General features: G+C 36.0%; 2 protein-coding genes, 1 long non-coding RNA gene and 5 other non-coding genes across 8 annotated transcripts; 4 read left to right on the top strand and 4 right to left on the bottom strand.

The window, feature by feature from the left end:
• Positions 1-22,392: 22,392 nt before the first annotated feature.
• TRNAQ-UUG (transfer RNA glutamine (anticodon UUG)) lies at positions 22,393-22,464 on the top strand. Its single transcript has one exon. It is a non-coding gene; the product is annotated as a tRNA-Gln (tRNA).
• An 18,043-nt stretch (positions 22,465-40,507) lies between these two features.
• TRNAP-UGG (transfer RNA proline (anticodon UGG)) lies at positions 40,508-40,579 on the bottom strand. Its single transcript has one exon. It is a non-coding gene; the product is annotated as a tRNA-Pro (tRNA).
• A 6,021-nt stretch (positions 40,580-46,600) lies between these two features.
• LOC147790618 (uncharacterized) lies at positions 46,601-48,421 on the bottom strand. The gene is made up of 3 exons (XR_015422759.1): positions 48,099-48,421; positions 47,938-47,992; positions 46,601-47,354 (listed from the first exon to the last, which is right to left on the bottom strand). It is a non-coding gene; the product is annotated as an uncharacterized LOC147790618 (long non-coding RNA).
• A 12,810-nt stretch (positions 48,422-61,231) lies between these two features.
• On the top strand, positions 61,232-61,304 carry TRNAF-GAA (transfer RNA phenylalanine (anticodon GAA)). Its single transcript has one exon. It is a non-coding gene; the product is annotated as a tRNA-Phe (tRNA).
• An 8,664-nt stretch (positions 61,305-69,968) lies between these two features.
• LOC147790617 (uncharacterized) lies at positions 69,969-72,999 on the top strand. The gene is made up of 2 exons (XM_087127633.1): positions 69,969-72,242; positions 72,370-72,999. The coding sequence occupies exons 1-2, from the start codon at positions 69,969-69,971 to the stop codon at positions 72,997-72,999; spliced, it is 2,904 nt and encodes a 967-aa protein (XP_086983759.1).
• A 9,775-nt stretch (positions 73,000-82,774) lies between these two features.
• Positions 82,775-128,523, bottom strand: LOC111786809 (uncharacterized). Its single transcript, XM_087127630.1, has 3 exons — positions 127,992-128,523; positions 83,864-84,011; positions 82,775-83,036 (listed from the first exon to the last, which is right to left on the bottom strand). The coding sequence occupies exons 1-3, from the start codon at positions 128,521-128,523 to the stop codon at positions 82,775-82,777; spliced, it is 942 nt and encodes a 313-aa protein (XP_086983756.1).
• TRNAC-GCA (transfer RNA cysteine (anticodon GCA)) lies at positions 112,847-112,918 on the top strand. The gene has a single exon. It is a non-coding gene; the product is annotated as a tRNA-Cys (tRNA).
• On the bottom strand, positions 127,594-127,665 carry TRNAE-UUC (transfer RNA glutamic acid (anticodon UUC)). Its single transcript has one exon. It is a non-coding gene; the product is annotated as a tRNA-Glu (tRNA).
• Positions 128,524-144,179: the final 15,656 nt, after the last annotated feature.

Below are 144,179 nucleotides of genomic sequence, written 5' to 3'. Positions count from 1 at the left end.
TGATGACGACATGTTTAGGACTTTGTGACATAAGAATTGTGGGGATATAGCTTAGATGGTAGAGCACTCGCTTTGCATGCGAGAGGTATGGGGATTGATACCCTGCATCTCTAGATTTTCTTCATTTTCATTGTTATTGATGATGGGAATTTGAGGGTTTTATGATGCAAGAATTGTGGGGATGTAGCTTATATGGTAGAGCTCATTTAGCATGCGAGAGGTAAGGGGATATCCCCATCTCCAAAAGAAACTATTTGTTATTAATATTTTACTTCTATTCAACCTTTCCTTATTTATGACATAATTAGCCGAGATATTTTTTCATTTTCTATTACTTCTATTCAACCTTTCCTTATTTATGACATAATTAGCCGAGATATTTTTTCATTTTCACTAGAATTGATGACGGGACATTTAGGGTTTTCTGATATAAGTATTGTGGGAATGTAGCTTAGATGGTAGATTGCTTGCTTAGCATACGCGAGGTACGGGGATCGGATCGATACCCCATATCTCCAAAAGAAACTTTTCGTTATTACTATTTTATTTCTATTCAATTTTTTCTTATTTATGACATAATGAATAACGTTATTTTTTTATTTTCACTATTATTGATGACGAGATGTTTAGGATTTTGTGACGTAAGAATGTTGAGGATATAGTTTAGATGGTAGAGCGTTTGCATCAAATATGAGAAGTACTGGGATCGATACCATGCATCAACAAAGGAAACGATTACTAAATATATTAGTTCTTTTAAATTTTTCCTTATTTACGACATAATAAACGGTGATAGTTTTTCATTTTCAATATCATTGATGAATGGAAAGTTTAGAGTTTTTTGATGTAAAATCGTGGGAATGTAGTATGCGAGAGATATGGGGATCGATACCTCGCATCTCCAAAAGAAACTATTCGTTATTACTATTTTATTTCTATTCAATATTTCCTTATTTATGACATAATGAGTAGCAATATTTTTTTATTTTCACTATTATTCATGATAAGACGTTTAGGGTTTGGTGACGTAAAAATTGTGGAGATGTAGCTTAGATGGTAGAGCGCTCGCTTTGCATGCGAGTTGTACGGGGATTGATAACCCGCATCTCCAAAAGAAAGTATTTAATTTGTTATTATATTTTTTCATTTTCACAATTATCGATGCCCCGCATCACCAAACCAAACTATTTGTTATTAATATTTTGATATTTTTTATTTTCACTATTATTGATGATGGAAAATTTAGGATTTTTTGATGTAAAAATCATGGGAATGTAGCTCAGATTGTAGAGCGCTACCTTTGCATGCGAGAGGTACGGGGATTCATGACATGTTGGGTAGCAATATTTCTTCATTTTCACTATTATTGATGATGGGAAATTTAGGGTTTTGTGATGTAAAGATTGTGGGGATGTAGCTCAGATAGTAGAGTGCTTGCTTAGCATGCAAGAGGTATAGGGATCGATACCCTGCATCTCCAAAAGAGAGAAATTATTTTTTTAAGTATGAGTTAATTTGGGTACGAGAGAAAAAGAAAAGATACTTATATAATGATTATTATATCATTATGGCGACACGAGCACATATAGAGAGAGGACACTATATCATTATGGCGACACGAGCACATATAGAGAGAGTTAATTTGGGTACGAGAGAAAAAGAAAAGATACTTATATAATGATTATTATATCATTATGGCGACACGAGCACATATAGAGAGAGGACACTATATCATTATGGCGACACGAGCACATATAGAGAGAGGACACTGCTACTTATAGAGAGGGAATTTGATGAAGGACGCGCCAATGCATATGACGGAACTTCTTCACAATTAATAATATAAAATTTGAAATATTTGGGGTCAAAGCCTATATGGGAAGCCTATATGGGACTGAAAAGACCATTCACCACACACGCTGAAAAGACCATTCACCACCTCTGAAATTTTCCACGGCAAACCTTCCAATAGCTTGCACTTCTTTATTATTGACATGGTGGAATCTTAGAACAAAGTCTAATTGAGCCTACCTCTATTAGGAGATAGCTTCGAATCAAATTCTCTAGTTTGGACAATGGTTGCATTGTTTTAGTCAAACAACCAAGATTAATGTATTACCAATAGTATAAACATTTTGTACGTGTATTTTCTTACATATTAACCATTGTATACAAATAATAATTAAATTTATGAGTAGAAGTTTGGATGGAGTTTTATTAAATAGGTAATCTTAAATTATATCTAAAAATATATAAGATTTTTTTTTCTTTTTATATACATTTAGAAGAACAAAACAAAGATTCAAGAGAATGTCATTCCTGCCATGTTTTAATTTTTATTCTTTCTTATTTCTCAAAGATTAAAAAAAAAAAATTATCATCTCTCAAATATGGTTAGTTATTTGATTATTTTCTCTGGAGTGAATTTTAACTGATACACATTCTATACCCAAGTAATTGCAAGATGCAAGCTTCACACTAAGAGGAATCAAAGTCCCAAGTATCAACGTCCGTAAGTGTCAATTTTTATTCTTCATCTCAACATAAATTAAACTTATTTTCGTGAAGATATCTATTTATAAAAGCAAAATATCTCAGAGTCACAAAAATAAAAATGAGATATAGATACTAGACATAAATATGATACCAAATAGATATGGTAACATGTCATTCTTAAAAAACTAGGACACCGATATGACAATGATACATTAATTAAAAAGAATTATTTCAAAAAATTTATCAATTTTATATTAGAAATAAATTCATATAAATAAGTTTATATATTTGAATACTTAAAAAAAAACTTAATGTACGTTTCACTCTCAAAATATATTCAAAGTCAAAGTGTCTGATACGATGGATTATAAATTTGTAATGTATCCATTGTATTAACAAGTGTTCAGTACATACCCAACACGTGTCAGATTAGTGACACTAAGTTATTCTCATACTTTCTTTACACCCATTTAAAGTAGTTTGAAAACTAGCACGTCAAATATTATAATTGACTAACTACAACTTCAATTTTGTGCTTCAAGGAAGGTTTTGACCAAAGAGAAATAAAATTCTTAATTTAATACATGGCAACAAAGATGGACATGAGAATGAGTTATTCTCATATGGAAATAGATTTAACCTTAAGTTATATCTCATATACTCTTTTAACCAATTATTTAGTTTTATTTAGTACGTTTTAGAAAGATACTTCCATCAATAGCAAAAAAATAAAATAAAATAAATAGAATAGATTAAATTAGTCAAAAGTAATGACTAACATCATTAAAAAAAACATAAAGGATGAATTGATTAAATTGGCTAATTGCTAACCTAATTAAAACAAAAAAAATGTAACAAACACACCAGGTAAGATTAGGAACACAAGTTAAAAAAAAAAAAACAACTCCCATGAAATCTAACACAAGAGCATCATAAAATTTAGAAAAATGATTGAAATTGATGTCATGTTCTTAAGGATAAATTAGGGACACCAGCCTAAGCTAATCAGGTAGGTGGCCTTACAATCCGTATGGTTATATTTGATGTTGACTGTGCCCGTGGTTCTGCAAGTGTTGTATATATTGATATGTGTGAAATGTTTGTGAATCGATATGCTTATGATATGTTATAATATGTGAATTGTATGATAATACTTACGGTACCATGTGTTCAATGGTATATTTGAGATAGGATACGAGAAGGATGCACTAAATGTAATGTAACGATAGGAGTAAGACATGTTCATGAAACGTTATGGTTTGGTTACGCATTGAAGTGCTATGGGTATGACAGATTGATAAAAACGATATGGTCACGATGGATTCATAAGACAATACGATTAGGTTATGGGTAGAAAGAGATAAGATTATGATAGATTGATAGAACGATAGCGTTACGATACGTTTCTGTAACGTTATGACTAAGGTACGTTCAGGTAACGACACAACTATGATATGTCTAAGGACGTTAAGACTATGATAAATTAGGGAAGGATATAACCACGAAGTTTTTACGATATGATATGATTATGATACGACATGTGACCTTCAAATAGAAACAGGTGCGATGAACGTGGAGATCGAACACGTGACCTTCAAATCTTAAATCTAACGCTCTCCAAACTGAGCTATCCCTACTAACATTAAAAATGAAAGTTTTTAAGTAAAGGTATTTCCGCTAATTAATTGAAATTTTAGAACGAAATGATCACTAATTTTAGATTGAATAGTTAAATTGTGGAACGTGAACCATGTGTGGTGAATGTGGATCAAACACGAGACCTTCAAATCTTCAATCTAACGTTCTCTCAACTGAGCTATCCACACTAACGTTAAAAGTGAAAATTCATCAGTAAAGGTATTTTCGCTACTTCATTGAAAATTTAAATAGAAATAATCACTAATTTTTAATAAGATATTCAAGTTATCCAACTTCTATAAGGTGGGGTGAACTAGAAAACGTTAGGTATTTCCGATAATTCATTGAGATTTCATAAAGGAACAATGACTAATTTTAGATTGAATAGTCGGGTTATGCAACTAGAATCAGGTGCGGTGAACGTAGAGATCAAACACGTGACCTTCAAATCTTCAGTCTGACGCTCTCCCAACAGAGCTATCCCCGCTAATATTAAAAATAAAAATTCATAAGTAAAGGTATTTCCGCTAATTTATTATGTTTAAGAAAGAAATAATCACTAATTTTTGATTGAATAAGCAAGTTATGTTTTTAGATTGTATAGTCAGGTAATAAACTTGTATTAGGTGCGTTGAACGTGGATAAAATACGTGTGACCTTCAAATCTTCAGTCTAACAATCTCCCAACTAAGCTACTCTTGCTAACATTAAAAATGAATATTCATCAGTAAAGGTATTGGGTACACTTCTGGAAATTCAACAAAAGGCAATAGTATTAGACCGAGATGCCAGATTTAAATCTCGCTTCTGGAAAATTCAACAAAAGGCATTGGGTAAGCAGTTATAGTATGACATTCCACCCTTAAACAAATGGTCAAACAGAAATGCTCAAGCAAATATTTGAAGACATGTTGAGGGTATATGTGATAGATTTTGCAGGAAGCTGGGATAAGTACCTACCCCTTATGAAATTCGCTTATAATAATACTTTCCAAGCCACCATACACATGGCAACATACAAGGTTCTTTATGGACGAAGATTTCGATCCCCTATCTTTTTGGAAGAAGGGGGGCAAACGACAACTATTGGGCCAGAGCTGGTGCAAATTACCAACGCCGCAGTCAAGAAGATTAAAGCTAGGATACAAACCTCACAAAGCCGAGAGAAAAGCTATGCAGACCTAAGGCGCAAGGACATGGAATTGTAGGTAGGTGATCATATATTCCTAAAGATAGCACCCCATGAGAGGGGTGCTCAGGGAGGGTAAAAAGGGGAAGCTAAGCCCTAGGTTTATCCGTCCCTTTGAGATATTAGAAAGGATTGGATCTGTGGCCTATAAAATCGGGCAATGCCCAAACTTGCCTGCAGTATCTTTCATGTATCCATACTACGAAAGTATACCCTAGATCATTCACATGTACTGGCTCATGAAACTCTCTTCTTGAGAGATGACCTAACGTATAAAGAAGACCCGATTCAAATAATAGACAAGAAAGTCAAATGATTGAGAAACAAGGAAATCTCTCTCGTTAAGGTCCTATGGAAGAATCATAGAGTAGAAGAAGCCACTTGGGAAATATAAGGCAAATAAGAACCTTGTACCCTCACCTATTTTAGAATAAGCACTTTCGATGACCAAAAGTTTTCAAAGGAGAGGAGAATTTGCAACACTCAAGGTCTCGCATAAGAGACAGTGTATAATCCCTACTAGGTTGTATCTAGAAGCAAAGAACAAGTAAAATTGAAAAAACATTAAGAAAATGGTACTTTTTCTAATTATTATAAACTTCGCGAATCATTAAATTTTTTATAGAATAAGAATTACAAGGTGCTTAAAAAAGGAAGGCTTCGATCGGAGAAGACTTTTCTGGCAGAAGATTCAGAAAAATCAAGAATGAAATTATAGAAATTCTAGACGTTTCAATGGTAATGGAAAATCCATCTATAAATTATTTATTAGGGTAGACTATTAGGGAAAAAGAAGCAAGCTTAATCGAGTACCCAACCGAGAGATACAAGTTTTTTGTTTTCGGGTATCGTGTTCATGGGTTTACCTCGAATTCGAGAACTATAGTCCACTATTCGTTTCCAAACTTGTTCCTGCACCTTCTAAATAAGTTTACCCATAAGTTTGGTGAAGGAAAGAGGTCCTCAAAGTGCTAGTAGGTTTTCACATGAATTAGTCCACGTTAGGTTACCCTATAATGTTTTCCTAAGCTAAAACCTCGATTCCTAAAGCCTAACCCATGACATTATGTATAAACCTAGGTTCATCAATAATCCATGTACCAAGTACCTAGAACTATGTGAATAACATGCTAAATAAGTTGCTAGGATCCATACCCAGAAGTAACCATTATCTGCATTACGATGTGTACTAAAAGGCCCCTATTCCTCTTTAGGTAGGATGTCCTGCAATATTTATCATCAGCTGGATGTTATGATAGGCCTACCTTTCTCATCAACTAAGCGAGATGTCCTGCACAACGATTTACCAGTAGGATTACATGATTATGACGACACCACTCATGTGTTCATGGGGAGAAAATTGAAGGTTATCTTAGGGGAAGGTTTCAGGATCAATATATGATACATGAAACGATGACCTCTAAGTTCTAAGATCCTGAAAACATAACAAGAAGTAATATCCTAGCTTAAGGTCCCGATTAAGAACCTACTAGTAGGCTACTTACTAAGTGTTACTCACTCCATGTTTATCATTTTTTTTTCAAGTAACTAAGAGTTGGTCGTGGATGAGTGGACTTTAGAGTGTGGGCCATGGACTAACTTCTATTTTTAATCTAGTATTTTTTGTTCTTCTTTTGAGTCTACTTCTTATTTTGTGTTTGTAACGAATATGTATATGTAACACCCAAAAAATGAAGAAAATTAGATCCCATAAAAATAAGCCACTCATGAAAGACCCAAACCATAGAAAGGAAAAAAAAAATAAAAGATTAAGCAAGAACAAAGAACTTAGTCAAGTCACTCGTGTACCGTAACAAGTGATTTCAAGGAGTTAAAAGGCCTTTTGAAAAGGATTGGAAAGGAAAAAGTAAATGAAAAGGGCAAAAAAGTCATTTTATCAATTATCAAGAATCTTTCCGGATTTGTAATTCCTTATCTAGAAGGAATCTCAAGATTCAAAATAAGCCAAAAATGATCAAAAAGCGATGAGGAATTTGTAGAAAAATAATAATAAAATATTCGGAAAGTGGCAAATTACCAAAATACCCCTATAAGAATGGATAATTACAGAAATGCCACTATAATTAGAATCAGAGCATCTACCGTGAACATCCGAGCAAAATCCGTCGAACTCAAATTTCAACCGTCGGATCTCCTCCAAACTTTGATATGATCTAGAACGAACACGCACAGATCATCACATCCAACGACTAGTATTCAAAGCCAAGGTCGGTAAGGATATGATCGGAGTTGATATCTCCGTAAAATTATCCAGAAAGTTCAATCTCTAAATAATGAAGATTCTGGAGTACTCAATGTCGGTTTAAGCTCCTCCTATAAAGTCTTAAGTAGGAGCAACAATACGGAATAAGAATCGAGAAAGGTCGATCCCCCAATCAAAGACAATAAACGTTTAGATTATGGGTCTCCTACTCTCAGATTTCTTCCAAATTCGAGAGCAATCCTCCACCATTACTCTTCAAACTTATTCCTACCCACAAGTTCTATGAAGGAATAGAGTGCTGAAAGTGCCTAAAAACCATTCCCCCAGTTCAATCAGCCATTGAAGAACTTCAAGAAAAACTTGAAAATCCAATCCGATGATACATGATGATTCGTCGAGCAAGAATGATTCCAATCAGTCTCTGCACCTCCAAGGAATGCTTCCATAGAAGACCACGAAGAAAAATAACCTCAAGAGCGTGTCGAATTGAAGGAAATAGGTTTCGAAATTAAATTGGGGATAAGAGTCAAATTCCTATCTATGATCTCTTTTCCTTCAAATTAAGGATTCCTCTAGCTTCAGAGGAAGAAATTGAGTAAACTTGATGAAGGAATCGAGAGATGAAACATCGTAGAACAAGCTACCCAAGAGATCGAAAATCTGGCATTTCGAGTGAGTTGCATACCGAGAACGATTTTCGGAAATTAAGGTCTTACACTCAAAGACATTCCTCCAAACCAATTCCTTTAGCCCGAAGAAAGGATATGGAAGAGGTTCAATGAAGAAATAGGGCCTTGAAACCCCTAGAATCGGCTACCCAATAAGAAATCCTTTGTTTTATCTCCAGCGATAAATCAGATTTTGGATGAACTTTGGAAGCGAATATCTTAGGCTACGATCCACGAGAAGGTATCAAATCAAATCCCTATCCCTTCCTTGTAATACCCATCTTTAAGTTTCACGAAGAAATCAAGGAGAGAAACGCTGTAAATGTGGCTGTACAGGCCGAGTTTTAGATGGCGGCGACGCGAAAATGCTAATCTTCTTCCTGTTCAGAGGAAGAAAACGATGATATGGCCAGTTCAACTGAACTGTCCAAGTCAACTCAAAATTTGACATTTTCTCGGGTTTTCTCAATTTTAACCCTATTCCAGACCGATTCTCATAGAAAATCTTATGGTTTCAGAAACTAGACACAATAAGGAGTACGTGGAAGGAAATTTGAAGTAATTCAGATACTGTAAGCTCAAGAATGGACGTCCCAAACGTCGACGACTAGACAAGTAGCCACCTTGGACTTTTTGTTAAGAAATACTTGTAGAAATTGCTTGGATTTTCATATGAACCCTAAACCAAGTATGGATTAAGGATATATGAAAGAAAAACCCAAAGAACCGTGAGTTAAGACCCTGAACCGATCAAATAGCTCGAGATTTAAGTAACGTTAAAATAACTCACTATATGTGATCCGCTGCATATCAAATTTTAATACTGAGAATATTATATTATGTTGAGGTTAGATATGAAATTTGGTGGTCATTGGATAAGAATAAGTAGGTAAACCAAGAAACGGTGTAAACTGACCATAATGCTCCTAAGGTAATTTACCCTCGGTTCATGACCTAGATGACCTTCAGACTCATGAGCAAACTCAGGTAGTTAATAAAATATCAGCAGCATTACTTAGGGCTATTATTTATAAGAATATTAAGTCATAAATTGGGTAACAAATTATTGTTTTCAACTACATGTCATCTTCAGATTAATGAGCAAACTGAGGTGGTTAATAGAACATTAGGAGCGTTGCTTAGGGCTATTATTTGTAAGAATATTAAGTCTTGGGACAAATGTTTGCCACTCATTGTTCTCTTTTTGAAGTTGCTTACGGATTTAATCCACTTATGCGTCTTGATTTGCTTTCTATTGATTCTAATATTTTTGTGAGTAAAGTGTTGAAATATCATCACCCCAATTATTGTATAAGCCCAATTATTGTATAAGCCCAGTATATTTATTTTAGTAGAGATTTTAGGAGAAAGAGATCTAGATATGAAACATTGAAATTGGTTAGGTCTAGATTTAGATTGGTTAAATATAGATTGTTTACTCTTAGTATAAATACCTCTCCACCCTACCTAGGTTATTCATCGAAGAAATCCAAAAACAATAAAAAGCAGAAGTATTCTACAGAGTGTCCTGTATTCTCTTCTCGATCGGTGTTAATAAAGAGTACGAGTGTTTCCCACAGTGAGTTGTGTTCAACATAAAGCAGCCACAAGTAAGGCAAATGGGATCAAAACATTGCATAAAGAGGGGAAGGAGACAATTGAGAAACAAAACTTCAATGTTGCTTCAAGAATTAACAAATGATGGAATGAAATCATTTTTCAAACCAGTAACTGGGTTTGGATACATTTTCGCAAGGAGTGATTCCCATCTCAAAGGAAGACAAAGTTACATCCAAGAGGGGATGACCCTTATCAAGTCCTTGAAATAATTAATAACAATGCATATAAAATGATCTTCCAGGAGAATTTTCAGCACATTCTACTTTCAATGTTGCTGACTTGAGTCCTTTTGATGTAGGTGATGATTTTCTGATTCGAGGACGAATCCTTTTGAAGAGGGGGAAGATGATAAGGATCACGGTGTTCCAAATGTTCCAACTGGACCTATTACACGATCCAAGGCCAAGAAGATTCAACAAGCATTCATTCTTCATCTACAAAATTGGATAGGCTCGATTCAACTATTATTTCATGTGTTACAAGCTTATTAGATTGAGAAAGGATCATTTGGAACTTCAGAAGTGAATATTTACACATCGAAGGAGCAAATGAAGTTGCAAGCATCATTACATGAGTTGGTAGAAAACTTTATTTATTTTTAATTTCATAAAGTTTGTAATGGTAGAATTGTCAAATTGACTTCGTTTTTTTTTTTTTTTGGAGATTTAAGAGGATCGAGATTAAATCCCGGCCACTAACTTCTTTTGTGGGAGACTATAAATACACACAAATTATTATGTAAAAATGAGATTTTTGATGAATGAAATTGATCTCTCAAGTTGAGAAGTTCCCCTTCGAAATCCAAGCATGCGTTTGAGCCATGCAGTCACGCATTGACATTGTGTGCTTGAGTGAAATTCTCAACCTTCTACTTATTTTTGGGATTTCTTTTCTCCGTATTCATTGTAATTTATCCTGATACAAACAAGTTTATTCTTGTAAGGAATGTATTAAGCACATGGATTTATTAATTATCGTGAACTTTTGTATAAAACGAAGTAAATACAAATGGAGTAACATGAGATAGAAGTAAACATAGTAATAAAAAAAAATTACATAAACTTAAAGGAAGTTAATCCCATTTTACAATATAAATATTGTTCAATTGTAGCAAAGAAGTAGTTTTGAAAACTAGCCACTCCATATCAATCTATGTTTGGAAAACTAAAATAAAGAATAAATAAATAAATAAAAATATTTTTCAAAAATTTAGTTGGGTGTGAAATTTTGCTTAAAATTCAAATGTTTTTTTTTAGGATAAAACACATAATTTTGAAATATATATATAAAAAAAACAAAATAGTTATCAAATGGGCCTAATTTTTAACATATCTATCCCAAAGGAATGCATGGGCTCTAGTGGCAATGCTGCTTCAACTGTGTGATAGACCATGTTAAGTTAACATGGCAATAATAGTAGGTTCTAAACCACAAAAATATGTGGATAAATTTCATATATTGAGGTTGGATAAATTTCATATATTGAGGTGCGGAAAACATATACACACGGACAACTAAAAATGATAGATCCACTATAAGGGCATTTGGTCTAGTGGTATGATTTATTTTTTTACAAATTAGGTGGAATGAACAAACAAAAATAATGAGTTTAAAATTTCCAAACAAAATATCAATTTTCAAATGGAATGGAGACATAAGACCAGAGAAAAAACTTGAATTTATTTTTATATCTACCAACATGTTTGCTACTTTTATCTAAAACTTGATCACCAATCTTTTCTTATTTGCATTGTAAAATTATGTATTTCTATGGATATCATTTCTATTTCTAGAATTGAAACAAAAACATGTGGATAAATTTCGAATATTGAGGCACATAAAAGATATGGACCAACAACTAACAATGATAGATCCACTACAAGGCATTTGGTTTAGTGGTATGATTCTCGCTTCGAGTGCGAGAGGTCTCGAGTTTGATTCTCAAAATGCCCCCAACAATTATATCAAATTGAAGCATGCAATATAATAAGATTTGAAATAGGTTTTTTAAACCTTCAACCAAGAAGTAATTCAGATGGATATTTGGAAAGAAAAAAAAAAAAAGAAGCTATATTTAATTATAATTTACAAGTGTCTTTATAACATGTAAATTGAAGAGAGCAAACAACAAGAATAAACACACAATGAAAATTTGTGTATGTATGATTCTCTTCAAATCTTTGAAACTACGAGGATTCCTCTCCTTTCTTGACATAAAGACTTACTTTTTCGGGACTTGGACCATAAACAGTCATCTACTCTTACTCCTACTCCCTTCTCTAAGAATCAACATAGCATAATCATTCCATGAAGGCCGGGGTAGTCTTATAAAAGAAGATGAGGGTGCCACTTTCAAATCATTCCATGAAGGCCGAGGTATTCTTATAAAAGAAGATGAGGGTGCCACTTTCAAATCATTCCATGAGGACTTGAGAAAGTTTTGTAAAAGAAGATGAGGGTACCACTTTCTATTGCAGAATTTCTATGTGAATAGAGAATGAAGCATATTCTTGGGAGATAAGATAGAGTCTCGAGCCTAACTTCAAAGGCATTACACAAATTGTTCTTTGATATTTTTTCTGGAACTCTTTGTTATGTTGTCCGCTTAAGGGTTCAGGAAAGGGACACAGATTCTCTATTGCACTTATCTCCCAATAGAAGTTTTACCTAGGCCATCTATCGTCACAACTCTTTTAAGGAAGATGCGCCCAAATAACCGTTGAATAATAACATTTAAAGAAGTTTGAGAGAGAGAGAAGAGGATTGTGATAGAAGTTGCCGTAGGTAAAACTTCTTTAAATGTCTTAGCCAATCATGACCTCATAATGAGGAGTCTCTTGGACAACAATAACATATGGACAAAAAATGTCTTAGCCAATTGTGACGGTCATGATTGCTCAAGGCGTGTCGCCCAAATAATCGGTAAACAATAACATTGCTCAAATAACCGCTTTGGACAACAAATCGTTTACAAGAATGACTGAGACATGTAACATGCAACCACAGGCAACACGCCTTGGGCAATCATGACTGTGACATCTGCCCCCACACAATTTATTGGATGAGGCTGACTCTAGGTCTCTCGATGCGCTTCCAGCTGATCTCATAATGAGGAGTCTCTTCCAACCTACTAGGTGCTGTTGAAAATCACTTCTCAGTTTGTTGAGTCTTCATGTCTTCTCTGTTCGTGTCTTTCCTACTTTCTTATGGATAACTTTAACTAGTCCATAGTATTTTCACACCAGTTTTTTGTTCTTGTTGCTTTGAACTTGAAGTTTATCTGAACTTAACTTATATGAACTCTTTATTTTTCTTGAAATTATTGTGGTTGACGCTTTCGACTGACCCTTCTCTTCATCCGTCTAGATGATATTTCTGTGTGAACATGTGTTGCTTCAGTGGTTTGTTTCTGTCTCCCTTCTTCAGTATCTGACCTTGTTTTTGTCTCTTCTGGTGGGGATAAATCCATTATCTGACATTGTTTTGCGTCGTGGTGTTCATGTAGTGGCAACAAGGTTTCTATTGAGGTTGGCTCACTCGAGCTCCCCTTTCCAATTACAACAGTAGCAGCAAGCGTAGATTCATCATGGCTATGATTCTTTTTCAACTGTAGTATCGACATCATTTTCAACCCTCTTGGTTGATGGGATGTTTTTCTGAATGATCATCGGGTTAGACTCCATTACTACTAGACATTTTGCTAGGGGCATGTAAATGACTTTGTGTTTCAGCAGGACGTTCAATCCTGACACAACGTTGAAGTCATCTTTTTGGTAATTTGCCACTTTCCGAATATTTTATTATTATTTTTCTCGAAAAATCCATAATTTTTCTACAAATTCCTCATAGCTTTTTGATCATTTTTTGCTTATTTTGAATCTTGAGATTCCTTCTAGATAAGAAATTACAAATCGGGAAAGATTCTTGATAATTGATAAAATGACTTTTTTGCCCTTTTCATTTACTTTTTCCTTTCCAATCCTTTTCAAAAGGCCTTTCACTCCTTCAAATCACTTGTTAGGGGGTACACGAGTGACTTGACTAAGTCCTTTGTTCTTGCTTAATCTTTTAATTTTTTTTCCTTTCTTTCGTTTGGGTCTTTCATGAGTGGCTTATTCTTATGGGATCTAATTTTCTTCATTTTTTGGGTGTTACATATACATATTCGTTACAAACACAAAATAAGAAGTAGACTCAAAAGAAGAACAAAAAATACTAGATTAAAAATAGAAGTTAGTCCATGGCCCACACTCCAAAGTCCACACATCCACGACCAACTCTTAGTTACTTGAAAAAAAAAATGATAAACATGGAGTGAGTAACACTTAGTAAGTAGCCTACTAGTAGGTTCTTAATCGCGACCTTAAGCTAGGATATTGCTTCTTGTTATGTTTTCAGGATCTTAGAACTTAGAGGTCATCGTGTCATGTATCATATATTGATCCTAAAACCTTCCCCTAAAATAACCTTCAATTTTCTCCCCATGAACACATGAGTGGTGTTGTCATAATCATGTAATCCTACTGGTAAATCGTTCTGCAGGACATCTCTCTTAGCTGATGAGAAAGGTAGGCCTATCATAACATCCAGCTCATGATAAATATTGTAGGACATCCTACCTAAAGAGGAATAGGGGCCTTTTAGTACAAATCGTAATGCAGATAATGGTTACTTCTGGATATGGATCATAGCAACTTATTTAGCATGTTATTCACATAATTCTAGGTACTTGGTACATGGATTATTGATGAACCTAGGTTTATACATAATGTCATGGGTTAGGCTTTAGGAGTCGAGGTTTTAGCTTAGGAAAACATTATAGGGTAACCTAACGTGGACTAATTCGTGTGAAAACCTACTAGCACTTTGAGGACCTCTTTCCTTCACCAAACTTATGGGTAAACTTATTTAGAAGGTGCAGGAACAAGTTTGGAAACGAATAGTGGACTATAGTTCTCGAATTCGAGGTAAACCCATGAACACGATACCCCAAAACAAAAAACTTGTATCTCTCGATTGGGTACTCCATTAAGCTTTCTTCTTGCCCCTAATAGCCTACCCTAATAAATAATTTATAGACGGATTTTTCATTACCATTGAAACGTCTAGAATTTCTATAATTTCATTCTTGATTTTTTTGAATCTTCTGCTAGAAAAGTCTTCTCCGATCGGAGCCTTCCTTTTTTAAGCACCTTGTAATTCTTATTCTATAAAAAATTTAATGATTCGCGAAGTTTATAATAATTAAAAAAAGTACCATTTTCTTAATGTTTTTTCAATTTTACTTGTTCTTTGCTTCTAGATACAACCTAGTAGGGATTATACACTGTCTCTTATTGGAGACCTTGAGTGTTGCAAATTCCCCTCTCCTTTGAAAACTTTTGATCATCGAAAGTGCTTATTCTAAAATAGGTCAGGGTACAAGGTTCTTATTTGTCTTCTGTTTCCCAAGTGGCTTCTTCTACTCTATGAATCTTCCATAGGACCTTAACGAGAGAGATTTCCTTGTTTCTCAATCATTTGACTTTCTTGTCTATTATTTGAATCGGGTCTTCTTTATACGTTAGGTCATCTCTCAAGAAGAGAGTTTCATGAGCCAGTACATGTGAATGATCTAGGGTATACTTCCGTAGTATGGATACATGAAAGATATTATGTACTGCAGACATGTTTGGGCATTGCCCGATTCTATAGGCCACAGATCCAATCCTTTCTAATATCTCAAAGGGACGGATAAACCTAGGGCTTAGCTTCCCCTTTTTACCCTACCTGAGCACCCCTCTCATGGGGTGCTACCTTTAGGAATATATGATCCCCTACCTACAATTCTATGTCATTGCGCCTTAGGCCTGCATAGCTTTTCCCTTGGCTTTGTGCGGTTTGTATCCTAGCTTTAATCTTTTGGACTGCGGCGTTGGTACTGTTGGATCGGTATGGCAATCCTAGAGGGGGGGTGAATAGGGTTTTAACGATAAAAGTGTTTAAGTGTGATTAATTTTTCTAATGATGAAACTTTTTACAAATAAGTAGAAGATGATAATTACTATAACAAAGTAATTCAAGTCAAAACAATAATCAAGTAGAACATGAAATAAATCACAATAATAATTTTGAAATTAAATAGGAAAGAGTTAGAGAAAATGACACCGTAGTTTTATAGTGGTTCGGTCAAACTCGACCTACTCCACTCCCCAAGCGCCTCTTGGGAATTTGAATAAAGAACTTTCTCGACTCTTTCCACGAATCTGAGCCAAACCGCTACACCGCTCTTTTTATGAGTTCAAGAGCAAACTCAATCCTTTTCACAGCGCAGGATCAAACCGATACAAGTATTTGAGTTTGATAATAACACACCACAACTCTCTCAAAGAGTAGATTTACAATTTGGGATACTCACAACTATTTCCTCACAATACAATAATAATCCCTCTCAAGAATAAAATGAAAAGAAATAAACTTGTAAGCTTGGAGAGAGCAACAAACAATGGAGACTTTGAACAAATGAGGATTAGAGAATGTATGTAGGTTGTGTATTTTAAAATGTGGGGAAGATGAGTTTATATAGAGGAGAAAAGTGGCAAAATGTAGGATTGAATATTGACCATTGGATTGTGTTAGGAATAATGAAAGTGGAAAATTTTCTTATTACCTGACTATACAATCTAAAAACATAACTTGCTTATTCAATCTAAAATTAGTGATTATTGCTTTGTTAAACATAATGAATTAGCAGAAATACCTTTAATTATGAATTTTCATTTTTAATATTAGCGGGGATAGCTCTGTTGGGAGAGCGTCAGACTGAAGATTTGAAGGTCACGTGTTTGATCTCCACGTTCACCGCACCTGATTCTAGTTACATAACCCGACTATTCAATCTAAAATTAGTCATTGTTCCTTTCTGAAATCTCAATGAATTATCGGAAATACCTAACGTTTTCTAGTTCACCCCACCTTATACAAGTTGGATAACTTGAATATCTTATTAAAAATTAGTGATTATTTCTATTTAAATTTACAATGAAGTAGCGAAAATACCTTTAATGATGAATTTTCATTTTTAACGTTAGTGTGGATAGCTCAGTTGAGAGAGTGTTAGATTGAAGATTTGAAGGTCTCGTGTTCGATCCACGTTCACCACACATGGTTCACGTTGCACAATTTAACTATTCAATAAAAAATTAGTGATCATTTCTTTCTAAAATTTCAATTAATTAGCGGAAATACATTTACTTAAAAACTTTCATTTTTAATGTTAGCGGGGATAGCTTAGTTTGGAGAGCTTCAGATTTAAGATTTGAAGGTCACGTGTTCGAGACTATTCAATAAAAAAATTAGTTATTATTTCTTTTTAAAATCTCAATGAATCAGTGAAAATATCTTTACTGATGAATTTTCATTTCTAATGATTGCGGGGATAGCTCAGTTGGGAGAGTGTCAAATTGAAGATCTAAAAGTCACGTGTTCGATCCACGTTCCGAAACTTGTGATTATTAATTTTGTGTGTTCGATCTGCATTCATTGCACCTTATAGTTTAGTTGATTATTAGTTCTTTTTAAAATATAATGAATTAGTAGACATAGCTTTACTTATGAATTTTTATTTTTAATGTTAGCAGGGATAGCTCAGTTGGGAGAGTGTCAAACTAAAGATTTGAAGGTCACGTGTTTAATCTCCACGTTCACCGCACTCAACGATCTTCCTATGAGTTTATGGTGCATGACCCATTTTTTATACCATTCACCTTCGAGCACTACCATAGTTTTGCATCGTCCATGAGATGCATTGCGGCTAACGTAACTCTCAGGTCGTATGAGAAAGTTCCTGTAGCCCTCAACTCTCAGGTCGTATGATAGAGTTCTTAGAGCTACCACGACATTTCGAGGTGTTCGATCGTGTGGCTTTTTCTTCAAAAGAGTCAACATCAAACGTCAGGTCTTTTATTGGCAACCCATCAAGGGGAGAGTTGATTGCATCGATTCCATCAACGGTCTTCCCATGAGTTTATGGTGCATGACCCATTTTTTATATCATCCACCTTCGAGCGCCACCATCCATGAGATGCATTGTGGCCAACGTAACCTATGAGCAAGTTCCTATAACCCTCAAGTATTGTTCTACGTCAAAAATAAAGTTTTTTTAATTCCTTACATCCTGGTGGCCATTTAAGGGTTTGTGTTTTTGGATCTTCAGTTTGTTAAGCCCAACATGAGCTTGGCTTGGGGTGTGGTTCTCTATGACCCTCCTTGTCAAACTCACTTTGGTGCTCATCTCAGTCATCTCAGCCATGATGGCGTTCAACAAAAGAGACCTTGAAAATGACCGAATTATCACATTAACCATTTGAATAACCTCAACCTCACTTGTTGAAATTGAACCAAATATCTATGACAAAACACTATTAAAGGTTCAAAGTTCATAAAAGTCTTTTTAATCTAAGATACTATTGAACTTGACCAGTATAGTGCCTCTCAAACCAAGTTCATAAAAGTCTTTTGAATTTAAGATACTATTGAACTCATCCATTATAGTGCTTCTCAAACCTAGGCAAAGTTTAAATATAATTGGTGACAAAAGATGAAACTATAAATAAAAGAAATAAGAAAATAAAATTTCATTGTCGAGAATCAAACTCGGGTCTCCTCGATGAAAGCCAGATCTTCTGTGTAATGTCTAACTCTTCGACACGTTTTTCTATGTGTGTGATAGAGTTCTCAGAGTTACCGCAACGTTTCAAGCTGTTCGATCATATGGCTCTTTCTTCAAAAGGGTCAACATTAAACGTTAGGTCTTTGATTGGCAACCCATCATGAGGAGCGTCAATTGCATCGATTCCATCAACAGTCTTCCCATGAGTTTATGGTGAATGACTAGTTTTTTATACAATTCACCTTCAAGCGCCACATAGTTTTGCATCGTTCATGAGATGCATTGTGGGCCAACGTAACTCTCAGGTCCTCTGAACAAGTTCCTATAGTCTTGAAGTATAATATCAAAACATATTAAGGTATTTGATATGTTAAATATTAAAATAATTGATGTGTATCATAAACATTAAATAAAAATATATATTTGAAATTTGAATGAGATTCATATTAATTAAACATATATTATGATATTCTACCACATTTTAATATTATTTAAATAAGATATTATATCTTAATGTATTAGGTATTCAAATATATAATTTGACAAAAATTATCACAAGTTCATCGTAAATAGAACTCTAGGGTTAAGTCAAAAAGCATCAAACATTAAATACTGTGACATTTTAGGTGATATTTTGCAGAGGAAGCTGATAAGGTCTTCAAAGAGCATGTGGTCATGTCTGATATTTTAGGTTAACAACATGGTGAAAAGAAACTAGAAATTCTGATACTCATAATTAACTACAAACCTTTGAATAAGGTTTTAGAATAAATAAGATATCCAATCCAAAACAAAAATGATTTGATAAAAAGAATTTAGAGTCAAATGTTTTTATAAAATTCGACATGAAATTGGGATTTCAGAAAATTCTAATTTCTTAAAAGGACAAATATAAAATAGCATTTAATGTCCAATTTAGAAAATATGAGAGGAACGTCATGCCATTTAGGCTAAAAAATGCTCCATCCGAATTTCAGAAGATTATGAATGATAATTTCAATCCTTTCAAAAAAAATCGATAGTTTATATTGATGATGTGTTGATATTTTCTAAAACCATAAAGGTCAACACTTTAAACATCTACATACATTCAGTAATGTAATCAAAAGAAATCAGCTAGTTGTGTCCATACCCAAAATCAAATAATATCAAACTCAGATCCGTTTTCTTGGATTTTAAATTTATTCGAGCCTTATTAAAACCCATCCAATGGTCTTTGTCTCAAACTTTGGTGATGACGTATCCTAGAAAAGCCAACTTCAAAAAAAAATTATGTTCTCTCAATTACGTGTCTTATATCCTTCAAGATATCACGCACATTTACAAATGTCTTGATGAGTGTCTTCAAAATAATACTTGATTTGTAAGGGATATCTCTACAACCCAAAAAAATCAAATCATTAGTCAAATAAACTCTTTGCTTAAGTCTTATTGACCCAAGGGCAGATCTCATAATGAAACGCGCATCAAATATCGGATATGGAGGTATCTAAAATTGTCAAAGAGGACAGAGAATCAATTATCATATTTGATTCAAAAGCCTCCAATAATACCATACAAATTACAAAATAGTAAATAAAATAATAAAAAAAAAAAGTATTATTTCCATTGTACTCCGTGTATAAAATTTTTAAAGAAAATTTAATTAACAAAACTATTAAAATCTATTGGAGAGTCAAATTTAGTTTTAGAAAAAGAAGGGAATAATCCAACAAAGTCTCTCTTGGATTTTGTTGTGGTTTGATTTTAAAATTCTACCGATAAAAGAAGTTGAAAACACCTTTGGAGATTACCTATGGGAGAGTTTCTAACAAAGTCTCTCCTCTCTCCTCTGACTTCTCAAACTGATACTAATCCAACCAATCATTTGCATGGACTCAAAAGTTCAATTACCTAAAAGAAGTTGAAAACACCTTGTGAAAGTCTGTAAGGATACGACGACCTCTAGCTTTGTAAAATCCAGCGTTGTTGGCGCTTATCAAAATCGCTCCCAAAATAAAGTTTAACTAGTGGTTCTATGGTGTAGTGGTTAGCACTCTCGACTTTGGATCTAACGACCTGTGTTTAATTCTGATAGGTAATCCACCAATTTATACAAAATTGCTCCATAGCCGATTTGATAGGGTCACTTTTGGACCGATAATCTGTAGAAGGGGTCACTAAGGTTGAGATCATACAAAATGGGACCATAGTTCAATGTTAGAGCATTTGATTGCAGATCAAGAGGTCACCAATTCGAACCTAGTTGGGCCCTTCTATATTGGATAGAAATTTGTTACACTTTTTGGACCGACACTATGTCTAAGGGGTCACTAGGTTTAAAATCCTACAAAATGGATCCATGACTCAGTGGTAGAGAATTTGACCGATCACCCGTTTGAACTTGGTTGGGCCCTTTTATTTTGGACAGACACTTTTCATGCAAAATAGATCCATAGCTCAGTGGATTTTAGCTGCTTTGATCGGCGCAATTGCCGTGGCTCGCCAGTAATAAATCTTTAGTTAGAAATAGCATAAATTAAACTTTGTTCTATGTTATCGCACACATTCCCCTCGTCCTCCCCTTCGCCGAAGTCTAAGTAAAGAGACCGAAGGAAAGTAAGGTTTTGATCCGGAAATTTTTCTATCATTCATGTATCATTGATCGGTAGGGGGATTTTTATCTCTTGTCCATTCTTTCCAGTCTTTTCGTTTCCGTACCATAAAAATTCGAGTCTAAATTCATCTAGTAGAAGCAAAAGATGGACAGACACTTTTTTCCATTTACTCCCCGACCATGGATTGTCTAAAGAAAAAGAAATAAGAATAATTCCTACTTTTTTATTTTTTTATTTCAAACATAGAAAACTTCAAAGGGCCTAATAGAAAACTTCAATGGATGTTGACATTGACCAATTCCTACTATTTTTAACAAATTCCTACTATTTTTTTTTCTATATTTTGAAACTATTGTAAGCACTTTTCTCTTGTACTCCTTATAATTTTTTTTTTGTAAATATCTGTGCACGGGTGACTATTATGATTATTAGTCAACTGAGCCAAGTGTAAATAAATTTTGAAGATGAAATTAAAGTATTAATTTTGATGTCATATTTACTGAGTTATGGGATATTGTTATTAATGAGATTCAATCTAATGCCATTAGTAATTCACAATAATAATATTCAAAATACTTGACAAAAAAGAATGGTCAACATAAGATATTTGAAACAAATAATATTTTTGTCCTCTATGATATATCAAATCACTCATTTGAAATTCCTTAATAATAAGCCTGAAGTCTTACATCTTTTATAGAGAAAAGTTCCTTAAATAGAAGTTTTATTAGATACTTCTAAGCATTTAGAGATCAACTAGACACAAAGCTAAACATTCTAAAAAAAATTAGGGGTTAAACTTTTAAGTTAACGTAATTTAAGAAACTTATGATTTTTATATTATCAAGAGTTTAATTGAGCTAGGTCGATTCAATCTAGTGAACCCAAGAATTGAACCGAACCAAACAACCTAGTTAGTAACATGATTTAGTGGAAGCATTTTCATGCAAAGTAGAAGCAATAATGGAGGGTTTGGAATAATATAGTTTTCACACCTTGTTTCTCGAGTGAATATTGAAATAATATAGTTTTCATGTTAAGTTTTGCACGGAAGAAAGAAAGACTGGGATGTAAAGTATTATTTCAATTTGTTTGTAATATATAACAATATATAAAATTACATGTTCAGCAAGAGCTTCAATCAACACTGGAGGGTTACTTCTGCAACCACTCTAAAGGTGCTCAAGATCACAACGAGTTAGATAAAACAGCTCTAGAACTTTGAATCCAATAACTTGAGTTTGACGATCTCTCTTCTTGTGGAATCTGCATAAAATAGGAAAACCATTCCAAAACAAATTTTTATAAGGGGTTCTATGGTGTAGTGGTTAGCACTTTGGACTTTGAATCCAACGACCTGGGTTCAACTCCCAGTAGGACCTTTATGAAATGACCTTGATGCAAAAACACAAAATAAGGAATGACAACACAATACATTTTAAAACAAAAAGGTGTTACCTAGCATTCGATGTGAAGACACAAATTTTCTTGAGGCATAAGGTGTAACATTCTTGAGTTATTCCAAACTTACTTGCTCCGCTTCATGAACATGACCTCTCCTTGAGGTATTGTTGTTGGTTCTCAATCTTGTATGTTTCTAATGTAATCATTTAAACCCATAATAACTAGCATGAGTTTTAGGTTCCGAACTTGCTCCAACCAACCTCTCCTTGAGGTATTGTTGTTGGTTCTCAATCTTGTATGTTTCTAATGTAATCATTTAAACCGATAATAACTAGCATGAGTTTTAGGTTCCGAACTTGCTCCAACCAACTTGAAATCTTGAATTTATTCTCATGTCATATAAAATAGACCTCACAGAAAATAGTTAGTAATTTGGAGCATGTCTAAACCTTGAGCTAGGAGATGACTTCTTGTTTAGTTTGGAGCATGTCTAAACCTTGAGCTAGGATTTGACTTCTTGTTTCGTTTTCAGGAACTAAACCTTAGAGGTTGTCATGTCATGCATCGTATTTTAACCATGAAAACTCTTCCGAAGTAACTCTTAGTTTTCTCCCCATGAGTGCATAGGTGGCGTTGTCATAATCGTGGCATCCTGCTAGCAAATCGTGGTGCAGGGCATCTCATTTAGGTGAGGGAGATAATAAGTTCATCATGGAATCATGCTCATGGTACATATACCATAGCATCCCACCTAAAGAGAAATAGGGGCCTCGCGGTACACTTCGTGAAGTGAGATAATGGTTACTTCAGGCATGGATCCTAGCAACTTGTTAAGCATGATGTTTGCATTAACCTAGGTGTTTTCTTGGATTCTTGGTGATCCTAGGTTTATGCATAATGTCTTGGGTCTAGCTTGGAACTTATGAGTTCTTAGGAATAGCCCAGCATGATATTGTGCACGTAGTATCTATTAGAGACCAAGGGTACATCTGGGGAATCTATTATTTCAGGGATACCACTTTAGTTATATGGATCGCGATGAGCATTTTCTCCCATATCTTGGTTTCGCTAACTAAAGTTTTCCAATAACTCCCAAACTTCATTACCTTATATAACCTTCCGGGATAAGGATTCATACAACATTTCATAAAATAAGATCTATTGAGAAAACCCGAGAAAATGTCAAATTTTGAGTTGACTTGGACAGTTTAGTTGAACTGGCTGTATCATCGTTTTCTTCCTCTGAACAGGAAGAAGATGCGCATTTTTCGCGTCGCTGCCATTTGAAACTCGGCCTGTACAGCCACATTTACAGCGTTTCTCTCCTCGATTTCTTCGTAAAACTTAAAAATGGATTTATTTGATAACTTCTCGTGGATCGTAGCCTAAGATATTCGCTACCAAAGTTCATCCAAAATCTGATTTATCGCTGGAGATAAAACAAAGGATTTCTTATTGGGTAGCCGATTCTAGGGGTTTCAAGGCCCTATTTCTTCATTGAACCTCTTCCATATCCTATCTTCATGCTAAAGGAATTGGTTTGGAGGAACGTCTTTGAGTGTAGGACCTTAATTTCCAGAAATCGTTCTCGGTATGCAACTCACTCGAAACGCCAGATTTTCTATCTCGTGGGTAGCTTATTCTACGACGTTTCAGCTCTCGATTCCTTCATCAAGTTTACTCAACTTCTTCCTCTGAAGCTAGAGGAATCCTTAATTGAAGGAAAAGAGATTGTAGATAGGAATTTTGACTCTTATCCCCAATTTAATTTCGAAACCTATTTCCTTCAATTTGGCACGCTCTCGAGGTTATTTTTCTTCGTGGTCTTCTATGGAAGCATTCCTTGGAGGTGCAGAAACTGATTGGAATCATTCTTGCTCGACGAGTCATCATATATCCTCATATTGGATTTTAAAGTTTTTCTTGAAGTTCTTCAATGGTGGATTGAATTGGGGGAATGATTTTTTTTAGCACTTTTAGCCCTCTATTCCTTCATAAGTTTTGAAGCTTTTATTTATTTTATTTTTTTTAATTCAATAGTATTTTTTTAAAAAAAAATTATGAGTATTTTTTTTAGATAAAGTGCAAAGTTCAATGTTATTTTCATTAATTTAGATTATAATTTAAAAAAAATATAAATTTTTGTTGATTAAGTTAATATTAATTTTATTAAAATACATAACACCACATCAAAATTAATTTATTCGGACTAAAATTAAAACTAAAAAATCAATTTATTTTAAACTAAAAAATTAATTTATTTTAAAACTAAAAAGTATACTCGTTTGACTAAAACATCCCTTATCCCAACTATAAAGAATTTAATTCCAAACTCTCTTCTAATAGACAAACTATTTATTAAGCTCTATTGTAAGATTTCACTTTATCACTTTAAGTAGCGTTCAACTATAAATATCGAATTTTAAAGTATTTCTCGGCAAAGTAAATCTGTTGAAACTATCTATCAAAGGTGTTCCATAACGAGTTGTGGAGAAGTGTTTCCTTCAATTCTAATTTTAATTAAGGATGTCAATGACAAAAAAGTGCAAGAGGCTAGAAGGTTTGTAGTGGAAGAAAATAACAAGAGTCATGGACATCGTTTCGTTTACCAACTGTATCATGTGTCTTATTCATGGTTACTTAAATCTCGTTGAATTGGTGCGCCTTTCACATCAGAGACATTTTTGCCTTAAGCCGAGCTCTTTGCAATAGCGAACTTATTAGAAACTCTTTGCTTGCTGCAAGATTTGCTTGACATAATTGGACCAAAGGACGGTATGGACGACCATAGCTCACTGTATTAGTCTCCAATCATGAAGTGTGACGTCGGATCTTTGTGCATACCATATTCATTAACTATAACATGGCAAGAAATTTTTTATGTTTTGACTGGGCATGCCATATTCTGTTGTTCTTATATATCTTTAGTTACCTGTGATTAAAGAAAAGAAGTATAGACATGGTTTCCAACTAACCCTTCGTTTATAGTTAGTTCGACGAATGGGTTTTTGTTATCATTTTATCGTTAACCCTTCCGCTCGATTTTGTGTTATGATATCATATAGGAAATGAGAAGCGACCTTACTTGGACAAAATTATATACCGTTTGATAATTATTGTTGATAACAAAGATAAATTGAATTATAAGCATTTTAAGTTCAAAAGTAACAAATTACTTGTACACTTTTACTTATAATCTTCATATTCTTTATATAGTGATAAGGAAGGGAGGGATAGAAAAGATACTCATGATATCATTATGACTATGCCATATTTCATTAATAAAAGAGAGTAATACATCCACAAAGACACACATATTTTTCGAGAGAGAGAGGGCTTATTATAAGTAGAGATAGCATTCTAGTAGTTGTATTGCTACTTGTGGACAAGGAACTTAGAACTTCTTTAAAAGATGAGAGCTTATGAGTAGGTGGCGATGGATATATCACATGCACAAAAAGAAAGTTATGCACCTTTGTAATAAAAGACCAAGGAATATCATCGTTATTTATAACTTCTATCACAATAATATAAATTCTACAAGGACGACGTTCTCTAGTCATATCAACCAGACCGTTCACCACACGCTTGTAGATGAAACAATGTCCACTATTCTCATTATTCTTTTCAACTACGAACCTTCCTGCATTCTGCACTACTAGGATATTGACATCCTTAATTGGTACTAAAGCATCTAAAGACAACCCTTTCACACGGCTCATTCCAACACCTTTGGTAAATAGTTCCAAGAGACATTGTCAGGCGATTTTGTTCATGAATACTTAAGAATTTGATATTTATAGTTGTAGTTGAACGCTACTTAAATTGATGAAGTGAAATCTTACAATAGATTCTAATAAAGCGTTTGTCCATTAGAATAGGTTGGAATTAAATTGTTTATAGTTCGAGATAATAGTTGTATTCTTTAAGTCATTGAGACTAGTGTTACTAGTACTTGTTAGTATATTTGAGTATAAATATTAAAATGATTAGTTATTAAATATTGTCAAGGAGGACAAAGAATAAATTATCATATTTCATTCAAAAGCCTCCAATAATACCATACAAATTACAAAATTGTAAAAAAAAATATATATATATATATATATTATTTCCATTGTACTCAGTGTACATAAATTTTAAAGAAAATTTAATTAACAAAACTATTAAAATCTATTGGAGAGTCAAATTTAGTTTGAGAAAAAGAAGGGAATAATCTTGTTTCAAACAAAAAAAATAATTTTGCTAGATAGAAGTAAATTTTGCTGTGGTTTGATTTTAAAATTCTAGCTATAAAAGAAGTTGAAAACACCTTTGGAGATTACCTATGGGAGAGTTTCTAACCAAGTCTCTCTTCTCTCCTCTGTCTTCTCAAACTGATACTAATCCAACCAATCATTTGCATGGACTCAAAATTCAATTACTTATAAAAGAAGTTGAAAACACCTTGTGAAAGTCGGTAAGCAAACTACGATCTCTAGCTTTGCAAAATCCAGCGTTGTTGGCGCTTATCAAAATCGCTGCGAAAATAAAGTTTAACAAGTGGTTCTATGGTGTAGTGGTTAGCACTTTCGACTTTGAATCTAACGACCTGTGTTTAATTCCCGATAGGTAATCCACCAATTTATACAAAATTGGTCCATAGCCGATTCGATAGGGTCACTTTTGGACCGATAATCTGTAGAAGGGGTCACTAAGGTTGAGATCATACAAAATGAGACCATAGCTCAATGTTAAAGCATTTAATTGCAGATCAAGAGGTCACCAATTCGAACCTAGTTGGGCCCTTCTATCTAGGATAGAAATTTGTTACACTTTTTGGACTGACACTATTTCTAAGGGATCACTAAGGTGAAAATCCTACAAAATGGATCCATGGCTTAGTGGTAGAGAATTTGACCGGTCACTGTTTGAACTTGGATAGTTTCTCTTCAAGATTGGTGGTCTCTTATTCCTCGCCTTATTCGAGCTAGGAGAGCTTGCTTCAGCCAAAGAGCCAGATGAAATATTTTGCTCTGCAGTATTTTCATCTACCGCTTCTATATCATTATTTTCATCTGCCGCTTCTATATCGTAGAGTCTGTAAGCTTTTGACTTTTCACTAACTCCCAGCAAAACATAACTCAAACTCTTATCATCTAGCTTAGTTCTCTAAGCTGCCTCCTCTTTTTGTCTCTCAATCAACTCGAGCTCACAATATTGTTCTTCTTCCTTCCACTGCAGCTCCAGAACTAATCGTCGCTGTGCTTTTTCTACCCTTCTTCTATTCTCTTCCAGCATTTTATCTAGCTCTTCTCTCTCTTTTCGTGCTTGTTCTTCTTTTTGTTTTGTAGCAGTAAGAGCGCCTTCTTTCTCTTTCTCAAGCTGCACATCAACATCATCAAACAACTTCGTGCGACCTTCCTCTATTCGCCTCTGTATTTCTAATTTAGTCTCTTCAGAGTTTAGCCTTTCTTCAACATTCTTCTGAATTAATTCTTACATCCTCCTAACAGCATCTTCTTCTAACTTCTTCAACTCTGCTTCACACGTTTTCTTCTCTTCTTACTCTTTCTTAAACTTCTCTATGGAATGATTCCAATCAGTGGATGCACGACTAGGACTGGAACTGGACGATTTGGGGAAAGGAGATAACGAGGAAGACCTACTTCTGCGTTGGCAGCTGAGGGAACTTGAACGGCTGCTTCTCTTGGAATAGGTAGTGGAATCATAGGGGGAAGGACTTGGGTCCCTCTTGCTTCTCTGACTATGGCGATAGGAATTGGAGTGGTGAGTGTACGACAGAGACCTTGAACAACTTCTCCCCATAAGTTTCAATTGAGTTTGAACGGCTGCTACAGGTTGAGATATAGCATGCAATACGAACATTCGATTCAAAGACATCTCTGTCTCCATGATTAAGCCTCTCTCAAGATGAAACACCTTGCATGTTTCATTTTGAAACAAAAAGGTAACCCCTTTGCTTGCAATTTACCAATACTCAACAAATTGTTCCTCAGGTCTGGCACATAGAACACTCCTGTGATTATCATTATGATTCCATTCACTTCCAGCCGTACATTACCCTTTCCGGTTACAACCATGCTTGAGTTGTTGCCCAGCTTCACTGAATCTCTGAAACTTCCATCAAAATCTGAAAAAATATTCCTTCTTCTCACACATATGATTGCTACATCCCGAGTCAAGGAACCACATATCTTCTATAATTGCCTTATTCATATTCACGTAAGCCATCTGCGACATCTCTTCTTGACTCTCTGCATAGTTTGTCTCCTTCTCCTTGCTTTGACATTCACATTGAAAATGTCCTAGCTTGTGACAGTTATAGCACTCCACTGTGGCCTTGTTGAAGGTTTGTCTACCTCATCTCGTATTGCTTTGACATTCCCATTGAAAATGTCCTAGCTTGTGACAGTTATAGCACTCCACTATGGCTTTGTTGAAGGTTTGTCTGCCTCGTCCCCTTCCTCTGGCTCTAAAGCTTCCACGACCTTGACTTCTTCCTCTAGCAGACTGCACAAGTGGACTCTCCATCGACATACTTTTATTATGACACACGTAGAAGACTGCTGCTTCTAGTTTTAACTAGTTTAGGGCATGGCTCTGATACGAAAATGTTAGGAACAGAAAAAGAAAACTAGAAAGAGCATGGCTCTGATACCAAAATGTTACCAAAATGTTAGTAACAGACAAAGAAAACTGGAAAGATCAGAAGAATTGGGAGAAATCTCTCATCCAATTGAAGAATGACTAAATCAAATCTAATTCATATAACTAGATCAAATCTAATCCAAATAACTCAATCAAATCTAATCCTAATAGTTACCATATCTATTTAGTATCATATTTATGTCTCGTATCTATATCTCATTTTTATTTTTGTGACTATGAGATATTTTGCTTGTATACATAGATATCTTCACGAAAATAAGTTCAATTTATGTTGAGATGGAGAATAAAAATTGACACTTAAGGACGTTGATACTTGGAACTTTGATTCCTCTTAGTGTGAAGCTTGCATCTTGCAATTACTTGGGTATAAGATGTGTTTCACTTAAAATTCACTCAAGAGAAAATAATCAAATAACGAACCATATTTGAGAGAGGATAATTTTTTTTTTTTTTTTTTAATGTTCGAGAAATAAGAAAGAATACAAATTAAAACATGGCAGGAATGACATCTTCTTGAATCTTTGTTTTGTTCTCCTAAATGTATATAAAAAGAAAGAAAAAAAATCTTATATATTTTTAGATATAATTTAAGATTACCTATTTAATAAAACTCTATCCAAACTTCTACTCATAAATTTAATTATTATTTGTATACAATTGTTAATATGTAAGAAAATACACGTACAAAATGTTTATACTATTGGTAATACATTAATCTTGGTTGTTTGACTAAAACAATGCAACCATTGTCCAAACTAAAGAATTTGATTCGAAGCTATCTCCTAATAGAGGGAGCCTCAATTAGACTTTGTTTTAAGATTCGACCATGTCAATGATGAAGAAGTGCAAGTTATTGGAAGGTTTGCTGTGGAATGGAAAATTTCAGAGGTGGTAGATATAATTTTCAGTCCGATATAGGCTTTGACCCCAAATTTTATATTATTGTGATAGAAGCTATAAATGACAATAATATTTATTGGTCAGATATTGCAATTGTGAAGAAGTTCCGTCATATGCATTACGGCCCTCCTATAAGCTCTTATCTTTTAAGGAATTCATCAACCTCTCTATATGTGCTTGTGGGACATTACTCTCTTTTATCTATAAAAATGGCATAGCCATAATGATATAATAATCCTTATATATTATCTTTTTCTCTCGTACCCACCTTATACATAACATATTAAATTAACTCATACTTAAAAAAATAATTTTTCTATTTTGGAGATGCGGGGTATCAATCCCCATCCTTCTCGCATGCTAAGCGAGCGCTCTACCATCTAAGCTACATCCCCACAATTTTTGAATCACAAAACCCTAAATTTCCCATCATCAATAATAGTTAAAATGAAGAAATATTGCTACCCAACGTGTCATGAATAAGGAAAAATTGAAAAGAAATAATATATTTAATAATAGATAGTCTTATTTTTGGAGATCAGGGTATCAATCCCCGTACCTCTCGCATGCAAAGCGAGCGCTCTACCATCTGAGCTACATCCCCATGAATTTTTACATCATAAACCCTAAATGTCCCATCATATATAATAGTGAAAATAAAAAATAACAAAATATTAATAACAAATAGTTTGGTTTGGTGATGCGGGACATCGATAATTGTGAAATGAAAAAATATAATAACAAATTAAATACTTTCTTTTGGAGATGGGGTTTATCAATTCCCGTACAACTCGCATGAAAAGCGAGCGCTCTACCATCTAAGCTACATCTCCACAATTTTTACGTCACAGAACCCTAAATGTCTCATCATGAATAATAGTGAAAATGAAAAATATATCGCTACTCATTATGTCATAAATAAGAAAATATTGAATAGAAATAAAATAGTAATAACGAATAGTTTCTTTTGGAGATGCGAGGTATCGATTCCCGTATTTCTCGCATGCTACATTCCCACGATTTTACATCAAAAAACTCTAAACTTCCCGTCATCAATGATATTGAAAATGAAAAACTATCCCCGCTCATTATGTCGTAAATAAGGAAAAATTTAAAAGAATTAATATATTTAGTAATCGTTTCCTTTGTTGATGCATGGTATCGATCCCAATAATTCTCACATTTGATGCAAACGCTCTACCATCTAAGCTATATCCTCAAGATTCTTATGTTACAAAATCCTAAACATCTCGTCATCAATAATAGTGAAAATAAAAAAATAATGCTATTCATTATGTCATAAATAAGGAAAAATTGAATAGAAATAAAATAGTAATAACGAATAGTTTCTTTTGGAGATATGGGGTATCGATCGGATCCCCGTACCTCTCGCATGCTAAGCAAGCAATCTACCATCTAAACTACATCCCCACAATACTTATATCTGAAAACCCTAAATGTCCCGTCATCAATTCTAGTGAAAATGAAAAAATATCTCCGCTAATTATGTCATAAATAAGGAAAGATTGAATAGAAGTAAAATATTAATAACAAATAGTATCTTTTGGAGATGGGGATATTCCTTTGCCTCTCACATGCAAATGAGCTCTACCATCTAACTACATCCTCACAATTCTTGCATCATAAAACCCAAATTTCCCATCATAAGCTACATCCCCACAATTGTTGCATCATAAAACCCTCAAATTCCCATCATCAATAATAGTGAAAATGTCATAAAACCCTCAAATTCCCATCATCAATAATAGTGAAAATGTCATAAAACCCTCAAATTCCCATCATCAATAATAGTGAAAATGAAGAAAATCTAGAGATGCAGGGTATTGATCCCCATACCTCTTGCATGAAAAGCGAGTGCTCTACCATCTAAGCTATATCCCCACAATTCTTATGTCACAAAGTCCTAAACATCTCATCATCAGTAATAGTGAAAATGAAAGACTATCCCGCCTCATTATGTCTTAAATAAGAAAAAATTGAAAATAAATAATCTATTTAGTAATCGATTCAATTGGAGATGTAAGGTATTGATCCCCATACTTTCCACATGGAAAATGAACGCTCTACCATTTGAACTACATCCCTACGATTCTTACACCAGAAAACCCTAAACGTCCCTTTATCAATAATTGTGAAAATAAAAAAGTATCTCTGCATATTATGTCATAAATAAGGAAATATTGAATAGAAATAAAATATTAATAATAAATAGTTTCTTTTGGATATGTGAGGTATCGATCCTCGTACCTCTTGTATGCTAAGCCGTACCTCTCGCATGCTAAGCGAAGCTACATCCCCACAATTCTTGCATCACAAAACCCTAAATTTTCCATCATCAATAATAGTGAAAATGAAGAAATATCGCTACTCAACCTGTCATGAATAAGTAAAAATTGAAAAGCAATAATTTTCAATAATATATTTAATAATAGATAGTTTTATTTTGGAGATGTGTGGTATCTATCCCCGTAACTCTTACATGCAAAGCAAGCGGTCTACCATTTGAGCTACATCCCCACGATTCTTATGTCACAAAATCCAAAATGTCTCGTCATCAATAATAGTGACATGAAAAACTATCCATGCTCATTACGTCGTAAATAAGAAAAATTGAAAAGAAATAATATATTTAGTGATCGATTTATTTGGAGATGCAAGGTATTAACCCCGTACTTTCCACATCAGAAGTGAGCGCTCTACTATCTGAACTACATCCCCACGACTATATCAGAAAACTCTAAACCTCCCGTCATCAATAATTGTAAAAATGAAAAATATCTACGCTCATTATTTCATAAATAAGGAAAGATGGAATAATATATTTAGTGATAATGAAAAAATATCTCCGCTCATTATTTCATAACTTTAGTGATCGATTCATTTGGAGATGTAAGGTATCGATCTCCGTACTTTCCACATCGGAAGCGAGCGCTCTACCATCTGAGCTACATCCCCACGATTCTTACATTAAAAAATCCTAAACCTCCCGTCATCAGTAATTGTGAAAATGAAAAATATCTCCGCTCGTCATTTCATAAATAAGGAAAGATGTAATAGAAATAAAATATTAATAACACAGTTTACATATGTGTCACTTGTGTTATTTTAATGTATTTATGTACTTGGTAAATGTCTTTCATACTACAATCTCTTGAAGGCGCATTTTGAGAATCGAACATTCATACCACTAGACCAAAGTATGTATGAAGCCTTGGGCCTAGGTATCAAGAAAGACTATGAGTATTAAGAGCATGATGGTAAGTATAAAATGTATGAAGTAAGGTTGATTTCAAATATGAAGTCCTTAGATAAGAAAGGACTTAGACATAGGGGCTAGACCAAAGTATGTATGAAGCCTTGGGCCTAGGTATCAAGAAAGACTATGAGTATTAAGAGCATGATGGTAAGTATAAAATGTATGAAGTAAGGTTGATTTCAAATATGAAGTCCTTAGACATAGGGGCTAGACCAAAGTATGTATGAAGCCTTGGTCCTAGGTATCAAGAAAGACTATGAGGATTAAGTCCTTAGATAAGAAAGGACTTAGACATAGAGGCATTTCAAGAATTGAACTCAAAACCTCTTGCACCCCAAATGAGAATTATACCACTAAAACAAATGCCTTTTCTTCAACACCCAAAGTTGAATTGTGATAATATACAAGGGTTATCAAATAAACCAACAACCCAACAAAAGAAACAAACTAATCAATTTTGGTTGGATTGATTCGGTTCAGTTCATCAGTTTGTTTGATTTAATTTTTCTATTTTGCCTCGTATGACAAGAAAATAAAGTTGTATTGAATGCACCTTAGTTTCATTTATGACAAACTCATATGAAACATAATTGCATTAATAGTACTCAGAGTTGGAGTCTATAAGCATTTCATGAACTTCATTGCAATTCATGCTTCATTAAAGATGAGATAAACTTTAGTTAGGTAAGGGGAACTTTAAATTACTTGATGTGGAGCTTCAATTACTATATGCTAGTTACAATCTTTAGGATTGACTAATTGGACATGAATTCATGGATTCAGGGAAATTTTTGTGTAATTATCAACTACAACTTATGTTTTCAAATTTTTAGGACATAATTTAGGTAGTTGTTTTTATGAGTCGTAAACTTGTTTCTTTGCATAATATGGATTTAGTTAAACTATTATTATCGATAAGATGGAGAAAGAAATTGTCTTTGAATTGACTAATAGACCTAGGTTCATCGTTGTTGTCTTTTAACTTGTGATTTTGCAAAAAAACTTAACTAATATGAACTGTCATGTCACAAGAACTTTAAGGTAAATCAAGAATATACCCTACACATCATTCAAGATGGCAATAAAATGGAGTTAAATTGAAAGCACTTTAGTTTCATGTTTGGCGTGTTCAAGATAAAGCATAATTGTATTAATGATATTGAGCTTGGAGTCTATAAGAATTTAATGATCTTAAGAGAAATTCGTGTTTTATTAGAGGAGACCAACTTTATTTAAGGTACTAGGAGTTCAAGAATCTGGATTTGAATCTCGTTAAGGAATAGTAAGATTTGAAAGTTTTGAATTCTAGACCAAATTTGTACCTAATTATTTCTTTTTATGACTAATTATAAATTAAGAGAAAAATATTTTTGTAAAGATAGATTTATCTCTAAAGCTTTCGTGAAGAAACCATGTTTAGACTAGCAGTTTAAAGTCAGGAGATGCGGTCACAAGTGTGATTATTTTGGATGGGTTCGTAATAGAACTGATGAGGGAGCCTTCAAAGGTTGTGCACCCACAAATGGGGTTGTTATGTAGCGTTAGGTTGTCTTTGTCTTTGAGTTTTTTTGTACTTTTTATTTTTCTAATTGTATCCCAAACTTTTTTTTTCTTTTCTGTTTGGATAAATTTTAACAACACCGTCTTATAATTTAATTTAATTTTATATTTAATGTTGTGTTGTTTTCTCAATCTCATTTTAATTTTACAACATTTTCTTATTTTATATTAATTTACTTTTATTTTTATTTGTTTTCACTCTGAATTTTAGTTTCTATTTGAGTTTTGAACCCTTAACATTTGGGTTTTGACAGATTGGTATCAGAGCAGCTAGATTTAAAATTATATAGATTTTTTCTTAGGATAAAGAGTCGTATATCTCTACGACTCAGCTCGAGGACACGTCTCTCCGCGACCAAGTAAGCAGTCTAACCCTATTTTGTAGTATATGATATGTTGTAAAACTTGTATGAATTTATTGTATGTTTTGATTTTCGTGGTAGTTATAAAATGTCCTTGGACGTTAAAGAGTGAACGTTAACTATATAAGACAATATTGGATCAACGTTATAGTGTCTAGATATGGTGAGGAGGAAAAGAGTGGTCATGAGATATCTGACTAGCCTTAGGAAAACAGAGAGTTGTCGTTGCACAGTGCGAGACCTCTAATCCATGCAATTTTGGTACTAGAAATGAAGAAACTTGAGATGGTCCCTAAACGTCTGTATTACCCTTTCCAATCGCACTTTCTTTGGTTCCCTGGCAGCGTCAACCAGATTAACCCTACGGCGTGACAATCCTTGAGCTTCCACTCCTCCGTGGTCATGGTATCCAGCTTCACCCCCAAAATGGTTCCTGAATATCTTTCTTGTATAGATAATCTTCAATCTACATCTTCTAGAAACTGATATCGAATTCATCAAACTTTTCAATTCCAGTCTTTGAACTTTCCATCTTCACAGTTCGTGGTGAATCTCTCCTCGCTCTAATACCAGTTATTAGAATCACAAAACAACGCACATACTTGATCTAAATGAACACAAAGAACATGATAGAGAAAATGTAAGAAGAAATATTGACTAATGGTTTTGTATTAATGACTTCAGGTATGCAAAGAGAGGATATGGAGAATGAGAAATGTACATTTAGGAAGCACTTATTAATGAGTATACATATGATTTCAGTTTATTATATATAGCTTCACTATATGTAACCGCCTACTATATATAAATATTTAGTATATATATCTCTATCAGATTTTTACTATAAATAGTCAGCCTTCATATCCAACATTCTAGAGCCCAAATAATCAGGGATTCACATCCTCCTAGAACACAAACTCATTTACATGCCCCTAGCAAAATGCCTAGTAGTAATGGAATCTAACCCAAGGATCATTCAGACAAACATCCATCAACCAAGAGGGGTGAAAATGATGACGATAGTACAGTTGAGAAAGAATCTTAGCCATGATGAATCTACACTTGCTGCCATTGTTGTATTTGAAAAGGGGGAGCTCAAGTGTGCCAACCTCAACAAAAACTTTATTGCCACTACATGAACACCACGACCCAAAACAAGAAAGTCAGATATTGGGTTTTAACCCCACCAAGAGAGATAAATCACAAGATTAGTTTTATGTCGCCTACCACAAATAGATGTCATGCGGCTGAGCCTGAGCTAGTTGAATTCTATAAATAGCAAAATGGCATGTTCACAGTCGGGTTTATTTGATCTCTAAAAGCTCTTGTCACTAATCACTCAAATGCTTGGCAAAGACACCAAGTTAACACCACTACTGAAGAAGGGAGAAACTAAACCACTAAAGCAACACATGTTCACCCAATAGACCATCCAGACGGATGAAGAGAAGGGTCGACCACGATAATTTCAAAGGAAATAGAGAGTTATGATAAGTTAAGGTCAGATCAACTTTGAGTTCAAAGCAACAAGAACCAAAGACTGGTGCGAAAATTCTATGGACTAGTCGAAGTTATCCACAAGATTAGAAAGACATCATATAGGATCCAATTGCTCCTATGGATACAGACTAACTCTGTTGTCCACGTCAGTGACTTGAAACGTTATTATTCCGACCAAGAAAACATTAAGTAACAGCAGGTGGTATGACGTCATGCAAAGAAAAAATTGTTTCAAGCGACCAGTTGTTGTTTCTTCACTTTTAGCTTATAACATTGCTTTATTTGAAATTGTTTTTAACGTATTTCCTCGCTCACGTTTTCTAAAATATTTCTTCTAAACGTGATTCGAGCATACACTACTATTGTTCGTTTAGTCTAAAATTTGCATGGTTGACTTGTTCATTGGATTAGAACAAATGTCACATAATCATTGTCTCACTACTGCAAGAGTGCGATTGTGACACTTGTCTTCCGTTTAGTTGTGGGGCGCATCTTCTGACTAGTTACGTGAGTTTGGCCTGGAGCATACGTGTAGGTTGAAAAGGAAATGGTTGGATGCGGCCTGCAAATAAGGGTTGAGCCACAGAAGATTTTTTTTTTTTTTAACCACATATGGACTTTGGGCTAATGAGTTTTAAATTTGGGTTCGTTTGAAAATTTTTTGTTCGTTTTTTAGTTCAAACGAACCCAAATTAAACCTACTAGTTCCTTCTTCCTTGCACGACTCACTCCTATTCTCTATTCTGCCTCTTTTTGCTCTCTGAAACTTCTATAAAGGCTATTGTTCACCGATTATTTGGGAGCATGTTCCTTAAAAGGATTGTGACCACAGATGACCTATGTAGAAAATTTGTACCCCATTTTCTAAAACCTTTAGCGGACAACATACCCAAAACAGATGCGCTGACTAGACTGCGCTACACCTCGTCTCAACCCCCCCCCCCCCCCCGAAGCATATGGATCCACCCAATCGATGAACACTTAAACCAAACTCGCCCATCCTTTTTGGCACAGGGACTCGAGAACCAATCCGAGTAATCTACAGTGGGGAGACCCCTTAAAGAAACAAACGAGAATGGCTAGGTTGATAGCAGGGTTAAATAAAAGGCAAGTATGAAAAGACATATCGCATAACCATCCCTGTAAGCAGCTTCATTCTTTCTTGATCTATGAACCGACTTTATGAAAAAAAATCAGTCTTTCGGCTGAAAGTGTGACTGTTGAGTATGGATAAGTAGGACCTCTTGGTTCAGGGAGAAACCAAAGATGTTGGGTAAGAAAGCTAAGCAGGCAAGTACAGGACGGACAAAATGCACATACAAATTGATTGACATGATCCCTCTCCCTCTCTCTTTGGCTAGTTGGCTAGTTGCACGATAAGCGGGAAAGCATACCAGGTAGGGAAAGAAAGGCTGCTCGATCTCCTGTAAGGCCAACCCTCAACGGCGAGCTCACCAGGTAATGTTTTAAGTCCGATAGAAGTCCAAGGTTTCGTCTACTATAGACCGTGAAGCTCTTGGAGGAGCTAACATGAAATGAGAAATACATTCGATTATGGCAACTAATAGATAGCGAACTTTTTGGTAGAAACTGAATGATCCCTTGGCTCGGGCAAGGAAAAGGTAGTCGTACTCCTACCTTTTCCGTCGGATGATAAGAAAGTTTGAGCTGAAAGATTGAATCACACCTGATAAGAAAGGCGGGCTTAACAGGTTTCTCCAAACGTATAAACAAAAAGAGGAAGCAACCGGTCCTAAAGAGGATACCGATACGCATACATTCTCGCATGGAATAACCTAGCTGAACCAGATAAGGGTCCTAACCTAGTTCGACTGACCTTCTTTGGCTGGCCCCCGCCCCTTGCAACAAGGTCAACGCGTATGTGCTTTTTCCTTTCGTTTAGAGAGATAGCTTACCAGCTCTTTCGGCTCATAGCAGCAGTATGAAAAGCGGAATCCTCATCTTGAGTCGAGTCCACATTGCCATACGAATCGACATCGGCCAAACCAAGAGCTCCTATTTTTTCTTTAACGAAAGCGGATCTAACAGTTTCGATAAAACCAACATCTTTTAAAGAAGGAGTCGCTCTGCCTTGATCACCGTGGACATATGCAGCTCCCGCTTTGCCTTTGCCTACCGTGAGAAGGAAAGTTCCCTCACGATAGGCCCTCCCAGCTCCCGAACGTCTTTCTATCAATCGAGAGAGGTATAGAATAGTACAACAAACCAACAAGACAAGAATTATCTCATAAGATGGGAGGTCAGGGAAGCGATTTCATTTGTGTTATCTGCCAAGGAAATGATCAAGGAATTCTCTATACACGGCTGAGAGATGACCGTATTTTTGCACATCCTGAATAAAGTATCGTAGGCAAGCGAAGCTTTTGAAAATGAAAGCGTGTAGAACACAGATCCACTTTCTCTTCGATTCGTAAACTTCGGATATGATCTTCCTTTCGTCTCTGGGTGACTGAGAGAGAATTTAGGCCTGGCGTGCATCCGATTCGGTCAACAATAAGATAGAAAGCGGATTGATTAAATGGGCTTGAAGTTCCATTATCGTTAGGTCACAGATCTCTACTAGGTTTAGTGCACTTTGGTAGTTGCAAATGTTGCCGTAATCGAATGTCTTTCTCATTCGACATTCTCTCTTACCAAACACTCATACTTGCCAGGGTTGAGGAGAGAGTCCCTGAGCTAATTGGGTTTCGAGATTGCGTATACGCAAAAAGAGCTCGCTTTCGACTTTCTCCTCGGCGTTTTGTGCCCAGTTCTAGTTTAGGAAAGGGTCTGATCTCTTTCATTGGAGCACATTGATGCCGAAGGAGTCTTCGAAATCGGTGGAGAGGCTATGATGACTTCAGGCTATTCAAATAGTATGACCGATAAAGTCACACTAGTGGAATAGCTTTTTCATAATAATTATCTCGATATATGATACCAAAAATATGCCTGATGACTGATAAGGTAAGGGGTTTCAAAAGACAAAAGAATGACAATTCTACGTGTGATAGAAAAAGGAGATCTTCTTTTTTTTTTCTTTGAGTGTGCGCGGTTCGCCTGCCTTCCTGACCATGGAGAGGCTATGGGGCTTTGCACTTCGGCCCCTGAGAATAGACTACGGGGCTTTGCACTTCGGCCCCTGAGAATACCACATCAAGGTGACATAATGACTTAGAATACAACATCAAGGTGACATAATGAATTTATTTCGGCCCATCTTCCTTAAAAAGATTGTGACAACAGACCTATTTGAAGAATATATGTTTCATTCTCTATTCTCATCTTCTTGGTTCAATGTTTAAAAATCACATTTTAAATCATATTATCTTGCATAATTCATTTTGAGATAATATTGTTGGGGGCATTTTGAGAATCGAACTTGAGACCTCTCACACCTAAAATGATAATCATATACCACTTCGACCAAATGCCTTTATAGTAGATCTATAATTCTTTGTTGCTAATCTATATATTTTCCGTGCCTCTATATATGAAATTTATATAAAAGTTGAAGTTGTGCATTGCCACACATTCCTTTGGGTTAGGATCCATTGATAACTAAAACTATTTTAGTTTCTTTTGTTTTTTTTTTCTTTCTTTTCCGTGCCTCTATATATGAAATTTATATAAAAGTTGAAGTTGTGCATTGCCACACATTCCTTTGGGTTAGGATCCATTGATAACTAAAACTATTTTAGTTTCTTTTGTTTTTTTTTTTCTTTCAAAATTGTCCTTTTTTTCTTTTGCAGGGCATTCCGAGAATTGAACTCAAGACCTCTTGCACCCAAAGCAAAAATCATACCACTAGACCAAATGCCCTTATTATGGACTATATATTAAGTTGTTTATGGAATGTATCATCATTATTTCATTTATTTTCTTTGTTAATTAAATCCATGAGCAATTATTATTATATCTTTTAGATCTAGACCGCTGTTAAATTATTTACATAGGGTTTGCAATAATTACTATAGAGAGAAGAAAAAAGAATAGAAGTTATTTTCTAGTGTAAGTTTTAGTTTGATAGTTCCATTTGAGACATATATTATAATTACTGTAGAGAGAAGAAAAAAGAATAGAAGTTATTTTCTAGAGTAAGTTTTAGTATTGAACTTAAATTATTTACATAGGGTTTGCGATAATTACTATAGAGAGAAGAAAAAAGAATAGAAGTTATTTTCTAGTGTAAGTTTTAGTTTGATAGTTCAATTTGAGACATATATCATAATTACTATAGAGAGAAGAAAAAAGAATAAAAGTTATTTTCTAGTGTAAGTTTTAGTTTGATAGTTCAATTTGAGACATATATCGTAGTGTACACAAGTAAATAATATTAAAAAAGCATTATCAATTTGAGACATATATCGTGGAGTACACAAGTAAATAATATTAAAAGAGCATTATCATTAAATGATAATACACTAGCTTGCTGTTGAATTGCTTTCTCTAAGGCTTATCTTTTGAGAAAAGAACATAGCACAGCATTCCGAGAATTGAACTCGAGACCTCTCGCACCCTAAGCAAGAATCATACCACTAGACGGTCTCGCACCCTAAGCAAGAATCATACCACTAGACCAAATGCCCTTTCTAAAAATAATTCAACATTTTTAACTACTACTCAATATATTTTTTTCTCTCAAGTTTGAAATCTATTTTCTTGAGCGGTTGTTGGACTATAAAACAAAAAGTTGATGGCCTAGTATTTTACTTGTAAGTAAGGCATGTAATGTTGAATTGTTCTAATATGCAAGTGTTATGGAATAAACTACAACCCAACAAATGAATCAAACCAATCAGTTTGGGTTGGGTTGGATTTATTCGGCTCAGTTCATCAGTTTGTTTGATTTAATTCTTCTATTCTGCTTCGTATGACAAGAAAATGAAGTTGTATTGAATGTACCATAGTTTGATTTATGACAAACTCATATGAAATATAATTGCATTAATAGTACTAAGAGATGGAGTCTATAAACATTTCATGAACTTAAGTGCAACTCATGCTTCATTAAAGACGAGATAAACTTTAGTTAAGTAACTGAAACTTTAAATTACTTCATGTGGAGCTTCAATTACTCTATGTTAGCTACTATCTTTAGGATTTACTAATTGGACACGAGTTCTTGGATTTAGGGGATTGTTTTAGGTAATTTTCAACTACAACTTATATTTTCAAATTTGTAGTTCATAATTTAGGGAGTGGTTGTATATTATGGATGAACACTAGAGTTTCTATCTCGTTCACCACAACTACTCTAGTTTTTGTTTGAAGGCTATAATTGTCATTTATGTTGTATGACAATAAAATTTGTTTAGATGAAATTTTAGTTAAAGTTGCATATTTTACTTCTTGCGAGTAAAAAATTTGTTTCTTAGCATAATATGAATTTAGTTGCAGAGTTATTAGGAATAAGATAGAGAAAGAAATTTTCTTTAAAATAATAAACAGACCCAAGTTCATCTTTGTTGTTGTCTAATTGTGATTTTGCAAAAACCTTAACTAATATGAAATATCAAGGTAAATCAAGAATATATCATACACGTCATTCAAGATGACAATAAAATGGAATTAAATTGAACGCAGTTTTAGTATTAATGATATTAAAGAGAACTTCGTGTTTTATTAGAAGAGACCAACTTCCTTTTAAGGTACTAGGAGTTTAAACTACTTCCATTGTAATTTCAATCACTCCACAATGTTTACAAATTTAGGATTGGCTAATTGGACATCAATTATCAACTTTAGGTTATAATTTATGTAGTAGCCATTATAATATTAATGAGCATAAGATTTACAATTCTATCATGGACCATATGTGTTATAGTTAAATGAATATATATATATTATGTATGTGAGGTTTGGGTAAAGCACAAAGTAGTAAGGAACACCATTGTCAACTCTAGAGCCACCCACAACTCATGATGGAGACCGATGCAAAATATTTTAACATCCTTTGGGATCAAGATACAGGAAAGATGAACGCCGTCAAATTGGAAGCTTTACCTGTCTTAAGAGTCACAATGAGAACTCTAATCAAGCTAGAGCCTTGGACTAGGCAAATTGTTTAGTGATAGTTGAAATGGATGACTTCGACGTCGTGTCAGGAATGAACGTCCTGCTGAAACACGAAGTCATTTACATGCCCCTAGCAAAATGTCTAGTAGTAATGGAGTCTAACCTGATGATCATTCAGAAAAACATCCATCAACCAAGAGGGTTGAAAATGATGTTGATACTACAGTTGAGAAAGAATCATAGCCATGATGAATCTACGCTTGCTACTACTGTTGTAATTGAAAAGGGGAGCTCGAGTAAGCTAACCTCAATAGAAACCTTGTTGACACTACATGAACACCACGACGCAAAACAAGGTCAGATAATGAATTTATCCCCACCAGAAGTGACAAAAACAAGGTAAGATACTGAAGAAGGGAGACAGAAACAAACCACTGAAGCTACACATTTTCACGCAGAAATATCATCTAGACAGATGAAGAGAAGGGTTAGTCGGAAGCGTCAACCACAATAATTTCAAGAAAAATAAAGAGTTTATATAAGTTAAGTTCAGATAAACTTCGAGTTCAAAGCAACAAGAACAAAAAACTGGTGTGAAAAATACTATGGACTAGTTAAAGTTATCCATAAGATTATGAAGACATCATATAGAATCCAATTGCTCTTATGGATGCGGACTAACCTTGTTGTCCACGTTAGTAACTTGAAACGTTATTATTTTGACCAAGAAGACATCAAGTAGAAGCAGGTGGTATGACGTCGTACAAATAAGAAAAATTTCAAGCGAAGAAAGTAGGAAAGACACGAACAGAGAAGACATGAAGACTCAACAAACCGAGAAGTGATTTTCAACAGCACCTAGTAGGTTGGAAGAGACTCCTCATTATGAGATCAGCTGGAAGCGCATCGAGAGACCTAAAGTCAGCCTCATCCAATAAATTGTGTGGGGGTAGATGTCACAGTCATGATTGCCCAAGGCGTGTTGCATGTGGTTGCATGTTGCATGTCTCAGTCATACTTGTAAACGATTTGTTGTCCTAGAAGGTTATTGGGGCAATGTTATTGTTTACCGATTATTTGGGCGACACGCCTTGAGCAATCATGACCGTCACAATTGGCTAAGACATTTGTTGTCCATATGTTATGGTTGTCGAAGAGACTCCTCATTAAGAGGTCATGATTGGCTAAGACATTTAAAGAAGTTTTACCTAGGGCAACTTCTATCACAATCCTCTTCTCGCTCTCTGAAACTTCTTTAAATGCATTTTTCATGTCACATGTGTCGAGATACTTCCTTGTTATGATTAGTAGACATGTGTACACTTTCTTATTATGTACACGATGATATTATGCATGCTCATTTCCCTTTGTGGCTTCCGACAATGTGGGTGTACACTAACCTACAGTCAGACCTAGGGGGTATGTGTATGAGCTCACTTAGTGGGTCCATGTATGTATGTGTGGTTGTGTATAGAGAAGTACTATACATCAAACTTTACTCGAACTTGAAGTAGAGAATAAGGTCATGATGTCTTAAGAAAAGATAGATCCCACCATGATTGTATGTGATTGCATTTTTTAACCTGAATAGTGGGGTTACTTACTAATTATTTTTAAATACTCAAGTCACGTGCGACTTATTTTTTTAGGTAAAGGTAAGCCAACAATGTATGAATGACGGTGTCACTGTGGAGACCATGGAAGTGAAGTCAAGGTAGTTGCATTTGCATTTGATGTAGTAGCCCTTAGATTTGATAAATGTGTTGCATTATTTTAAATTATTGTATTTTGATTTCGAAATTTGTTGGTTTAAATGGTTTTTTATGAATCTTTGAGTCCATAGCATTGTTTCAGTAAATTATTTTAAAGGATTTCTGCACTTGGTAGTCATGACATGCATGTCGTAGGGATCTTATTTTTTAATGGAAAATTAGAGTCGTTAGACAATAAGTAATCGATTGTACTCGATATATAATCTTTTTTTTTTTAATTTTCGTACTCATTTAAAATGCATTTTAAGTACATCAATTGATAAACTTTAATGATATAATAAATTAGATATATTTTATGGTGTATCAAATTGTTTATACAATAGTTAAAAATAAAAATAAAAGTCCCAGTGGAAGGAATGAAAATCACGACGAATTGTGAGAATTCTCGTGAATCCAATTGTCCATGCCAAATTGAAGAAAAATACTTCACTCATTTAATTTGCCTTGTAGTGGATCTATCATTTTTAGTTGCTGGTCCATATCTTTTATGCGCCTCAATATTTGAAATTTATCCACATGTTTTTGTTTCAATTCTAGAAATAAAAATGATATCCATAGAAATACATAATTTTACAATGCAAATAAGAAAAACTCGTGATCAAGTTTTAGATAAAAGTAGCAAACATGTTGATAGATATAAAAATAAATTCAAGTTCTTTCTCTGGCCTAATTATCAATTGGAAGATTTAGCTAATATGAATTGTTATAGGTTTGATACCAATAATAAAAGTCATTTTAGTATGCTCAGGATCCATATCTGTCCATGAAAATTAGTTAATGCTATATTTTTCTTATATTGGCCATAATATCTCTCAACCAAATGCATTAGTTGAAAATGTATTTAATATTTTTCTTTTGTCCTTTTCTTTTTTCCAATGGTCTTATGTTTCCATTCAATTTGAAAATTGATATTTTGTTTGGTAATTTTAAATTCATTATTTTTGTTTGTTCATTCCACCTCATTTGTAAAAAAAATAAAAAATCATACCACTAGACCAAATGCCCTTATAGTGGATCTATCATTTTTAGTTGCCCGTGTGTATATGTTTTCCGCACCTCAATATATGAAATTTATCCACATCTTTTTGTGCTTTAGAACCTACTATTATTGTCATGTTAACTTTACATGGTCTATCACACAGTTGAAGCAGCATTGCCACTAGAGCCCATGCATTCCTTTGGGATAGATATGTTAAAAATTAGGCCCATTTGATAACTATTTTGTTTTGTTTTTGTTTTTTTATTTATTTCAAAATTATGTGTTTTATCCTTTTATAAATTTAAAAAAAATAAATAAATAAAAATATTTGAATTTTAAGCAAAATTTCACCCCAACTAAGTTTTTGAAAAATATTTTTATTTATTTATTTTTTCTTTATTTTAGTTTTCCAAACATAGATTCATATGGAGTGGCTAGTTTTCAAAACTACTTATGTCACGACCCGATTTTCGAGGCTTCGAAAAATTGAATCGTGACCAAAAAGACGAAATCGAAAACAAACAAAAGGAAAATAAAAGAAAAGAAAACCAAAGTAAAAAGATAAAAAAAAAATACTTTGAATTAAAACAAAAGAGAGAAATTTTGTTTGTTAATTATTACAAAAGAAATTGCAAATATAAAATGAAATACAAAAGACTCTAAAAGACCGAAAAGGGACTGACGCTCCGGAACGACCCCCTCTGTGACTGTACAGCTCTCAAACGTTCCTCTACCTCGACCAGCAGCCAGTGAACACCTGAGAAAAATGAAGGAGAACGGGATGAGTATAAAAATTATACTCAGTAAGCCACCTACTTGTAGGCTCTCTTCGCATCTTAATTTAACAGAACTCCCGTGGTTTCCTAATTTGGTTCTAGAACATCAGGTTCTAACCTTAGTCTCTTGGGGCTTGCCCCTTGGGTTTCACCGGTTCATCGTCCTTTCATTAGTCACCTAGAGGTTCCTTATGCCAAGCTGATATGGTCGGTATTCTCTATGAGGCGCTACCTTTACATGGCTATCTAGGACTACATGGTATCTAGCCTAGGGGTGTATTGAATACCCCTACACCCATATAGTCCTCCTATGGGGGGCGCGACCCAACCCGTTCCCATGCAGCTAATGGGCTGTACGACGTGGGGACACATTTCCCATGCGAAATGGCTAAGAGCAGTAAGGACTGATCAGGGACCCTTGGTCCTCCCACAAAGCTATAGATACCGTTCTCACGCTAGCAATCTATGAACCCTCCTAGGTACTTTCTTGCCGTGGTAAACCGCTAAGTTTCTAGGGGAAAATTAAGTCTGTCTAGAGCGGCATATCGCTCCTAACAGAAATTCCCTAATCCTATCATAGAAATGGGCCCTAGCAATTAACAGAGGGTGCATGCAATCTTCTTCTAACATCATAGTATGTAATTCATGCAAACTAGGCATACCGGCTCAATGGGGCGATGACCTCCATCAAGCACCCAGAGAATGAAGTTCGCGCTCAATGGGGCGAATTCGTCCATCAAGCACCCGAAACCCAGCATACACAATTCTAACATAAATTAAACTCATGTATACGTACAACGGAAGCTTAAGGCATACAAGCAACACTCAGATAATTCACCCAACACATCATAACAATCCATCTAATTAATCTCATTCATGGAGAGCTAATTTAAGGCAAAATTACTAACATGCATACATACAATCCAAGCGAACCCTACAAGTATTTCTTCCTAAATACCGGGTGGTGACTTACCTGGTTGACGCGTGCCCTTTCGCTAGCGTTTCTTTGCCCGTGAGGTGTCCAAAAATACTGATTTCTCTAAATTAAGTCCCTATTCACGTAAAAACAGTATTAGAACTGGAACCGGAACAAAAATCGGGAAAACAGAAAACAACCGGGCCAAATTGGCCGTTCCACGCGCGCTCACGTGCCAGCAGCACGCTGGGAGTGCGTGGCCACGCTTGCAGGGAGGCGCCAGTCGCAGGCTGCACGCGCGCTTGCCATGCACGCCCGCCTCCGCGTAGTCGCGGGTCGGCCGGTCCAGTCGGCTCGCGTCGCGGTTTGGCCAGGCTTGCAGGCAACACGTGTCGACGCCTCACTGGAGCTGCGTTGCTCCAGCTGATGGTCGACGCGTGTCCGGCACCTGTCGCAGCCGTTTGGCGCCTGTCACCACCGTCCGCCGCTCGCCGGCCGACTCCCTTCTTTTTTTTTTCTTTTTTTTCTTCTTTCTTCTCTCCCCTCTGAAAACCGAAACACAACCTTCTTTTCCGATTTTCATATCTTTCGATCTATAGATCGGATCGACATGATTCTTTCAACAAAGTTTTAGATCGTGTTACTGGCTACGTCCTCGTATTTTTTCGTAATTTTTGATTAACTACTGGACGAGTTAAGAAGGTCGGAATTTCGCTCACCGTTCTCAGACGACTCTCGGATCTCCGCCTTCGGGTTGAGGTCTCGGCCAAACTTCTTCACAAATCATGCGTAGAGTTGTTTCTAGATGAATATATCAAGATTTCAGATCTTGATTCACAAAGGAAAACCGTAGATCTTAGAAAACGTTCAAGATCCTTACCTTGCGGGTTTTCCGACTTCTTGATGAAAAATGGGACTCCGGCCACCCACATTCTCTTTTCCCTTCCAAGAAAGTCTCTTTGCATGATCTTCACCGGAATAGACTCCGACGGTAGTTTTCGGTGAGTCTTCCGGCGGTTCATCCTTTCTCCTCTCTCTCAAGGTTCTCTCTACCCCTTTCTCTCACTATCTCTCTTTTGCAGGATTATGGATGGGGTTTCGTTTGGACCCCTTAGGTGGTTGGAGGGGCAAATTTACCTATTTGCCCCTCTCAACTTTTCCTATATTTTTTTTTTTCTTTTTCTTCTTTCTTCGGGTATTACAACTTCTTTGCTACAATTGAAAAATATTGTAAAATGGGATTAACTTCCTTGAAGTTTATGTAGTTTCTTTTTATTACTATGTTTACTTCTATCTCATGTTACTCCATTTGTATTTACTTCGTTTTATACAAAAGTTCACTGTAATTAATAAATCCATGTGCTTAATACATTCCCTACAAGAATAAACTTGTTTGTATCAAGATAAATTACAATGAATACGGAGAAAAGAAATCCCAAAAATAAGTAGAAGGTTGAGAATTTCACTCAACCACACAATGTCAAAGCGTGACTGCATGGTGACACAATCGCGCTTTCGAAGGCAGCGGACTAGCGATTGTGCGGCACTCACTTTCCAGCGACAAGTGAGCTTAAGCCAATTTGTTCTCGCGTCGCCTACGGCCAAGCGACGTATGATCGAGCCTCTAGCTTCGATTTTAAAAGAAGGTTTTAGAAAACGAGAAGAGAGAGAGATTTTAGAAAGAGAGATTTTGGAAAGAGACATTATATAAGCAAACAAAAGAAAGATAACAACGGCTTAGCATATATAACCTTGGGTAGGGAGAAGTTGACAACTAGTCATATCCCCCTATAGTACATTCTGAGCCATTTTAAGTCTGGCAGACCTAGACATGATATTTTTGAGGCGTCATACGCCCTAGAATTACAAAAGAAAAAACACTAGAATGAAAAGACATGACAAGGGTTGGCTTGTCATGGGCATGCGGCCATGGGCAACATGCCCTGGACGAGCATGACCGTGACATCCTCCCCATCCTAATTGGTTGACGACCCCGTCAACCGACTACTTTCAAACCTTGCGATGTGGGTGGCGGCGGAGTTCAGATCTTCGGCGCGTTCCCAGCTTGTTTCCTCTGTAGGGAGATTCTTCCATTTGACAAGGAATTCACGAATCGTCCGTACAGGTCTTCCTATCTTCCTAACCCTATCGGCTAGGATCTCTTCTACTTCTTTTGTTTCTTTCTGCTTCATATCGATGCTCGGTCTTGTGGTTGCATTCCGTTGGTGGTCGTCTGGGTCAGGGTGATAGGGCTTCAAGTTTCTCACATGAATTACTGGGTGGATTTTCATCCATGCGGGTAGTGCAACTCGGTAGGAGGTAGCCCCGATCTTTTTAAGGACTTCAACCGGGCCTTCATATTTTCAAACTAGTCTCTGGTCCTTTCGGCTGCGAAATCTGATCTGTTTTGGTCTCAGCTTGATAAGAACTTGATCTCCTGCTCGGAATTGAAGGGGGCGACGCTTCTTGTCCGCCCATTTTTTCATATGCTTGGAAGCCTTCTCTAAATATGTCTGGGCTATATCTGTCGTCTGCTTCCATTCTCTTGTAAAGTTGTGAGCTTGAGGATTTTTCCCTGCATAAGAATGATCAATAATATGGGGTAAGGCTGGTTGTCGTCCACTTACAATTTCGAAGGGACTCTTCCCTGTAGACGAGCTTGTTTGGCAATTGAAGCAAAATTGGGAGACATCTAACAGTTGTATCCAGTTCTTCTGGCGAGCGTCGACGAAGTGACGTAAGTATTCTTCGAGCAAGCAATTGAATCGTTCTGTCTGTCCATCGATTTGAGGGTGATAACTCGAGGAGATGTTTAAGGTTGTTCCCAAGAAGGCGAATAACTCAATCCAGAATGTCCCAATGAATCTGCCATTTCTATCACTGATGATGCTTGACGGAATGCCCCATAGCTTTACAACGTGTTTGAAAAATAGTTGGGCTGTGAGCTCTGCCGAGCATAATTTTGGAGTGGGGATGAATGTCGCATATTTTGAGAATCGGTCTACAATAACCAAGATGGCGTCATATTCCCCGACTTTTGGGAGGTGTGTTATGAAGTCCAGAGATACACTTTCCCAAGGTCTTGTTGGCACAGGTAGAGGTTCCAAGAGTCTAGAGACTTTGGCTTTCTCGACTTTGTCTTGTTGACAGATAAGACACGTCTTGGTGTATTGCATGATGTCGTCTCGCATGTTTGGCCAGAAGTACCCCTTCTTTATTAGGGCGTACGTTCTTTGCCACCAAGGGTGTCCGGCCCATAAGGTATCGTGACATTCCTGAATGAGCTTCTTCCTCAGTTCCCCCGTTCTTGGGACATACAATCTGTTTCCTTTGGTCAATAGGAGGTCTCCCTCAACCCAAAACTGTCGTGTTTTTCTAGCTTTAGCTAGTACGACGACGGCTTTGGCCGATGGGTCTTTGTGTAAATGTTCCTTGATGATGTTGCGCATCGATCCATCGATCTTACTTGAATGAATATGGGCTAACATGCACAGGGTCGCATGTTCGCCCATCCGACTCAGCACGTCGGTTGCTTGATTACTCTTTCCTGCTTTGTGTTTGAACTTGAAGTCGAATTCGGCCAACGACTCCTGCCACCGGGCTTGTTTCGCTGTTAATTTTGGTTGATCAAAAAAGTGGCAAGTGGCGCTGTTATCCGTCTTCACTACGAACTGTGATCCCAAGTGATACTGTCTTCAGACTCGAAGGAAATGGACTACAGCCAGCATTTCTTTCTCGGAGACAGTGTATCTTCGTTCGGCATCGTTGAGCTTTCGACTTTCGTAAGCGATGGGGTTGCCTTCTTGAATAAGGACCCCACCTAGAGCAAAGTCAGAAGCATCGGTTTCTATTTCAAATGGCTTTGTGACATCTACCAACCCGAGGACAGGACCCCTCGTTATGGTTGATTTTAGATTTTCAAAGGCCATTTGACAATCATTCGACCACGACTAAGGGTGGTCTTTCTTCAACAGCTCTGTCAATGGGGTGGCTCGTCGTGAAAACCCTTCGACGAACCGCCTATAGTAGTTGGCTAATCCTAAGAAGGACCACAACTCAGATACGGAAGTAGGAACTTTCCATTCTTGGATAGCTTTTATCTTGTCGCTATCCATACTAATTTGTCCACATCTGTCGACATGTCCAAGGAAGTTGATGCATGTTTGTGCGAATGCGCATTTCTCTTTCTTCACGTATAGTTGGTTCTGCCGTAGCTTGTCAAACACTAGCTTCAAGTGCACTTTGTGTTCCTCGAGGGTCGTGCTGTAAACAACGATGTCGTCGAGGTATACTATGACGAACTGATCCAGGTATTCGTAGAAGACCTGGTTCATCAACGTGCAGAAAGTAGCTGGGGCGTTCGTCAAGCCAAAGGGCATTACCAGGAATTCAAAGGCCCCATATCTTGTTACGCACGTCGTCTTGGGTTCGTCCCCTTCGGCAATACGTACTTGATAATACCCTGATCGTAAATCCAACTTCGTGAAGTACTTGGCCCCGTGAAGTTGGTCGAACAAGTCAGATATTATCAGCAGAGGATATTTGTTGCGTACCGTCACCTTGTTTAAGGCTCTATAGTCTATGCACAAACGCAACGTCCCATCCTTCTTCTTCTGGAACAGTACGGGGGCTCCATAAGGTGCCTTTACCGGGCGAATGAATCCCGCCTTCAGCAACTCATCCAGTTGTTTCTTCAATTCGGCTAGCTTGGGCGGAGCCATCCGGTATGCGTTCTTTGCTGGCGGTTAACCTCGGGGAGAAGTTCGATTTCATGGTCAATGCCTCGACGAGGTGGTAGTGTTTGGGGTAGACTCTCTGGCATTATGTCGGTATAGCTGTTTAGTACTTCCTTGATTTCCTCTAGGACAGTCTCTTCGGTGGTTGCTTCTTCCATCAGTGGTATGGCCATGAATGTAGGTTCCTCTCGTGCGAGTCCCCTTTTCAGCTGTATGGCCGAGATCATTCGAAGATTACCTGATTGCTTGATGCTTGCAGGTATTACTGTGGGGTTGCGGTCGGTGATCACCAAGCATTTTGCCGATGGCATTGGGATGACCTTGTGTTCTAGGAGGAACTCCATCCCAAGTACCACGTCAAAGTCGTCCATGCGAACCACGACAAGGTCTAGCTCTCCAGTCCAATCCCCTATTTTGAAGGGGAACCCTTTGGAAACTCCCACAATAGGCAAGGCCTCGGAGTTGACAGCTTTCATCTTCCCTGGGTCCTTTCCTATGGTGAGTCCCAATCTTCAGGCTTCTTGATCAGCAATGAAGTTGTGGGTTGCTCCAGAGTCTATCAGAGTGCTCTTGCTCGGTCGAGAATTTATTGTTGCATCTATGAACATGAGCCCTTTCTCTATTATCTCCTTCGGTTCGACTTTCCGTTGGAGGGCTGACAAGAATTTGAGTGCGCCCATTCGGGGGTTGTCGTGATCTTCCTTCTTGTCTAGCATAGTCTCGACCCTTGCCTCATTGCTCTCTTGAATGGACACTTGGAGTGCAGTGAGGGAGGCCCGATGAGGACAGTAGGATAACTTGTGGGGGCGTTTACACAACATGCATTGCAAAGGCATCGTCGGGTGGTTCTTTTGATGGTAAGGCCCTCGAGATGTCCCCGCTTGATTGTTCTAAGGAGGTCTATCCGTCCATCCACTCGGTCTATTGGGGCTTCCATTTCGATGACCTGGTGGCCTGTATGTTTTGCCCCCAGTGTTTGGGGCCGGTGTCGTTCTTCTTTGGGATCCTGCTTCGTTCCCACAGTCTAGGAGTCTCTCGGCGTAGGCCATTGCGACAGCTAGGGTTTGGACCCTGTTCTCATGTATCTTTGTTTTGGCCCATGGCTGTAGCCCATTTATAAAGAAGAACACCTTGTCCTTCTCTGTTGTGCCCCTGATATCTAGCTTCAGGGTTGAGAACTGTCTGACAAAGTTCCGTATGTTTCCAGTGTGTTTCAGGGCTACTATTTTCTCCATTGTTATATGTCCTGCGTTTTTGGGGAGGAATTGTTCCCTCAGCTCTCTCTTGAGGTCCTCCCATGAGTCGATGGTGCACAATTCATCCTTGATGTCTTGCACCTTCGTACGCCACCACAGTTTGGCGTTGTCTATGAGATACATCGTGGCTACAGTCACCTTCTTGTCGTCGGTACAAGCGGTCGTGGCTTTGAAGTACTGTTCGACATCAAAGATGAAGTTTTCCAACTCTTTGGTGACCTGATTCCCTTTGAAGGCTCTAGGGTCTGGGAATCTTAGTTTGTTGGATCCTGTATTAGTTTGCCCAGCCGTGACACCCTCCACGGCTTTCATGGTCACTTCAATTCGAGTGCTCATGGCGACCATCCTTTCTTGGAGGTCGTCGATTGTTGTTCTGAATTCATCAGCTAATCCATTGAACAAACTCGTCATTATATTTTGTAGAACGTCGAACTCTTCGCCACGTCCCTCTTTATGTGCGACAGAGCTATCCGGACTACCAGACGGTTTTGGGCTGCTCGTAGGAGCAACTCTTTCTTCGAGCGAAGTCACTCGAAACATCAGTTCTGCGATTGGCAACCCATCCAGGCGGTTGCCCATTGCGTCAACTTCTACGACTTTCTCACTCAGTTCGGTCACCCGCTTTTCTAGGAACCGAAGAGTGTCAGGGACTTCTTTGAGGAACAACATTTCCTCCTCTATTAGCGAAAGCCGGTCGGCTTGTGCTTTCGGTGTCGACTTTGTCGTCGACATGATCTCGGTCTTTTTGATGTTACGGAGCTAACAAAGCTCTGATACCACTTGACACAATCGCGCTTTCGAAGGCAGCGGACTAGCGATTGTGCGGCACTCACTTTCCAGCGACAAGTGAGCTTAAGCCAATTTGTTCTCGCGTCGCCTACGGCCAAGCGACGTATGATCGAGCCTCTAGCCTCGGTTTTAAAAGAAGGTTTTAGAAAACGAGGAGAGAGAGAGATTTTAGAAAGAGAGATTTTGGAAAGAGACGTTATATAAGCAAGCAAAAGAAAGATAACAACGGCTTAGCATATATAACCTTGGGTAGGGAGAAGTTGACAACTAGTCATATCCCCTTATAGTACATTCTGAGCCATTTTAAGTCTGGCAGGCCTAGACATGATATTTTTGAGGCGTCATACGCCCTAGAATTACAAAAGGAAAAACACTAGAATGAAAAGACATGACAAGGGTTGGCTTGTCATGGGCATGCAGCCATGGGCAACATGCGCTGGACGAGCATGACCATGACACATGGCTCACACGCAATTTTACCACAAGACTGGCATGAAATTTGCATAGATGATGCTCGAATTTCGAAGGGGAACTTCTCAACTTGAGAGATCAATTTCATTCATCACAAATCTAATTTTTACCTAATAATTTGTGGGTATTTATAGTCTCCCACAAAAGAAGTTAGTGGCTGGGATTTAATCTCGATCCCATTAAATCTAAAAAAAAAAAATAAAAAATAATAAAATAATAAAAAAAATTAAAAAAAAAAACTGAAGTCAATTTGACAATTCTACCATTACAAACTTTATGAAATTAAAAATAAATAAATTTTTATAACAACTCATGTAATGATGCTTGCAACTTCATTTGCTCCTTCAACTGTGTAAATATTCACTTCTAAAGCTCCAAATGGTTCTTCCTTAATCTAATAAGCTTGTAACACATGAAATAATAGTTGAACGGAGCCTATCCAATTTTGTAGATGAAGAATGAATGCTTGTTGAATATTCTTGGCCTTGGATCGTGTAATAGGTCCAGTTGGAACATTTGGAACACCGTGATCCTTATCATCTTCCCCCTCTTCAAAAGGATTCGTCCTCGAATCAGAAAATCATTACCTACATCAAAAGGATTCAAGTCAGCAACATTGAAAGTAGAATGTGCTTAAAATTCTCCTGGAAGATCATTTTATATGCATTGTTATTAATTCTTTGAAGGACTTGATAAGGGTCATCCCCTCTTGAATGTAACTTTTTCTTCCTTTGAGATGAGAATCACTCCTTGCGAAAATGTATCCAAACCTAGTTACTGGTTTGAAAAATGATTTCATTCCATCATTTGTTAATTCTTGAAGCAACATTGAAATTTTGTTTCTCAATTGTCTCCTTCCCCTCTTTATGCAATGTTTTGATCCCATTTGCTTTACTTGGGGCTGCTTTACTCACAAAAATATTAGAATGAATAGAAAGCAAATCAAGACACGTAAGTGGATTAAATCCGTAAGCAACTTCAAAAAGAGAACAATGAGTGGCAAACATTCGTCCCAGGACTTAATATTCTTACAAATAATAGCCTTAAGCAATGCTCCTAATGTTCTATTACACCTCAGTTTGCTCATTAATATGAAGATGACATGTAGTTGAAAACAATAATTTGTTACCCAATTTATGACTTAATATTCTTATAAATAATAGCCCTAAGCAATGCTGCTGATATTTTATTAACTACCTCAGTTTGCTCATAAGTCTGAGGATGACATGTAGTTGAAAACAATAATTTGGTACCCAATTTATCCACCATACTTTCCAAAAGTGACTTAAAAATTTAACATCCCTATCATTTTTTGTGTGCAGCAAACATTGGCAACATTGACTACAAAACTTATAAACATCGTGCTTCATGGCAAAGGTCATATGGATCGTGATGAGCATTTTCTCCCATATCTTGGTTTCGCTAACTAAAGTTTTCCAATAACTCTCAACCTTCATTACCTTATATAACCTCTTGGGATAAGGATTCATATAACATTTAATAAAATAAGATTTACTTATGAATTTCATAGCATTTGAAGGTCATCTAGGTCATGAACCGAAGGTAAATTACCTTAGAGGCATTATGGTCATTTTACATTGTTTCTTGGTTTACCTACTTATCGTTATCCAATGACCACCAAATTTCATATCTAACCTCAACATAATATAATATGCAGTATTAAAATTTGATATGCAGCGAGCTCATATAGTGGGTTATTTTAACGGTATTTAAATCTCGAGCTATTTGATCGGTTCAAGGTCTTAACTCACGGTTCTTTGGATTTTTCTTTCATATATCCTTAATTCATACTTGGTTTAGGGTTCATATGAAAATCCAAGCAATTTCTACAAGTATTTCTTAACAAAAAGTTCAAGGTTGCTACTTGCCTCGTCATCGACGTTTGGGACGTCCATTCTTGAGCTTCCAGTATCTGAATTACTTCAAATTTCCTTCCACGTACTCCTTATTGTGTCTAGTTTCAGAAACCATAAGATTTTCTATGAGAATCGGTCTAGAATGGGGTTAAAATTGAGAAAACCCGAGAAAAGGTCAAATTTTTAGTTGACTTGGACGGTTCAGTTGAACTGGCCATATCATCGTTTTCTTCCTCTGAACAGGAAGAAGATGTGCATTTTTCGCATTGCCGCCATCTGAAACTCGGCCTGTACAGCCACATTTACGGCGTTTCTCTCCTCGATTTCTTCGTGAAACTTAAAGATGGGCATTACAAGGAAGGGCTAGGGATTTGATTTGATACCTTCTCGTGGATCGTAGCCTAAGATATTCACTTCCAAAGTTCATCAAAAATCTGATTTGTCGCTGGAGATAAAACAAAGGATTTCTTATTGGGTAGCCGATTATAAGGGGTTTGAAGGCCCTATTTCTTCATTGAACCTCTTCCATATCCTTTCTTCATGCTAAAGGAATTTGTTTTGAGGAACGTCTTTGAGTGTAAGACCTTAATTTCCAATAATCGTTCTCGGTATGCAACTCACTCGAAACGCTAGATTTTCGATCTCTTAGGTAGCTTGTCCTACGATGTTTCATCTCTCGATTCCTTCATCAAGTTTACTCAACTTCTTCCTCTGAAGCTAGCGGAATCCTTAATTTGAAGGAAAAGAGATCGTAGATAGGAATTCGACTCTTATCCCCAATTTAATTTCGAAACCTATTTCCTTCAATTCGACACGCTCTCGAGGTTATTTTTCTTCGTGGTCTTCTATGGAAGCATTCCTTGGAGGTGCAGAAACTGATTGGAATCATTCTTGCTCGACGAATCATCATGTATCCTCGGATTGGATTTTCAAGTTTTTCTTGAAGTTCTTCAATGGCTGATTGAATTGGGGGAATGGTTTGTAGGCACTTTTAGCACTCTATTCCTTCATAGAACTTGTGAGTAATCTTGTTGAGAAACGGTAGGAATAAGTTTGAAGAGAATTGGTGGAGGATTGCTCTCGAATTAGGAAGATTTTTAGAGTAGGAGAACCATAATCTAAACGTTTATTGTCTTCGATTGGGGGATCGACCTTTCTCGATTCTTATTCTGTATTGTTGCTCCTACTTCAGACTTTATAGGAGGAGCTTAAACCGACATTGAGAGCTCCAAAATCTTCGTTATTTAAAGATCGAACTTTCTGGATAATTTTTCAGAGATATCAACTCCGATCATATCCTTACCAACCTTGGCTTTGAATACTAGTCGTTGGATGTGATGATCCGTGTGTGTTCGTTCTAAATCATATCAAATTTTGGAGGATATCCGACGGTTGAAATTTGAGTTCAAAGAATTTTGCTCGGATGGTCACGGTAGAAGCTCTGATTCTAATTAGAGTGGCATTTCTGTAATTATCCATTCTTCTAGGGGTATTTTGGTAATTTGCCACTTTCCGAATATTTTATTATTATTTTTCTGGAAAAATCCATAATATTTCTACAATTTCCTCATCGCTTTTTGATCATTTTTCGCTTATTTTGAATCTTGAGATTCCTTCTAGATAAGGAATTACAAATTTGGAAAGATTCTTGATAAATGATAAAATGACTTTTTTGCCCTTTTCATTTACTTTTTCCTTTCCAATCCTTTTCAAAAGGCCTTTAACTCCTTGAAATCACTTGTTAGGGTACACGAGTGACTTGACTAAGTCCTTTGTTCTTGCTTAATCCTTTAATTTTTTTCCTTTCTATCATTTGGGTCTTTCATGAGTGGCTTATTCTTATGAGAGCTAATTTCCTTCCTTTTTTGGGTGTTACATATACATATTCGTTACAAACACAAAATAAGAAGCAGACTCAAAAGAAGAACAAAAAATACTAGATTAAAAATAGAAGTTAGTCCATGGCCCACACTCCAAAGTCCACTCTCATCCACGACCAACTCTTAGTTACTTGAAAAAAAATGATAAACATGGAGTGAGTAAAACTTAGTAAGTAGCCTACTAGTAGGTTCTTAATCGCGACCTTAAGCTAGGATATTACTTCTTGTTATGTTTTCAGAATCTTAGAACTTAGAGGTCATCGTGTCATGTATCATTTACTGATCGTGAAAACCTTCCCCTAAAATAACCTTCGATTTTCTCCCCATGAACACATGAGTGGTGTCGTCATAATCATGTAATCCTACTGGTAAATCGTTGTGCAGGACATCTCGTTTAGCTGATGGGAAAGGTAGGCCTATCATAACATCCAGCTCATGATACATATTGCAGGACATCCTACCTAAAGAGGAATATGGGCCTTTTAGTACACATCGTAATGCAGATAATGGTTACTTATGGGTATGGATCCTAGCAACTTATTTAGCATGTTATTCACATAGTTATAGGTACTTGGTACATGGATTATTGATGAACCTAGGTTTCTACATAATGTCATGGGTTAGGCTTTAGGAGTTGAGGTTTTAGCTTAGGAAAACATTAGAGGGTAACCTAACGTGGACTAATTCGTGTAAAAACCTACTAGCACTTTGAGGACCTCTTTCCTTCACCAAACTTATGGGTAAACTTATTTAGAAGGTGCAGGAATAAGTTTGGAAATGAACAGTGGACTATAGTTCTCGAATTCGAGGTAAACCCATGAACACGATTACCCCAAAACAAAAAACTTGTATCTCTCGATTGGGTACTCGATTAAGCTTGCTTCTTGCCCCTAATAGTCTACCCTAATTCATAATTTATAGACGGATTTTCCACTACCATTGAAACGTCTAGAATTTCTATAATTTCATTCTTGATTTTTCTGAATCTTTTGCCAGAAATGTCTTCTCCGATCGGAGCCTTCCTTTTTTAAGCACCTTTTAATTCTTATTCTATAAAAAATTTAATGATTCGGAAGTTTTTAAAAATTAGAAAAAGTACCATTTTCTTAATGTTTTTTCAATTTTACTTGTTCTTTGCTTCTAGATACAACCTAGTAGGGATTATACACTGTCTCTTATTGGAGACCTTGAGTGTTGCAAATTTTCCTCTCCTTTGAAAACTTTCGGTCATCGAAAGTGCTTATTCTAAAATAAGTCAGTGTACAAGGTTCTTATTTGCCTTTTGTTTCCCAAGTGACTTCTTCTACTCTATGATTCTTCCATAGGACCTTAACAAGAAAGATTTCCTTGCTTCTTAGTTATTTGACTTTCTTGTCTATTATTTGAATTGGGTTTTCTTTATACGTTAGGTCATCTCTCAAGAAGAGAGTTTCATGAGCCAATACGTGCGAACGATCTAGGATATACTTCCGTAGTATGGATACAAGAAAGATATTATGTACTGCAGACAAGTTTGGGCATTGCCCGATTCTATAGGCCACAGATCCAATCCTTTCTAATATCTCAAAGGGACGGATAAACCTAGGGCTTAGCTTCCCCTTTTTACCCTACCTGAGCACCCCTCTCATGGGGTGCTACCATTAGGAATATATGATCCCCTACCTACAATTCCATGTCCTTGCGCCTTAGGTCTGCATAGCTTTTCTCTCGACTTTGTGCGGTTTGTATCCTAGCTTTGATCTTCTGGACTGCGGCGTTGGTAATTTGCACCAGCCCTGGCCCAATAGTTGTCGTTTGCCCCCTTCTACCGAAAAGATAGGGGATTGAAATCTTCGTCCATAAAGCACCTCGTATGTGGCCATTTGTATGGTGGCTTGGCAAGTATTATTATAAGCTAATTTCATAAGGTGTAGGTACTTATCCCAGCTTCCTGCAAAATCCATCACATATACCCTCACCATGTCTTCCAATATTTGCTTGAGCATTTCTGTTTGACCATCTGTTTATGGGTGGAATGTAATAGTATAACAGCGTACCCAATGCCTTTTGTTGAATTTTCCAGAAGCGAGATTTAAATCTGACATCTCGGTCTAATACTATTGCCTTTTGTTGAATTTTCAGAAGTGTACCCAATACCTTTACTAATGAAGATTCATTTTTAATGTTAGCAAGAGTAGCTCAGTTGGGAGATTGTTAGACTGAAAATTTGAATGTCACACGTGTTTTATCCACGTTCAACGCACCTAATACATGTTTATTACCTGACTATACAATCTAAAAACATAACTTGCTTATTCAATCTAAAATTAGTGATTATTTCTTTCTTAAACATAATGAATTAGCGAAAATATCTTTACTTATGAATTTTCATTTTTAATATTAGCGGGGATAGCTCTGTTGAGAGAGCGTCAAACTGAAGATTTGAAGGTCACGTGTTTGATCTCCACGTTTACCGCACCTGATTCCAGTTGCATAACCCGACTACTCAATCTAAAATTAGTCATTGTTCCTTTATGAAATCTCAATGAATTATCGGAAATACCTAACGTGTTCTAGTTCACCGCACCTTATACAAGTTGGATAACTTGAATATCTTATTAAAAATTAATGATTATTTCTATTTAAAATTTCAATGAAGTAGCACAAATACCTTTATTGATGAATTTTCATTTTTAACGTTAGTGTGGATAGTTCAGTTGAGAGAGAATTAAATTGAAGATTTGAAGGTCTTGTGTTCAACCCACGTTCACCACACATAGTTCAATTAATTATCGGAAATACCTTTACTTAAAAACTTTCATTTTTAATGTTAGCGGGGATAGCTCAGTTTGGAGAGCGTTAGATTTAAGATTTGAAGGTCTCTTGTTCGATCTCCACGTTCACCGCACTTGTTTCTATTTGCATAACCTGACTATTCAATAAAAAAATTAGTCATTATTTCTTTTTAAAATCTCAATGAATCAGCGAAAATATCTTTACTTATAAATTTTCATTTCTAATGATTGTGGTGATAGCTCAGTTGGGAGAGCGTCAGACTGAAGATTTGAAGGTCACGTGTTCAATCCATGTTCACCGCACTTATTTCACGTTGCATAATATGACTATTCTTTCCAAAATAATCATAAGCATCGGTTGACTAAGTTGCATAACTTGACTCTTCAATCTAAAACTTGTGTTTATTCATTTTTTATGTTATCTGGGATAATCTAAAACTAGTGATTATTCATTGTTTCTGTTATTTGGGATGGCTTAGTTGGGAGAGCATTAGATTGAATATTGGAAGGTCTTGTGTTCGATTTACATTCATTGCACCTTATAGTTTAGTTTATTATTATTTCTTTTTAAAATATAATGAATTAGTGGAAATAGCTTTACTTATGAATTTTTACTTTTAATGTTAGCGGATAGCTCAGTTGGGATAGTGTCAAACTAAAGATTTGAAGGAAGGTCACCTCTTCCCATGAGTTTATGGTGCATGACCCATTTTTTATACCATTCACTTTGGAGCGCCACCATAGTTTTGCATCGTCCATGAGATGCATTGCGACCAACGTAACTCTTAGGTCCTAATGAGCAAGTTCCAGTAACCTTCAAGTATTGTTCTACGTTGTCAAACTCCATGAGTTTATGGTGCATGACCCATTTTTTATACCATTCACTTTGGAGCGCCACCATAGTTTTGCATCGTCCATGAGATGCACCATGAGTTTATGGTGCATGACCCATTTTTTATACCATTCACTTTGGAGCGCCACCATAGTTTTGCATCGTCCATGAGATGCACCATGAGTTTATGGTGCATGACCCATTTTTTATACCATTCACTTTGGAGCGCCACCATAGTTTTGCATCGTCCATGAGATGCATTGCGACCAACGTAACTCTTAGGTCCTAATGAGCAAGTTTCAATAACCTTCAAGTATTGTTCTACGTTGTCAAACTCACTCGAGTGCTCATCTCAACCATGACGTCGTTCAACAAGAGAGACCTCGAAAACGACTGGTTTATAGCAAATAATATTCCATTGTTGGGAATCGAACTCGAGTTTCCTGGGTGAAAGCCAGATATCCTAACCACTGGACAACAATGGATTTTTGGTGTAGATGTCCTGAAGTCTTTTGTCAGATCGCTGAAGAGTTTTAGCATGATCTTTTGCTTAATGTCTAACTCTTCGACACGTCCTTCCCTGTGTGTGTTAGAGTTCTCAGGGCTACCGCGACGTTTCGAGCTGTTTGATTGTCTGGCTCTTTCTTCAAAAGAGTCAATATCAAATGTTAGGTCTTTGATTGGCAACCCATCCAGGGGAGCATTGATTGCATCGATTCCATCAACGATCTTCCCATGAGTTTATGGTGCATGACCCATTTTTTATATCATTCACCTTCAAGCACTACCATAGTTTTTCATCGTCCATGAGATGCATTGCGGCTAACGTAACTCTCAGGTCGTATGAGAAAGTTCCTGTAGCCCTCAACTCTCAGGTCGTATGATAGAGTTCTTAGAGCTACCGTGACATTTCGAGGTGTTCGATCGTGTGGCTTTTTCTTCAAAAGAGTCAACATCAAACGTCATGTCTTTAATTGGCAACCCATCAAGTGGAGCGTCAATTACATCGATTCTATCAACGGTCTTCCCATGAGTTTATGGTGCATGGCCCATTTTTTATATCATCCACCTTCGAGCGTCACCGTCCATGAGATGCATTGTGACCAACGTAACTCTTAGGTCCTATGAGCAAGTTCCTGTAACCTTCAAGTATTGTTCTACGTCAAAAATAAAGTTTTTTTTTCATTAGCATCCTGGTTCCCATTTAAGGGTTTGTGTTTTTGGATTTTCAGTTTGTTAAGCCCAACGTGAGCTTGGCTTGGGGTGTGGTTCTCTACGACCCTCCTTGTCAAACTCACTTTGGTGCTCATCTCAGTCATCTCAGCCATGATGGCGTTCAACAAAAGAGACCTTGAAAATGACCGAATTATCACATTAACCATTTGAATAACCTCAACCTCACTTGTTGAAATTGAACCAAATATCTATGATAAAACACTATTAAAGGTTCAAAGTTCATAAAAGTCTTTTTAATCTAAAATACTATTGAACTTGACCATTATAGTGCCTCTCAAACCAAGTTCATAAAAGTCTTTTGAATTTAAGATACTATTGAACTCATACATTATAGTGCTTCTCAAACCTAGGTAAAGTTTAAATATAATTGGTTACAAAAGATGAAACTATAAAATAAAAGAAATAAGAAAATAAAATTTTATTGTCGAGAATCAAACTCGGGTCTCCTCGTTGAAAGCCAGATCTTCTGTGAATGTCTAACTCTTCGACACGTTTTTTTTATGTGTGTGATATAGTTCTCAGAGATACTGCCACGTTTCTTGTTGTTCGATAATATGACTCTTTCTTCAAAAGAGTCAACATCAAACATTAGGTCTTTGATTGGAAACCCATACAGGGGAGCGTCGAGTGCTTCAATTCCATCAATGGTCTTCCCATAATTTTTGTTGTGCATGACCAGTTTTTTATACAATTCACCTTCAAGCGCCACGATAGTTTTGCATTGTCCATGAGATGCATTGTGGGCCAATGTAACTCTCAGGTCCTCTGAGCAAGTTCCTATAGTCTTGAAGTATAATATCAAAATATATTAACGTATTTGATATGTTAAATATTAAAATAATTGATGTGTATCATAAACATTAAATAAAAATATATATTTGAAATTTGAATGAGATTAATATTAATTAAACATATATTATTATATTCTATGATATTTTAATATTATTTAAATAAGATATTATATCTTAATGTATTAGGTATTCAAATATATAATTTGACAAAAATTATCACAAGTTCGCTGTAAATATAACCCTAGGGTTAAGTCAAAAAGCATCAAACACTAAATACTGTGACATTTTAGGTGATATTTTGCAGAGGAAGCTGATAAGGTCTTCAAAGAGCAGGTGGTCATGTCTGATATTTTAGGTTAACAACATGGTGAAAAGAAACCAGAAATTTGGATACCGGTAATTAATTACAAACCTTTGAATAAGGTTTTAGAATAAATAAGATATCCAATCCAAAACAAAAATGATTTGATAGAAAGAATTTAGAGTCAAATTTTTTATAAAATTCGACATGAAATTGGGATTTCGAAAAATTCTAATTTCTTAAAAGGACAAATATAAAATAGCATTTAATGTCCAATTTAGAAAATATGAGAGTAAGGTCATGCCATTTAGGCTAAAAAACGCTCCATCCTAATTTTAGAAGATTATGAATGATATTTTCAATCCTTTCAAAAAAATTCGATAGTTTATATTGATGATGTGTTGATATTTTCTAAAACCATTAAGATCAACACTTTAAACATCTACATACATTCATTAATGTAATCAAAAGAAATCAGCTACTTGTGTCCATACCCAAAATCAAATAATATCAAACTCAGATCCGTTTTCTTGGATTTTAAATTTATTTGAGCCTTATTAAAACCCATCCAATGGTCTTTGTCTCAAACTTTGTGATGACGTATCCTAGAAAAGCCATCTTCAAAAAAATTTTTGGTTCTCTCAATTACGTGTCTTATATCCTTCAAGATATCAGGCACATTTACAAATGTCTTGATGAGTGTCTTCAAAATAATACAAAGTCTTGATTTGTAGGATATCTCTACAACCCAAAAAAATCAATTCATTAGTCAAATAAACTCTCTTCTTTAAGTCTTATTGACTCAAGGGCAGATCTGATAATGAAACGTGACCCATCAAATATCGGATATGGAGGTATCTAAAATTGTCAAAGAGGACAGAGAATCAATTATCCTATTTCATTCAAAAGCCTCCAATAATACCATACAAATTACAAAATTGTAAAAAAAAAAAAAAAAATATATATATATATATATATATATATATATATATATATATATATATATATTATTTCCATTGAAATCTATGTACAAAAATTTTAAAGAAATTTTAATTAACAAAACTATTAAAATCTATTCGAAAGTCAAATTCAGTTTTAGAAAAAGAAGGGAATAATCTTCTTTCAAACAAAAAAATAATTTTGCTAGATAGAAGTAAATTTTGTTGTGGTTTGATTTTAAAATTCTACCTATAAAAGAAGTTGAAAACACCTTTGTAGATTACCTAGTGGAGAGTTTCTAACAAAGTCTCTCTTCTCTCCTGTCTTCTCAAATTGATACTAATCCAACCAATCATTTGCATGGACTCAAAATTCAATTACCTATAAAAGAAGTCGAAAACACCTTGTGAAAGTCTGTAAGCAAACTACGACCTCTAGCTTTGCAAAATCCAGCGTTGTTGGCGCTTATCAAAATCGCTGCCAAAATAAAGTTTAACAAGTGGTTCTATGGTGTAGTGGTTAGCACTCTCGACTTTGAATCTAACGACCTGTGTTTAATTCCAGATAGGTAATCCACCAATTTATACAAAATTGGTCCATAGCCGATTCGGTAGGGTCACTTTTGGACCGATAATTTATAGAAGGGGTCACTAAGATTGAGATCATACAAAATGGGACCATAGCTCAATGTTAAAGTATTTGATTGCAGATCAAGAGGTCACAAATTCGAACCTAGTTGGGCTCTTGTATCTAGGATAGAATTTTGTTACACTTTTTTGACCTGACACTATGTCTAAGGGGTCACTAAGGTTAAAATCCTACCAAATGGATCCATGGCTCAGTGGTTGAGAATTTGACCAGTCACCGTTTGAACTTGGTTGGGCTCTGCTCTTTTATTTTGGACAGACACTTTTTACACTTTTGAACTGACACTCTGTAGGAAGGGTCACTAAAGTTGAAATCATGTAAAATGGTAGAGCATTTGATTGCAGATCAAGAGGTCACCAATTTGAATTTGGTATCCAAGCGCCCACTATGAACATGGTTAAAAACTTGCAATTAGTCAACTTACACTCACTCCATGTTTTCCATATCTTTCGTGTAACTAAGAGTAGTTGCCCTAGACACCAAGCACCCACTATGAACATGGTCAACTTACCTCACTCCATGTTTTCCATATCTTTCATGTAACTAAGAGTAGTTGCCCTAGACACCAAGCACCCACTATGAACATGGTTAAAAACTTACAATTAGTCAACTTACGCTAGTCTTGTACTCACTCCATGTTTTCCATATCTTTCATGTAACTAAGAGTAGTTGCCTAAACAAACAACACCAACTATTTTTTATGTTTTAAAATGATTTTTTTCAACATTTCCCTTGAACCTATAAACTCTATTTTAAATATAATGTAAATATATATGTTCATTATATTTTAATTCTTTTTTTATTTTGAGAAATTTTTTTACTTTATTTTCAACCTCTTTTAACTTGCAATCGGTGCTGCTTCGAGAACCCACCGAAAATGGGTCATGACTCCCTTTTTGTTTTCACTTACTCCTCCTAAATCTATAAAATGTCTCCTATTTTTATTCATTTTCTCCTTTTTTAAATATCAAAATCTTAAAGAAAAAGGAAGAGCTCTCTAAAATATTCTTCTTTGCCACTAATTTCACATAATTTAACATTTTAAAAATAGGTAAATTAAAAAATCCTATATATATTTGTAATTTCATGTAGTCTTCCTAAGTTTGCCGGCGACATTGTTTGTTGTCGAGCTTGATAATGTGAGTTTGTAACCCATCCGTTAGGGTTCTTGGAATGATTCTCTAGATTATCCCTTCCATGTTGGGAGTTGGGCCATGGGTCTTGGGTGAAGGAACCGTTGGTTTACCGCCCCTAAGAGTTAAGGAAGCATCTTGAGGCTAGTTTCACATAGTATCGTTGTCTTTCAGATAACAATTCTTTTCTATTTTATCTAATTTTTTTAAATATAGGTTCATTTCCAAATGCATGCTAACACCCTTATGGTTGAATAAATGACATGAAACTAGTTTTACATAGTAACGTTGCTTTAAGCTCCTATTGGTGGAAGGATAATACATCGATTATACCTATAGGGTTGTTGCTTTAAGCGTGACAACGAGACTATTTTTTTTTTTTAGTTAAAAATTAGAATTATAACAATCTGCCTAAAACCCTCAGACTAATTTTGCTTCATTTCTAAATGCACGTGAACAAAGTAGAAAAATGAAAACATATAAATTTTAAACTCAAACATTTCAAAGAAATAAATAAGTTTGGATGGTACCAATGCTAACCAAAAAACAATCAACCAAATTTATTTCAAACATAGAAAACTTCATGTCTCCTTCTTGTAAAGCCAATAAACTAGAGAAATAAAAAAAATGTTACCTTCATTGTGTTGTGCTGGGCCATAAATAAGTATAAATTTTGATGTCATCTTTACATCTTTTATAGAGAAAAGTTCCTTAAATAGGAGTCTTATTAGATACTTCTAAGCATTTAGAGATCAACGGACACAAAGCTAAACATTCTAAAAAAAATTAGGGGTTAAACTTTTAAGTTAACGTAATTTAAGAAACTTATGATTTTTATATTATCAAGAGTTTAGCTAGGTCGATTCAATCTAGTGGACCCAAGAATTGAACCGAACCAAACAACCTAGTTAGTAACATGATTTAGTGGAAGCATTTTCACACAAAGTAGAAGCAATAATGGAGGGTTTGAAATAATATAGTTTTCACCCCTTGTTTCTCGAGTGAATATTGAAATAATATAGGTTTCATGTTAAGTTTTGCACGGAAGAAAGAAAGACTGGGATGTAAAGTATTATTTCAATTTGTTTTTAATATACAACAATATATAAATTAACTATAAAAAATATATAAAATTACATGTTCTCCAAGAGCTTCAATCAACACTGGAGGGTTATTTCTGCAACCACTCTAAAGGTGCTCAAGATCACAACGAGTTAGATAAAACAACTCTAGAACTTTGAATCCAATAACTTGAGTTTGCCTCGTGATAGGATCTCTCTTCTTGTGGAATCTGCTTAAAATAGGAAACCATTCCAAAATAAAATTTTGCAAGTGGTTCAATGATGTAGTGGTTAGCATTTTGGACTTTGAATCCAACGACCTGGGTTCAACTCCTGGTAGGACCTTTATGAAATGACCTTGATGCGAAAACACAGAATAAGGAACGACAACACAAGATGGGACGACACAAGACGGGTGTTACCTAGCACAGAATAAGGAACGACAACACAAGATGGGACGACACAAGACGGGTGTTACCTAGCACAGAATAAGGAACGACAACACAAGATGGGACGACACAAGACGGGTGTTACCTAGCACAGAATAAGGAACGACAACACAAGATGGGACGACACAAGACGGGTGTTACCTAGCACAGAATAAGGAACGACAACACAAGATGGGACGACACAAGACGAGTGTTACCTAGCACAGAATAAGGAACGACAACACAAGACGGGTGTTACCTAGCCATTCGATGCGAAAACACAAATTGTCTAAACCTTGAGCTAGGATATGACTTCTTGTTTCGTTTTAGGATATGACTTCTTGTTTCGTTTTCAGGAACTAAACCTTAGAGGTTGTCATGTCATACATCGTATTTTAACCATGAAAACTCTTCAGAAGTAACTCTTAATTTTCTCTCAATGAGTGCATAGGTGGCATTGTCATAATCATGGCATCCTGCTAGCAAATCGTGGTGCAGGGCATCTCATTTAGTTGAGGGAGATAATAAGTTCATCATGGAATCCTGCTCATGGTACATATACCATGGCATCCCACCTAAAGAGACACAAATTTTCTTGAGACATAAGGTGTAACATTCTTGAGTTATTTCGAACTTGCTCCGCTTCATGCCATCCAAGGCTTCATGAACATGACCTCTACTTGAGGTATTGTTGTTGGTTCTCGATCTTGTTTGTTTCTAACGTAATCATTTAAACCCATAATAACTAGCATGAGTTTTAGGTTCCGAACTTGCTCCAACCAACTTGAAATCTTGAATTTATTCTCATGTCATATAAATAGACCTTATAGAAAATAGTTGGTAATTTGGAGCATGTCTAAACCTTGGGCTAGGATATAACTTCTTGTTTCGTTTGGAGCATGTCTAAACCTTGAGCTAGGATATGACTTCTTGTTTCGTTTTTAGGAACTAAACCTTAGAGGTTGTCATGTCATGCATCGTATTTTAACAATAAAAACTCTTCCGAAGTAACTCTTAATTTTTTTCACATGAGTGCATAGGTGGCGTTGTCATAATCGTTGCATCCTGCTAGCAAATCGTGGTGCAGGGTGTCACGGTCATGCTTGTCCAGGGCATGTTGCCCATGGCCGCATGCCCATGACAAGCCAAACCCTTGTCATGTCTTTTCATTCTAGTGTTTTTCCTTTTGTAATTCTAGAGCGTATGACACCTCAAGAAAATCATGTCTAGGCCTGCCAGAACTAAAATGGCCCAGAATGTACTATAGGGGGATATGACTAGTTGTCAACTTCTCCCTACCCAAGGTTATATATGCTAAGCCGTTGTTATCTTTCTCTTGCTTGCTTATATAACGTCTCTTTCTAAAATCTCTCTTTAAAAAATCTCTCTCTCTCCTCGTTTTCTAAAACCTTCTTTTAAAACCGAGGCTAGAGGCTCAACCGTACGTCGCTTGGTCGTAGGCGACGCAAGAACAAATTGGCTTAACTCACTTGTCGCTGGAAAGTGAGTGCCGCACAATCGCTAGTCCGCTGCCTTCGAAAGTGCGATTGTGTCAAGTGGTATCATGTTAGCTCCGTAACGTCATACAGACCGAGATCATGTCGACGACAAAGTCGACACCCAAAGCACAAGCCGACCGGCTTACGCTAATAGAGGAGGAAATGCTATTCCTCAAAGAAGTCCCTGACACCCTCCGTTTCCTGGAAACACGGGTGACCGAACTGAGTGAGAAAGTCGTCCAAGTCGACGCAATGGGCAACCGCCTAGACGGGTTGCCAATCGCAGAACTGTTGTTTCGAGTGACCTCGCTCGAAGAAAGAGTTGCTCCTACGAGCAGCCCAAAACCGTCTGATAGTCTGGATAGCTCTGTCGCACACAAAGAGGGACGTGGCGAAGAGTTCGACGTACTACAAAACACAATGATGAGTTTGTTCAATGGATTGGCTGATGAATTTAGATCAACAGTCGACGACCTCCAAGAAAGGATGGCCGCCATGAGCACTCGAATTGAAGTTACCATGAAAGCCGTGGAAGGTGTCACGGCTGGACAAACTAATGCAGGATCCAACAAAGTAAGGTTCCCAGACCCTAGAGCCTTCAAAGGGAATCGGGACGCCAAAGAGTTGGAGAACTTCATCTTTGACGTCGAACAGTACTTCAAAGCCACAACGGCTTGTACCGACGACAAGAAGGTGACTGTAGCTGCGATGTATCTCGTAGACGACGCCAAACTGTGGTGGCGTACGAAGGTGCAAGACATCGAGGATGGATTGTGCACCATCGACTCATGGGTGGACCTCAAGAGAGAGTTGAGGGAACAATTCCTCCCCGAAAACGCAGGACACATAGCCATGGAGAAAATAGTAGCCCTGAAACACACTGGAAACATACGGGACTACGTCAGACAGTTCTCAACCCTGATGCTGGATATCAGGGGCACAGCAGAGAAGGACAAGGTGTTCTTCTTTATAAATGGTCTACAGCCGTGGGCCAAAACAAAGATACATGAGAACAGGATCCAAACCCTAGCTGCCGCAATGGCCTGCGCCGAGAGACTCGTGGACTGTGAGAACGAAGCAGGATCCCAAAGAAGAGCGACACCAGCCCCAAACAATGGGGGCAAACCATACAGACCACCAGGCCATCGAAATGGAAGCCCCAACAGATCGAATGGATGGACGGATAGACCTCCTCAGAACAATCAAGCGGGGACATCTCGAGGGCCTTACCACCAAAAGAACCACCAGACGACGCCTTTGCAATGCATACTATGTAAAGGCCCCCACAAGGTATCCTACTGTCCTCATCGGGCCTCTCTCACCGCACTCCAAGTGTCCATTCAAGAGAGCAATGAGGCAAGGGTCGAGACTTTGCTAGACAAGAAGGAAGATCACGACAACCCCCGAATGGGCGCACTCAAATTCTTGTCAGCCCTCCAACAGAAAGTCGAACCGAAGGAGATAATAGAGAAAGGGCTTATGTTCGTAGATGCCACAATAAACTCTCGACTGAGCAAGAGCACTCTGATAGACTCTGGAGCAACCCACAACTTCATTGCTGATCAAGAAGCCAGAAGATTGGGACTCACCATAGGAAAAGACCCGGGGAAAATGAAAGCTGTCAACTCCGAGGCCTTGCCTATTGTGGGAGTTTCCAAAGGAGTCCCCTTCAAAATAGGGGATTGGACTGGAGAGCTAGACCTTGTCGTGGTTCGCATGGACGACTTCGATGTGGTACTTGGGATGGAGTTCCTCCTAGAACACGAGGTCATCCCAATGCCATTGGCAAAATGCTTGGTGATCACCGACCGTAACCCCACAGTAATACCTGCAAGCATCAAGCAACCAGGTAATCTTCGGATGATCTCGGCCATACAGCTGAAAAGGGGACTCGCACGAGAGAAACCTACATTCATGGCCATACCACTGATAGAAGAGGCAACCACCGAAGAGACTGTCCCAGAGGAAATCAAGGAAGTATTAGACAGCTATACCGACATAATGCCAGAGAGTCTACCACAAACACTACCACCTCGTCGAGGCATTGACCACGAAATCGAACTCCTCCCCGGGGTTAAGCCGCCTGCGAAGAATGCATACCGGATGGCTCCACCCGAGCTAGCCGAATTGAGGAAACAACTAGACGAGTTGCTGAAGGCGGGATTCATTCGCCCGACAAAGGCCCCTTATGGAGCCCCCGTACTATTCCAGAAGAAGAAGGATGGGACGTTGCGTCTGTGCATAGACTATAGAGCCTTAAAAAAGGTGACAGTACGCAACAAATATCCTCTGCCGATAATATCCGACTTGTTCGACCAACTTCACGGGGCCAAGTACTTCACGAAGTTGGACTTACGATCAGGATATTATCAAGTAAGTATTGCCGAAGGGGACGAACCCAAGACGACGTGCGTAACAAGATATGGGGCCTTCAAATTCATTAGTAATGCCCTTTGGCTTGACAAACGCCCCAGCTACGTTCTGCACGTTGATGAACCAGGTTTTCTACGAATACCTGGATCAGTTCGTCATAGTATACCTCGACGACATTGTTGTTTACAGCACAACCCTCAAGGAACACAAAGTGCACTTGAAGTTAGTGTTTGACAAGCTCCGGCAGAACCAGCTGTATGTGAAGAAGGAGAAATGTGCATTCGCACAAACATGCATCAACTTCCTTGGACATGTCGTCAGATGTGGACAAATCAGTATGGATAGCGACAAGATAAAAGCTATCAAAGAATGGAAGGTTCCTACTTCCGTATCTGAGTTGAGGTCCTTCTTAGGACTAGCCAACTACTATAGGCGGTTCGTCGAAGGGTTTTCACGACGAGCCGCCCCATTGATAGAGCTGTTGAAGAAAGACCACCCTTGGTCGTGGTCGAATGATTGTCAAATGGCCTTTGAAAATCTGAAAACAACCATGACGAGGGGTCCTGTCCTCGGGTTGGTTGACGTCACAAAGCCATTTGAAGTAGAAACCGATGCTTCCGACTTTGCTCTCGGTGGGGTCCTTATTCAAGAAGGCCACCCCATCGCTTACGAAAGTCGAAAGCTCAACGATGCCGAACGAAGATACACTGTCTCCGAGAAAGAAATGCTGGCTGTAGTCCATTGCCTTCGAGTCTAGAGACAGTATCTCTTAGGATCGCAGTTCGTAGTGAAGACGGATAACAGCGCCACTTGCCACTTCTTTGATCAACCAAAATTAACAGCAAAACAAGCCCGGTGGCAGGAGTCGTTGGCTGAATTCGACTTCAAGTTCGAACACAAAGCGGGAAAGAGTAATCAAGCAGCCGACGCGCTGAGTCGGAAGGGCGAACATGCGACCCTGTGTATGTTAGCCCATATTCATTCAAGTAAGATCGACGGATCGATGCGCGACATCATCAAGGAACATTTACACAAAGACCCTTCGGCCAAAGCAGTTGTCGAACTAGCTAAGGCTGGGAAGACACGGCAGTTTTGGGTTGAGGGGGACCTCCTGATAACCAAAGGAAACAGATTGTACGTCCCAAGAACGGGGGAACTGAGGAAGAAGCTCATTCAAGAATGTCATGATACCTTATGGGCCGGACACCCGAGGTGGCAAAGAACATACGCCCTAATAAAGAAGGGGTACTTCTGGCCAAACATGCGAGACGACATCATGCAATACACCAAGACGTGCCTCATCTGCCAACAGGATAAGGTCGAGAAAGCCAAAGTCTCAGGACTCTTGGAACCTCTACCTGTGCCAACAAGACCCTGGGAAAGTGTATCTCTAGACTTCATAACACACCTCCCAAAAGTCGGGGAATATGACGCCATCTTGGTTATTGTGGACCGGTTCTCAAAATATGCGACGTTCATCCCCACTCCCAAATTATGCTCGGCGGAACTCACAGCCCAACTATTTTTCAAACACGTTGTAAAGTTATGGGGCATTCCGTTGAGCATCATCAGTGATAGGGATGGCAGATTCATTGGGACATTCTGGACTGAGTTATTCGCTTTCTTGGGAACAACCTTGAACATCTTCTCGAGTTATCACCCTCAAACCGATGGACAGACAGAACGGTTCAACTGCTTGCTCGAAGAATACTTACGTCACTTCGTCGACGCTCGCCAAAAGAACTGGATACAATTGTTAGATGTCGCCCAATTTTGCTTCAATTGTCAAACAAGCTCGTCTACAGGGAAGAGTCCCTTCGAAATTGTAAGTGGACGACAACCGGCCTTACCCCACATTATTGATCATTCTTATGCAGGAAAAAACCCTCAAGCTCACAACTTTACAAGAGAATGGAAGCAGACGACAGATATAGCCCGGGCATATTTAGAGAAGGCTTCCAAGCATATGAAGAAATGGGCGGACAAGAAGCGTCGCCCCCTTCATTTCCGTGCAGGAGATCAAGTCCTTATCAAGCTGAGACCAGAACAGATCCGATTTCGTAGCCGGAAGGACCAGAGACTAGTTCGTAAATAGGAAGGCCCGGTTGAAGTCCTTAAAAAGATTGGGGCTACCTCCTACCGAGTTGCACTACCCGCATGGATGAAAATCCACCCCGTCATTCATGTGAGCAACTTGAAGCCCTATCACCCTGATCCAGACGACGACCATCGAAATGCAACCACAAGACCGAGCATCGATCTGAAAAAAAAAGAAACAAAGGAAGTGGAAGAGATCCTAGCCGACAGGGTTAGGAAGATAGGAAGACCTGTACGGACGATTCGTGAATTCCTTGTCAAATGGAAGAATCTCCCTACAGAGGAAACAAGCTGGGAACGCACCGAAGATCTGAACTCCGCCGCCACCCACATCGCAAGGTATGAAAGTAGTCGGTTGACAGGGACGTCAACCAATTAGGTGGGGGAGGATGTCACGGTCATGCATGTCCAGGGCATGTTGCCCATGGCCGCATGCCCATGACAAGCTAAACCCTTGTCATGTCTTTTCATTCTAGTGTTTTTCCTTTTGTAATTCTAGAGCGTATGACACCTCAAGAAAATCATGTCTAGGCCTGCCAGAACTAAAATGGCCCAGAATGTACTATAGGGGGATATGACTAGTTGTCAACTTCTCCCTACCCAAGGTTATATATGCTAAGCAGTTGTTATCTTTCTCTTGCTTGCTTATATAACGTCTCTTTCTAAAATCTCTCTTTCAAAAATCTCTCTCTCGCCTCGTTTTCTAAAACCTTCTTTTAAAACCAAGGCTAGAGGCTCAACCGTACGTCGCTTGGCCGTAGGCGACGCAAGAACAAATTGGCTTAACTCACTTGTCGCTGGAAAGTGAGTGCCGCACAATCGCTAGTCCGCTGCCTTCGAAAGTGCGATTGTGTCACAGAGCATCTCATTTAGGTGAGGGAGATAATAAGTTCATCATGGAATCCTACTCATGGTACATATACCATAGCATCCCACCTAAAGAGAAATAGGGGACTCGTGGTACACTTCGTGAAGTGAGATAATGGTTACTTCAGGCATGGATCCTAGCAACTTGTTAAGCATGATGTTTGCATTAACCTAGGTGTTTTCTTGGATTCTTGGTGATCCTAGGTTTATGCATAACGTCTTGGGTCAAGCTTGGAACTTATAAGTTCTTAGGAATAGCCTAGCATGATATTGTGCACGTAGTATCTATTAGAGACCAAGGGTACATCTGGGGAATCTATTATTTCAGGGATACCGCTTTAGTTATCCTAGGAGGTAAAGTCATATGGATCGTGATGAGCATTTTCTCCCATATCTTGGTTTCTCTAATTAAAGTTTTCCAATAACTCCCAAACTTCATTACCTTATATAACCTCTCGGGATAAGGATTCATACAACATTTCATAAAATAAGATCTACTGAGAAAACTCGAGAAAAGGTCAAATTTTGAGTTGACTTGGACAGTTCAGTTGAACTGGCCGTATCATCGTTTTCTTCCTCTGAACAGGAAGAAGATGCGCATTTTTTGCATTGCCGCCATCTGAAACTCGGCCTGTACAGCCACATTACAGTGTTTCTCTCCTCGATTTCTTCGTGAAACTTAAAGATGGATGTTACAAGAAAGGGCTAGGGATTTATTTGATAACTTCTCGTGGATCGTAGCCTAAGATATTCGCTACCATAGTTCATCCAAAATCTGATTTATCGCTGGAGATAAAACAAAGGATTTCTTATTGGGTAGCCGATTCTAGGGGGTTTCAAGGCCCTATTTCTTCATTAAACCTCTTCCATGTCCTATCTTCAGACTAAAGGAATTGGTTTGGAGGAATGTCTTTGAGTGTATGACCTTAATTTCTAGAAATCGTTCTTGGTATGCAACTCACTCAAAACGCCAGATTTTCGATCTCGTGGGTAGCTTATTATACAATGTTTCAGCTCTCGATTCCTTCATCAAGTTTACTCAACTTCTTCCTTTGAAGCTAGAGGAATCCTTAATTTGAAGGAAAAGAGATCGTAGATAAGAATTTTGACTCTTATCCCCAATTTAATTTCTAAACCTATTTCCTTCAATTTGGCACTCTCTTGAGGTTATTTTTCTTCGTGGTCTTCTATGGAAGCATTCCTTGGAGGTGTAGAAACTGATTGGAATCATTCTTGCTCGACGAGTCATCATGTATTCTCGAATTGGATTTTCAAGTTTTTCTTGAAGTTCTTCAATGGCGGATTGAATTGGGGGAATGGTTTATGTGCACTTTCAGCACTCTATTCCTTCATAGAACTTGTGGGTAATCTTGTTGAGAAACTGTAGGAATAAGTTTGAAGAGAAATGGTGGAGGATTGCTCTCGAATTTGGAAGAAATCTGAGAGTAGGAGACCCACAATCTAAACGCTTATTGCCTTCAATTGCAGGATCGACCTTTCTCGATTCTTATTCCGTATTGTTGCTCCTACTTCCGACTTTGTAGGAGGATCTTAAACCGACATTGAGAGCTCCAGAATCTTCGTTATTTAGAGATCAAACTTTCTCGATAATTTTTTGGAGATATCAACTCCTATCATAGCCTTACCGACCTTGGCTTTGAGTACTAGTCGTTGGATGAATGATCCGTGCGTGTTCGTTCTAGATTATATCAAATTTTGGAGGAAATTTGAGTTCGAAAGATTTTGCTCGGATGGTCACGGTAGATGCTCTGATTCTAATTAGAGTGGCATTTCTGTAATTATCCCTTCTTCCAGGAGTATTTGTGTAATTTGCCACTTTGCGAATATTTTATTATTATTTTTCTCGAAAAATCCATAATTTTTCTACAAATTTCTCATCTCTTTTTTATCATTTTTCCCTTTTTTTGAATATTGAGATTCCTTCTAAGGAATTACAAATCTCGAAAGATTCTTGATAATTGATAAAAATGACTTTTTTGCCCTTTCGATTTACTTTTTCCTTTCCAATCCTTTTCAAAAGGCCTTTTAACTCCTTGAAATCACTTGTTAAGGTAGACGGGTGACTTGACTAAGTTCTTTGATCTTGGTTAATCCTTTAATTTTTTTTCTTTCTATCCTTTGTGTCTTTCATGATTGGCTTTCTCTTATGGGAGATAATTTCCTTCATTTTTGGGGTGTTACATATACATACCCGTTACAAACACAAAAGAAGAAGCAGACTCAAAAGAAGAACAAAAAATACTAGATTAAAAACAGAGCTTAGTCCATGGCCCACACTCCAAAGTCCGCTCTCATTCACGACCAACTCTTAGTTACTTGAAAAAAAAATGATAAACATGGAGCGAGTAAAACTTAGTAAGTAGCCTACTAGTAGGTTCTTAATCGCGACCTTAAGCTAGAATATTACTTCTTGTTATGTTTTCAGGATCTTATACTGATCTTGAAAACCTTCCCCTAAAATAACCTTGAATTTTCTCTCCATCTATGTTTTTTTAAACATTTTGAAAGGTAAAAGAATAGTTTTGAATTTTTTTTTTAAATTCAACCGTATTTAAAAAAAAAAGAAAAAGATTATGAGTAATTATAGATAAAGTGCAAAGTTCAATGATATTTTTATTAATTTAGATTATAATTTAAAAAAATACAAATTTTTGTTGATTAAGTTAATATTAATTTTATTAAAATACATAACACCGCATCAAAATTAATTTATTCACACTAAAATTAAAACTAAAAAATCAATTTATTTTAAACTAAAAAATTAATTTATTTTAAAACTAAAAAGTATACTTCCTTTGACTAAAACATCCCTTATCCCAACTATAAAGAATTTAATTCCAAGCTCTCTTCTAATACACAAACAATTTATTAACCTCTCTTGTCAGATTTCACTTCATCAATTTAAGTAGCGTTCAACTATAAATATCGAATTTTGAAGTATTCCTCGACAAAGTAAATCTGTTGAAACTATCTATCAAAGGTGTTCCATAATGAGTTGTGGAGAATTGTTTCCTTCAATTCTAATTTCAATTAAGGATGTCAATGACAAAAAAGGGCAAGAGGCTAGAAGGTTTGTAGTGGAAGAAAATAACAAGAGTCATGGACATCGTTTCGTTTACAAGTTGTATCATGTGTCTTATTCATGGTTACTTAAATCTCGTTGAATTGGTGCGCCTTTCACATCAGAGACATTTGTGCCTTAAACCAAGCTCTTTGCAATAGCGAACTTATTAAAAACTCTTTGCTTGCTGCAACATTTGCTTGACAGAATTGAACCAAAGGACGGTATGGACGACGGATCATGAAGTGTGACGTCGGATCTTTGTGCATACCATATTCATTAACTATAACATGGCAAGAAATTTTTTATGTTTTGACTGGGCTTGCCATATTCTGTTGTTCTTATATATCTTTAGTTACCTGTGATTAAAGCAAAGAAGTATAGACATGGTTTCCAACCAACCCTTCCTTTATAGTTAGTTCAACGAATGGATTTTTGTTATCATTTTATCGTTAACCCTTCCGCTCGATTTTGTGTTATGATATCATACAGGGAATGAGAAGCGACCTTACTTGGACAAAATTATATACCGTTTGATAATTATTGTTGATAACAAAGATAAATTGAATTATAAACATTTTAAGTTCAAAAGTAACAAATTACTTGTACACTTTTACTTATAATCTTCATATTCTTTATATAGCGATAAGGAAGGGAGGGATAGAAAAGATACTCATAATATCATTATGACTATGCCATATTTCATTAATAAAAGAGAGTAATACATCCACAAACACACACTCATATATTTCGAGAGAGAGAGGGCTTATTATAAGTAGAGATAGCATTCTAGTAGTTGTATGGCTACTTGTGGACAAGGAACTCGAGAACTTCTTTAAAAGATGAGAGCTTATGAGTAGGTGGCGATGGATATATCACATGCACAAAAAGAAAGTTCTGCACCTTTGTAATAAAAGACCAAGGAATAGCATCGTTATTTAGAACTTCTATCACAATAATATAAATTCTGCGAGGACGACGTTCTCTAGTCATACCAACCAGACCGTTCACCACACGCTTGTAGATGAAACGATGTCCACTATTCTCGTTATTCTTTCCAACTACGAACCTTCCTGCATTCTGCATTACTAGGATATTGACATCCTTAATTTGTACTAAAGCATCTAAAGGCAACCCTTCCACACGGCTCATTCCAACACCTTTGGTAAATAGTTCCAAGAGACATTGTTAGGCCGATTTTGTTCATGAATACTTAAGAATTTGATATTTGTAGTTGTAGTTGAACGCTACTTAAATTGATGAAGTAAAATCTTACATTAGAGTCTAATAAAGCGTTTGTCCATTAGAATAGGTTGGAATTAAATTCTTTATAGTTAAATTCTTTATAGTTCGAGATAATAGTTGTATTCTTTAAGTCTTTGAGACTAGTGTTACTAGTACTTGTTAGTATATTTGAGTATAAATATTAAAATGATTAGTCATTAAATATTGTTTGAATTAAAGCGTTTATAATTCAAATGATCTTCATAACCTAATTCATAAAAAAATAAAGAAAATAATTAGGTAGCATTTATGTGCTAGATCAAAATAAGATGCATAAAAAGAACTTGTCGTAATTACTTTATTCATAGACCTTTAATCTTAAAATTAACTTAAAATATTGCAATATTGTGATTCAATCGCCTATTATGAAATTAGGCCCGAACTAAAAAAATAATATTTTTAAAGGATGGAAAAATTCATAAGCCAACCAAAATATGTATTCAAAGATGAAGAATTCACAACAACAATCACAAACAATATTAATTAGCATCTTGTCTTTTGGTTTGTCACATTTTCAAACATGAACAAACCTCAATTTCGAGTCGGTGAGTATTATGGATCATAATCGACAGTACTTTGCACGTAGCTTTGAGCATTCACAAAAGGTCGAAAGTTGAATTTCTTTAGAATGGTAACCAAATAACCGATGATTATTGTTGAATTTCCAAAAAATACACCACAAATTTCATTTATAGATATAAATGGAACCATTGATATAAAACCCTGATTATATAATTGCATCTTCACTAACAAACCCACCTCGGAGTGATCATCTTCACCAAAGGCTGCAAATTAAGAATCCTTCCACGATTACTCAAAAGTGAACTTTTAAGACAAATGAAGCTATATTTGAGCAAGAAAAATCACGTTACATGTGTCTGGGATACCAAGGAGACACCAATGCAGGCAATCGCTACCACCCGAAGTTTCTTTGATATTGTAGTTGGATCTTTGAGACTCATCCCTCAGATGTGAAAGAGTAATTATATCCAACATTCTTAATTGTGTGCCTCTTACAGCACTCTCAACAAATGGATCGCTTGATCTATTCTACTCTACTTTACTTCCTCTTGATAACGGTGTGGTATTGACATAACACATATTGCTGATAATCATCACTTACATCCAAAACAAGAGTATAGCGGTCGACTATCGTCAAGGACTCATTCACCATTTTCATTCCTACGGACGAAAAAGTTTTATTACATTCATTTCTTTCTCCTTTCTAACTTCTTCATTCTCACATTAAACTCTTTTTTTATTTAAAAAAAAAAATTAAACGTGAAAAGAGAGAAAGAAGAAGAAGAACAAAGAAAACCCATAATTTTGAAAGCTTATCAAATACTCTTTGACCGATGTAAAGAAAGCTTGAGAATAATTTATTCTCACGTCCCTCTTTGACACTTGTTGGATATATATCCGTCCTTCACATGTCGTATCATAATCAAATCATATCGTAAAAACGTCGTGGTTATATCCTTCCCTAATTTATCATAGCCTTAACGTCCTTAGACATATCATAGTTGTGTCGTTACCTGAACGTACCTTAGTCATAACTTTACAGGAACGTATCGTAACGCTATCGTTCTATCAATCTATCATAATTCTATCCCTTTCTACCCATAAACTAATCGTATTGTTTTATGAATCCATCGTGACCATATCGTTTTTATCAATCTGTCATACCCATAGCACTTCGATACGTAACCAAACCATAACGTTACATTACGTTTAGTGCATCCTTCCCGTATTCTATCTCAAATATACCATTGAACACATGGTACCGTAAGTATTATCATACAATTCACATATTATAACATATCATAAGCATATCGATTCACAAATATTTCACACATATCAATATATATGACACTTGTAGAACCACGGGCACAGTCAAAATCAAATATAACCATACGGATCGTAAAGCCACCTACCTGATTAGCTTAGGCTAGTGTCCCCAATTTATCCTTAAGAAAGTTCGATTTGTCCTTTGTATTAAAGTCAACCTATATGAACATGACATCAATTTCAATCATTTCTCTAAATTTTATGATGCTCTAGTGTTAGATTTCATGGGAATATTGCATGAGTAAAGTCTTGAAATGTCTATATATCAAAACTGTTTAATACTTTCCGAATCTTGATTTTTGGCCGTTTGTGTTTTTTTTTTTTACTTGTGTTCCTGATCTTACTTCGGTATGTTTGTTACATTTTTTTTTAATTATGTTAGCAATTAGCCAATTTAATCAATTCATCCTTTTATGTTTTTTTTTTTTTAAAAATTATGTTAGTCATTAATTTTTGGCTAATTTAATCTATTCTATTTATTTTATTTTATTTTATTTTTCTTTTGCTATTGATGGACGTATCTTTCTAAAACATACTAAATAATTGGTTAAAAGAGGATATGAGATTTAACTTAAGGTTAAATCTCTTTCCATATGAGAATAACTCATTCTCATGTCCATCTTTAGTGACATGTACTAAATTAAGGATTTTATTTCTCTTTGACGTGCTAGTTTTCAAACTACTTTAAATGGGTGTAAAGAAAGCATGAGAATAACTTAGTGTCACTAATCTGACACGTGTTGGACATGTACTAAACACTTGTTAATACAATGGATACATTACAAATTTATAATCTATCCTATCAGACACTTGACTTTGAATATATTTTGAGAGTGAAACGTACATTAACCTTTTTTTTAAGTATACAAATATATAAACTTATTTATATGAATTTATTTCTAATATAAATTTGATAAATTTTTTGAAATAATTCTTTTTAATTAATGTATCATTGTCACATCGGTGTCCTAGTTTTTTAAGAATGACATGTTACTGTTAGGAACTGAAAAAGAAAACTGGAAAGATAAAAAGAATTGGAGAAATCTCTCATCCTATTGAAGTATGACTAAATCAAATCCAATTCAAATAACTAGATCAAATCTAATCCAAATAACTCAATCAAATCTAATCCTAACAATCCCTCCCTTAGACTGAACACGAATAGTAATCAGTTTATATCTACGACCTCATACCAAACTTCCACCAGGTAACTTCATCAATTCTCATGTGCCATTTCTGTTTATTGCTCCAGATCCATGACTTGCCTTCATTTCTCACTCTTCAATACTTCTTTAAAGTTTACAAAGTTTGCAGGTTCAGTAGGGGTAAACATGGCTAAGCTTCATCATCTTCTTTATAGAAAAACTTCTTCTATTTCATAGTCTCTCATCCAGACTGCTTCATCAACATCTTCACAAAAATCTTCTCCTATTGCATAGTCTCTCATCAAGACTGGTGGTCTCTTATTCCTCGCATTATTCGAGCTAGAAGAGCTTGCTTCAGCCAAAGAACCAGATGAAATATTTTCCTCTGTAGTATTTTCATATGTCGCTTCTATATCATTATTTTCATATGCCGCTTCTATATCATAGAGTCTGTAAGCTTTTGACTCTTCACTACTCCCAGCAAAACATAACTCAAACTCTAATCATCTAGCTTAGTTCTCTGAGCTGCTTCCTCTTTTTGTCTCTGAATCAACTCGAGCTCACAAAATTTTCCTTCTTCCTTCCGCTACAGCTCCAGAACTAATCGTCGCTGTGCTTTTTCTACCATTCTTCTATTCTCTTCCAGCATTTTATCTTGCTCTTCTCTCTCTTTTCGTGCTTGTTCTTCTTTTTGTCTTGTAGCAGTAAGAGCGGCTTATTTCTCTTTCTCAAGCTGCACATCAACATCATCAAACAACTTCGTGCAACCTTTCTCTATTCGCCTCTGTATTTCTAATTTAGTCTCTTAAGAGTTCAGTCTTTCTTCAACATTCTTCTGAATTAATTCTTCCATTCTCCTAGCTGCATCTTCTTCTAACTTCTTCAACTCTGCTTCATGCCTTTTCTTCTCTTCTTCCTCTTTCTTAAGCTTCTCTATGGAATGATTTCGATCAGTGGATGCACGACTAGGACTGAAACTAGACGATTTGGGGAAAGAAGATAACGAGGAAGACCTACTTCTGCGTTGGCGGCTGAGAGAACTTGAACGACTGCTTCTTCTGGAATGGGTAGTGGAATCATAGGGGGAAGAACTTGGGTCCCTTCTGCTTCTCTGACTATGGCGATAGGAATTGGAGTTTGAACGACTGCTACAAGCTGAGATATAGCATGCAATACGAACATTTGATTCAAAGACATCTTTGTCTCCATGATTAAGCCTCTCTGAGATGAAACATCTTGCATGTTTCATTTTGAAACAAAAAGGTAATCCCTTTGCTCGCAATTTACTAATACTCAACAAATTGTTCCTCAGGTCTGGCACATAGAACACTCCTATGATTATCATTATGATTTCATTCACTTCCAGCCGTACATTACCCTTTCCGGTTACAACCATGCTTGAGTTGTTGCCCAGCTTCACTGAATCTCTGAAACTTCCATCAAAATCTGAAAAATATTCCTTATTCACACACATATGATTGCTACATCCCGAGTTAAGGAACCACATATCTTCTATATTGGCCTTATTCATATTCACGTAAGCCATCAGTGACATCTCTTCTTGACTCTTTGCATAGCTTGTCTCCTTCTCCTTGCTTTGACATTCCCATTGAAAATGTCCTAGCTTGTGACAGTTATAGCACTCCATTGTGGCCTTGTTGAAGGTTTGTCTGCCTCGTCTGGTATTGCTTTGACATTCTCATTGAAATTGTCCTAGCTTGTGACAGTTATAACACTCCACTATGGCCTTCTTGAAGGTTTGTCTACCTCGTCCCCTTCCTCTAAAGCTTCCACGACCTTGACTTCTTCCTCTAGCAGACTGCACAAGTGGACTCTCCATCGACATACTTTTATTATGACACACGTAGAAGACTGCTGCTTCTAGTTTTAACTAGTTTAGGGCATGACTCTGATACTAAAATGTTAGGAACAGAAAAAGAAAACTGTTAAGAGCATGACTCTAATACCAAAATGTTAGTAACAGAAAAAGAAAACTGGAAAGATCAGAAGAATTGGGAGAAATCTCTCATCCAATTGAAGAAGAACTAAATCAAATCTAATTCAAATAACTAGATCAAATCTAATCCAAATAACTCAATCAAATCTAATCCTAACAGTTACCATATCTATTTAGTATCATATTTATGTCTCGTATCTATATCTCATTTTTATTTTTGTGACTATGAGATATTTTGCTTTTAGAAATAGATATCTTCACGAAAATCAGTTTAATTTATGTTGAGATGGAGAATAAAAATTGACACTTAAGGACGTTGATACTTGGGACTTTGATTCCTCTTAGTGTGAAGCTTGCATCTTGCAATTACTTGGGTAGAGGATGTGTTTCACTTAAAATTCACTAAAGAGAAAATAATCAAATACTTGGGTAGAGATGTGTTTCACTTAAAATACTTGGGTAGACGATGTGTTTCACTTAAAATTCACTCAAGAGAAAATAATCAAATAACGAACCATATTTGAGAGAGGATAACTTTCAAAAATAATGATTTTTACATGCAAAGTAAACCATAAAATAATAACGAACCATAAAATAATCAAAAATAATTTCTCTTTTGGAGATGCGGGGTATCGATCCCCATACCTCTCGCATGCAAAACGAGCACTCTACCATTTGAGCTACATCCCAATGATTTTTACATCATAAACCCTAAATATCTCATCATCAATAATAGTGAAAATAAAAAAATATCAAAATATTAATAACAAATAGTTTGGTTTGGTGATGCGGGGCATCGATAATTGTGAAAATGAAAAAATATAATAACAAATTAAATACTTTCTTTTGGAGATGGGGTTATCAATCCATGTACAACTCGCATGCAAAGCGAGCGCTCTACCATCTAAGCTACATCTCCACAATTTTTACGTCACAAAACCCTAAACGTCTCATCATGAATAATAGTGAAAATGAAAAAATATCGCTACTCATTATGTCATAAATAAGGAAATATTGAATAGAAATAAAATAGTAATAACGAATAGTTTCTTTTGGAGATGCGAGGTATCGATTCCCGTATTTCTCGAATGCTACATTCCAACGATTTTACATCAAAAAACTCTAAACTTCCCGTCATCAATGATATTGAAAATGAAAAACTATCCCCGCTCATTATGTCGTAAATAAGGAAAAATTTAAAAGAACTAATATATTTAGTAATCGTTTCCTTTGTTGATGCATGGTATCGATCCCAATACTTCTCACATTTGATGCAAACGCTCTACCATCTAAGCTAGATCCTTGAGATTCTTATGTCACAAAATCCTAAACATCTCGTCATCAATAATAGTGAAAATAAAAAAATAACGCTATTCATTATGTCATAAATATGAAAAAATTGAATAGAAATAAAATAGTAATAACGATTCTTTTGGAGATATGGGGTATCGATCCGATCCCGGTACCTCTCGCATGCTAAGCAAGCAATCTACCATCTAAACTACATTCCCACAATACTTATATCATAAAACCCTAAATGTCAGGTCATCAATTCTAGTGAAAATGAAAAAATATCTCCGCTAATTAATAACAAATAGTTTCTTTTGGAGATGGGGATATCCCTTTGCCTCTTGCATGCTAAATGAGCTCTACCATCTAAGGTACATCCCACAATTCTTGCATCATAAAACCCTAAATTTTCCATCATCAATAATAGTGAAAAAGAAAGAGTGAAAATGAAGAAATATCACTACTCAACCTATCATGAATAAGGAAAAATTGAAAAGAAATAATTTTCAATAATATATTTAATAATAGATAGTTTTATTTTTGAGATGCGTGGTATCTATCCCCGTAACTCTCGCATGCAAAGCAAGCGGTCTACCATTTGAGCTACATCCCCACGATTCTTATGTCACAAAATCCTAAATGTCTCGTCATCAATAATAGTGACATGAAAAACTATCCATGCTCATTATGTCGTAAATAAGAAAAAATTGAAAAGAAATATTATATTTAGTGATCGATTCATTTGAAGATGCAAGGTATCAACCCCGTACTTTCCATATCAGAAGTGAGCGCTCTACTATCTGAACAACATCCCCACGACTATATTAGAAAATCCTAAACCTCCCATCATCAATAATTGTAAAAATGAAAAAGATCTACGCTCATTATTTCATAAATAAGGAAAGATGGAATAATATATTTAGTGATAATGAAAAAATATCTCTGCTCATTATTTCATAACTTTAGTGATCGATTAATTTGGAGATGCAAAGTATCGATCTCCGTACTTTCCACATCGGAAGCGAGCGCTCTACCATCTGAGCTACATCCCCACGATTCTTACATTAAAAAATCCTAAACCTCCCGTCATCAGTAATTGTGAAAATAAAAAATATCTCCGCTCGTTCTAACATAGTTTACATATGTGTCACTTGTGTTATTTTAATGTATTTATGTACTTGGTAAATGTCTTTCATACTACAATCTCTTGAAGGGGCATTTTGAGAATCGAACTTTCATACCACTAGACCAAAGTATGTATGAAGCCTTAGGCCTAGGTATTCATACCACTAGACTAAAGTATGTATGAAGCCTTAGGCCAAGGTATTAAGAAAGACTATGAGTATTAAGAGCGTGATGGTAAGTATAAAATGTCGAATATGAAGTTAGGCTGATTTTAAATATGAAGTCCTTAGATAAGAAAAGACTTAGACATAGGGGTATTTCAAGAATTGAACTTAAAAACCTCTTACACCCCAAGTGAGAATCATACCACTAAGCCAAATGCCTTTTCTTATACACCCAATATTTTTAGCTTCTAGTCAAATATATTTTTCTCTTAGTAGTTGGAGGGCTATAAAACAAAAAGTTGAATTGTTATAATATACAAGGGTTATCAAATAAACCAACAACCCAACAAAAGAAACAAACTAATCAATTTTGGTTGGATTGATTCGGTTCAGTTCATCAGTTTGTTTGATTTAATTTTTCTATTTTGTCTCGTATGACAAGAAAATAAAGTTGTATTGAATGCACCTTAGTTTCATTTATGACAAACTCATATGAAACATAATTGCATTAATAGTACTCAGAGTTGGAGTCTATAAGCATTTCATGAACTTCAGTGCAATTCATGCTTCATTAAAGAGGAGATAAACTTTAGTTAGGTAAGGGGAACTTTAAATTACTTCATGTGGAGCTTCAATTACTATATGCTAGTTACAAGCTTTAGGATTGACTAATTTGACACGAATTCATGGATTTAGGGAAATTTTTGTGTAATTAACAACTACAACTTATGTTTTCAAATTTCTAGGACATAATTTAGGTAGTTGTTTTTATGAGTCGTAAACTTGTTTCTTTGCATAATATGGATTTAGTTGAACTATTATTATCGATAAGATGGAGAAAGAAATTGTCTTTGAATTGCCTAATAAACCTAGGTTCATCGTTCTTGTCTTTTAACTTGTGATTTTGCAAAAACTCTACTAATATGAACGGATGTCACAAGAACTAAGGTAAATCAAGAATATACCCTACACATCATTCAAGATGGCAATAAAATGGAGTTAAATTAAACGCACTTTAGTTTCATGTCTGGCGTGTTCAAGATAAAACATAATTGTATTAATGATATTGAGCCGGGAGTCTATAAGAATTTAATGATCTTAAGAGAAATTCCTGTTTTATTAGAGGATACCAACTTTATTTATGGTACCAGTAGTTCAAGAATCTAGATTTGAATCGGGTTAAGGAACAGTAAGATTTGAAAGTTTTGAATTCTAGACCAAATTTGTACCTAATTATTTCTTTTTATGACTAATTATAAATTAAGAGAAAAATATTTTTGTAAGGATAGATTTATCTCTAAAGCTTTCTTGACGAAACCATGTTCAGACTAGCAATTTAAAGGCAGGAGATGCGGTCATAGGTGTGATTATTTTGGATGGGTTCGTAATAGAACTTACCGTTGAGATGAGGGAGCCTTCAAAGGTTGTGCACTCACAGATGGGGTTGTTATGTAGGGTTAGTCTGTCTTTGTGTTTTTTGTTTTTTTGTTTTTTGTTTTTTGTATTTTTTTTTTTTGTATTTTTTTTTTTGTATTTTTTTTTTTTTTTTTTTTTTGTAATTGTATCCCAAACACTTTTTTTTTTTGTTTGGATAAATTTGATCAACACTGTCTTATAATTTAATTTAATTTTATATTTAATGTTGTGTTGTTTTCTCAATCTCATTTTAATTTTACAACATTTTCTTATTTTATATTAATTTACTTTCACTCTCAATTTTAGTTTCTATTTGAGTTTTGAACCCTTAAAAGTTGGGTTGTGACAGATTGGTATCAGATCAGCCAGATTTTAAATTATATAGATTTTTTCTTAGGATAAAGAGTCGTATATCTCTATGACTCAGCTCGATGACATGTCTCTCCGCGACCAAGTAAGCAGTATATGATATGTTGTAAAACTTGTATGAATTTATTGTATGTTTTGATTTTCGTGGTAGTTATAAAATGTCCTTGGACGTTAAAGAGTGAACGTTAACTATATAAGACAATACTGGATCAACATTATAGTGTCTAGATATGATGAGGAGGAAAAGAGTGGTCATGAGATATCTGACTAGCCTTGAAAACAGAGAGTTGTCGTTGCACAGTGCGAGACCTCTAATCCATGAAATTTTTGTACTAGAAATGAAGAAACTGGAGATGGTCCCCAAACGTCTATATGGACTGTTTCCAATCACACTTTCTTTGGTTCCCTGGCAGAGTCAACCAGATTAACCCTACGGCGTGACAATCCTTGAGCTTCCACTCCTCCGTGGTCATGGTATCCAGCTTCACCCCCAAAATGGGTTCCTGAATATCTTTCTCGTACAGATAATCTTCAATCTGCATCTTCTAGAAACTGATATCGAATCCATCAAACTTTTCAATTCCAGTCTTTGAACTTTCCATCTTCACAGATCGTGGTGAATCTCTCATCGCTCTGATACCAGTTATTAGAATCACACAACAACGCACACACTTGATCTAAATGAACACAAAGAACATGATAGAGAAAATGTAAGAAGAAATATTGACTAATAGTTTTGTATTAATGACTTCTGGTATGCAAAGAGAGGATATGGAGAATGAGAAATGTACATTTAGGAAGCACTAACTAATGTAACAGCCTATGATTTCAGTTTATTATATATAGCTTCACTATATGTAACTGCCTACTATATATAATTATTTAGTATATATATCTCTATCATATTTTTATTATAAATAGTTAGCCTTCATATCCAACCTTCTAAAGCCCAAATATTCAGGGATTGACATGCCCCTAGAAAAATGCCTAATAGTAACGGAGTCTAACCCAATGATCATTCAGACAAACATCCATCAACTAAGAGGGGTGAAAATGATGACGATAGTACAGTTGAGAAAGAATCTTAGCCATGATGAATCTACACTTGCTGCCATTGTTGTATTTGAAAAGGGGGAGCTCAAGTGTTTCAACCTCAACAAAAACTTTATTGCCACTACATGAACACCACGACCCAAAACAAGAAGGTCAGATATTGGGTTTAACCCCACGAAGAGAGATAAATCACAAGATTAGTTTTATGTCGCCTACCAGAAATAGATGTCATGCGGCTCAGACTGAGCTAGTTGAATTCTACAAATAGCAAAATGGCATGTTCACAGTTGGGTTTATTTGACCTGCAAAGGCTCTTGTCAGTGATCACTCAAATGCTTGGCAAAGCCACCAAGCCAACCCCTCTACTGAAGAAGGGAGACAAAAACAAACCACTAAAGCAACACATGTTCACGCAAAAATACCATCCAGACGGATGTAGAGAAGGGTCTACAACGATAATTTCAAAGCAAATAGAGAGTTATGATAAGTTAAGGTCAGATCAACTTTGAGTTCAAAGCAACAAGAACCAAAGACTGGTGCGAAAATTCTATGTACTAGTCGAAGTTATCCACAAGATTAGGAAGACATCATATAGGATCCAATTGCTCTTATAGATACAGACTAACCTTGTTGTCCACGTCAGTAACTTGAAACGTTATTATTCCAACCAAGAAAACATCAAGTAAACACAGGTAGTATGACGTCATGCAAAGAAGAAATTGTTTCAAGCGAAGAAAGTAGGATAAACACCAACAGAGAAGACTTGAAGAGTTAACAAACCGAGAAGTGATTTTCAATAGCTCCTAGTAGGTTGGAAAAGACTCCTCAATACTGAGATCAGCTAGAGTGCGTCACGAGACCTAAAGTCAGCCTCATCCTACAACGTTGAGTTTATGAAGAGCCGGTTGATAGAGATATTGACAAATTGTGTAAGGGTAGATGTCGCGGTCATGATTGGCCGAGGCATGTTGCCTGTGGTTGCATGTTAGATGTCTCAGCTATTCTTGTAAACGATTTGTGGTTCATGGTGGCATGCTCATTCCAAACACCTTTTACTTGCTTTCATCTTAGAAAGGCTTTTACTATTATTGTTGTGCCAATACGGGGTGTATGATTAGTCCTTGAAATCATATCTACACCCATCAGGACTAAAATGTCCCAAAATGTACTATAGGAGAACGTGACCAGTTGTTGTTTCTTCACTTTTAGCTTATAACATTGCTTTATTTGAAAAAAAATTTAACGTATTTCCTCGCTCACGTTTTCTAAAATATTTCTTCTAAATGTGATTCGAGCATACACTGCTATTGTTCGTTCAGTCTAAATTTTGCATGGTTAACTTGTTCATTGGATTAAAACAAATGTCACATAATCATTGTCTCACTACTGCAAGAGTGCGATTGTGACACTTGTCTTCCGTTCAGTTGTGGGCCGCATCTTCTGACTAGTTACGTGAGTTTGGCCTGGAGCATAGGTGGTGGTTGAAAAAGAAATGGTTGGATGCGGATTGCGAATAAGGGTTGGGCCACGGAAGAGTTTTTTTTTTTTTACCACATATGGACTTTGGGCTAGTGAGTCTTAAATTTGGGTTCGTTTGAAAAATTTTGGTTCGTTTTTTAGTTCAAACGAACACAAATTAAACCTACTAGTTCCTTCTTCCTTGCACGACTCACTCCTATTCTCTGTTCTGCCTCTTCTTGCTCTCTGAAACTTCTTTAAAGGCTATTGTTCACCGATTATTTGTGAGCATCTTCCTTAAAAGGATTGTGACCACAGATGATCTATGTAGAAAATTTGTACCCCCTTTCTTAAAACCTTTAGCGGACAACAGACCCAAAACAGATGCGCTGACCAGACTGCGCTACACCTCGTCTCACCCCCCCGGAGCAAATGGATCCACCCAATCGATGAACACTCAAACCAAACTCGCCCATCCTTTTTGGCACAGTGACGCGAGAACCAATCCGAGTAATCTACCGTGGGGAGACCCCTTAAAGCAACAAGCGAGAATGGCTAGGTTGATAGAAGGGTTAAAGAAAAGGCGAGTATGAAAAGAAGTATCGCATAACCGTCCCTGTAAGCAGCTTCATTCTTTCTTGATCTATGAACCGACTTTATGAAAAAAATCAGTCTTTCGGCTGAAAGTGTGTCTGTTGGGTATAGATAAGCAGGACCTCTTGGTTCGAGAGAAACCGGAGATGTTGGTTAAGAAAGCTGAGCAAGCAAGTACAGGACGGACAAAATGCACATACAAATTGATTGACATGATCCCATACCAGGTAGGAAAAGAAAGGCTGCTCGATCTCCTGTAAGGCACACCCTCAACGGCGAGCTCACCAGGCAATGCTATAAGTCTGATAAAAGTCCAAGATTTCGTCTACTACAGACCAGGAAGCTCTTGGAGGAGCTAACATGAAATGAGAAATACATTCGATTACGGCAACTAATAGATAGCGAACTTTTTGGTAGAAACTGAATGATCCCTTGGCTCGGGCAAGAAAAGGAAAAGGTAGTCGTACTCCTACCTTTTCCGTCGGACGATAGGAAAGTTTGAGTTGAAAGATTGAATCACACCTGGTAAGAAAGGCGGGCTTAGCAGGTTTCTCCAAACGTAAAAACAAAAAGAGGAAGCAACCAGTCCTAAAGAGGTCAACACATACGTGCTTTTTCCTTTCGTTTAGCGAGATAGCTTACCAGCTCTTTCGGCTCATAGCAGCAGTATGAAAAGCGAAATCCTCATCCTGAGTCAAGTTCGCATTGCCATACGAATCAACATCGGCCAAACCAAGAGCTACTATATTTTCTTTAACGAAAGCGGATCTAACAGTTTCGATAAAGCCAACCTCTTTTAAAGAAGGAGTCGCTCTGCCTTGATCACCGTGGATATATGCAGCTCCCGCTTTACTTTTGCCTACCGTGAAAAGGAAAGTTCCATCACGATAGGCCCTCCCAGCTCCCAAACGTCTTTCTATCAATCGAGAGAGGTATAGAATAGTACAACAAACCAACAAGACAAGAATGGACTCATAAGATGGGCGGTCAGGGAAACGATTTCATTTGTGTTATCCGCCAAGGAAATGATCAAGGAATTCCCTATACACGACTGAGAGATGACCGTATTGTTGCACATTTTTTATAAAGTACCGTAGGCACGCGAAGCTTTTGAAAATGAAAGCGCATAGAACTTAGATCCACTTTCTCTTCGATTCGTAAACTTCGGATCTGATCATCCTTTCGTCTCCAGGTGACTGAGAGAGAATTTAGGCCTGGCGTGCATCCGATTCGGTCAACAATAAGGTACAAAGCGGATTGATTAAATGGGCTTGAAGTTCCATTGTCATTAGGTCGAAGATCTCTACTAGGTTTAGTGCACTTTGGTTGTTGCGAATGTTGCCGTAATCGAATGTCTTTCTCATTCGACATTCTCTCTTACCAAGCACTCATACTAGCCAGGGTTGAGGAGACAGTCCGTGAGCAAATTGGGTTTCGATATTGCGTATACGCGAAAAAAGCTCGCTTTCGACTTTCTTCTCGGCGTTTTATGCCCGGTTCTGGTTCAGGAAAGGGTCTCATCTCTTTCATTGGAGCACATTGATGCCGAAGGAGTCTTCGAAATCGGTGGAGAGGCTATGATAACTTCAGGCTATTCAAAAAGCATGGCTGATACCACAAAGAAAGGGTATCTAAGTCACACTAGTGGAATAGATTTTTCATAATAATTATCTCGATATATGATACCAAAAACCTGCCTGATGACTGATAAGGTAAGGGGTTTCAAAAGACAAAAGAATGAAAATTCTACGTGTGATAGAAAAGGAGATTTTTTTTTTCGGTGTGCGTGGTTCGCCTGCCTTCCTGACCACGGATAGGCTTTGGGGATTTGCACTTCGGCCCCTTAGAATACCACATCAAGGTGACAGGATTCGAACCTATGGCTCTCTGAAACTTCTTCATTGGTTATTTGGGCGCATCTTTCTTAAATAGATTGTGACGACAGATGACCTATGTGACAACAGCGGACAACATGCCTGCTTTCCTGACCATGGATAGACTACGGGGATTTGCACTTCGGCCCCTGAGAATACCACATCAAGGTGACAGGATTCGAACCTATGGCTCTCTGAAACTTCTTCATCTCGAACCTATGGCTCTCTGAAACTTCTTCATCGGTTATTTGGGCGCATCTTTCTTAAAAGGATTGTGACGACAGATGACCTATGTGACGACAGCGGACAACATGCCTGCCTTCCTGGCCACGAATAGACTACGGGGTTTGCACTTTGGCCCCCGAGAATACAACATCAAGGTGATAGGATTCGAACCTATGGCTCTCTGAAACTTCTTTATCGGTTATTTGGGCGCATCTTCCTTAAAAGAATTGTGACAACAGATGATCTATTTGACGATAGCAGACAACATAATGAAAAGTTTCTAGAACTTTTTGAAGATTCTGTATTCTCATCTTCTTGTTCAATGTTTAAAAACCACATTTTAAATCATAGTATCTTGCATAATTCATTTGGATATAATATTGTTGGGGGCATTTTGAGAATCGAACTTGAGACCTCTCACACCCAAAACGATAATCATACCACTTAGACCAAATGCCTTTGTAGTAGAGTTATAATTCTTAGTTGCTAGTCTATATATTTTCCGTGCCTCAATATATGAAAAATTTATAGAAGTTGAAGGTGCATTGCACCACATTCCTTTGGGGGGTTAGGCCCAATTGATAACTATTTTATTTTTTTAGTTTTTTTTTCTCTTGGAGGGGCATTTTGAGAATCAAACTAGAGACCTCTTGCACCCCAAGCAAGAATCAAACCACTAGACCAAATGCCATTATTAATTATTATATATTAAGTTTTTTATGGAATGTATCATCATTATTTCATTTATTTTCTTTGTTAACGAAATCTATGAGCAATTATTATTATATCTTTTAAATCTTTTAGATCTAGACCGCTGTTAAATTATTTACATAGGGTTTGCGATAATTACTGTAGAGAGAAGAAAAGAGAATAGAAGTTATTTAAAGAATAAAAGTTAACTAAAGAATAGAAGTTAATTACTGTACAGAGAAGAAAAAATAATAGAATTACTATAGAGACAAGAAAAAAGAATAAAAGTTACTTTTATTTTCTAGAAGTTAATTACAAGAAAAAAGAATAGAATTACTGTGTAGAGAGAAGAAACAAGAATAGAAATTATTTTGGAGTTTTTATTTTTTATTTTCTAGTGTAAGTTTTAGTTTGATAGTTAAGAAACAAGAATAGAATTACTGTAGAGAGAAAAACAAGAATAGAAGTTATTTTGGAGTTTTTATTTTTTATTTTCTAGTGTAAGTTTTAGTTTGATAGTTACATTTGAGAGAAACAAGAATAGAATTACTGTAGAGAGAAAAACAAGAATAGAAGTTATTTTGGAGTTTTTATTTTTTATTTTCTAGGGTAAGTTTTAGTTTGATAGTTACATTTGAGAGAAACAAGAATAGAAGTTATTTTGGAGTTTTTATTTTTTCTTTTCTAGGGTAAGTTTTAGTTTGGAGTTTTTATTTTTTATTTTCTAGTGTAAGTTTTAGTTTGATAGTTACATTTGAGAGAAACAAGAATAGAATTACTGTAGAGAGAAGAAACAAGAATAGAAGTTATTTTGGAGTTTTTATTTTTTATTTTCTAGTGTAAGTTTTAGTTTGATAGTTACATTTGAGAGAAACAAGAATAGAAGTTATTTTGGAGTTTTTATTTTTTCTTTTCTAGGGTAAGTTTTAGTTTGATAGTTCCATTTGAGACATATATTACACAAGTAAATGATACTGTAGAGAGAAGAAACAAGAATAGAAGTTATTTTGGAGTTTTTATTTTTTATTTTCTAGTGTAAGTTTTAGTTTGATAGTTACATTTGAGAGAAACAAGAATAGAAGTTATTTTGGAGTTTTTATTTTTTCTTTTCTAGGGTAAGTTTTAGTTTGATAGTTCCATTTGAGACATATATTACACAAGTAAATGATACTGTAGAGAGAAGAAACAAGAATAGAAGTTATTTTGGAGTTTTTATTTTTTATTTTCTAGTGTAAGTTTTAGTTTGATAGTTCCATTTGAGACATATATTACAACAAGAATAGAAGTTATTTTGGAGTTTTTATTTTTTATTTTCTAGGGTAAGTTTTAGTTTGATAGTTCCATTTGAGACATATATTACACAAGTAAATTATTTTTTATTTTCTAGGGTAAGTTTTAGTTTGATAGTTCCATTTGAGACATATATTACACAAGTAAATGATACTGTAGAGAGAAGAAACAAGAATAGAAGTTATTTTGGAGTTTTTATTTTTTATTTTCTAGTAAGTTTTAGTTTGATAGTTCCATTTGAGACATATATTACACAAGTAAATGATATTAAAAAAGAGAATTATCATTAAATGATAATACACTAGGTTTGCTCATCTTTTGATGACATGAACATAGAGGCATTCCGAGAATTGAACTCGAGACCTCTCGCACCCTAAGCGAGAATCATACCACTAGACCAAATGTCCTTTCTAAAAAAAGTGCAACATTTTTAACTCCTACTCAATATATTTTTTTCTCTCAAGTTTGAAATCTATTTTCTTGAGCGGTTGTTGGACTATAAAACAAAAAGTTGATGGTCTAGTATTTTACTTGTAAGTAAGGCTTGTAATATTGAATTGTTCTAATATGCAAGTGTTATCAAATAAACTACAACCCAACAAATGAATCAAACTAATCACTTTGGGTTGGGTTGGATTTATTCGGCTCAGTTCATAAGTTTTTTTGATTTAATTCTTCTATTTTGCTTCGTTTGACAAGAAAATGAAGTTGTATTGAATGTACCTTAGTTTGATTTATGACAAACTCATATGAAATATAATTGCATTAATAGTACTAAGAGTTGGAGTCTATAAACATTTCATGAACTTAAGTGCAACTCATGCTTCATTAAAGACGAGATAAACTTTAGTTAAGTAACTGGAACTTTAAATTAATTCATGTGGAGTTTCAATTACTCTATGTTAGCTAATATCTTTAGGATTTACTAATTGGACAGAGTTCTTGGATTTAGGGGATTGTTTTATGTAATTTTCAACTACAACTTATGTTTTCAAATTTTTAGGTCATAATTTAGGTAGTGGTTGTATATTATGGATGAACACTAGAGTTTCTATCCCGTTCACCACAACTATTCTAGTTTTTGTTTGAAGGCTATAATTCTCATCTATGTTGTATGGCAATAAAATTTGTTTAGATGAAATTTTAGTTAAAGTTGCATATTTTACTTCTTGCGAGTAAAAAATTTGTTTCTTTGCATAATATGAATTTAATTGCAAAGTTTTTAGGAATAAGATGGAGAAAGAAATTTTCTTTGAAATAATAAATAGACCCAAGTTCATCTTTGTTGTTGTCTAATTGTGATTTTGCAAAAAGCTTAACTAATATGAAATATCGAGGTAAATCAAGAATATATCCTACACGTCATTCAAGATGACAATAAAATTGAGTTAAATTGAACCCAGTTTTAGTTTCATGTTTAGTAGGTTCAAGATGAAGCATAATTGTATTAATGATATTAAAGAGAAATTCGTGTTTTATTAGAAAGGACCAACTTCATTTAAGGTACTAGGAGTTTAAACTACTTCCATTGTAATTCCAATCACTCCACAATGATTACAAATTTAGGGTTGGCTAATTGGACATCAATTATCAACTTTAGGTTATAATTTAGGTAGTAGCCATTATAATATTGATAACTCTCTAAAGGTAGAGTTATATCAAGTCTTTTTATAGTTAATATTGCACCCTTATTCACAATTTTCTCATTTATTACCCATTTATTCTACTTAGTGAGCATGAAATCGTTTATTGCGGTCTAACATACAAAAAAAAAATGATTTGGCATAAATCGATCTTAATTGTATATTTAGTTGAGTTATATGGTAAAATTTCAGACATTTATGCTAAACCATGTGGGAGTAACAAATTTGGAAACAAATGGGGGATGACATGGAAATTTTAAATTCATATCATCAGTCCAAGTGGGTCATTGACTACCCGATGAGAAACATCCTATGTGGACTACTTATTCCTTTTCAGCCCTAAACGGGAACCCATGCTCAATATAAAAGGAAAAGGAAGACCAAGAGGAGAGAAGCCACATTTTGGGGAGAAAATCGAATTACACAGCAGCAGCCTCTGCTGTGAAACCAGAGAAGAAGAAGAAAACACTAATCCAGCAGCTGTTGACAGCAGAAAGAAAAGAAGACCAACAAGGATTGATTAGGGCAAAGAGGTGGACGTGAGAGCTCAAGAGAAGGGAACTTCCATTGATGAACGACAACAAACCGGGATAACTCTCTATTTCCTTATTCTCTTTCCTTATTCCATCAATTTTACATGATGAAGATGCGGATTCCTCTGTTTAATTAAGTTTGTATGGAGAGCTAAACTTTATATAGTTTAAGTATGCTGACGGTATGATTTTAGTTTATTAAAGAGTTGTTGTTAATAGCCCTAAGAAATGCTCCCAACGTTCTATTAACCACCTTAGTTTGCTCGTTAATCTGAAGATGACATGTAGTTGAAAACAATAATTTGTTACCCAATTTATGACATAATATTCTTATAAATAATAGCCCTAAGCAATGCTCCTAATATTTTGTTACCGAATTTATGACTTAATATTCCAAAAGTGACTTAAAAATTTAACATCCCTATCTTTTTTTTGTGTGCAACAAACATTGGCAACATTGACTACAAAACTTATAAACATCGTGCTTCATGGCAAAGGTCATATGGATCGTGATGAGCATTTTCTCCCATATCTTGGTTTCGCTAACTAAAGTTTTCCAATAACTCCCAAACTTCATTACCTTATATAACCTCTTGGGATAAGTATTCATATAACATTTCATAAAATAAGATCTACCGATGAATTTCATAGCATTTGAAGGTCATCTAGGTCATGAACCGAAGGTAAATTACCTTAGGGGCACTATGATCATTTTACACTGTTTCTAGGTTTACCTACTTATCCTTATCCAATGACCACCAAATTTCATATCTGACCTCATTATACTATAATATGCTCAGTATTAAAATTTGATAGGCAGTGGAGCTCATATAGTTGTTTATTTTAACGTTACTTAAATCTCAAGCTATTTGATTGGTTCAGGGTCTTAACTCACGGTTCTTTGGGTTTTTTCTTTCATATATCCTTAATTCATACTTGGTTTAGGGTTCATATGAAAATCCAAGCGATTTCTACAAATATTTCTTAACAAAAAATCTAAGGTGGCTACTTGCCTCGTCGTCGATGTTTGGGACGTCCATTCTTGAGCTTCCAGTATCTAAATTACTTCAAAATTTCCTTCCACGTACTCCTTATTGTATCTAGTTTCTGAAACCATAAGATTTTCTATGAGAATCGGTCTGGAATGGGGTTAAAATTGAGAAAACCAGAGAAAAGATCAAATTTTGAGTTGACTTAGACAGTTCAGTTGAACTGGCCATATCATTGTTTTCTTCCTCTTAACAGGAAGAAGATGCGCATTTTTCGCGTCGCCACCATCTGAGACTCGGCCTGTACAGCCACATTTACAGCGTTTCTCTCCTCGATTTCTTCGTGAAACTTAAAGATGGGTATTACAAGGAAGGGTTAGTGATTGATTTAATACCTTCTCGTGGATCGTAGCCTAAGATATTCGTTTCCAAAGTTCATCCAAAATCTGATTTATCGCTGGAGATAAAACAAAGGATTTCTTATTGGGTAGCCGATTCTTGGAGTTTCAAGGCCCTATTTCTTCATCGAACCTCTTCCATATCTTTTCTTCAGGCTAAGAATTGGTTTGGAGGAACGTCTTTGAATGTATGACGTTAATTTCCAAAAATCGTTCTCGGTATGCAACTCACTCGAAACGCCAGATTTTTCGATCTCTTGGGTAGCTTGTTTTATGATGTTTCCTCTCTCGATTCCTTCATCAAGTTTACTCAACTTCTTCCTCTGAAGCTGGAGGATCCTTAATTTGAAGGAAAAGAGATCGTAGATAGGAATTCGACTCTTATCCCAATTTAATTTCGAAACCTATTTCCTTCAATTCGACACGCTCTCGAGGTTACTTTTCTTTGTGGTCTTCTATGGAAGCATTCCTTGGAGGTGTAGAAACTGATTGGAATCATTCTTTCTCGACGAATCATCATGTATCCTCGGATTGGATTTTCAAGTTTTTCTTGAAGTTCTTCAATGGTTGATTGAATTGGGGGAATGGTTTCTAGGCTCTTTCAGCACTATATTTCTTCATAGAACTTGTGGGTAATCTTGTTGAGAAAAGGTAGGAATAAGTTTGAAGAGAAATGGTGGAGGATTGCTCTCAAAATTGGAAGAAATCTGAGAGTAGGACCCATAATCTAAACGCTTATTGCCCTCGATTGGGGGATCGACCTTTCTCGATTCTTATTCCGTATTGTTGCTCCTACTTCAGACTTTATAGGAGGAGCTTAAAACGACATTGAGAGCTCCAGATTCTTCATTATTTAGAAGTTTGAAGAGAAATGGTGGAGGATTGCTCTCGAATTTGGAAGAAATCTGAGAGTAGGAGACCCACAATCTAAACGCTTATTGCTTCGATTGGGGGATCGACCTTTCTCGATTCTTATTCCGTATTGTTGCTCCTACTTCAGACTTTATAGGAGGAGCTTAAACCGACATTGAGAGCTCTAGAATCTTCGTTATTTAGAGATCAAACTTTCTGGATAATTTTTCGGAGATATCAACTCCGATCATAGCCTTACCGACCTTGGCTTTGAATACTAGTCGTTGGATGTGATGATCCGTAAGTGTTCGTTCTAGATCATATCAAATTTTGGGGGAGATCCGATGGATGAAATTTGTGTTCGAAGGATTTTGCTCGGATGGTCACGGTAGATGCTCTGATTCTAATTAGAGTGGCATTTCTTTAATTATCCATTCTTCTAGGGGTATTTTGGTAATTTTCCACTTTCCAAATATTTTATTATTATTTTTCTCGAAAAATCCATAATTTTTCTACAAATTTCTCATCTTTTTTTTTTTTTATCATTTTTCGCTTATTTTGAATCTAGAGATTTCTTTTAGATAAGGAATTACAAATCTAGAAAGATTCCTGATAATTGATAAAATGACTTTTTTGCCCTTTTCATTTACTTTTTCCTTTCCAATCCTTTTCAAAAGAACTTTTAACTCCTTCAAATCACTTGTTAGGGTACACAAGTGACTTGACTAAGTCCTTTGTTCTTGCTTAATCCTTTATTTTTTTTTTCCTTTCTATCCTTTGGGTCTTTCATGAGTGGCTTATTCTTATGAGAGCTAATTTCCTTCATTTGTTGGGGTGTTACATATACATACTCGTTACAAAAAATACTAGATTAAAAATAGAGGTTAGTCCATGGCCCACACTCCAAAGTCCACTCTCATCCACGACCAACTCTTAGTTACTTGAAAAAAAAAATGATAAACATGGAGTGAGTAAAACTTAGTAAGTAGTCTACTCGTAGGTTCTTAATCGCGACATTAAGCTAGGATATTACTTCTTGTTATGTTTTCAGGATCTTAGAACTTAGAGGTCATCATGTCATGTATCATATACTGATCCTGAAAACCTTCCGCTAAAATAACCTTCAATTTTATCCCCAAGAACACATGAGTGGCGTCGTCATAATCATGTAATCCTACTGGTAAATCATGGTGCAGGACATCTCGTTTAGCTGATGGGAAAGGTAGGCCTATCATAACATCCAACTCATGATACATATTGCAGGACATCCTACCTAAAGAGGAATAGGGGCCTTTTAGTACACATCGTAATGCAGATAATGGTTACTTATGGGTATGGATCCTAGCAACTTATTTAGCATGTTATTCACATTGTTCTAGGTACTTGGTACATGGATTATTGATGAACCTAGGTTTATACATAATGTCATGGGTTAGGCTTTAGGAGTTGAGGTTTTAGCTTAGGAAAACATTAGAGGGTAACCTAACGTGAACTAATTCGTGTGAAAACCTACTAGCACTTTGAGGATCTCTTTCCTTCACCAAACTTATGGGTAAACTTATTTAGAAGGTGCAGGAACAAGTTTGGAAATGAATAGTGGACTATAGTTCTGGAATTCTAGGTAAACCCATGAACACGATACCCCAAAACAAAAAACTTGAATCTCTCGATTGGGTACTCGATTAAGCTTGCTTCTTGCCCCTAATAGTCTACCCTTATTCATAATTTATAGACGGATTTTCCACTACCATTGAAACGTCTAGAATTTCTATAATTTCATTCTTGAATTTTCTAAATCTTCTGCCAGAAAAGTCTTCTCCGATGGAGCCTTCCTTTTTTAAGCAACTTGTAATTCTTATTCTATAAAAAATTTAATGATTCGGGAAGTTTATACAAATTAGAAAAAGTACCATTTTCTCAATGTTTTTTCAATTTTACTTGTTCTTTACTTCTAGATACAACCTAGTAGGGATTATACACTGTCTCTTATTGGAGACCTTGAGTGTTGCAAATTCTCCTCTCCTTTGAAAACTTTCAGTGATCGAAAGTGCTTATTCTAAAATAGGTCAAGGTACAAGGTTCTTATTTGCCTCTTGTTTCCCAAGTGGTTTCTTTTACTCTATGATTCTTCCATAGGACCTTAACAAGAGAGATTTCCTTGTTTGTCAATCATTTGACTTTCTTGTCTATTCTTTGAATCGGGTCTTCTTTATACGTTAGGTCATCTCTCAAGAAGAGAGTTTCATGAGCCAGTACGTGCGAACGATCTAGGGTATACTTCCGTAGTATGGATACATGAAAGATATTATGTACTGCAGACAAGTTTGGGCATTGCCCGATTCTATAGGCCACAGATCCAATCCTTTCTAATATCTCAAAGGGACGGATAAACCTAGGGCTTAGCTTCCCCTTTTCACCCTACCTGAGCACCCCTCTCATGGGGTGCTACCTTTAGTAATATATGATCCCCTCCCTACAATTCCATGTACTTGCGCCTTAGGTCTGCATAGCTTTTCTCTCGGCTTTGTGCGGTTTGTATCCTAGCTTTAATCTTCTGGACTGCGGCGTTGGTACTTTGCACCAACTCTAGCCCAATAGTTGTCGTTTGCTCCCCTTTTTCCACGTTCACTGCATTAGCGATTATTTCTTTTTGAATTTTTAATTTTAATATTAGCGTGGATAGCTCAAGGAGAGCGTCATATTGAAGATTTAAAGGTAACGTTTGATCCACGTTCACTGCATTAGCAATTATTTCTTTTTAAAATCTCAATCTCAATGAATTAGTAGAAGGAAGATTTAAAGGTAACGTTTGATCCAGGTTCACTACATTATCAATTATTTCTTTTTAAAATCTCAATCTCAATGAATTAGCGGAAGATCGATTATTTCTTTTTAAAATCTCAATGAATTAGCAGAAGATCTGTCACGTTTTTTTATCCAACTGGCATAAGTTGACTAAGTTGCATAACTTTACTATTCAATCTAAAACATGTGATTATTTATTTTTTATGTTATCTAGGATGGCTTAGTTGGGAGAGCATCAGATTGAATATTGGAAGGTCGCATGTTTAATCTCCACGTTCACCGCACCTGTTTCCATTTGCATAAGTTGACTATTCAATAAAAAATAAACTAGTTATTATTTATTTTTAAAATTTCAACGAATAATGAATTAGCAGAAATACCTTTACACATGAATTTTGATTTTTAGTGTTAGCGGGGATGGCTTAGTTCGGACTGAATATCTGAAGGTTACATGTTTAATCCACGTTCACCGCACTTGGTTTACGTTACATAAGTTCATTAAGTTGCATAACTTTATTCAATCTAAAATTAGTGATGGTTTCTTTTTAAAATATAATGAATTAGCGGAAATACCTTTACTTATGATTTTTTTTTTAAATATTAGCGAAGATAACTTAGTTTTGAGAGCGTCAGACTGAAAATGTGAAGGTCACGTGTTCGATCATCGTTCACCGCACCTGATTCAAGTCACATAACTTCACTCGTGACTATTCAATTTAAAATTAGTGATTATTTCCTTTTAAAATATCAATGAATTAGCTAAATACTTTACTAATGAGTTTTCATTTTTAATGTTAGCCGGGGTAGCTTCGTTGGGAGAGCGTCACTAAAGATCTCAAGGTCACGTGTTAGATACACGATCACCTGATTCAAGTAATATAACTTACTATCTTATCTAAATTTAGAGATGATTTCTTTTTAAAATTTAAATGAGTTAGCATAAATAACTTTACTGATGAATTTTCATTTTAATGTTAGTGTGGATAGCTCAATTGGGAGTGCGTTTGTGGATAGCGTGGATTCCTAATTTTTTATTTGACTATAAATGCTCTATAAGACATTGAGTAAAATGACTCATTTTATTGCATGGAACAATAAAATTGATCTTCCCTTAGAATTGTCAATACATTCTACTTTCAATGTTGCTAAGTTGAGTCCTTCTGATGTAGGTGATGATTTTTCTTATTCGAGGACGAATCCTAAAGAGGGGGATGATGATAAGAATCACAGTGTACATTCTACTTTCAATGTTGCTGAGTTGAGTCCTTTTGATGTAGGTGATGATTTTTCTGATTCGAGGACAAATCCTTTTGAAGAGGGGGATGATGATAAGAATCACGGTGTTCCAACTGGACCTATTACACAACCCAAGGCCAAGAAGATTCAACAAGCATTCATACTTCATCTACAAAATTGGATAGGCTAGGTTCAACCATCATTTCATGTGTGACAAGCTGATTCGTTTGAGTCAAGACCATTTGGAGATTCAAAAGTAAATATTTGCATGGTTGAAGTAGCGGATGAAGTTGCAAGCATCATTTCATGAGTGGTTAGAAAACTTTATTTCTTATTTTAATTTCATAAAGTTTGTAATGCTCAAATTGGTCTTCTGTGGAGATCTAAAGGGATCGAGATTAAATCACGGTCACTAACTTCTTTTGTGGGGAGACTATAAATACCCACACATTATTATGTAAAAGAATATTTGTGATCAATGAAATTGATCTCTCAAGTTGAGATGATCCCCCGTGTAGAAATTCAAGCATATCTTTGTCATTTCTAAGTTTTATGCAATTCTTGTGGTAGATTGCATCTGAGTCATCCAATCAAGCCTTGACGAAGTTGGATTGTGGAGTGACTCAATTTAGAAAAAGGTTCCATAATCTAATTCTAGCTTTATCTCTTGGTTGATCCAAATTTTGTATAAGAAGGAGCGTCGATTGCATCGATTCCATCAACAGTCTTTCCATGAGTTTATGGTGCATGACCCATTTTTTATACCGTTCACCTTCGAGAACTACCATAGTTTTGCATCGTCCATGAGATGCATTGCGACCAACGTAACTCTTAGGTCCTATGAGCAAGTTCAAGTAACCTTCAAGTATTGTTCTACGTGAAAAATAAAGCTTTTTAATTCCTTAGCATCCTGGTTTCCATTTAAGGGGTTGTGTTCTTGGATTTTAAGTTTGTTAAGCCCACATGAACTTGACTTGAGGTGTGGTTCTCTACAGCCCAACTTGTCAAACTCACTCGGGTGCTCATCTCAACCATGATATCGTTCAACAAGAGAGACCTCGAAAACGACTGGATTATCGCATCAACCATTTGAATCACCTGCTCATCTCTACCATGACGTCGTTCAACAAGAGAGACCTCGAAAACGACTGGATTATCGCATTAACCATTTGAATTACCTGCTCATCTCAACCATGATGTCGTTCAACAAGAGAGACCTCGAAAACAACTGGATTATCGCATTAACCATTTGAAATTGAACGAAATATCTATAACATAACTCTAACAAAGGTACGAAGTTCATAAAAGTCTTTTTAGTCTAAGATAGAAACTGTAAAATAAAATGAAATAAGAAAATAATATACCATTACAAGGAATCGAACTCGAATCTCCTGGGTGGAAGCCAAATATCCTTACCGCTGGACGACAATGGATTTTTGGTGTAGGTGTCCTAAAGTCTTTTGTCAGATCGCTGAAGAGTTTTAGCATGATCTTTTGCTTAATGTCTAACTCTTCGACACGTCCTTTTCTGTGTGTGTTAGAGTTCTCAGGGCTACCGCGACGTTTTAAGCTGTTCGATTGTGTGGCTCTTTCTTCAAAAGAGTCAATATAAAATGTTAGGTCTTTGATTGGCAACCTATCTAGGGGAGTGTCGATTGCATCGATTCCATCAACGATCTTCCCATGAGTTTATGGTTCATGACCCATTTTTTATACCATTCACCTTCGAGAACTACCATAGTTTTGCATTGTCCATGAGATGCATTGCGGCTAACGTAACTATCAGGTCGTATGAGAAAGTTCATGTAGCCCTCAACTCTCAGGTCGTATGATAGAGTTCTTAGAGCTACCGCGACATTTCGAGGTGTTCGATCATGTGGCTTTTTCTTCAAAAGAGTCAACATCAAACGTCAGGTCTTTAATTGGCAACCCATCAATGGGAGCGTCGATTGCATCGATTCCATCAACGGTCTTCCCATGAGTTTATGGTGCATGACCCATTTTTTATATCATCCACCTGCGAGCGCCACCATCCATGAGATGCATTGTGGCCAACGTAACTCTTAGGTTCTATGAGCAAGTTCCTGTAACCTTCAAGTATTGTTCTACGTCAAAAATAAAGCTTTTTAATTCCTTAGCATCCTGGTTCCCATTTAAGGGTTTGTGTTTTTGGATTTTCAGTTTGTTAAGCCCAACATGAGCTTGGCTTGGGGTGTGGTTCTCTACGACCCTCCTTGTCAAACTCACTCTGGTGCTCATCTTAGTCATCTCAGCCATGATGGCGTTCAACAAAAGAGACCTTGAAAATGACCGGATTATCATATTAACCATTTGAATGACCTCAACCTCACTTGTTGAAATTGAACCAAATATCTATGACATAACACTATTAAAGGTTCAAAGTTCATAAAAGTCCTTTTGATGTAAGATGCTATTGAACTTGACCATTATAGTGCCTCTCAAACCAAGTTCATAAAAGTCTTTTGAATTTAAGATACTATTGAACTCATCCATTATAGTGCTTCTCAAACCTAGGTAAAGTTTAAATATAATTGGTGACAAAAGATGAAACTATAAAATAAACGAAATAAGAAAATAAAGTTTCATTTTCGAGAATCAAACTCGGGTCTCCTCGATGAAAGCTAGACCTTCTGTGTAATGTCTAACTCTGCGACACGTTTTTTTTTATGTGTGCGATAGAGTTCTCAGAGATACCGCCACGTTTTTTGTTGTTTGATCATGTGGCTCTTTCTTCAAAAGAGTCAACATCAAACATTAGGTCTTTGATTGGACCCATACAGGGGAGCGTCGATTGCTTCAATTCCATCAATGGTCTTCCCATGATTTTTTGTGCATGACCAGTTTTTTATACAATTCACCTTCAAGCGCCACCATAGTTTTGCATCGTCCATGAGATGCATTGTAGGCCAATGTAACTTTCAAGTCCTCTGAGCAAGTGCCTATAGTCTTGAAGTATAATATCAAAACATATTAACGTATTTGATATGTTAAATATTAAAATAATTGATGTGTATCATAAACATTAAATAAAAATATATATTTGAAATTTGAATGCGATTCATATTAATTAAACATATATTATGATATTCTACCACATTTTAATATTATTTAAATAAGATATTATATCTTAATGTATTAGGTATTAAAATATATAATTTGACAAAAATTATCACAAGTTCACTTTAAATAGAACCATAGGGTTAAGTCAAAAAGAATCTAACACTAAATACTGTGACATTTTAGGTGATATTTTGCAGAGGAAGCTGATAAGGTCTTCAAAGAGCATGTGGTCATGTCTGGCATTTTAGGTTAACAACATGGTGAAAAGAAACCAGAAATTCTGATAACTACAAACATTTGAATAAGGTTTTAGAATAAATAAGATATCCAATCCAAAACAAAAATGATTTGATAGAAAGAATTTAGAGTCAAATGTTTTTATAAAATTCGACATGAAATTGGGATTTCGGAAAATTCTAGTTTCGTGAAAGGACAAATATAAAATAGCATTTAATGTCCAATTTAGAAAATATGAGAGGAACGTCATGCCATTTAGGCTAAATAATGCTCCATCTGAATTTCAAAAGATTATGAATGATATTTTCAATCCTTTCAAAAAAATTCGATAGTTTATATCGATGATGTGTTGATATTTTCTAAAACCATTAAGATCAACACTTTAAACATCTACATACATTCATTAATGTAATCAAAAGAAATCAGCTAGTTGTGTCCATACCCAAAATCAAATAATATCAAACTCAGATACGTTTTCTTGGATTTTAAATTTATTTGAGCCTTATTAAAACCCATCCAATGGTCTTTGTCTCAAACTTTGGTGATGACGTATCCTAGAAAAACAAACTTCAAAAAAAAATTTAGGTTCTCTCAATTACATGTCTTATATCCTCCAAGATATCAGGCACATTTACAAATGTCTTGATGAGTGTCTTCAAAATAATACAAAGTCTTGATTTGTAAGGGATATCTCTACAACCCAAAAAAAATCAATTCATTAGTCAAATAAACTCTCTGCTTAAGTCTTATTGACCCAAGGGCTGATCTCATAATGAAACTTAACCCATCAAATATAGGATATGGAGGTATCTAAAATTGTCAAAGAGGACAGAGAATCAATTATCATATTTCATTCAAAAGCCTCCAATAATACCATACAAATTACAAAATAGTAAAAAAAAAAAAAAAAAAAAATATTATTTCCATTGTACTCTGTGTACAAAAATTTTAAAGAAAATTTAATTAACAAAACTATTAAAATCTATTCTAGAGTCAAATTTAATTTTAGAAAAAGGTGGGAATAATCTTGTTTCAAACAAAAAATAATAATTTTGCTAGATAGAAGTAAATTTTGTTGTGGTTTGATTTTAAAATTCGACCTATAAAACAAGTTGAAAACACATTGGGGGATTACCTATGGGAGAATTTCTAACAAAGTCTCTCTTCTCTCCTCTATCTTCTTAAACTGATACTAAAACAACCAATTGCATGGACTCGAAAGTTCAATTACCTAAAAGAAGTTGAAAACACCTTGTGAAAGTCTGTAAGGATACTACGACCACTAGCTTTGCAAAATCCAGCGTTGTTGGCGCTTATCAAAATCGCTGCCAAAATAAAGTTTAACAAGTGGTTCTATGGTGTAGTGGTTAGCACTTTCGACTTTGAATCTAACGACCTGTGTTTAATTCCTGATAGGTAATCCACCAATTTATACAAAATTGGTCCATAGTCGATTCGGTAGGGTCACTTTTGGACCGATAATCTGTAGAAGGGGTCACTAAGGTTGAGATCATACAAAATGGGACCATAGCTCAATGTTAGAGCATTTGATTGCAGATCAAGAGGTCACCAATTCGAACCTAGTTGGGCCCTGTTAGGTTATGGAGCCTGCTTCTTATTTATAGCTTGGTCAACGGTTATATCCGGTAAGCTATATTTGGTAAAGCTATATCCGGTAAAGCTATATTTTGTAAAGCTATATCTTGTAAAGCTATATATATATATATAGATATATATATATATATATATATATATATATATATATATATGATAAATAGCTATATATAGTAAATGGTTAAATCGGGTAAAGCTATATATAGTAAATGGCTATACATAGTAGATGGTTAAATTTGGTAAACCTATATATAGTAAACTGAACTATATATATATACCATCCACTAAAGCTTTGAAAAGTACTTTATATTCTCTATAATTCTCTCTTACTGTACATACGTGAAGACATCAATAGAAAAATCCTTTTAGCCAGAGTTTTCCTTGCACTTTTCTCTATCCTGTTCTTTGTGTTCATCTAGATCGAGCGTGTGCGTTGTTGTGCGATCCCAACAACTGGTATCAGAGCTAGGCAAAATTCACCACGATCTATGAAGATGGAAAGTTCAAAGATTTGAATTGAGAAGTTCGATGGATCTGATTTCGGTTTCTGGATGATGCAGATTGAAGATGATCTGTACCAGAAAGATCTTCACGAAGCTCTGTTGGGAGTGAAGTCAGAATCCATGACCATGGAACAGTGGAAGCTCAAGGATCGACAAGCCTTGGGCTGATTCGGTTGACGCGATCAAGAAACGTGGCATTCAACATTATCAAGTAGAAGACAACGTCAGATCTATTGAAGGCGCTGTCAAATATGTATGAAAAACCATCGGCTATGAACAAGGTGTATTTGATGTGGAGATTGTTCAATCTACAGATGTCTGAAAGTGGACCTGTTGCTGATCATATAAATGAATTCAATATGATCATAAGTCAACTGAGTTCGGTGGAAATTAATTTCGAAGATGAAATTAAAGCGTTGATTTTGATGTCATCCTTACCCGAGTCATGGGATACTGTTGTTGCCGCAATCAGCAGCTCCCGAGGATCTGATAAACTGAAGTTTTGTGAAATTTGAGATGTAGTTCTCAGCGAAAGTATTCGCAAACGAGAAACTGGAGATTCATCAGGCAATGCTCTCAGTGTTGATCGAAGGGGAAGAAGTAAACCGAAGGGCCCAAACAAAGAGCGATCAAAATCTCCAAATAGACCAAACGTAACGTGTTGGAATTGTGGAGAAAAATGTCACTTTCGGACAGGTTGTACGAGACCAAAGAGAAAACAGAATCACAAATCTGAAGATGTGATGATTCTATAAATTCAGCAGAAAACATTGGGGTTGCTCTAATCCTCAGCATGGACAGTTCGATTGAATCCTGAATTTTGGATTCAGGTGCATCTTTTCATTCGTCTCCAAATAAAGAGTTGTTCTGGAATTTCAAGTCTGGAAATTTCGAGAAGGTGTATCTTGCCGACAACAAAGATTTGGAGATTAAAGAAAAAAGAGATGTCTGCATAAAAACTCCGGCAGGAAATGAGTGGACATTAAAGAATGTCAGATATATTCCTGGTCTCTGAAGGAACCTGATCTCTATTGGTCAGTTGGATAGCACAGGTTATGCAACAAAGTTAGGGAAGAGTTCGTGGAAGATTATGAAGGGTGCTATGGTGGTAGCACGTGGCTAAAAATCTGGAACCTTATACACCACTGCAGGGTGTATGAACATAGCTGTTGTTGCTGAGAGTGCTTCAAATTCAAGTCTACAGCACAATAGACTTGAACCTATGAGCACGAAAGGAATGAAGAGGCTGGCTGCGAAAGAAGTTTTAGAAGGTCTGAAATTTGTTGATGTGGGTCGTTGTGAGAACTACGTTATGAGCAAGCAGAAACGAGTTAGCTTCACAAGAACCACTAGAGAATTGAAGAAAGTGCGATTGGAAATGGAACCAGATGTGGAGCAAGGTTCCAAGACCACGAAGCAAGTGGGAGTTGAGCTTGAGTTACAGGGAAACTCACCTAGTGATGCTGTAACAGATACTCAAGAAACTCCTGAGACTACTGGTGAGGAACCAGATGTGGAGCAAGGTTCCAAGACAACAAAGCAAGTGGGAGTTGAGGTTGAGTTGCGGAGAAAATCACCAAGTGATCTTGTAGCAGATACTCAACAAACTCCTGAGGTTGTTGTGGAGGAATCAGTAGTGGAGCAACTGACACCTGAACTGGTGTTGAGAAGATCATCCTGTACTATCAGAGAACCAGATATGTATGTACCTTCATTACACTATCTATTACTGATGAAAGGGAACCACAACCCTTCGATGAGACCCTACAGTTGGAGGATACAACCAAGTAGGAGCAAGCCATGGATGATGGGACGTCTAGGCTTAAAAAATGCTTTGTACTGAGATTGAGTACGTGGCAATAGTTGAAGCTTGAAAGAAGACGATATGGATGATTGACTATTTGGAAGAATGGGCAAGAAGCAACACGAAGATTCTTAACAGAAATAGTCAGAGTGTCATACAGTTGGCGAAGAAACCCGGTCTATCATTTAAAGAGAAAATACATAAGACGATACCATTTCACTTGCAGGTTAGTGAAAGATGGTGATGTGTTTGGAGAAGATAGGGGGTGCAAAGAATCAAGCAAACATGTTGACAAAATGTGTTGATGTTGGAATATTGAGGTTGTGCAAAGTCTCAATTGATATGGTGCCATGAAGACCATGAAGATGCTCATGGTCGTTTGAGAATGAAATTCTTGGTTGACTAGATCAGTCTCCAAGTGAGAGAATTGTTAGGTTATGGAGCCTGCGGCTTATTTATAGCTTGGTCAACGGTTATATCCGGTAAAGCTATATTTGGTAAAGCTATATCCGGTACAGCTATATTTGGTAAAACTATATCCGGTAAACCTATATATGGTAAATAACTATATATAGTAGATGGTTAAATCGGGTAAAGCTATATATAGTAAATGGCTATATATAGTAGATGGTTAAATCTGGTAAACCTATATATAGTAAACTGAACTATATATATATCCCGTCCGCTAGAGCTTTATAAAGTACTTTCTATTCTCTGTAATTCTCTCTTACTGTACATACGTGAAGTCATCAATAGAAAAATCCTTTTAGCCAGAGTTTTCCTTGCACTTTTCTCTATCCTGTTCTTTGTGTTCATCTAGATCGAGCGTGTGCGTTGTTGTGCGATCCTAACAGGCCCTTCTACCTTGGATAGAAATTTGTTACACTTTTTGGACCGACACTATGTCTAAGGGGTCACTAAGGTTAAAATCCTACAAAATGGATCCATGGCTCAGTGGTAGAAAATTTGACCGGTCACCCGTTTGAACTTGGTTGGGCTCTTTTATTTTGGAGAGACACTTTTTACACTTTTAGACTGACACTCTGTAGAAGGGGTCACTAAGGTTGAAATCATGCAAAATGGGTCTATAGCTTAGTGGTAAAGCATTTGACTGCAGATCAAGAGGTCACCTGTTCGAATTTGGTTGGGCCCTTTTATCATTTTACTTTGTTTTCAACCTCTTTTAACTTGCAATCCGTGCTTGGAGAACCCACCGAAATGTGAGTTTATAACCCATCCATTAGGGTTCTTGGAATGATTCTCTAGATTATCCCTTCCATGTTGGGAGTCGGGCCATAGGTCTTGGGTGAAGGAACCGTTGGTTTTCTCATTGTCTTTGATATAACAATTCTTTTCTATTTTATATAAATTTTTTAAATATGGGTTCATTTACAAATGCATGCTAACACCCTTATTGTTGAATAAATGACATGAAACTAGTTTCACATAGTAACGTTGCCTTTTGCTCCTATTGGTGGAAGGATAATAGGTCGATTATACCTATAGGGTAGTTTTAAGCGTGACAACGAGACTAATTTTTTTTTTTTAGTTAAAAATTAGAATTATAACAATCTGCCTAAAACCCTCAGACTAATCTTGCTTCATTTCTAAATGTAAGCAGACAAAGTAGAAAAATGAAAACATGTAAATTGTAAACTCAAACATTTCAAAGAAATAAATAAGTTTTGATGGTACCCCAATGCTAACCAGAAAACAATCAACCAAATTTATTTCGAACATAGAAAACTTCATGTCTCCATCTTGTAAAGCCAATAAACCAAAGGGCCTAATATAGTAGAGAAATAAAAAAAATGTTACCCTCATGTGTGTTGTGTTGTTTCATAAGTCATCAATGGACGTTGACTTTGACCAATTCCTACTATTTTTTTTTTCTATATTTTAAAACTATTTTAAACACTTTTTTCTTGTACTCCTTATAATTTTACCTTTTCAGGTTGTAAATATTTGTGCACCCGTGACTATTATGATTATTAGTCAACTAAGTTAAGTGGAAATAAATTTTGAAGATGAAATTAAAGTATTAATTTTGATGTCATCTTTACCTGAGTTTTGAGATATTGTTATTAATGAGATTCAATCTAATGCCATTAGTAATTCACAATGATAATATTCAAAATACTTGACAAAAAAGAATGGTCAACGTAAGATATTTGAAACAAATAAATATTTTGTCCTCTATGATATATCAAATCACTCATTTGAAATTCCTTAATAATAAACCTGAAGTTTTACATCTTTTATAGTGAAAAGTTCCTTAAATAGAAGTCTTATTAGATACTTCTAAGCATTTAGAGATCACGACACAAAGCTAAACATTCTAAAAAAGATTAGGGGTTAAACTTTTAAGTTAACTTAATTTAAGAAACTTATGATTTTTATATTATCAAGAGTTTAATTGAGCTACGTCAATTCAATCTAGTGGACCCAAGAATTAAACCAAACCAAACCAACTAGTTAGTACCATGATTTAGTGGAAGCATTTTCACGCAAAGTAGAAGCAATAATGGAGGGTTTGAAATAATATAGTTTCCACCCTTGTTTCTCGAGTGAATATTGAAATAATATAGTTTTCATGTTAAGTTTTGCACGGAAGAAAGAAAGACAGGGATGTAAAGTATTATTTCAATTTGTTTGTAATATACACCAATATATAAATTAACTATAAGAAATATATAAAATTACATGTTCTCCAAGAGCTTCAATCAACACCGGAGGGTTACTTCTGCAACCACTCTAAAGGTGCTCAAGATCACAATGAGTTAGATAAAACAGCTCTAGAACTTTGAATCCAATAACTTGAGTTTGACTCATGATAGGATCTCCCTTCTTGTGGAATCGGCATAAAATAGGAAAACCATTCCAAATTAAATGTTTACAAGGGGTTCTACGGTGTAGTGGTTAGCACTTTGGACTTTGAATCCAACGACTTGGGTTCAACTCCCTGTAGGACCTTTATGAAATGACCTTGATGTGAAAACACAGAATTAAGGAACGACAACACAAGACATTTTAAAACAAAACGGTGTTACCACTTTCCATGAGTGCATAGGTGGTGTTGTCATAATCGTGGCATCCTGCTAGCAAATCATGGTGCAGGCTGCTCATGGTACATATACCATAGCATCCCACCTAAAGAGAAATAGGGGCCTCTATGCATAACGTCTTGGGTCAAGCTTGGAAGGAATAGCCCAACATGATATTGTGCAAATCATGGTGCAGGCTGCTCATGGTACATATACCATAGCATCCCACCTAAAGAGAAATAGGGGCCTCTATGCATAACGTCTTGGGTCAAGCTTGGAAGGAATAGCCCAACATGATATTGTGCACGTAGTATCTATTAGAGACCAAGGGTACATCTACGGAGGATACCACTTTAGTTATCCTGGGAGGTAAAGTCATATGGATCGTGATGAGCATTTTCTCCCATATCTTGGTTTCGCTAACTAAAGTTTTCCAATAACTCCCAAACTTCATATTCTTTATAATCTTCATATTCTCCGGATCGCTAACTAAAGTTTTCCAATAACTCCCAAACTGGAGGATACCACTTTAGTTATCCTGGGAGGTAAAGTCATATGGATCGTGATGAGCATTTTCTTCCATATCTTGGTTTCGCTAACTAAAGTTTTCCAATAACTCCCAAACTTCATATTCTTTATAATCTTCATATTCTTTATATAGCGATAAGGAAGAAGGAAGGGAGGGATAGAAAAGATACTCATAATATCATTATGACTATGCCATATTTCATTAATAAAAGAGAGTAATACATCCACAAACACACACATATATATTTCGAGAGAGAGAGGGCTTTATTATAAGTAGAGATAGCATTCTAGTAGTTGTATTTCTACTTGGGGACAAGGAACTCGAGAACTTCTTTAAAAGTTCTGCACCTTTGTAATAAAAGACAAAGGAATATCATCGTTATTTATAACTTCTATCACAATAATATAAATTCTGCGAGGACGACGTTCTCTAGTCATACAAACCAGACCGTTCACCACACGCTTGTAGATGAAACGATGTCCACTATTCTCGTTATTCTTTTCAACTACGAACCTTCCTGCATTCTGCACTACTAGGATATTGACATCCTTAATTGGTACTAAAGCATCTAAAGGCAACCCTTCCACACGACTCATTCTAACACCTTTGGTAAATAGTTCCAAGAGACATTGTTAGGCCGATTTTATTCATGAATACTTAAGAATTTGATATTTATAGTTGTAGTTGAACGCTACTTAAATTGATGAAGTGAAATCTTACAATAGAGTCTAATAAAGCGTTTGTCCATTAGAATAGGTTGAAATTAAATTCTTTATAGTTCGAGATAATAGTTGTATTCTTTAAGTCATTGAGACTAGTATTACAAGTACTTGTTAGTATATTTGAGTATAAATATTAAAATGATTAGTTATTAAAATATTGCTTGAATTAAAGCGTTTATAATTCAAATGATCTTCATAACCTAATTCATAAATAAATAAATAAAATAATTAGGAAGCATTTATGTGCTAGATTAAAATAAGATGCATAAAAAGAACTTGCAGTAATTACTTTATTCATGGACCTTTAATCTTAAAAGTAACTTAAAATATTGCAATATTGTGATTCAATAGCCTATTATGAAATTAGGCCCCAACTAAAAAATAATATTTTTAAAAGATGGAAAAATTCATAAGCCAACCAAAATATGTATTCAAAGATGAAGAATTCACAACAAAAATCACATACAATATTAATTAGCATCTTGTCTTTTGGTTTGTCACATTTTCAAACATGAACAAACCTCAATTTCGAGTCGGTGAGTATTATGGATCATAATCAACAGTACTTTGCAAGTAGCTTTGAGCATTCACAAAAGGTCGAATGTTGAATTTCTTTAGGATGGTAACCAAATAACCAATGATTATTGTTGAATTTCCAAAAAATAAACCACAAATTTCATTTATAGATATAAATGGAACCATTGATATAAAACCCTGATTATATAATTGCATCATCACTAACAAACCCACCTCGGAGTGATCATCTTCACCAGAGGTTGCAAATTAAGAAGCCTTCCAGGATTACTCAAAACTGAACTTTTAAGACAAATGAAGCTATATTTGAGCAAGAAAAATCATGTTACATGTGTCTGGGATACCACGGAGACACCAATGCAAGCAATCACTACCACCCGAAGTTTCTTTGATATTGTAGTTGGATCTTTGAGACTCATCCCTCAGATGTGAAAGAGTAGTTATATCCAACATTCTTAATTGTGTGCCTCTTACAGTACTCTCAACAAATGGATCACTTGATCTATTCTACTCTACTTTACTTCCTCTTGATAACGGTGTGGTATTGACACAACTCATATTGCTGATAATCATCACTTACATCCAAAACAAGAGTATAGCGGTCGACTATCGTCAAGGACCCATTCACCATTTCCATTCCTATCGACGGAAAAGTTTGCTTTATCGCAAACAAAAGTTTGCTGATAATCATCACTTCTTATCTTTTGAGGAATTCATCAAATTCCCTCTTCACAAGTAGTAGTATAACTACTAGATTGCCTTCTTTACTTACAATAAGTCCTCTCTCTATATGTGCTTGTGGGACATTACTCTCTTTTATCTATAAAAATGGCATAGCCATAATGATATAATAATCCTTACATAAGTATCTTTCCTTTTATACAAGTATCTTTCTTTTCTCTATATGTGCTCGTGGGACATTACTCTCTTTTATCTATAAAAATGGCATAGCCATAATGATATAACAATCCTTATATAAACATTTTTTTTTCTTTTTCTCTCGTACCCACCTTATACATAACATGTTAAATTAACTCATACTTAAAAAAATAATTTCTCTCTTTTGGAGATGCGGGGTATCGATTTCCCGTACCTCTCACATGCAAAGCGAGCGCTCTGCCATCTGAGCTACATACCCATGATTTGTACATCATAAACACTAAATGTTCCATCATCAATAATAGTGAAAATAAAAAAATATCAAATAATAACAAATAGTTTGGTTTGGTGATGCAGGGCATCGATAATTGTGAAAATGAAAAAATATAATAACAAATTAAATACATTCTTTTGGAGATGCGGGTTATCAATCCCCGTACAACTCGCATGCAAAGCGAGCGCTCTACCATCTAAGCTACATCTCCACAATTTTTACGTCACAAAACCCTAAACGTCTTGTCATGAATAATAGTGAAAATAAAAAATATCGCTACTCATTATGTCATAAATAAGGAAATATTGAATAGAAATAAAATAGTAATAACGAATAGTTTCTTTTGGAGATGCGAGGTATCGATCCCCGTATCTCTCGCATGCTACAATCCCACGATTTTTACATCAAAAAACTCTAAACTTCCCGTCATCAATGATATTGAAATGAAAAACTATCCCCGCTCATTATGTCATTAATAAAGAAAAATTTAAAAGAACTAATATATTTAGTAATTGTTTCCTTTGTTGATGCATGGTATCAATCCCGGTACTTCTCACATGGGATGCAAACGCTCTACCATCTAAGCTATATCCTCAAGATTCTTACGTCACAAAATCTTAAACATCTCGTCATCAATAATAGTGAAAATAAAAAAATAACGCTATTCATTATGTCATAAATAAGGAAAAATTGAATAGAAATAAAATAGTAATAACGAATAGTTTCTTTTGGAGGTATGGGGTATCGATCCGATCCCCGTACCTCTTGCATGCTAAGCAAGTAATCTACCATCTAAGCTACATTCCCACAATACTTATATCAAAAAATCCTAAATGTCCCGTCATCAATTCTAGTGAAAATGAAAAAATATTTCCGCTAATTATGTCATAAATAAGGAAAGGTTGAATAGAAGTAAAATATTAATAATTATTTCCCATCATGAATAGTTTCTTTTGGAGGTATGGGGTATCGATCCGATCCCCGTACCTCTTGCATGCTAAGCAAGTAATCTACCATCTAAGCTACATTCCCACAATACTTATATCAAAAAATCCTAAATGTCCCGTCATCAATTCTAGTGAAAATGAAAAAATATTTCCGCTAATTATGTCATAAATAAGGAAAGGTTGAATAGAAGTAAAATATTAATAATTATTTCCCATCATAAGCTATACATCCCCACAATTGTTGCATCATAAAACCCTCAAATTCCCATCATCAATAATAGTGAAAGTGAAGAAAATCTAGAGATGCAGGGTATTGATCCCCATACCTCTTGCATGCAAAGCGAGTGCTCTACCATCTAAGCTATATCCCCACAATTCTTATGTCACAAAGTCCTAAACATCTCGTCATCAGTAATAGTGAATGAAAAACTATCCCAGCTCATTATGTCCTAAATAAGAAAAAATTGAAAAGAAATAATATATTTAGTAATCGATACAACTGGAGATGCAAGGTATTGATCCTCGTACTTTTCACATGGGAAATGAACGCTCTACCATTTGAACTACATCCCTACGATTCTTACATCAGAAAACCCTAAACGTCCCTTCATCAATAATTGTGAAAATGAAAAAGTATCTCTGCATATTATGTCATAAATAAGGAAATATTGAATAGAAATAAAATATTAATAATAAATAGTTTCTTTTGGAGATGCGAGGTATCGATCCTCGTACCTCTCGTATGCTAAGTCGTACCTCTCTTATGCTAAGCGAAGCTACATCCCCACAATTCTTGCATCACAAAACCCTAAATTTTTCATCATCAATAATAGTGAAAATGAAAAAATATCGCTACTCACCCTGTCATGAATAAGGAAAAATTGAAAAGAAATAATTTTCAATAATATATTTAATAATAGATAGTTTTATTTTGGAGATGCGTGGTATCCATCCCCGTACCTCTCGCATGCAAAGCAAGCGGTCTACCATTTGAGCTACATCCCCACGATTCTCACGTCACAAAATCCTAAACGTCTCGTCATCAATAATAGTGACATGAAAAACTATCCCTGCTCATTATGTCGTAAATAAGAAAAAATTGAAAAGAAATAATATATTTAGGGTTTAGGGTTTAGGGTTTAAGGTATCGATCTCCGTACTTTCCATATCGGAAGCGAGCGCTCTACCATCTGAGCTACATCCCCACGATTCTTACATTAAAAGATCCTAAACCTCCCGTCATCAGTAATTGTGAAAATGAAAAATATCTCCGCTCATTATTTCATAAATAAGGAAAGATGTGCGAGCGCTCTACCATCTGAGCTACATCCCCACGATTCTTACATTAAAAGATCCTAAACCTCCCGTCATCAGTAATTGTGAAAATGAAAAATATCTCCGCTCATTATTTCATAAATAAGGAAAGATGTAATAGAAATAAAATATTAATAACATAGTATACATATGTGTCACTTGTGTTATTTTAATGTATTTATTTACTTGGTAAATGTCTTTCATACTACAATCTCTTGAAGGGGCATTTTTAGAATCGAACTTTCATAGCACTAACTAAATGCCCTTGTTCTACCACTTGAAACGTATGTATGAAGAAGCCTAATGCGCTTGTTCTACCACTTGAAACGTATGTATGAAGAAGCCTAATGCGCTTGTTCTACCACTTGAAACGTATGTATGAAGAAGCCTGAAGAAGCCTAATGCGCTTGTTCTACCACTTGAAACGTATGTATGAAGAAGCCTGAAGAAGCCTAATGCGCTTGTTCTACCACTTGAAACGTATGTATGAAGCCTTAGGCCTAGGTATTAAGGTCTGTATGAAGCCTTAGGCCTAGGTATTAAGGTCGTATTGCAGGAAACACGTGAAGTCCTCGGATGTAGAATTTGTCTTGGAGAATATAGCCTTGGGATGAGATGTTAAGAAATGGGATGAGATGTTAAGAAAGACTATGAGTATTAAGTGTAAAATGTCGAATATGAAATTAGGTTGATTTCGAATATGAAGTCCTTAGATAAGAAAAGATTTAGACATATGGGCATTTCAAGAATTGAACTCAAAACCTCTTGCACCCCAAGTGAGAATCATACCACTAAACCAAATGCCTTTTCTTGAACACCCAATATTTTTAGCTTCTACTCAAATATATTTTTCTCTTAATAGTTGGAGGGCTATAAAAGGAAAAGTTGAATCGTTATAATATACAAGGGTTATCAAATAAACCAACAACCCAACAAAAGAAACAAACTAATCAATTTTGGTTGGATTGATTCGGTTCAGTTCATTAGTTTGTTTGATTTAATTTTTCTATTTTGCCTCGTATGACAAGAAAATAAAGTTGTATTGAATGCACCTTAGTTTCATTTATGACAAACTCATATGAAACATAATTGCATTAATAGTACTCACAGTTGGAGTCTATAAGCATTTCATGAACTTCAGTGCAATTCATGCTTCATTAAAGAGGAGATAAACTTTAGTTAGGTAAAGGGAACTTTAAATTACTTCATGTAGAGCTTCAATTACTATATGCTAGTTACAATCTTTAGGATTGACTAATTGGACACGAATTCATGGATTTAAGGAAATTTTTGTGTAATTATCAACTACAACTTATGTTTTTCAAATTTTTAGGACATAATTTAGGTAGTTGTTTTTATGAGTCGTAAACTTGTTTCTTTGTATAAAATGGATTTAGTTGAACTATTATTATCGATAAGATGGAGAAAGAAATTGTCTTTGAATTGACTAATAGACCTAGGTTCATCGTTGTTGTCTTTTAACTTGTGATTTTGCAAAAAACTTAACTAATATGAACTGTCATGTCACAAGAACTTTAAGGTAAATCAAGAATATACCCTACATATCATTCAAGATGGCAATAAAATGGAGTTAAATTGAACGCACTTTAGTTTCATGTCTGGTGTGTTCAAGATAAAACATAATTGTATTAATGATATTGAGCCTGGAGTCTATAAGAATTTAATGATCTTAAGAGAAATTCATGTTTTATTAGAGGATAACAACTTTATTTATGGTACTAGGAGTTCAAGAATCTAGATTTGAATCTCGTTAAGGAACAGTAAGATTTGAAAGTTTTGAATTCTAGACCAAATTTGTACCTAATTATTTCTTTTGATGACTAATTATAAATTAAGAGAAAAATATTTTTGTAAAGATAGATTTATCTCTAAAGCTTTCGTCACGAAACCATGTTTAGACTAGCAGTTTAAAGTCAGGAGATGCGGTCACAGGTGTGATTATTTTTGATGGGTTCGTAATAGAACTTACCGTGAGATGAGGGAGCCTTCAAAGGTTGTGCACTCACAGATGGGGTTGTTATGTAGCGTTAGTCTGTCTTTGTGTTTAGTTTTTTTTGTACTTTTTTATTTTATTTTTTGTAATTGTATCCCAAACACTTTTTTTTTTGTTGGGATAAATTTGAACAACACCATCTTATAATTTAATTTAATTTTATATTTAATGTTGTGTTGTTTTTTCAATCTCATTTTAATTTTACAACATTTTCTTATTTTATATTAATTTACTTTTATTTTTATTTGTTTTCCCTCTCAATTTTAGTTTCTATTTGAGTTTTGAACCCTTAAAATTTGGGTTGTGACAGATTGGTATCAGAGCAGCCAGATTTTAAATTATATAGATTTTTTCTTAGGATAAAGAGTCGTATATCTCTATGACTCAGCTCGATGACACGTCTCTCCGCGACCAAGTAAGCAGTATATGATATGTTGTAAAACTTGTATGAATTTATTGTATGTTTTGATTTTTGTGGTAGTTATAAAATGTCCTTGGACGTTAAAGAGTGAACGTTAACTATATAAGACAATACTGGATCAACGTTATAGTGTCTAGATATGGTGAGGAGGAAAAGAGTGGTCATGAGATATCTGACTAGCCTTAGGAAAATAGAGAGTTGTCGTTGCACAGGGCTAGACCTCTAATCCATGAAATTTTGGTACTAGAAATGAAGAAACTGGAGATGGTTCCCAAACGTCTGTATGGACCATTTCCAATCGCACTTTCTTTGGTTCCCTGGCAGCGTCAACCAGATTAACCCTACGACGTGACAATCCTTGAGCTTCCACTCCTCCGTTGTCATGGTATCTAGCTTCACCCCCAAAATGGGTTCCTGAATATCTTTCTCGTACAGATAATCTTCAATCTGCATCTTCTAGAAACTGATATCGAATCCATCAAACTTTTCAATTCCAGTCTTTGAACTTTCCATCTTTACAGATCGTGGTGAATCTCTTCTCGCTCTGATACCAGTTATTAGAATCACACAACAATGCACACACTTGATCTAAATGAACACAAAGAACATGATAGAGAAAATGTTGACTAATGGTTTTGTATTAATGACTTCTGGTATGCAAAGAGAGGATATAGAGAATGAGAAATGTACATTTAGTAAGCACTGACTAATGGGTATACATATGATTTCAGTTTATTATATATAGCTTCACTATATGTAACCGCCTACTATATATAATTATTTAGTATATATATCTCTATGAGATTTTTACTATAAATAGTCAGCCTTCATATCCAACCTTCTAGGGCCCAAATAGTCACGGATTGACATCCTGCTAGAACACAAAGTCAAGTACATGTCCCTAGAAAAATGCCTAGTAGTAACGAAGTCTAACCAAACGATAGTACAGTTGAGAAAGAATCTTAGCCATGATGAATCTACACTTGCTGCCATTGTTGTATTTGAAAGGGGGGAGCTCAAGTGTGCCAACCTCAACAAAAACTTTATTGCCACTACATGAACACCACGACCCAAAACAAGAAGGTCAGATATTGGGTTTAACCCCACCAAGAGAGATAAATCACAAGATTAGTTTTATGTCGCCTACCACAAATAGATGTCATGCGGCTCAGCCTGAGCTAGCTGAATTCTACAAATAGCAAAATGACATGTTCACAGTCGAGTTTATTTGACCTGCAAAGGCTCTTGTCAGTGATCACTCAAATGCTTGGCAAAGCCACCAAGCCAACACCTCTACTGAAGAAGGGAGACAAAAAAAACCACTAAAGCAACACATGTTCACGCAAAAATACCATCCAGGCGGATGTAGAGAAGGGTCGACCACGATAATTTCAAAGCAAATAGAGAGTTATGATAAGTTAAGGTCAGATCAATTTTGAGTTCAAAGCAACAAGAACCAAAGACTGGTGCAAAAATTCTATGGACTAGTCGAAGTTATCCACAAGATTAGGAAGACATTATATAGGATCCAATTGCTCCTATCGATATAAACTAGCCCTGTTGTCCACGTCAGTAACTTGAAACGTTATTATTCCGACCAAGAAAACATCAAGTAAAAGCAGGTGGTATGACATCATGCAAAGAAGAAATTGTTTCAAGCGAAGAAAGTAGGATAAACACCAACAGAGAAGACTTGATGAGTTAACAAACCGAGAAGTGATTTTCAATAGCTCCTAGTAGGTTGGAAAAGACTCCTCAATACTGAGATCAGCTAGAAGTGCGTCGGGAGACCTAAAGTCAGCCTCATCCTACAACGTTGAGTTTATGAAGAGCCGGTTGATAGAGATATTGACAAATTGTGTAAGGGCAGATGTCGCGGTCATGATTGGCCGAGGCATGTTGCCTGTGGCTGCATGTTAGATGTCTCAGCTATTCTTGTAAACGATTTGTGGTTCATGGTGGCATGCTCATTCCAAACACCTTTTACTTGCTTTCATCTTAGATAGGCTTTTACTATTATTGTTGTGCCAATACGGGGTGTATGATTAGTCCTCGAAATCATATCTACACCCATCAGGACTAAAATGTCCCAAAATGTACTATAGAAGAACGTGACCAGTTGTTGTTTCTTCACTTTTAGCTTATAACATTGCTTTATTTGAAATTGTTTTTAACGTGTTTCCTCGCTCACGTTTTCTAAAATATTTCTTCTAAATGTGATTCGAGCAGACACTGCTATTGTTCGTTCAGTCTAAATTTTGCATGGTTGACTTGTTCATTGGATTAGAACAAATGTCACATAATCATTGTCTCACTACTGCAAGAGTGCGATTGTGACACTTGTCTTCCGTTTAGTTGTGGGCGGCATCTTCTGACTAGTTACGTGAGTTTGGCCTGGAGCATACGTGTAGGTTGAAAAAGAAATGGTTGGATGCTGATTGCAAATAAGGGTTGGGCCACGGAAGGTTTTTTTTTTACCACATATGGACTATGGGCTAGTGAGTCTTGAATTTGGGTTCGTTTGAAAAAATTTGGTTCGTTTTTTAGTTAAAATGAACCCAAATTAAACCTACTAGTTCCTTCTTCCTTGCACGACTCACTCCTATTCTCTGTTCTGCCTCTTCTTGGTCTCCGAAATTTCTTTAAAGGCTACTGTTCACTGATTATTTGGGAGCATCTTCCTTAAAAGAATTGTGACCACAGATGACCTATGTAGAAAATTTTTACCCCATTTTCTAAAATCTTTTGCGGATAACATACCCAAAAAAGATGCGCTGACCAGACTGCGCTACACCTCATCTCACCCCCTCCCCCCCCCCCCCCCCCGCGGAGCAAATGGATCCACCCAATCGATGAACACTCAAACCAAACTCGCCCATCCTTTTTGGCACAGGGACGCGAGAACCAATCCGAGTAATCTATAGTGGGGAGACCCCTTAAAGCAACAAGCGAGAATGGCTAGGTTGATAGCAGGGTTAAAGAAAAGGCGAGTATGAAAAGACGTATCGCATAACCATCCCTGTAAGCAGCTTCATTCTTTCTTGATCTATGAACCGACTTTATGAAAAAAATCAGTCTCTCGGCTAAAAGTGTGACTGTTGGGAATAGATAAGCAGGACCTCTTGGTTCAAGGGAAACCGGAGATGTTGGTTAAGAAAGCTAAGCAAGCAAGTACAGGACGGACAAAATGCACATACAAATTGATTGACATGATCCCTCTCCCTGTCTCTTTGGCTAGTTGGCTAGTTTTACGATAAGCGGAAAAGAATACCAGGTAGGGAAAGAAAGGCTGCTCGATCTCCTGTAAGGCACACCCTCAACGGCGAGCTCACCAGGCAATGCTATAAGTCCGATAAAAGTCCAAGATTTCGTTTATTACGGACCAGGAAGCTCTTGGAAAAGCTAACATGAAATGAGAAATACATTCGATTACGACAACTAATAGATAGCGAACTTTTTGGTAGAAAATGAATGATCCCTTGGCTCTGGCAAGAAAAGGAAAAGCTTAATATTGAAGATTTGAAGGTCACTGGTTGTTCGACCTTCACCACACCTGATTCAAGTAATATAACTTACTATCTTATCTAAATTTAGAGATGATTTCTTTTTAAAATGAATTTTTATTTTAATGTTAGCGTGGATAGCTCAATTGGGAATGCGTTTGTAGATAGCGTGGATTCCTAATTCTTTATTTGACTATAAATGCTCTATAAGACATTTAGTAAAATGACTCATTTTATTGCATGGAACAATAAAATTGATCTTCCCTTAGAATTGTCAATACATTCTACTTTCAATGTTGCTAAGTTGAGTCCTTCTAATGTAGGTGATGATTTTTCTTATTCGAGGACGAATCCTAAAGAGGGGGATGATGATAAGAATCACAGTGTACATTCTACTTTCAATGTTGCTGAGTTGAGTCCTTTTGATGTAGGTGATGATTTTTCTGATTCGAGGAAAAATCCTTTTGAATAGGGGGATGATGATAAGAATCACGGTGTTCCAACTAGACCTATTACACAACCCAAGGCCAAGAAGATTCAACAAGCATTCATACTTCATCTACAAAATTGGATAGGCTAGGTTCAACCATCATTTCATGTGTGACAAGTTGAGTCGTTTGAGTCAAGACCATTTGGAGATTCAAAAGTAAATATTTGCATGGTTGAAGTAGCGGATGAAGTTGCAAGCATCATTTCATGAGTGGTTAGAAAACTTTATTTCTTATTTTAATTTCATAAAGTTTGTAATGCTCAAATTGGTCTTCTGTGGAGATCTAAAGGGATCGAGATTAAATCACGGTCACTAACTTCTTTTGTGGGGAGACTATAAATACCCACACATTATTATGTAAAAGAATATTTGTGATCAATGAAATTGATCTCTCAAGTTGAGATGATCCCCCGTGTAGAAATTCGAGCATATCTTTGTCATTTCTAAGTTTTATGCAATTCTTGTGGTAGATTGCATCTGAGTCATCCAATCAAGCCTTGACGAAGTTGGATTGTGGAGTGACTCAATTTAGAAAAAGGTTCCATAATCTAATTCTAGTTTTATCTCTTGGTTGATCCAAATTTTGTATAAGAAGGAGCGTCGATTGCATCGATTCCATCAACAGGCTTCCCATGAGTTTATGGTGCATGACCCATTTTTTATACCATTCACCTTCGAGAACTACCATAGTTTTGCATCGTCCATGAGATGCATTGCGACCAACGTAACTCTTAGGTCCTATGAGCAAGTTCAAGTAACCTTCAAGTATTGTTCTACGTGAAAAATAAAGCTTTTTAATTCCTTAGCATCCCGGTTTTCATTTAAGGGGTTGTGTTCTTGGATTTTAAGTTTGTTAAGCCCACATGAACTTGGCTTGAGGTGTGGTTCTCTACAGCCCAACTTGTCAAACTCACTCGGGTGCTCATCAACCATGATGTCGTTCAACAAGGGAGACCTCGAAAACGACTGGATTATCGCATTAACCATTTGAATCACCTGCTCATCTCAACCATGACATCCTTCAACAAGAGAGACCTCGAAAATGACTGGATTATCGCATTAACCATTTGAAATTGAACAAAATATCTATAACATATCTCTAACAAGGGTACGAAGTTCATAAAAGTCTTGCCGGGATACGAAATAAGAAAAAAATATTCCATTGCCGGGAATCGAACCCGGGTCTCCTGGGTGAAAGCCAGATATCCTTACCGCTGGACGACAATGGATTTTTTGTGTAGATGTCCTGAAGTCTTTTAGCATGATCTTTTGCTTAATGTCTAACTCTTCGACATGTCCTTCCCTGTGTGTGTTAGAGTTCTCAGGGCTACCGCGACGTTTCAAGCTGTTCGATTGTGTGGCTCTTTCTTCAAAAGAGTCAATATAAAATGTTAGGTCTTTGATTGGCAACCCATCCAGGGGAGTGTCAATTGCATCGATTCCATCAACGATCTTCCCATGAGTTTATGGTTCATGACCCATTTTTTATACCATTCACCTTCGAGAACTACCATAGTTTTGCATTGTCCATGAGATGCATTGCGGCTAATGTAACTCTCAGGTCGTATGAGAAAGTTTCTGTTTCGTGCTTGTTTTTCTTTTTGTCTTGTAACAGTAAGAGCGGCTTCTTTCTCTTTCTCAAGCCACACATCAACATCATTAAACAACTTCGTGCGACCTTCCTCTATTCGTCTCTGTATTTCTAATTTAGTCTCTTCAGAGTTTAGCCTTTCTTCAACATTCTTCTGAATTAGTTCTTCCATCCTCCTAGTTGCATCTTCTTCTAACTTCTTCAACTCTATTTTACGCCTTTTCTTCTCTTCTTCCTCTTTCTTAAGCATCTCTATGGAATGATTCCGATCAGTGGATGCACGACTAGGGCTGGAACTGGACGATTTGGGGAAAGGAGATAACGAGGAAGACCTACTTCTGCGTTGGCGGCTGAGGGAACTTGAACGGCTGCTTCTCCTGGAATTGGTAGTGGAATGATAGGGGGAAGAACTTGGGTCCCTTATGCTTCTCTGACTATGGCGATAGGAATTGGAGCGGTGAGTGTATGACAGAGACCTTGAACCACTTCTCCCCATAAGTTTCAATTGAGTTTGAACGGCTGCTACAGGCTGAGATATAGCATGCAATACGAACATTCGATTCAAAGACATCTTTGTCTCCATGATTAAGCCTCTTTCAGGATGAAACACCTTGCATGTTTCATTTTAAAACAAAAAGATAACCCCTTTGCTTGCAATTTACCAATACTCAACAAATTGTTCCTCAGGTCTCTCACATAGAACACTCTTGTGATTATCATTATGATTTCATTCACTTCCAGCAGTACATTACCCTTTCCGGTTACAACCATGCTTGAGTTGTTGCCCAGCTTCACTGAATCTCTGAAACTTCCATCAAAATCTGAAAAATATTCCTTCTTTCCACACATATGATTGCTACATCCCGAGTCAAGAAACCACATATCTTCTCTATTGGCCTTATTCATATTCACGTAAGCCTCAGCAACATCTCTTCTTGACTCTCTGCATAGTTTCTCTCCTTCTCCTTGCTTTGACATTCCCATTGAAAATGTCCTAGCTTGTGGCAGTTATAGCACTCCACTGTGGCCTTGTTGAAAGTTTGTCTGCCTCGTCTGGTACTGCTTTGACATTTCCATTGAAAATGTCCTAGCTTGTGACAGTTATAGCACTCCACTATGGCCTTGTGAAGGTTTGTCTGCCTCGTCTGGTATTGCTTTTACATTCCCATTGAAAATGTCCTAGCTTGTGATTGTTATAGCACTCCACTATGGCCTTGTTGAAGGATTGTCTGCCTCATCCCCTTCCTCTGCCTCTAAAGCTTCCACGACCTTGACTCCTTCCTCCAGCAGACTGCACAAGTGGACTCTCCATCGACATACTTTTATTATGACACACGTAGAAGACTGCTGCTTCTAGTTTTAACTAGTTTAGGGCATGACTCTGATACCAAAATGTTAGGAACAGAAAAAGAAAACTGGAAAAATCAGAAGAATTGGGAGAAATCTCTCATCCAATTGAAGAATGACTAAATCAAATCTAATTCAAATAACTAGATAAAATCTAATCCAAATAACTCAATCAAATCTAATCCTCACAGTTATCCTATCTATTAGGTATCATATTTATGTCTCATATCTATATCTCATTTTTATTTTTGTGACTCTGAGATATTTTGCTTTTATAAATAGATATTTTCACGAAAATAAGTTTAATTTATGTTGAGATGGAGAATAAAAATTGACACTTAAGGACGTTGATACTTGGGACTTTGATTCCTCTTGGTGGGAAGCTTGCATCTTGCAATTACTTGGGTAGAGAATGTGTTTCACTTAAAATTCACTCAAGAGAAAATAATCAAATAACGAACCATATTTGAGAGAGGATAACTTTTTTTTTTTTTTTTTAATCTTCGAGAAATAAGAAAGAATAAAACTTAAAACATGGCAGGAATGACATCTTCTTGAATCTTTGTTTTGTTCTCCTAAATGTATATAAATAAAAAATAAAAAAAAAATCTTATATATTTTTAGATATAATTTAAGTACCTATTTAATAAAACTCCATCCAAACTTCTACTCATAAATTTAATTATTATTTGTATACAATTGTTAATATGTAAGAAAATACACGTACAAAATGTTTATACTATTGGTAATACACTAGTCTCGGTTGTTTGACTAAAACAATGCAACCATTGTCCAAACTAAAGAATTTGATTCGAGGCTATCTCCTAATAGAGTGAGGCTCAATTAAACTTTGTTGTAAGATTCGACCATATCAATTTGAATAGCGTTCTCCAACTATAAATATTGAACTCCAAAGTATTCACGAGCAAAGTAAGTTTGTTGAAACTATCTATAAAAGTGTTCCAAAGTGAGTCGTGGAGAAGATTTGCCTTAAAATCTAGTTCCAATTAAGGATGTCACTGATGAAGAAGTGCAAGCTGTTGGAAGGTTTGCCGTGGAAAATTTCAGAGGTGGTAGATATAATTTAATTTACAAGCGTGTGGTGAATGGTCTTTTCAGTCCCATATAGGCTTTGACCCCAAATTTTATAGTATTGTGATAGAAGCTATAAATGACAATAATATTCATTGGTCAGATATTGCAATTGTGAATAAGTTCCGTCATATGCATCGAACGCTACCGCCATCCTATAAGCTCTTATCTTTTGAGGAATTCATCAAATTCCATCTTCACAAGTAGCAGTATAACTACTAGATTGCTTTCTTTACTTACAATAAGTCCTCTCTCTATATGTGCTTGTGGGACATTACTCTCTTTTATCTATAAAAATGGCATAGCCATAATGATATAATAATCCTTATATAAGTATCTTTTCTTTTTCTCTCGTACCCACGGATACATAACATGTTAAATTAACTCATACTTAAAAAAATAATTTCTTTCTTTTGGAGATGCGGGGTACCGATCCCCGTACCTCTCGCATGCTAAGCGAGCACTCTACCATCTGAGCTACATCCCCACAATTTTTGCATCACAAAACCCTAAATTTTCCGTCATCAATAATAGTAAAAATAAAGAAATATTGCTACCCAACATGTCATGAATAAGGAAAAATTGAAAAGAAATAATATATTTAATAATAGATAGTCTTATTTTCGCATGCAAAGCGAGTGCTCTACCATCTAAGCTATATCCCCACAATTATTATGTCACAAAGTTCTAAACATCTCGACATCAGTAATAGTGAAATTGAAAAACTATCCAAGCTCATTATGTCCTAAATAAGAAAAAATTGAAAATAAATAATATATTTAGTAATCGATTCAATTGAAGATGCAAGGTATTGAAGGTATTGATCCCCGTACTTTCCACATGGGAAATGAACGCTCTACCATTTGAACTACATCCCTACGATTCTTACATCAGAAAACCCTAAACGATCCTTCATCAATAATTGTGAAAATGAAAAAGTATCTCTGCATATTATGTCATAAATAAGAAAATATTGAATAGAAATAAAATATTAATAATAAATAGTTTCTTTTGGAGATGCGAGGTATTGATCCTCGTACCTCTCGTTTGCTAAGTCGTACCTCTCTTATGCTAAGCGAAGCTACATCTCCACAATTCTTGCATCACAAAACCCTAAATTTTTCATCATCAATAATAGTGAAAATGAAGAAATATCGCTACTCAACCTGTCATGAATAAGGAAAAATTGAAAAGAAATAATTTTCAATAATATATTTAATAATAGATAGTTTTATTTTGGAGATGCGTGTGGTATCTATCCCCGTACCTCTCGCATGCAAAGCAAGCGGTCTACCATTTAAGCTACATCCCCACGATTCTCATGTCACAAAATCCTAAACGTCTCGTCATCAATAATAGTGACATGAAAAACTATCCCTGCTCATTATGTCGTAATTAAGAAAAAATTGAAAAGAAATAATATATTTAGGGTTTAGGGTTTAGGGTTTAAGGTATCGATCTCCGTACTTTCCATATCGGAAGCGAGCGCTCTACCATCTGAGCTACATCCCCACGATTCTTACATTAAAAAATCCTAAACCTCCCGTCATCAGTAATTGTGAAAATGAAAAATATCTCCGCTCATTATTTCATAAATAAGAAATGATGTAATAGAAATAAAATATTAATAACATAGTTTACATATGTGTCACTTGTGTTATTTTAATGTATTTATTTACTTGGTAAATGTCTTTCATACTACAATCTCTTGACGGGGCATTTTGAGAATCGAACTTTCATAGCACTAGACTAAATGCCCTTGTTATACCACTTGAAAAGTATGTATGAAGAAGCCTAATGCGCTTGTTCTACCACTTGAAACGTATGGATAAATTTGATCAACACCGTCTTATAATTTAATTTAATTTTATATTTAATGTTGTGTTGTTTTCTCAATCTCATTTTAATTTTACAACATTTTCTTATTATATATAAATTTACTTTTATTTTTATTTGTTTTCACTCTCAATTTTAGTTTCTATTTGAGTTTTGAAGCCTTAAAAGTTGGGTTGTGACAGATTGGTATCAGAGCAGTCAGATTTTAAATTATATAGATTTTTTTCTTAGGATAAAGAGTCGTATATCTCTATGACTCAGCTCGATGACACGTCTCTCCGCGACCAAGTAAGCAGTATATGATATGTTGTAAAATTTGTATGAATTTATTGTATGTTTTGATTGTCGTGGTAGTTATAAAATGTCCTTGGACGGTAAAGAGTGAACGTTAACTATATAAGACAATACTGGATCAACGTTATAGTTTCTAGATATGGTGAGGAGGAAAAGAGTGGTCATGAGATATCTGACTAGCCTTACGAAAACAGAGAGTTGTCGTTGCACAGGGCGAGACCTCTAATCCATGAAATTTTGGTACTAGAAATGAAGAAACTAGAGATGGTTCCCAAACGTCTGTATGGACCATTTCCAATCGCACTTTCTTTGGTTCCCTGGCAGCGTCAACCAGATTAACCCTACCGCATGACAATCCTTGAGTTTCCACTCCTCCGTGGTCATGGTATCCAGCTTCACCCCCAAAATGGGTTCCTGAATATCTTTCTCCTATAGATAATCTTCAATCTGCATCTTCTAGAAACTGATATCGAATCCATCAAACTTTTCAATTTCAGTCTTTGAACTTTCCATCTTCACAGATCGTGGTGAATCTCTCCTCGCTCTGATACCAGTTATTAGAATCACACAACAACGCACACACTTGATCTAAATGAACACAAAAAACATGATAGAGAAAATGTAAGAAGAAATATTGACTAATGATTTTGTATTAATGACTTCTGGTATGCAAAGAGAGGATATGGAGAATGAGAAATATACATTTAGGAAGCACTGACTAATGGGTATACATATGATTTCAGTTTATTATATATAGCCTTCAATATATGTAACCGCCTACTATATATAATTATTTAGTATATATATCTATATCAGATTTTTACTATAAATAGTCAGCCTTCATATCCAACATTCTAGAGCCCAAATAGTCAGGGATTGACATCCTGCTAGAACACAAAGTCATGTATATGCCCCTAGAAAAATGCCTAGTAGTAACGGAGTCTAACCCAACGATCATTCAGACAAACATCCATCAACCAAGAGGGGTGAAAATGATGACGATAGTACAGTTGAGAAAGAATCTTAGCCATGATGAATCTACACTTGCTACCATTGTTGTATTTGTAAAGGGGGAGCTCAAGTGTGCCAACCTCAACAAAAACTTTATTGCCACTACATGAACACCACGACCCAAAACAAGAAGGTCAGATATTGGGTTAACCCCACCAAGAGAGATAAATCACAAGATTAGTTTTATGTCGCCTACCACAAATAGATGTCATGCGGCTCAGGCTAAGCTAGTTGAATTCTACAAATAGCAAAATGGCATGTGCACAGTCGGGTTTATTTGATCTGCAAAGGCTCTTGTCAGTGATCACTCAAATGCTTGGCAAAGCCACCAAGCCAACACCTCTACTGAAGAAGAGAGACAAAAAAAAACCACTAAAGCAACACATGTTCACGCAAAAATACCATCCAGGCGGATGTAGAGAAGGGTCGACCACGATAATTTCAAAGCAAATAGAGAGTTATGATAAGTTAAGGTCAGATCAATTTTGAGTTCAAAGCAACAAGAACCAAAGACTGGTGCAAAAATTCTATGGACTAGTCGAAGTTATCCACAAGATTAGGAAGACATTATATAGGATCCAATTGCTCCTATCGATATAGACTAGCCCTGTTGTCCACGTCAGTAACTTGAAACGTTATTATTCCGACCAAGAAAACATCAAGTAAAAGCAGGTGGTATGACATCATGCAAAGAAGAAATTGTTTCAAGCGAAGAAAGTAGGATAAACACCAACAGAGAAGACTTGATGAGTTAACAAACCGAGAAGTGATTTTCAATAGCTCCTAGTAGGTTGGAAAAGACTCCTCAATACTGAGATCAGCTAGAAGTGCGTCGGGAGACATAAAGTCAGCCTCATCCTACAACGTTGAGTTTATGAAGAGCCGGTTGATAGAGATATTGACAAATTGTGTAAGGGCAGATGTCGCGGTCATGATTGGCCGAGGCATGTTGCCTGTGGCTGCATGTTAGATGTCTCAGCTATTCTTGTAAACGATTTGTGGTTCATGGTGGCATGCTCATTCCAAACACCTTTTACTTGCTTTCATCTTAGATAGGCTTTTACTATTATTGTTGTGCCAATACGGGGTGTATGATTAGTCCTCGAAATCATATCTACACCCATCAGGACTAAAATGTCCCAAAATGTACTATAGGAGAACGTGACCAGTTGTTGTTTCTTCACTTTTAGCTTATAACATTGCTTTATTTGAAATTGTTTTTAACGTGTTTCCTCGCTCACGTTTTCTAAAATATTTCTTCTAAATGTGATTCGAGCAGACACTGCTATTGTTCGTTCAGTCTAAATTTTGCATGGTTGACTTGTTCATTGGATTAGAACAAATGTCACATAATCATTGTCTCACTACTGCAAGAGTGCGATTGTGACACTTGTCTTCCGTTCAGTTGTGGGCCGCATCTTCTGACTAGTTACGTGAGTTGGCCTGGAGCATATGTGTAGGTTGAAAAAGAAATGGTTAGATGCGGATTGCGAATAAGGGTTGAACCACGGAAGGTTTTTTTTTTTTTACCACATATGGACTTTGGGCTAGTGATTCTTAAATTTGGGTTCGTTTGAAAAATTTTAGTTCGTTTTTTAGTTCAAACGAACCCAAATTAAACCTACTAGTTCCTTATTCCTTGCACGACTCACTCCTATTATCTGTTCTGCCTCTTCTTGCTCTCTGAAACTTCTTTAAAGGCTATTATTCACCGATTATTTGTGAGCATCTTCCTTAAAAGGATTGTGACCACAGATGACCTATGTAGAAAATTTGTAGCCCCTTTCTTAAAACCTTTAGCGGACAACATACCCAAAATAGATGCGCTGGCCAGACTGCGCTACACCTCGTCTCACCCCCCGGAGCAAATGGATCCACCCAATCGATGAACACTCAAACCAAACTCGCCCATCCTTTTTGGCACAGGGACGCGAGAACCAATCCGAGTAATCTACAGTGGGGAGACCCCTTAAAGCAACAAGCAAGAATGGCTAGGTTGATAGCAGGGTTAAAGAAAAGGCGAGTATGAAAAGACGTATCGCGTAACCGTCCCTGTAAGCAGCTACATTCTTTCTTGATCTATGAACCGACTTTATGAAAAAAATCAGTCTTTCGGCTGAAAGTGTGACTGTTGGGTGTAGATAAGCAGGACCTCTTGGTTCGGGGGAAACCGGAGATGTTGGCTAAGAAAGCTAAGCAGGCAAGTACAGGACGAACAAAATGCACATACAAATTGATTGACATGATCCCTCTCCCTTTCTCTTAGGCTAGTTGGCTAGTTGCACGATAAGCGGGAAAGCATACCAGGTAGGGAAAGAAAGGCTGCTCGATCTCCTGTAAGGCACACCCTCAACGACGAGCTCACCAGGTAATGCTATAAGTCCGATAGAAGTCCAAGGTTTCGTCTACTACGAACCAGGAAGCTCTTGGAGGAGCTAACATGAAATGAGAAATACATTCGATTACGGCAACTAATAGATAGCGAACTTTTTGGTAGAAACTGAATGATCCCTTGGCTCGGGCAAGAAAAGGAAAAGGTAGTCGTACTCCTACCTTTTACGATAAAACCAACCTCTTTTAAAGAAGGAGTCGCTCTGCCTTGATCACCGTGGATATATGCAGCTCCCGCTTTACCTTTGCCTACAGTGAAAAAGAAAGTTCCCTCACGATAGGCCCTCCCAGCTCCCGAACGTCTTTCTATCAATCGAGAGAGGTATAGAATAGTACAACAAACCAACAAGACAAGAATGGACTCATAAGATGGGCGGTCAGGGAAACGATTTCATTTGTGTTATCCGCCAAGGAAATGATCAAGGAATTCTCTATGCACGGCTGAGAGATGACCGTATTATTGCACTTCCTGAATAAAGTACCGTAGGCAAGCGAAGCTTTTGAAAATGAAAGCGTGTAGAACTCAGATCCACTTTCTTTTCGATTCGTAAACTTCGGATTTGATCATCTTTTTGTCTCTGGGTGACTGAGAGAGAATATAGGCCTGGCGTGCATCCGATTCGGTCAACAATAAATGGGCTTGAAGTTCCATTATCGTTAGGTCAAAAATATCTACTAGGTTTAGTGCACTTTGGTAGTTGCGAATGTTGCCGTAATCGAATGTCTTTCTCATTCGACATTCTCTCTTACCAAGCACTCATACTCACCAGGGTTGAGGAGACATTCCGTGAGCTAATTGGGTTTCGAGATTGCGTAGAAGCGAAAAGAGCTCACTTTCGACTTTCTCCTAGGCGTTTTATGCCCGGTTCTGGTTCAGGAAAGGGTCTCATTTCTTTCATTGAAGCACATTGATGCCGAAGGAGTCTTCGGAACCGGTGGAGAGGCTATGATGACTTCAGGCTATTCAAATAGCATGGCTGATACCACAAAGAAAGGGTATCTAAGTCACACTAGTGGAAAAGCTTTTTCATAATAATTATCTCGATATATGATACCAAAAATCTGTCTGATGACTGATAAGGTAAGGGGTTTCAAAAGACAAAAGAATGACAATTCTACGTGTGATAGAAAAGGAGAACTTTTTTTTTTCAGTGTGCGCGGTTCGCCTGCCTTCCTGACCACGGATAGGCTTTGGGGCTTTGCACTTCGGCCCCTTAGAATACCACATAAAGGTGACAGGATTCGAACCTATGGCTCTCTAAAACTTCTTCATCGGTTATTTGGGCGCATCTTTCTTAAAAGGATTGTGACGAAAGATGACCTATGTGACGACAGCGGACAACATGCCTGCCTTCCTGACCATGGATAGACTACGGGGGCTTTACACTTCGACACCTGAGAATACCATATCAAGGTGATAGGATTCGAACCTATGGCTCTCTGAAACTTCTTCATTGGTTATTTGGGCGCATCTTCCTTAAAAGGATTGTGACAACAGATGACCTATTTGACGATAGCGAACTGACCTATTTGACGATAGCGGACAACATAATGACGATAGCGGACAACATAATGAAAAGTTCCTAGAAAGAATACAATAGAACAATTTGTGTAATGCTCTTTTCTAAGTCCGGCCCGAGACGATCTTTATTCTTATAAGAATATGTTTCATTCTCTATTCTCATCTTCTTGGTTCAATGTTTAAAAACCACATTTTAAATCATATTATCTTGCATAATTCATTTTGATATAATATTGTTGTGGGCATTTTGAGAATCGAACTTGAGACCTCTCACACCCAAAATGATAATCATACCACTTAGACCAAATGCCTTTATAGTAGATTTACACTTCTTAGTTGCTAATCTATATATATTTTCCGTGTCTCAATATATGAAAAATTTATATAAGTTGAAGTAGCATTGCCACACATTCCTTTGGGTTAGGCCCGAAGAGGGGCATTTCGAGAATTGAACTTGAGACCTCTTGCTCACAAAGCAGAAATCATACCACTAGACCAAATAGCATTATTAATGATTATATATTAAATTGTTTATGGAATGTATCATCATTATTTCATTTATTTTCTTTGTTAATGAAATCCATGAGCAATTATTATTATATCTTTTAGATCTAGACCGCTGTTAAATTATTTACATAGGATTTGCGATAATTACTGTAGTGAGAAGAAAAAAGAATAGAAATTAATTACTGTAGAGAAAAGAAAAAAGAATAGAAGTTATTTAAAGAATAGAAGTTAATTACAGTATTACTATAGAGAGAAGAAAAAAGAATAGAAGTTATTTAAAGAATAGAAGTTAATTACAGTACAGAGAAGAAAAAATAATAGAATTACTATAGAGAGAAGAAAAAAAAGAATAGAAGTTATTTTTATTTTCTAGAAGTTAATTACTGTAGAGAGAGAAAAAAATAATAGAATTACTATAGATAGAAGAAAAAAGAATATAAGTTATTTTGAAGTTTTTATTTTTTATTTTCTAAGTTTTAGTTTGATAGTTCCATTTGAGACATATATTACACAAGTAAATCATATTAAAAAAGAGAATTATCATTAAATGATAATATACTAGGTTGAGACATATATCGTGGAGTACACAAGTAAATGATATTAAAAAAGCGCATTATCATTAAATGATAATATACTAGGTTGAGACATATATCGTGGAGTACACAAGTAAATGATATTAAAAATGTGCATTATCATTAAATGATAATACACTAGGTTGCACATTACAAGAATTGAACTTGGGACCTCTTACACCCTAAGCAAGAATCATACCACTAGACCAAATGCCGTTTCTATAAAAAACACAACATTTTTAACTCCTACTCAATATATTTTTTCTCTCAAGTTTGAAATCTATTTTCTTGAGCGGTTGTTGGACTATAAAACAAAAAGTTGATGATCTAGTATTTTACTTGTAAGTAAGGCATGTAATATTGAATTGTTCTAATATGCAAGTGTTATCAAATAAACTACAACCCAACAATTGAATCAAACTAATCAGTTTGGGTTGGGATGGATTTATTCGGCTCAGTCAGTTCATCAGTTTGTTTGATTTAATTCTTCTATTTTGCTTCGTATGACAAGAAAATGAAGTTGTATTGAATGTACTATAGTTTGAGTTATGACAAACTCATATGAAATATAATTGCATTAATAGTACTAAGAGTTGGAGTCTATAAACATTTCATGAACTTAAGTGCAACTCATGCTTCATTAAAGACGAGATAAACTTTAGTTAAGTAACTGGAACTTTAAATTAATTCATGTTGAGCTTCAATTACTCTATGTTAGCTACTATCTTTAGTATTTATTAATTGGACACAAGTTCTTGGATTTAGGGGATTGTTTTATGTAATTTTCAACTGCAACTTATGTTTTCAAATTTTTAGGTCATAATTTAGGTAGTGGTTGTATATTATGGATGAACACTAGAGTTTTTATCCCGTTCACCACAACTATTCTAGTTTTTGTTTGAAGGCTATAATTGTCATCTATGTTGTATGGCAATAAAATTTGTTTAGATGAAATTTTAGTTAAAGTTGCATATTTTACTTCTTGCGAGTAAAAAATTTGTTTCTTCGCATAATATGAATTTAGTTGCAAAGTTTTTAGGAATAAGATGGAGAAAGAAATTTTCTTTAAAATAATAAATAGACCCAAGTTCATCTTTGTTGTTGTCTAATTGTGATTTTTCAAAAAGCTTAACTAATATGAAATATCGAGGTAAATCAAGAATATATCCTACACGTCATTCAAGATGACAATAAAATTGAGTTAAATTGAACGCAGTTTTAGTTTCATGTTTAGTAGGTTCAAGATGAAGCATAATTGTAGTAATGATATTAAAGAGAAATTTAAGGTACTAGGAGTTTAAACTACTTCCATTGTAATTTCAATCACTCCACAATGATTAAAAATTTAGGGTTGGCTAATTGGACATCAATTATCAACTTTAGGTTATAATTTAGGTGGTAGCCATTATAATATTGATAACTCTCTAAAAGTAGAGTTATGTCGAGTCTTTTTATAGTTAATATTGCACTCTTATTCACCATTTTCTCATTTATTACCCATTTATTCTACCTAGTGAGCATGAAATCGTTTATTGCGGTCTAACATGAAAAAAAATATGATTTGGCATAAATCGATCTTAATTGTATATTTAATTGAGTTATATGGTAAAATTTCAGACATTTATGCTAAACCATGTGGGAGTAGCAAATTTGGAAACAATTGGGGATGACATGAAAATTTTAAATCCACATCATTAGTTCAAGTGGGTCATTGACTACCCAATGAGGAACATCCTATGTGGACTACTTATTCCTTTTCAGCCCTAAAGGGAAACCCATGCTCAATATAAAAGGAAAAGAAAGACCAAGAGGAGAGGAGCCAAATTTTGGGGAGAAAATCGAATTACACCGCAGCAGCCTCTGTTGTGAAACCAGAGAAGAAGAAGAAAACCCTAATCCAGCAACGGTTGACAGCAGAAAGAAAAGGAGACCAACAAGGATTGATTAGGGCAAAGAGGTGTACGTGAGAGCTCAAGAGAAGGGAACTTCCATTGACGAACGGCAACAAACCAGGATAACTCTTTATTTCCTTATTCTCTTTCCTTATTCCATCAATTTTACATGATGAAGATGCGGATTCCTCTGTTTAATTCAGTTTGTATGGAGAGCTAAACTTAATAGGGGAGGCGAGAGAGTTTTATATAGTTTAAGTATGTTGACGATATGATTTTAGTTTATTAAAGAGTTGTTGTTAATGATTTACATGTATGTTTAATTAGCTATTTTACATACATAGTTGTTCTCTTATTCGGGAGAAGAGAGGGAGCAATGAAATCCTCTTTAATACTCTAGTTCCATAGCAAGGAGACTTGAAGGTTAGTAGAAGGGTTAGGAATAATTCTTCTCCTAGAGCCTTGTTAATAGAAATTACAACGATTATGGAAATAATCACCATTCATGACCCTCGAAAGTGGGCTTGAGAATCTATTAAAAGGAACTAAAATCTACCACCAAATTCAACAACTTATCTATTTAATCTCTCTTAGCCGAACCTTCCTCATTATAGTTGATTTTCTCATCAATTTCTGTTTTTCGACAGCAGTGCCACTCTGTTTTAGTTTTGTTTAAATAGTTAAAATCTCCAACACCCATTTGAATGTTACCCAAAAACTCACTTAAATTTACAGCATTAAAATTAACCAAAAAGATAGATTCCCTGTGGATTGGATAATTTACTTATTATTTGCTACTTGTGATAGTGTATACTTGCACTTACTCTTGTGAATTTTACATCATTTTATTATATACATCCACAAGCGATCAAATATTAATGAGCATAAGAGTTACAATTCTTCCATGGACCATATGTGTTATAGTTAAATGAATATATATATATATATTATGTATGTGGAGATTTGGGTAAAGCACAAAGTAGTAAGGAACACCATTGTCAACTCTAGAGCCACCCACAACTCATGATGGAGACCGATGCAAAATATTTTAACATCCTTTGGCATCAAGATACACGAAAGATGAACGCCGTCAAATTGGAAGCTTTACCTGCCTTAAGAATCACAATGAGAACTCTAATCAAGCTAGAGCCTTGGACTAGGCAAATTGTTTAGTGATAGTTGAAATGGAAGACTTCGACGTCGTGTCAGGAATGAACGTCCTGCTGAAACACAAAGTCATTTACATGCCCCTAGCAAAATGTCTAGTAGTAATGGAGTCTAACCCGACGATCATTCAAAAAAACATCCATCAACCAAGAGGGTTGAAAATGATGTTGATACTACAGTTGAGAAAGAATCATAGCCATGATGAATCTACGCTTGCTGCTATTCTTGTAATTGAAAAGGGGAGCTCGAGTGAGCCAACCTCAATAGAAACCTTGTTGCCACTACATGAACACCACGATGCAAAACAAGGTCAGATAATGGATTTACCCCACCAGGAGAAACAAAAATAAGGTCAGATACTGAAGAAGGGAGAAAGAAACAAACCACTGAAGCAACACATGTTCACACAGAAATATCATCTAGACGGATGAAGAGAAGGGTTAGTCGAAAGCGTCAACCACAATAATTTCAAGAAAAATAAAGAGTTCATATAAGTTGAGTTCAGATAAACTTCGAGTTCAAAGCAACAAGAACCAAAAACTGGTGTGAAAATACTATGGACTAGTTAAAGTTATCCATAAGATTATGAAGACATCATATAGAATCCAATTGCTCTTATGGATGCGGACTAATCTTGTTGTCCACGTTAGTAACTTGAAACGTTATTATTTCAACCAAGAAGACATCAAGCAGAAGTAGGTGGTATGACGTCATACAAATAAGAAAAAGTTTCAAGCGAAGAAAGTAGGAAAGAAACAAACAGAGAAGACATGAAGACTCAACAAACCGAGAAGTGATTTTCAACAGCACCTAGTAGGTTGGAAGAGACTCCTCATTATGAGATCAGCTGAAAGCGCATCGAGAGACCTAAAGTCAGCCTCATCCAATAAATTGTGTGGGGGCAAATGTCACAGTCATGATTGCCCAAGGCATGTTGCCTGTGGTTGCATGTTGCATGTCTTAGCCATTCTTGTAAACGATTTGTTGTCCAAGGCAGTTATTTGGGCAATGTTATTGTTTATCGGTTATTTGGGCGACATGCCTTGAGCAATCATGACCGTCACAATTGGCTAAGACATTTTTTGTCCATATGTTATTGTAGTCCAAGAGACTCCTCATTATGAGGTCATGATTGGCTAAGACATTTAAAGAAGTTTTACCTAGGACAACTTCCATCACAATCCTCTTCTCGCTCTCGGAAACTTCTTTAAATGTTATTGTTCACTGGTTATTTGGGCGCCTCTTCCTTAAAAGAATTGTGATGACAGATGACCTAGGTAAAATTTCTATTGGGGGTTCAGTGCAATAGAGAATCTGTGTCCCTTTCCTGAAACCTTCAGCGGACAACATAACAAAGAGTTCCTAGAAAAAATATCATAGAACAATTTGTGTAATGCCTTTGAAGTTAGGCTCGAGGCTCTATCTTATCTCCCAAGAATATGGTTTATTCTCTATTCACATAGAAATTCTGCAATAGAAAGTGGTACCCTCATCTTCTTTTACAAAACATTCTCCAAACCTCATGGAATGATTTGAAAGTGGTACCCTCATCTTCTTTTGTAAGACTACCTCGGCCTTCATAGAATGATTATGCTATGTTGATTCTTAGAGAAGGGAGTAGGAGTAAGAGTAGATGACTGTTTATGGTCCAAGTCCCGAAAAAGTAAGTCTTTATGTCAAGGAAGGAGAGGAATCCTCATAGTTTCCAAGATTTGAAGAGAATCATACATACACAAATTTTCTTTGTTTGTTTATTCTTGTTGTTTGCTCTCTTAAATTAACATGTTATAAATAAAGACACATGTAAATTATAATTAAATATAGTTTTTTTTTTCCTTCCAAATATCCATCTGAATTATTTCTTGGTTCAAGGTTTAAAAAACCTATTTCAAATCTTATTATATTGCATGCTTCAATTTGATATAATTGTTGGGGGCATTTTGAGAATCAAACTCGAGACCTCTCGCACCCGAAGCGAGAATCATACCACTAGACCAAATGCCTTGTAGTGAATCTATCATTTTTAGTTGCTGGTCCATATCTTTTATGCGTCTCAATATTTGAAATTTATCCACATGTTTTTGTTTAATTCTAAAAATAGAAATGATATCGATAGAAATACATAATTTTACAATGCAAATAAGAAAAAAGTGGTGGTCAAGTTTTAGATAAAAGTAGCAAACATGTTGATAGATATAAAAATAAATTCAAGTTTTTTCTCTGGCCTAATTATCAATTGGAAGATTTAGCTGATATGAATTGTTATTGGTTTGATACCAATAATAACAATCATTTTAGTATGCTAAGGATCCATATGTGTCCATGAAAATTAGTTAATGCTATATTTTTCTTATATTGACCATAATATCTCTCAACCAAATGCATTAGTTGAAAATTTATTTAATATTTTTCTTTTGTCCTTTTCTTTTTTCGAATGGTCATGTCTCCATTCCATTTGAAAATTGATATTTTGTTTGGTAATTTTAAACTCATTATTTTTGTTTGTTCATTCCACCTAATT

Source organism: Cucurbita pepo, chromosome 10, assembly GCF_057944985.1.
Source record: "Cucurbita pepo subsp. pepo isolate OVF chromosome 10, ASM5794498v1, whole genome shotgun sequence".
Taxonomy (NCBI): domain Eukaryota; kingdom Viridiplantae; phylum Streptophyta; class Magnoliopsida; order Cucurbitales; family Cucurbitaceae; genus Cucurbita; species Cucurbita pepo.
This window is presented reverse-complemented; position numbering and strand designations above follow the sequence as displayed.

What these genes read in the sequence shown, in the direction of transcription:
- LOC147790617 (XM_087127633.1), top strand. Translation starts at nt 69,969, where the DNA reads ATGTCGACGACAAAGTCGACACCCAAAGCACAAGCCGACCGGCTTACG. An exon ending in TACGATCAGGATATTATCAA is followed by an intron (nt 72,243 to 72,369) that starts GTAAGTATTGCC and finishes TTGATGAACCAG; the next exon opens with GTTTTCTACGAATACCTGGA.
- LOC111786809 (XM_087127630.1), bottom strand. Translation starts at nt 128,523, where the DNA reads ATGGGGAGAAGTGGTTCAAGGTCTCTGTCATACACTCACCGCTCCAAT. An exon ending in CTTTCTCATACGACCTGAGA is followed by an intron (nt 84,012 to 127,991) that starts GTTACATTAGCC and finishes AATATTTTTCAG; the next exon opens with ATTTTGATGGAAGTTTCAGA. An exon ending in CCAGACCTGAGGAACAATTT is followed by an intron (nt 83,037 to 83,863) that starts GTTGAGTATTAG and finishes TGCTGGGAGTAG; the next exon opens with TGAAGAGTCAAAAGCTTACA.